General features: G+C 44.6%; 3 protein-coding genes and 1 long non-coding RNA gene across 7 annotated transcripts; 1 reads left to right on the plus strand and 3 right to left on the minus strand.

The window, feature by feature from the left end:
• Positions 1 to 3,126: 3,126 nt before the first annotated feature.
• Positions 3,127 to 24,105, minus strand: abcb10 (ATP binding cassette subfamily B member 10). 3 transcript variants are annotated; one of them, XM_033026295.1, is made up of 13 exons: positions 23,546 to 24,105; positions 21,031 to 21,234; positions 20,630 to 20,832; positions 18,935 to 19,069; positions 16,849 to 16,995; positions 14,861 to 14,996; positions 14,460 to 14,555; positions 13,258 to 13,467; positions 13,081 to 13,160; positions 12,709 to 12,889; positions 10,566 to 10,609; positions 9,753 to 9,787; positions 3,127 to 4,035 (listed from the first exon to the last, which is right to left on the minus strand). In XM_033026295.1, exons 1-13 carry the CDS (start codon positions 23,898 to 23,900, stop codon positions 3,780 to 3,782), a joined length of 2,082 nt encoding a protein of 693 aa, XP_032882186.1. In that variant the 5' UTR covers positions 23,901 to 24,105; the 3' UTR covers positions 3,127 to 3,779. The 3 variants fall into 3 exon arrangements, with proteins under 3 accessions (XP_032882186.1, XP_032882187.1, XP_032882188.1); XM_033026296.1 differs by lacking the exons at positions 20,630 to 20,832; positions 23,546 to 24,105 and having other exon boundaries at positions 3,708 to 4,035; positions 21,031 to 21,202; XM_033026297.1 differs by lacking the exons at positions 21,031 to 21,234; positions 23,546 to 24,105 and having other exon boundaries at positions 3,708 to 4,035; positions 20,620 to 20,743.
• A 4,583-nt stretch (positions 24,106 to 28,688) lies between these two features.
• Positions 28,689 to 53,048, minus strand: cct4 (chaperonin containing TCP1 subunit 4; the record flags this gene model as incomplete). The annotated part of the gene is made up of 14 exons (XM_033026424.1): positions 28,689 to 28,890; positions 29,204 to 29,317; positions 29,986 to 30,220; positions 31,321 to 31,451; positions 31,567 to 31,677; positions 31,805 to 31,901; positions 33,268 to 33,407; positions 37,627 to 37,759; positions 38,456 to 38,577; positions 39,692 to 39,834; positions 43,596 to 43,704; positions 43,966 to 44,055; positions 51,265 to 51,317; positions 52,787 to 53,048. Coding segments are annotated over 14 exons (1,755 nt in total), but the record flags the coding sequence as incomplete, so codon positions are not given.
• A 2,031-nt stretch (positions 53,049 to 55,079) lies between these two features.
• On the plus strand, positions 55,080 to 102,091 carry commd1 (copper metabolism domain containing 1). 2 transcript variants are annotated; one of them, XM_033026299.1, is made up of 4 exons: positions 55,083 to 55,305; positions 64,880 to 64,962; positions 76,696 to 76,977; positions 100,846 to 102,091. In XM_033026299.1, exons 3-4 carry the CDS (start codon positions 76,714 to 76,716, stop codon positions 100,951 to 100,953), a joined length of 372 nt encoding a protein of 123 aa, XP_032882190.1. In that variant the 5' UTR covers positions 55,083 to 55,305; positions 64,880 to 64,962; positions 76,696 to 76,713; the 3' UTR covers positions 100,954 to 102,091. The 2 variants fall into 2 exon arrangements, with proteins under 2 accessions (XP_032882189.1, XP_032882190.1); XM_033026298.1 differs by lacking the exon at positions 64,880 to 64,962 and having other exon boundaries at positions 55,080 to 55,305.
• Positions 81,330 to 85,246, minus strand: LOC116976420. Its single transcript, XR_004412951.1, has 3 exons — positions 85,146 to 85,246; positions 82,707 to 82,709; positions 81,330 to 81,340 (listed from the first exon to the last, which is right to left on the minus strand). It is a non-coding gene; the product is annotated as an uncharacterized LOC116976420 (long non-coding RNA).
• Positions 102,092 to 117,658: the final 15,567 nt, after the last annotated feature.

The raw sequence follows: 117,658 nt of genomic DNA on the forward strand, positions 1-117,658 counted from the left end.
AGACACAAACCCCACACTATCCCAGACACAAACTCCACACTAACCCAGACACAAACTCCACAATTACCCAGACACAAACTCTACACTAACCCAGGCACAAGCTCTAGAGAACACCGGTGGCAGCAATGACTGCCTCTCCAACAGCCTGTCCGTCCCTTCTCTGTTATTTTATAGTATGTGTTAAATGTATGTTTTAGTGTTCTTTAGCTTGTTTTATGTGGGGGGGGGATGGGAGGGGAAACTTTTTTTTAAATCTCTGACATCGACGGAGATGCGATTTTTTCCCATATCGTATCTCCGTCCGCACTGGGGACTGAAGTCAGCTGGAGACCAACATCGGGAGCTCCAACCGCGGGAGCCTGCGGACTAACACCATGGAGACCGACTTCAGGAGCTCCAAACTGCAGGAGCTTCGACCGCCCCAACACGGGAGCTTCGATCGACACGACGCAGGATCTTCAATCGCTGGCTGCGTGAGCTTCGATTGTCCCGACAGATGGTTCGACTGCCCCGACTGTGGAAGAATAAAGAGGAAGATTAAAATGTATTGCCTTCCATCACAGTGAGGAGCATGGGGAATCTGCTGTGGTGGATGTTTATGTTAACTTTTATGTAGTTGTGTGTCTTGTTGCTTTTTTAAAAAAGTTTGGCTGTATAGCAATACGAATATTACTGTACATGTGACATTAAAAGACCTTTGACACAAGCTCTAGAGAACACAGTAACAATAGCTCTAGAGACTAGCACGGGCACAAGCTCTAGAGGACACAGGCACAAGATGACAAAAAGCTGGAGTAACTCAGCGGGACAGGCAGCATCTCTGGTGAGAAGGAATGGGTGACGTTTCGGGTCGAGACCATTCCTCAGACTGGATAGGGATAAGGGAAACGAGAGATATAGACGGTGATGTGGAGAGATAAAGAACAATGAATGAAAGATATTCATAAAAGTAACGATGATAAAGGAAACAGCACATAGTAAACTGTTTGTTAGGTGAAAATGAGCAGCTAGTGCAACTTGGGTGGGGGAGGGATAGAGAGAGAATGTCGGGGCTACCTAAAGTGAGAGAAATCAATATTTATACCACTGGGCTAAACGCTGCCCAAGCAAAATATGAGATGCTGTTCCTCCAATTTGTGTTTAGCCTCACTCTGACAATGGAGGAGACCGAGGACAGAGAGGTCTGTGGGAATGAGAAGGAGAATTAAAGTGTCCAGCAACCGGGAGATCAGGTTGTTTCACGCGGGCTGAGCAAAGATGTTCCACGAAGCAATCGCCCAGCCTGCGTTTGGTCTCGCTGATGTATAAGAGTCCACATGTTGAACAATGGATCTAGTAGATGAGGTTGGATAAGGTGCAAGTTGCACCTGTCTGGCCTGCTAAGTTACTCCAGCTTTTTGTGTCTATCCTCGGTTTAAACCAGCATCTGCAGTTCCTTCTTATACAGTTCCAGAGAACACAGTAACACAGGTACAAGCTCTAGAGACCACAGTAACAGAGGTCCAAGCTCTTGGGAATCAGAATCAGAATCACATTTTATTTGCCAAGTATGTTTTGCAACATATGAGGAATTTCATTGGCCAGGTCAGTCATACAATTAAAAGCAACAGATCACTCAAAAACACATTTTAACAAGAACATCCACCACAGTGACTCCTACACATTCCTCACTGTGATGGAAGGTGAAATAAAGTTCAAGTCTCTTCCCTTTGTTCTTCCTCGGTCGTGGGCCTCGAACCTCCATTGACGGGATGGTTTTGACTCCTGTAGCCGGCGGCATTCGGGTCCTCCGTGTCGAGGCGATCCTCTCCCGCATCGGGGGGATGTCAGCTCCCCCGCGCCCGGCGATCGAACCTCGCGTCGGGGCTGGTCAAACCTTCCGCGATGTTGGAGCTCCCGACTCGGCCTCTCCCGACTACGAGCTTGATGGTAAGTCCGCGGTGGGATTGATCCCAGGCAAGGGATCAGCTCCGATGTTAAGTCCGCGCCCCGCGGTGGGGCTCACGACAGTCCGAGACGGCTCCCAGCTCCATCGATGGTAGGCTGCAGAGCCCGGAGAATGTGATCCGAAAATTGATCACATCTCCGGGAAGGTAAGAACTTGACAAAAAGTTTCCCCTGATCCCCTCCCCCTCTCCCCACATAAAACAAACCGAAGAACATTAAAACAAACTTTGATTGCACTAAAAAATAACAAAAAGAAAAAACATACAGACTGCCGACAGGGTAGCCATCTCCCAGGAGCCCCTGGTGAACACAAGTATAAGCTCTAGAGACCACAATAACACAGGTACAAGCTCTTAGGAGCACAAGTATAAGCTCTAGAGACCACAGTAACACAGGTACAAGCTCTAGAGACCATAGTAACACAGGCACAAGCTCTAGAGGACACAGTAACATAATTAGAAGCTGTCAAGAACACAGTAACACGGGTACAAGCTCTAGAGAACATGGTGGCAGAGGTACAATCTCCAGAGAACATGGTGACAGAGGTACCCAGCGGAGAACATGAACAGGGGGCAATACAGGTACAATCTCGAGAGAACACAGGTACAATCTCGAGAGATTGGAGTAACTCGGGTACCATCTCTGGAGAAAATGGAGTAACACAGGTACCCAATGGAGAACAGCGGTCAATACAGGTATCATCTCTAGAGAATGCAGTAACCTAGGTACCATCTGCGGAGAACACAGGAACCCAGGTCCCATCTCTATAGAACACACAAAGTCAGGCATCATCTCTGGAGAACGCAGGCAGGTAGCTACAGGGACACCTTAACAGTGCTGGAGTAATTTAGGAGGTCAGGCAGCATCTGTAGGGGAAGTAGATAGGGAGCTACAGGGATTGCTTCACACAGTGCTGAAGTAACTCGGGACAGGGAGCTGCAGGAACAGATTCACACACAGAGCTGGGGTAACTGGGGACAGGGAGCTGCAGGGACAGATTCACACACAGTGCTGGGGTAACTCAGGGCGCTAGGGGCTGCAGGTTTACACCCGAGTCTCAGATACAAGTGTTGATGTTAATCCAGTCAATGTTTTTTAAATGGAAAGAGAAGGGCTGGTGCAAGGAAGGGAAAACATGTGTGAAAAGTAGGTAAAAGTAACATAAAAAGACTCCATTTATAAATTGTAAGTTGGTCATTTTTAATTTACAGTAAAAATGCCGCAATTCTGAGGAACAAACATCTGAATTTAAAATCCATATTCAATTATAAACCACCATGATTGAAAAAAAACAATTGGGTCTAACAAATTATAAACATTAGGCCATACCTGTAAATTTCACAAAATACACAGATCTATACATATTTTCTCAGTGGCAAATGTCACCATTTATTGTTGTACAGAATTTAATATCCCATTGATCACCTGGTGAAAGTTACTTAACACCAATGAAAAAAAGGCAACTTTAGTCCAAAAAGGTAGAAAATAGTTAAACGCTGAAGAAGGGCAACTTGAGCTATTGAAAAGTTTGCTTCCTTCATTTCAAGTACTCAGTGTTAAGACATGGCCCATGCACAATGACACCAAGGCCTATCCAGTCCTATGAGACGAGTGTGACTCTGGAATGAACCTCTCCTGGCTCCAAGTGAAACAACTGATTTGTTTCTCTGTCAACCCGAGTCCACAGAAGGGATCATATATTCCCAATGTGCAAAATCTACTTACCACTTATGCAGTAGTCAATCAAAACTAAAGCATTTCTGTACCCCTTGAATTGTAAGTTTATTTTTTGGAAAGTAGGCTGGGACAATGTTATCAACATTTAGACATGATTAGGCATTCAAAACAAATTTTTGACTGTTCTGAAAAATAGTCTGCTTTTCCACAAGTTTTCGAAATAATCCCTTGGAGTTTGTGAGCAGTTGCTGATGTGAGCCACACTCGACAATTTTGCCCTGGTCCAGGACTGCAACAGCATCGGCGTTCTGAATGGTTGACAGGCGATGGGCAATGATCAGTACTGTTCTTCCTTCCATCAATCGATCCAAAGCTTCTTTTACCAAATATTCATTCTCTGAATCCAGTGCGCTGGGGTGGAAAAAAAATTACAAGGTGAACCAAATCCAGAAAATATTCTCAAGAGGACAGGCAGCATCTAGAAAGGCATTTCATGGTCATACAGCATGGTACAGGAACTATCATTCTACTGTGCATCATTTACAATAATCCTACCAGGATTCCATTTCATTCTCCCTACATTCCCCACTGATTACACCACTCACCTCCACATTAACGATAATTTACAGTAGGTGATTAACCCTAGCAACACCAAGCAGTGTCTGGAGCTTTTAGGCTGGCTATCAGAATTGGCCTATTACTTTCTTGAAACAATGCTGCCTTATCAATAATTCCACCATTTTCTGCTTTTACTGTAGATATACAGAAAAAGCAAATGTTTTTTCAGATGTCTTAACTCACCAGACTCGGGAACAAGTTCTTCCCGTGTTATCAGTCTTCCATAAACTAGGATACTGCCTGATTCACCTCTACCCCCATTGAGGACATTGGACTTTGTCTGTGGAACTGATGCACTACAATGCTGAGAACTATATTCTGCACTCTGTATCTCCGCCTTTCCTCTATCTATTGTACTGGCGTTGGAACTGATTGATAAGATGTATGGTATATCTGATCTGATTGGATAGTGTGCAAAACAAAACTTTTCACTGTACCTCAGTACACGTGACAATAATAATAAACTTAAACCCTGCCACATAACTGCTTGGTTTCTTCCATAGACCAGACTAAATGAACAGATCAGAAATTAAACCAAAATATGCCCAAGACAGGGAACTGAAAAATTCTATTCTAAACATCATTCAAGAATATTACTTGACCAGGCACAGTTTAACACACACCATAATGTTTGCCTTTAAATATTCAGAACATTGGAAATAGTGATTGGCTTCAGGTTTCTGCTTGTCCCAAATTTAGGATATATTTCATTTCAAAAAAATATAATCAGAATTTAGCCACCTCTCATTTTACATGTGGGGCAGGGGGGAGGGCAAGATTTACAATCTTGAAAAGCAGTGCGCACCTCATATTAAATATTTACCCGAAGAATGTATGTAAATGGTACAGGTTAGGGGAAAAGTCATAACTGTTTACCTCACACAATAATTCTCAGCAATGTCCCGAATGCTACGAACAGTGCTCTCACTTAAACCAAGCACGCAGCGAACATCCGAAACACCCTCCTCTCCGAAGGCAGTTGATCACATTTAATTTAACATTAATTGCGATTGCTTTTCATGCCTTTTTAGCTTTACATTCCCAAAATGAGGCAAATAAATTTTCCAGACAGTTGATGGAAAATACAGTTCCTCGCTGAAAGGATGCGTGAAGTATAGCAACTCCAACAAGCCCGTTAAATGCCACTATCGTATCCGCTTCCATCATCAACCTGGCAGCACGGTCCAGGCACTGACCACCCTCTGTATAAAAATTTTTAAAAACTGGCCCTGTACACTCCTGAAAACTTTCCCCCTCTGACCTTAAAGCTATACCTAGGGACAAGGGAAGGGAAGAGTGGGTGGGAATGGATGCTTAAAAAATGGAGTTGTGGAAGAAGTTTCTACTCCCCAATTCCTTGATTCATTCACCCCTTTCCACCCAAAAATCACCTCCTCTCCCGGTACTTTCCCTTGCAACCACAGGAGATGTCCCTACACCTCCTCATATACAGTGGCTTGCAAAAGTATTCATACCCCTTGAACCTTTCCACATTTTGTCACGTTACAACCACAAACGTAAATGTGTTTTATTGGGATTTTATGTGATAGACCAACACAAAGTGGTGCATAATTGTGAAGTGGAAGGAAAATGATACATGGTTTTCAAATTTTTTTACAAATGCAAAACGCTATGTGTGGCGGAAAACTAACACTGCACATCACCCTGAACACACCATCCCCACTGTGAAACATGGTGGTGGCAGCATCATGCTGTGGGGATGCTTTTCTTCAGCAGGGACAGGGAAGCTGGTCAGAGTTGATGGGAAGATGGATGGAGCCAAATACAGGGCAATCTTGGAAGAAAACCTGTTAGAGTCTGCAAAAGACTTGAGACTGGGGCAGAGGTTCACCTTCCAGCAGGACAACGACCCTAAACATACAGCCAGAGCTACAATGGAATGGTTTAGATCAAAGCATATTCATGTGTTAGAATGGCCCAGTCAAAGTCCAGACCTAAATCCAATTGAGAATCTCTGGCAAGACTTGAAAATTGCTGTTCACAGACGCTCTCCATCCAATCTGACTGAGCTTGAGCTATTTTGCAAAGAAGAATGGGCAAAAATTTCAGTCTCTAGATGTGCAAAGCTGGTAGAGACATACCCCCAAAAGACTTGCAGCTGTAATTGCAGCGAAAGGTGGTCTACAAAGTATTGACTCAGGGGGGCTGAATACTTTTGCACGCCACACTTTTCAGTTTTTTATTTGTAAAAAAATTTGAAAACCATGTATCATTTTCCTTCCATTTCACAATTATGCACCACTTTGTGTTGGTCTATCACATAAAATCCCAATAAAATACAAAGGTCAAAGGTCAAAAACTTTATTTGCCATTTGTGCTTACACACATAGGAACTCTTGTGCGGTTGTTCAGAGAGTCAAGTCAAGTCAAATTAAAAAGACACACAGAAAGACACATAATCTATAAAAACATATACTTCTCCAAAAATTAAAGAGAGACAATATAATATGATATGCTATGAGGTAGGTCAGGACATCAGTTCATTTTGTTTTGGCCAAGAGTCTCACTGTGGCAGGGAAGAAGCTCTTAAAAAAGCGTGTTCTGTTTGTGGCGATGCTGTCCGCTCGTCTGTGCCTGAGGTTGTATGTGCAGTTTTTGTGTTTGAGCAGGGAGTGAGCTGGATGTAGTGTGTCTCTGATGATTCTCTCTGCCCTTTTTTGACAGCGCTGTGTATAGATTGTGTCCTTGGAGGGGAGTTCCGTTCTGATAATCCTCTCTGCAGTCTTTATGACTCTTTGCAGAGCCTTCCTCTCTGTCTGTGTGGTGTTTCCATACCACACCGTGATGCCTGTGGTGAGGATGCTCTCTATCAGTCCTTTGTAGACCTGGGTGAGAGGGCGACAGTGCAGACCAGCTTTTCTGAGCAGCCTGATGAAGTACAGTCTCTGCTGGGCTTTTTTCACTGTGGTAGCAGTGTTCAAAGTCCAGTTCAGATCTGATGTTACTTGTAATCCCAGGTATCTGTAACTGTCAGCCCTCTCCACCACAGTCCCCTTGATGATAAGGGGCTGCAGGGGGGGGGGGGGGATTTTTTCTGAAGTCCATTATTATTTCTCTTGTCTTGTCTGTGTTGAGGCTTAGGTCGTTCACCTCACCATAGGCAAGAATGTCGTTCACCAGACTCCTGTAGCCCGACTCGTCCCCCCCCTTGATGAGGCCCAGAATGGTGGTATCATCCGCATACTTAATAATGATGGTATTTTCCTGGGTGGAGACACAGTCGTGTGTGTACAGGGTGAAAAGTTTGGGACTGAGACAGCAGCCTTGTGGTGATCCTGTGCTGACGGTGAGCTCTGCAGACACCCTCCTCCCCATCCTCACCACCTGTGGTCTTTCAGTCAGGAAATCCAAGATCCAGTTGCAGGTGGGAGTCGGGACGCCGAGGTCTGTCAGCTTCTCAGTCAGCCTGCCCGGGCGAATGGTGTTAAAAGCCGAGCTGTAATCCAGGAACAGCGTTCTGACGTATGTTCCTCTGCTGTCCAGGTGTTGCAGGATGTGGTGTAGAGCAATGGCCACTGCGTCGTCCACTGAGCGGTTGGGGCGGTAGGCGAACTGGAGGGGGTCGATCATGCCCGGGACCATGTGATTGATGTGTGTGAGAACCAGTTTTTCTAGACACTTCATGGCAACTGGCGTGAGTGCCACTGACCTGAAGTCATTCAGGGTGGATGGGTTTGTTTTTTTTGGAACTGGTACAATGGTGGAAAATTTAAAAATACGGGGAACCACTGCTTGGTTTAAAGACAGATTGAAGATGTCTACATACACTCCAGTGAGTTGTTCTGCACAGGCCTTCAGAACTTTAGGAGGGACGCCATCTGGTCCCACAGCCTTGTGGGGGTTCACCTACCTCAGAGCTTTCAGGACCTGTGTGGGTGTCACCTGAAAGACAGTGTCCGTGGGGTTGCAGGGGGCTTTTGAGGGGATGTCTGTGTTCAGTCTGTCAAACCTGGTGTAGAAGGTATTAAGGCTGTCTGGGAGGGTGACATCCTGTGGGTCTGTGGTTGGTACTGTTTTCTTGTAGTTTGTGACTGCTTGGATTCCCTGCCACATACTGCGTGTGTTGTTACTTAGGTAAAAGCTTTCAAGTTTTTGGGAATAAGCCCTCTTTGCAGCTCTGATGGACTTCTGTAGCTCGTACCGGGCTTTCTTGTACTCCCTTTGACCTTCTGACTTAAAAGCTTCCTGCCTTTTCCTGATCTTCTGTTTTATGTTTCCATTGAACCAAGGTTTCTGGTTGGGAAACACACGCACAGTTCTGGGAGGGGCACATATAGATGTGCACCAGCTGATGTAGTCACTCACAGCCTCTGTGTATTCATGAATGTCATCTGTGGCCACCTTAAAGATGTTCCAGTCTGTAGCCTCTAAACATCCCTGCAGGCTAGCCTGTGCACTGTCCGTTCAGGTGTTAACAGTTCTGACTGTGACTGGCTGTGCCTTAAGCCTCTTGGTGTAGGTGGGCTTGAGCCGAATTGCCAGGTGGTCAGACTTGCCGAAGTGGGGTATTGGGTCAGCTATAAAAGCATTTCTGATATTACTGTAGCAGTGGTCCAGTATCTTATTTCCTCTAGTTGGGAAAGTCACAAACTGATACAGTTTTGGTATGTTTTTCTTGAGGTTGCAATGATTAAAGACATTTACGTTTGTGGTTGTAATGTGACAAAATGTGGAAAAGTTCAAGGGGTATGAATACTTTTGCAAGCCACTGTACATGCAGAGATCCCAGCAGCCCTTCCAGGTGAGACAGGTTTACGTGCACCTCCTCTAACCTCATCTACTGCACTTGGTGCTCCTGACGTGGCCTCCTTTACATCAGAGAGACCAAGCTTAGACTAGGCAACCTTTTCCTCCTCCATTGCCAGAGTGAGGCCACCCACAAACTGAAGAAACAGCACCTCATATTCCGGTTGGGTTGCTTACAACCCAAACAGTATGAACATTGAATTCTTCAATTTTAGGTAAGATGCCATCTTTGTTGACCTCACTATGGTTCCTTGGCCTGAATAAACCAGGAACATGGCAGAGTAGAGAAGCAGTGAGTCAGGTAGAGAATCGGGTGGGGTGGGATGTGCTGGGCCTCCGATTTTGAGCATTAAACAACTTGCCAGTGATCAGAAACCACTATTCACATTGTGATCTGCTCGGATGTCCAATAACTCCAAATATTTGCATAATCACTTCAAATTTCTCCATTTCATCTTACGATACTATCTTCTTGAAACATCCAAATCAGTATATCCATGTTTGAATCCATTTTAAACCTCGAAGCTATCCAAAACATGTTCTCAAACCGCTTCATCAAGCCTGTTGATGAAGCGATGTCATCAACCCCTTCTTTATACACGCAAATTATTATTTTAATTAATTTCCTTTCTCATTTGGTTTGTTAACTGTTGCGCATGTATATAAGATTGCGAATAATTTGAAAGATTTTTTTTTAAACAAGATCTTGCCAGCAAGAGTTTCACAGTAAAGCCTGCACTCACCTTGTAGCTTCATCCAACAACAAAATTCTGGGGTTCTGGTAAAACAGAAATAAACAATTGCAATCAGTTAACTCTCTCAGCATTGGCTGCACAAGAAATTGAGATGCCTGCAAGCAAATGGATATGTCACCAACAGTCACACTTGACAATTAGTGAAGAGTATGTTAAAAGATAGTGAAAAGATGAGATTCAAGTTATTCACAAGTTAAGATAAGTTAAGAATTTTAAAAGATCTGAACAGGGTGGAACTCTACGTGTGCAGTTCCCCTCACCCAACCATACGAAGTATGTTAATAAGTTTGAGATGGTGCACAGGAGATTCACCAGGATGTTCCCTGGACTTGCGGGCTTCAGGTATAGGGAAAGATTGGATAAACTGGGATATTGTTCTTTGGAGTGTAGGAGTCTTGAGGAGTGACCTTATGAGGTGTACAAGATCATGAGCGGAATGGATAAAGTTAACGCACAACCTTTTTCCGAAGAGTACAGGTTTCTAAAACTAGAGGGGACAGGCTTAAGATAAGAGAGGAGAGATTTAAAAGTGACCTTGGGCAACCCACGGGTACTCCGTATCTGGAATGAGTTGTCAGAGGAAGCTATAGAAACATATAGAATTATAACCCTTAAAAGATATTTGGACAATATATGGATAGGATCGATTTGCCCACATTTGGCACGTTTGCTATGTGCCAAATGGGGTCAATTGGGACTACCCCAGAATGTGGACAATGTGGGCCAAAGGGCTCATTTCATGTTGTACACTATATGACTCTGATTTGGACCTATTGTTGTTTAAAGGAGGATGAGCCTTACCTTCAGCAGAGCCCGAGCAATTGCAACCCTTTGCTTCTGGCCACCTAGGAGAATACACAGTTTTAAATATTCTATAATACAGAAGGTGCATGATCAGTTCATTCCTAGGAGGAAGAAAGGTTCCAAGGGGAGAAAGGGGCGACCATGGCTGACAAGGGACGTCAGGGACAGTATAAAAATTAAAGCAAAGAAGTACAACGTAGCAAAGATGAGCGGGAAGCAAGAGGATTGGGTAATGTTTAAAGAACAACAGAAGATAACCAAAAAGACAATACGGGGAGAAAAGATGAGGGACGAAGGTAAGTTAGCCAAGAATATAAAGCAGGATAGTAAAAGTTTCTTTAGGTATGTGAAGAGGAAAAAATTAGCTAAGATCAAAGTTGGACCCTTGAAGACCGAAAAAGGTGAATTTATTATGGGGAACAAGGAAATGGCAGATGAGTTGAACAGGTACTTTGGATCTGTCTTCACTAAGGAGGACACAAACAATCTTCCAGATATAGTAGTGACCAGAGGATCTGAGTTAACGGAAGAACTGAAGGAAATCCACATTAGGCAGGAAATGGTGTTGGATAGGCTCTAGAAATCGTGGATGCATAGGTGATAATTTTCCAATGTTCTATAGACTCAGGATCAGTTCCTGTGGATTGGAGGGTAGCTAATGTTATCCCACTTTTTATGAAAGGCGGGAGAGAAATCAGGGAATTATAGACCAGTTAGCCTGACATCGGTGGTGGGGAAGAAGCTGGAGTCAATTATAAAATATGATATAACCGAACATTTGGATAGCAGTAACAGGATCAGTTTGAGTCAGCATGGATTTACAAAGGGGAAATCATGCTTGACTAATCTTCTGGAATTTTTTGAAGATGTAACTAGGAAAATGGACAAGGGAGAGCCAGTGGATGTAGTGTACCTGGACTTTCAGAAAGCATTTGATAAGGTCCCACATAGGAGATTAGTGGGCAAATTTAGGGCACATGGTATTAGGGGTAGAGTGCTGACATGGATAGAGAAGTGGTTGGCAGACAGGAAACAAAGAGTAGGGATTAACAGGTCCCTTTCAGAATGGCAGCCAGTGACTAATGGCGTACCGCAAGGCTCTGTGCTGGGACCGCAGCAATTAACAATATACATCAATGATTTGGATGAAGGGGTTCAAAGTAACATTAGCAAATTTGCAGATGACACAAAGCTGGGTGGCAGTGTGAACTGTGAGGAGGATGCTATGAGAATGCAGGGTGATTTGGACAGGTTGGGGGAATGGGCAGATGCATGGCAGATGAAGTTTAATGCGGATAAATGTGAGGTAAAAACAGGAAGGCAGATTACTATCTAAATGGTGTCAAGTTTGGAAAAGGGGAAGTACAACTGGATCTGGGGGGTCCTTGTTCATCAGTCTATGAAAGTAAGCATGCAGGTACAGCAGGTAGTGAAGAAAGCGAATGCCATGTTGGCCTTTATAACAAGAGGAATCGAATATAGGAGCAAAGAGGTCCTTCTGCAGTTGTACAGTCCTTGTGAGACCGCACCTGTATTGTGTGCACTTTTGGTCCCCTAATTTGTGGAAGGACATTCTTGCTATTGAGGGAGTGCAGCATAGGTTTACAAGGTTAATTCCCAGGATGGCGGGACTGCCATATGCTGAGAGAATGGAGCAGCTGGGCTTGTACACTCTGGAGTTTAGAAGAATGAGAGGGGATCTCATTGAAACATATAAGATTGTTAAGGGTTTGGACACGCTAGAGGCAGGAAACATATTCCCGATGTTGGGGGAGTCCAGAACCAGGGACCACAGTTTAAGAATAAGCAGTAAGCCATTTCGAACGGAGACGAGGAATCACTTTTTCTCACAGAGAGTGGTGAGTCTGTGGAATTCTCTGCCTCAGAGGGCGGTGGAACAAGGTTCTCTGAATGCTTTCAAGAGAGAGCTAGATAGGGCTCTTAAAAATAGCGGAGTCAGGGGATATGGGGAGAAGGCAGGAACGGGGTACTGATTGGGGATGATCAGCCATGATCACATTGAATGGCGGTGCTGGCTCGAAGGGCCGAATGGCCTACCTGCACCTATTGTCTATTGCCTATTGTCTTTCAACATCACGTCACAGCAAGCAATAAAGATAACACAATCTAATTAGCTCACCTGAGAGTAGGACTCCTTTCTCCCCAACCATTGTTTGAAAGCCTTTGGGGAAGGTGCGGATGAACTCTAAGGCATTGGCAACCTTGGCAGCCTCTTCAATGTCACACATCATTAGATCTCCGTCCTTGGTGGCACCATAAGCAATATTCTCTGCAATCGAGCAGGAGAACAGAATGGGCTCCTGAGAACCAAAAATATACTTAAGATCAAAAACCTCTTGGTGAACCTGCTCGATGTGCCCCACACCGACCTGATCTGCTCCATTGCCCAACACATCCCACCCCACCCCCTTCTCCAACTGACTCACTGTTTCTCTACTGCCATGTTCCTGGTTTATTCATACCCCATCTGAAGTCACAAACCCTGGTTTACCTGATTTACCACTCCGATGTTCTCACGTAGACAGCGTGGATTGAGACTCCGTATATTGTGGCCATCAATAGTGATGGTGCCTGAAATGGAAACAGTTCAATTACTTTATCACTGTTTGATGCCATGGACTCCCATTGCTCATATCTTTACCCATAGTGCATTATTTTCCAAACTCACCCAAAACTGGATCGTAGAGCCTCAGCAACAGGGACACTAGTGTTGATTTTCCTGAGCCACTGCTCCCCACTATAGCCATTACTGAGCCCGCTGGAATTGACAGGTCTAGCCCGTTAAATACTGAAAATTCCTGGCGGGTAGGATAGGCAAACTGGACACCACGGAACTCAATGGCTCCTTTAAACTCCTCTGGTAGCAAAACAATGCCCTCTAAATCAAAAACAGAGACAGATTTTTTAATAACTAAGAACCCAATGTACAAACAGGACAGATTCTAAAATCCTGTATTTCTATTGTTAGAAATAAACACTGAAACCCTTTGCACAAGGTTAACATCCCAAAGGGAGAGAACTAAGGAACAAAGTTCTGCTCCCTCACAACCATCCACCAGCTCCACCTCTCCCAACCCCCAAGCTAAGTGAATTCAAACTACAGCCCGCCTACAACATGTGCAAAAGATGCTGAAATAACCAAAAGCTGGAGGCTGAAAGACTCACTTCCCTTTCCTTTGTGAAAACATTAAGTTGTTGTGGAAGTACAGTATGTTGGGATTGAAGCTTTAATAATTGACAATATTTTGAAACTTGCTATCATTTCTAGTAGGCTTCTATTGTCAAGCAGAGCCGTACTTCATTCAGTCTTGACACTGCTCCACATATCAGCAAGTTGGCAACACTGGTGCACCTCTTCCATTTCCTGGGACCCTCTCTACTCATTAAATTCTCCAAGTTGTACACTTGACACATTTCAACATTTTGGACCATCAAAGCAACATATTTACAGGCCGAAGATAGAACAAAATACTGGAGTAACTCAACAGAACAGGCAGCATCTCTGGACAAAAGGAATAGATAAGCCATTCCATGAATTGAATTTAAATGCTGCCTGTCCCGCCGAGTTACTCCAGCATTTGTGTTAATCTTCGGGTTAAACCAGCATCTGCAGTTCCCTCCTACACATGCTTACAGGCCGGTTATGCTGCTGCATTTTAGAGTTCCATTGTCATATGCCAATTAACCACTTATTATCCCTCTCGACATGTCATTTGCCATTTTACTGTATGCATCAATTTTCATATTTTACCACTAGTATCTGCTAACTATCAATGGGAAAGATGGATTTGAGCCCTGACACTGTAATGGGCAGCCAGTGCCCAAGTAGAGCCCAGTACAACACTCGTGGAAAAAATCGACACAACTTACCGTTAAGTGGCATTGCTGGTTTTCTTTCAAGTAGCTCCCACAGTCGGCTCCCTGCTCCAAGTCCCTTCATTAATACTGAGTAGAAGGAGCCAAGGCCTGGAAAAAGGATCAGACTGAAAGTAACAGTGCCAAGTCAAACACACATTCAAAACAAATACATAGATTACCTTTCCACTGACAATTTCATTGACCATTCTGAGCAAAAGAAAGTCAGCCCAGTGACAATTACCACTGCTGATAGATACTTTCCTTTTTCCAGTGTTTTATTTCCCACACTTACCTCCTCCTGGTACCAGTGACCCCATCAATAAACAATAATCTTACCCATACTCGGGAAACAAAAGGCATTTTGAAAACACTTAAAACTTAAACAAAGTTCAGTTTAAAAAAAGTGGATTTACCTCCAATGCTTATTCCCACCCAGAAGGCATACATCATGAAAGAAGTGAGTTCTCCCACTGTCATGTGGGCTTCGCCCATCATCAGGCCTCCCTTGTATAGCACTGTCAGAACAATCAGGTTTCCGGTCAGCCCAGTCTGAAAAGATCAAACAACCTGAGATCAGTATCAGTAGAATCAAGGAACTGTAGATGCTGGTTTACAAGTTACTGGAGTAACTCACCAGGTCAGGCAGCATCCCTGGAGAACGTGGACAGATGAAGTTTCGGGTTGGGAACCTTCTTTAGACATTGTGGGGTGAGGGGGAAAGAAAGCTGGAAGGAGGGGCAGGGCAATTTTCTATCTATGTTCTCCAGCAATGCTGCCTGACCCGCTGAGTTACTCCAGCGCTATGTCCTTTTTCATACCCCTGCAACCGCAGGAGATGTAACACCCGTCCTATGCCTCCATCCTCGGCTCCATCCAGGGACCTCAGCATTCCCTACAGGTGAGGCAAAGGTTCACGTGCACCTCCTCTTAACTCATCTACTTCATCCAGTTTTCCTGATGTGGGCTCCTGTACATCGGCGAAACCAAGCATAGATTTGACGACGGTTTCACCGAACACTTGCACTCGGCCCGCCTGTCAGCTCTCATGGTTGCTAACCAGTTTTACTCCCCTTCCTAAGTCTCCTCTGTACCCTGCAGCCCCGCTCTTGCTCCCCCTAGTCCCAACAGGGGCACAGTCGCCCTAGTCCTTACCTTTCACCCCATCAGCTGCCGCATACAAGCAATAATCCGCCGCCATTTTCGGCACCTCCAATGGGATCCCACCACTAGTCACCTGTGTCCACCTATTACTCGCCACGATTTGTCGCCCTTCCTTTCATCAAGCTTCCTTCCCTCCCCCACGTCCTACAATCAATCTGAAGAAGGGTTCCGACCTAAAACTTCACCTGTCCATGTTCTCCAGGGATGCTACCTGACCTGTTGTTACTTCAGCACTTTGTGTCCATTTTTTGAGATCAGTATCAGTTTTTTCACCTCACTCACATTCAGAAATGTGTGGCACCTGGCTGCAACACATCACCCCTGGTATCAGGAATAAGAGGATCACGTGAAAAGTTGTAGTAGGTAACTGATACGTGGGTGAAATCTACTGTCCAGCATTCAGGACGAAATGAAAGGCGAGATCAGGAAAGCACAGGGGAAATAGATTACAGATGGCTGTGCATGGCTGTCAGCAAATCATACGGAAAGGTGACTGCTTGTTGTCAATCTCAGATCTTGATTTGCATTCAGTGCTCTATTGCATCAGCTGAAAAAACTTTGAGGTATGTCCAGATCACTGTGACAAGTGCTCTAGACATAAACACAGAGGAATGTTTATCAAGTAACTATAAACACAATGAAACATTCATTATGATCAAGTAATGGAACCAAAAGGGAGGGAATGTGAGTGGGGCTCTAAAGAATAGAAGCTTAAGATGCTTTCCGAGGACTGTGTATGTTTCTGCTTTGCTCAGATAAAGTGTGCAGCATATGACCCTGAACAATGTACGGCAACAGTGGTGAGATGAAGACATTTGCAGTAACCAGATTCACAGACTATTTTTGCTGCATATCAGCTGATGAACAGCAGCTGAAGCATTTAAAGCTCACAAACATTTTATAGTGTCAGCTCAAGTCACTGATGTCGATGTGTTCTAGAATTATGTGTAAAATTCCTTAGTGGTTAAACAACTATTTTACATAAATGTAGTCTGGTTGGAAACCATTTTCCATGAAGCATGGGGCTATCATTGCTGCGATGTATAGTCTGCTCACATTTGCTGCGTCTTTTTCCAGTTTTCTCACTGAATTTCAAGATCAAACTGAGAGAAATGTTACTCTATTGCTGTTGGGGATAAGAAATGCAATGTGACATAATTTGAGGTTAGGAGAATGGTCTTTAACTGTACAAAAGAGGTAAAAGAAAATAAACCCAATATTCTAATAAGATTGTACTTACTGCCCCATAAAACCCTGCCCGAGCCACTGCTTCTTTCTTGGCAAGCTGCAGTACGTGGCTGATCTTGTTCATGTATATCTGCAGCTCAGAGTTCTCTTTGGCAAAAGCACGAACAGTCCTTATATTTCCAATGCGCTCTTCAGCAAGCTGTGAATGAAAAGTCAAGGTCGCTGTAAACATTTGAAATATTTGATAATTAGCCAGTCCTGTTAACAGTGCACAAAGCATTCTACACAGATCCAGGAATTGCTGTGAAGTTATTCCCTTCAGCTGACGTGATGGGAGAGCTCTCCATTCAGCCTGTGATGGGGAAGCCCAAAATCTTGTGATCATCTATTCAGTAACCTCAATGACACGTACATGGTTGGTGGCACAACACTAAGACTGAGGGTCCAGACATATTCATGCACTACTTTATTGGAACCAAACACTAACTGAAAGACAATGGGAAAAAATAGAAGCTGGCAAGGTGCCATTATCATTCCTTTGTAATACCAGGCTGCAGTAAATACACTGGGAACCTCATCAGACAGTTTTCTCCTTTTAGTATCTTTGGAAAAAATGTTGAATTGCTAGTTAGATACAAGAATACAAAAAAATATCAAAAATAAACATCATATATAGAATTTGCACTTAACCTGAATTGTGAGATGTCACCTGTTAATGTTTAATTTGGAAGATTTAATCTTCTGTGAATATTTTTGATAGACAGCATCTTCCAATATTGATATGGAAATGTGCTGATTTGGCTACTTTGAGTTCAGCACAGAAGAACATGGGGAAAGAGCTGATTCTATTCCTATTGAACCCCTGTGCCATCTCCCTCCCTCCAAATGCAGGCTAACTAATGTTTGGTACAGCTGCAACATAACATACCAACCTTTACATTCAGCCCATGAAGGCAAGCATACCAAATGCCTTCTTCACTACCTTGTACACCCGATTTGCACTTTCATCAAACTATAGACTTGTACTCCAATATCTCTGTGCATCAAAGCTCCCAAGCTCACCGTCATTTCCTCTATATTTCCTCCCAGTTTCACTTTGCAAGGTTACATCCAACTCCAGTCCTTCTGACCAGCGTGGGTTGGGCAGCAAATATGGCCTTGCCTTGTCACCCACATTTGGATGACAATTTGGTGTTAATTTACACAACTGACACGGGTAGATCCATTGATCAAATTCTTTGTTGTTCCCCCACTTCCCTTGATTTCCTGATTCAAGAAATGAATTAAATTTAACCTCCCGCACAATTTTCTAACTGATCTATGTCCCAATGTATCCTTCGAGAACGTTCTTCACTATCCACAACTTCACGTTTCATGTTATCTGCAAATTACTAACAAATGGTTGCTGACAATTGCTTCAGTTCCAAATAACAGCAATTTAATTGGTTTCTCAATTGTGAACATAAAGTGAATGTAAAAAGCTATCATAATCAGGCTTGAACCATTTAGGCCACACACTGTAAAGCAACTTAAAGACCATTTACTAAACCGCTTTAAATGTTCTTTTTCACAGAGTTAAATCCAAGCCTTGGTGGGTTCAGTCTTGGCAAGAGAGAGTAGGGAACTGGCAGATTACAGATAAGCCTGTTACTTACGCAAAATGGAGGACAGCACCTCATATTTCGCTTGGGCAGCTTACATCCCAGCGGTAGGAACATTGACTTCTCTAACTTCAAATAGCCCTTGCTTTCCCTCTCTCTCCATCCCCTCCCCCTTCCCAGTTCTCCCACCAGTCTTACTGTCCAACCGTATTCTATCTTTGTCCCGACCCCTCCCCTGACATCAGTCAGAAGGGTCTCGACCCGAAACGTCACCCATTCCGTCTCTCCAGAGATGCTGCCTGACCCGCTGAGTTACTCCAGCATTGTGTGTCTACACCCTTAACCTTTCTCAGCTTGATGTGGAACCATCCCAGCTCTCAGGATCCAGACAAAAGGTCTCACTACATTTATGAGACATGTTGCTTCCCATGATGGACAAGTTGTTAGATTTCTAGGAAGATGAACAAAGGGAGAGGGCAGGGTCTTTATCATGTTTCATCCCAACAGTTAGAGACAAAAGAATACATGACACTTTACCTGCGTCGCATCAGCTAGTGAATCCTGAGTCACTCCAGAAAGCTTGCGAAGATATCGTCCATAAAACACTGCTAATGTGGCGACCGGTGGAACAATACCCAGGACAAACATGGCCAATTGAGGTGACACGCAAAACTATTCATGAAACAAGTAGATAATTAAAATTAGCAGCAGCACCAATGTTCACTCGAAAGCACACCAAGATTTTAAGTTATATTATATTATCAGCCAAGTTTAAAACAATAAATAACGACGGATGAGATATCATGTTCAGTGAAGGGTCAGGTCAGGGTCCTGTCATTCCCAGAAGTTGAACAGTTTCCTATATTCCTCATTGGGTCTTTGAACATTTAAGCTGTCTTCAATACAGGTCACACTGTACAGATGATTTAAACAACCTCATGTCTTTTTTTTTGTTATTTTTAGTGAGTTTTAAAAGTTTGTGTTAATATTCTCTGGTTTGTTTTATGTGGGGGGTGGGGGAGGGTGTCAGGGAGGGATTGTTTTCTGGATCGTATCTCCGGTCGCTCTGCGGCCTAACATCATGGAGCTGGCGGCCTTGCTCGGGACTGACTTTGAGTCCCACCGCGGGGACGTGGACTTACCATCAGAACCGATCCCTTATCTGGGATCGACACTTTAACTGCGGCCTGCGGATTTCAACATCGTGGAGTTTGCAGTCTCGGGCAGAGACCGAGTCGGGAAGCTCCAACGACGCAGAAGGTTCAACTAGCCCCGACATGGGGTCCGATCACTGGCGCAGGGAGCTGACATCCCCCCCGATGCAGGACCTTGATTGCCCCGATGCAGAGGGCCCGACAGCCGGCTATGGGAGCCAAGATTGCCCCATTAAAGGAAGGCTCAAGGCCCCTGACCTCGGGAGAACAAAGAAGGGAAGAGATTGAACTTTTTTTTCACCTTCCATCACAGTGAGGAATGTGGAGGTCATTGTGGTGGATGTTTATGTTAAAATGTATTTTGTATGTATGCCTACTTTTTATTGGTATGACAAATCAAATTCCTCATATGTGGCAAAACATACTTTGCTAATAAAGTATGATTATGATTATGATCTGTAGATTCATTTGTTATTACCACATTCAATATGTTTTAATTCAGTCAGATAATATTAGAAAGGCATTTCAGAAATAAAACAAAGTAAGAGAAAAAAACATTCCAACAGCAGTAAAGGCTAGAGAAACAATTTACTTTACTGGATGCTTCACCAGTCTTTCAGAGTGCTTTGCTGCAGTATGTCTAAGTTTTACTTTACATTTCCTGCATTTGCAGTGAATTTCTGAACTGGTGGCGTAAGGCTTTCTGTTATGCTTTACGCAGCTGAATAGTCAACTAGCAGTCGCATTCCTTGGAATGGGTCCATTACTAGTCAGAGCTCTTGGCTTCAGATGATAAGGGCAGGGGGAGATGGCGTAGATAGATGTACTAGCAACACTGCCTGCCATTATGTACAATCCTTGAACATTTCATGTCTCAGACAGCTGTTGTTGATCAGACACTACAAAACCATGTTTCACATCATAATTAACATAGAATGCAAATTTCTTCAGATTAAAAATTGACCAATTAAAATTATTGAGTATATTCCAAGAACTGAGAGATAGAATTAAGCAATATATATATATTTAAAAAATCAAACAGAATGTGTTCTTTGGGTCTATCCCCACCTTCACGCACCATCATGCCAATGCCAGCTGATGCCTGGCCCATAGCTCTTAGTCCATCAGACAGGTTCTCTGTGACCGAGTTTCCAAGCACAACGGCATCAGATGAAAGTCGGTTTATCAGCTCTCCTGTGCTGGTCTTATCGAAAAACCCAACCTCCTGACAAAGAATCGAAGAAAATAGTCTTCCCCTCAAGCGCCTGACAATCTGCTGTCCTGTAATAAATACACACAAGGGCAATCAAATGACCTGTGTCAAATAGTTAGAATGAATGCCTTTCTATCTTTGTCAGGCACGTTTCAGCAAATTGCACCTCATCCTTCCCTGCATGTCAAACATTTTTCCAACTCACTACTATTCTCTACATCTGCTTACATATCTTCCACGGATTATGTAGTTACATCTTTGTTCACCTGAGCTCTGCATGAGGTAGACACGGGCACCATTGGCAGCAGCTCCACAAAGGAAGATGCCACTTAATACAGCACACAGCGACGTCAAGTTCGCAGTCACGTCCCCTCCGGCAGGATTTGTGTAAATTGTATCGATAACCTTTCCGAGAAAGAACGGCGCAGACATGGTCACCATGCTGGATACGCCTAGAAAGCCCACGGCAGCTGGAGAAAAAACATAATGCAAAGCTGCAGATATGCCAGTAACACAATACAGTTTAACTGTACTGCTAAGATAACGGAACTAACCGACACCATTTACATAGAACAAGCTTCAAAACCCTCTGAATTCTTACATGTTCTTCCACACAATAAGCAGAATGAATGCTTCCAGAGATTCTTTTTCAAAAATATAGAGGATAGGTTAAAAATATGGATAGGGAAAGAAACAACTTTTTCTGGAGAACTAGCAGATAAAAACAATTCTTTATACAAAAGTTAATTTATGTTTGAACTCTCTCTTCCAAAAAGCTGTCAAGAATGTAGGTGCCAAGCAGAGAGGACTGTTGGGGAAGGAAGATGAATTTATTATTTTTAAGGTGAACGTATTAAGGAAGCTATAAAACTAAAACAGCTGCAGATAAGTCATTAAAGACAATATTGTACAGCTGAATGGACTGCTCTTGTTCTTCTGACTCCTGTGCACAAAGGTTGTCAGCAAAGATAAGATTAAAAGCACAAAATGTTTGACTGTACGGCGAAGATAAGGGAACATGTTTTCCACAGATGCTGCCTGCTAAGTTACTCCAGCTCTTTGTGTCTTTCAGCATCAGCAGTTCCTTGTTTCTATAGATTAGAGCCAACTGGTTATGAATGGTCTTTCTAGATACTGCAAATTCATCCCTCAATCATGAATTCAAGACCATGTAAAATAATAACAAAATTGGAAGCCTAAATGGAAATTTCCATCTGCAATGTTAGGAACTGGTTATTGTTTGAAAACAGGGAAGATTCACTGGGCTCAGAAAATGCTGCTCCTGTCACTCACGTTACACATTATAACTAATTCTCACATGCTGCAGTGGGAGATAATTAACATATTTGGGAGAGATAGGATGGGGTTGAAGCTCCCTTATCACACTGCCACATGACACTTCTAACATGCTGCAGCTCCTGCACATCACTGGTTTTAGCAGGAGATACAAGGAACTGTAGATGCTGGTTTACAAAATCCTGGTATTTTATTTTAATTATATTTTATTTCAATGAGCAGTCTTTGCTGAAAGTAGTGTGACAGTTTACATTTCATACATTAGAAAAAAAGCATAGTTTTTGACGTGTCAAATCAAAAAGGTTCCAAATATTTGATAAAACCGTCATTGGTTGTGGAAACAAGTGAAATGGTTGAGATCCGTTTCAATAAAATAATTAACCTTTCATGAAAACAAGAAAAATCGCCTTTATTAATTCTGTCTTTTTTAACGTGACTTCAAATTCATGATTAACACATTCATGTTTAAAACATATCCACGTTTGACTAATTCCTTACCAACGATAAAAGTCACATATCCTCACGGCCTTAAAAAGTTCACTGCAAGTTAAGCCAACAGAGGCTAAACTGGCCTCTTGACCATCCTCACTGGCATCCAGGTTTAAAAACATATTTTCTTCAAGATTTAGAGATAGATAAAGAACAAGTCTGTCGGCACTCAACTATCTCCGAGAGGCACAATCAGAATAAATCAGCCAAAGAAGATTCGAGGAATTCCAAATAAAGCTAAATAGAGCAGACTAAATTGATAAATGAGGCACAAGGGTTTATGGAAGAAATTACAATACTTAGAAGCTGTTAGCATAACTCTCACTGATGAGGGAATTGGTGAATTTAACCAGAGACGGCAGTTGAAGATACAGCTCTTGAAAATGGAGAAAGTTAGAGCGAGAAAGAACGATTCAAAGTGGATCTGGGAATGGAAGTTTATAACTAATCCAGTTGAGGGTTAGGAAGAAGTCATGAACCTCCTCCTCAACCTTAACTGAATTAATGTGTCCCTCAACAGTGGGAGAAATCTAGAAGCCATATCAGACTGGGAAGGGAAGCCACTGCTCGAGTTTCTCGGGTGAAAATAATCACCAGCAGATAAGGAAAAGGAGTTAGCTGCAAACATCTATTGTGAGAGATAATGTAAAGGGATGTTTGCTATCCGCAGGGATGGTGAAGTGGAATTGGGGACAAGGGAAGGCAGGGGTGTATTGGAAGACGTGAAGATAATTTTTGGAAGAGGAGTGGCATGTTGACGACGGTGGAGATGAATGAAAGGAATGAGGATATCCTGGGTGCGAGGGTCAGAGATTTGGGGGAAATTGAAGATACGCCGAGTCCTGATCAGCCCCTGACCCGCCCCGATCACCCCGCCATTCAGCACTGTCGTCCCACAGTCTTCAGCTGCCGAGCGGTGTCTCTGCGAGCGACACCCCGGCGCACTCTTCCTCCAGCCGGGGAAACCGGTCCCGGCCTCCCGCCCCCGGGCCTTACCTGCGAGCGGCCACCGCTGGGGGTAGGCCAGAGCCAGCAGCCTCCTGACATCTGCGGCCCCAGCGCCGGCCCGGTTGCGCTCAGTCTCCCCGTGCTGTTGCTGCTGCTGTACCGGCCCGGGATCGGCGTTGTGTGCGAGCGGAAGCCGGTCCCCGGCTACAGACGGTGGGGAGCCGGCGCTGTGTTCGAGCGGAGGCCCGTCCCCGGCTACAGACGGCGGGGAGCCGGCGCTGAAGCGGCGGCGAGGCCGGGCTAGGCCGCGGTTGCCATGGTCACGGCTGCCGGGACAGAGGGCGCGCGCCCGGAGCCCGGGGCTGCAGAGCGGGAGCCGCAGCTGCAAGATGCGACCCGCCATTCGGACAACGCTGTGTCCGTGTTAGAGGGAAGAGAGCCGGATCCACGCCTCCCACATTACTCCAACCCCAGCCTCTTGCTCCGTGCCGAGCAGAAGTCACTGCTTTTATTGCGCCGCCCCCGTCAGGTCACCAGAGTTCAAACAAGCCCTCGGCAGCCTCCAGCACTCACTGCAGCATTAACTCATCACTTGGTGGTTTAAACTTTATGCTCGTTCTACATATAGCATGAAACAGGCCTTTCAGCCCAACTTGCCCCGCCAACCAAGATGCCCCACCTACTGGTCCCACCTGCCCACAATTGGCTCATATCCCTCTAAAACCTTTCCCTACCACCTCTATACACCATTCCTCCACATATGTTACCTGACCCTGAGTTCCTTCAACAATTTGTGTATCATTCGAGACAGTTGTTCTCCTTATTGATTTTATTTTAATTTGAAACTTGATAAAACCAACTCTAAAAGTAGAAAAACAAAACAACATCCTCTTTGCAAACATAATTTATTTATTTAATATAAATTATTCATAATCTATGAATGTGTATGAATTTCTCTGGTATTTCAGCAGGAAAACCACCTGCCTTTAGCTCAATTTGTTTTCCAGTTGACATTACATTCCCAACTGATGGGTGTAAGAGTAGATCAAATTGTTTGGTATGGAATGCAGTCACACAGTAGCATCGAGTCGTTCTGTAGGAAGGAACTGCAGGTGCTGGTTTAAACCGAAGATAGACACAAAAAGCTGGAGTAACTTAGCTCCTCCTTCCATGTTCTCATTGGTAGCCCTTAGAGGACGAGACCTTTCAACACAAATCATCCAGTGGTTTCAAACAATTCATATATGTTGTGGTCATGGACAAGTTGCTGAATTTCCTGCACTCTTCTAGCTCAGTGTTTTCCATGTCAGTTTTTTTTTTGGCTGAAACCTTCTGCTGTTTTGTTCTCATTTGTTGGTGTCCCCGGCTGGAGGAAGAGTGCACCATGGTGTCGCAGACACCGCTCATCGTTCAGGACTCGACGGCTGAAGACTGTTCAATTACAGTCCTGAATCGCAGAGATCCCCATTAGCTTGTGTATCTGAGACATGGACTTACAGCACACAATTCAAAACATTTGTCACCGACACCAACAAAAACTTAAAATCCACTGGCAGATTAGGTGAACCAGAATAAACAATCTCACAGGTCAACATCCTCTGCATTAATGGCAGAATTCTCTCATAGGAATATGCTGAAACTTAGTGAAAACAGCAAAATATCTAATACCGCCGACCCACTAATCAAGCAGCATGGTTGACAAAATTGGCCTTTGCAGTTACCCCAGAATCTGCAGAACTGTAGTGTATTCCCCCAGTGACTGCCTGAGAATACTGGTACCCTCCAAATTATCCAGCTGTAAACGTTGTTGTTGTCACTGACAATTAAATTGAATCAGCAATACACGGCAATTACCACACAACCTCCATAGTCATACAGCATGAAACCAACATTTCTGGCCCACCAGCAATTAATATCAAATTATTCATCCCATTTTATTCTCCCCACATTCCTGCCAACATAGAAACATAGAAAATGGGTGCAGGAGTAGGCCATTCGGCCCTCTGAGCCTGCACCGCCATTCAATATGATCATGGCTGATCATCCAACACACGAACTCATCATTGATTTCAGACGTAAGGCACAACCCAAGACCCCCCTACTCATCTCAGGCGAACCCATATCCACCACTGACTCATACAAATTTCTAGGCACCCACATAAGCAATAACCTCAAATGGAAAATCAATTCAAATCACATCTACAAAAAAGCCAACCAGAGACTCTTCTTCCTCCGCCAGCTCAAGAAGTTTAGAGTAAGGAAACACCTCCTAATCAAATTCTACACAGCCATCATCCAAAGCATGCTCACTTCATCAATTACAGTCTGGTTCAGCAGTTTAGACACTCACTCCCGTAATAAATTACAACGCAGTTAACAAAGCATCCAAAATCATCAGCACTCCCCTCCCATCAATAGAATCACTCCATCACAAACGGTCTGTGTCAAGGGTGAAGAAAATCATCTCTGATCCCTCCCACCCAGCACACCACATCTTCCACCTGCTGCCATCAGGAAGGCGCTACAGCTCACTGTCCGCCAAGACATCTCGATTTAAAAACAGTTTTTACCCACACGCAATCCGAATTCTGAACACACTATAACAGCACATATCCTCCCCATGCATGTACTGTATATTGTATGATGTTGTGTTTTATGTTATGTTTGACGGGAATCAGCCTACCTTGTAACATCCTGTACTGAACCTGAATTCCACCAGCTTGACTGTGTGGTCATTAAATAATCTAATCTAATCTAATCTAATCCTGTACCTGCCATCTCTCCATACCCCCTGATCCCTTTAGCCACAAGGGCCACATCTAACTCCCTCTTAAATATAGCCATTGAACTGGCCTCACATATTCAGGGTAATTTTGTGTCCAATTAACCAATCAACTTTGGGATGAGGGAAGAAACTGTATCCAGAGAAAATCTATGTAGTTAATTGGAGAACATGCAAACTCCACACAGATAGCACCACAGTCAGGCTTGAACTCAAGTCAACCGAGTTGTGATGTAGCAGTTTCATTAGCTGTGTCATCCTGTTATCATTCCCAAGAACCTGGCTCAATTACAATTTCTTTGAAAACAGACAAAAAGCAGAAATTTGACAGGAGATAAGCAGGGAGCCACTGCTTTCCACTCCCCTGCAAACAGTAAACATAATTTTTGACTTCCAAACTCTCAAATCAGCAAAGGCAATGAGCAGTAGTTTGGTTCCTACCAAATGATTTACTTCTTAGAGTTAGAAAAAAATGCTGGAGAAACTCAGCGGGTGAGGCAGCATCTATGGAACGAAGGAATAGGTGACGAGACCCGAAACGTCACCTATTCCTTCGCTCCATAGATGCTGCCTCACCCGCTGAGTTTCTCCAGCACTTTTGTCTACTTTTGATTTTACCAGCATCTGTAGTTCTTTCTTAAATACTTCTTAGAGTTATAGAGTGATAAGTGTGGAAACAGGCTGTTCGGCCCAACTTGCCCACGCTGGCCAATATGTTCCAGCTGCACTGCTCCCACCTGCCTGCCCTTTGGGAACTTAATCACAGCCGTATTTCTAATTTACCAACAGTTCCCAGTCTGATGAAGGGACTCGACCCGATACATCACCTATTCCTTCTGTCCAGAGATGCTGCCTGATCTGCTGAGTTATGCCAGCATTTCGTGTCTAACTGTTCCTAGGAATGGAAACCCATAAGCTGGGAAAGTCCTGTACAGGCAACATGAAATTTTGCTAACATCTGCTTATTATGTGAAATATTTAAGCATTGTCTTGCAAAGTGCATAAATCATACACCAAAATTAAACTACTCGTCCTCCCACCCTGCTTCCTGTAAGGACTCCATTGGTTGTTTTTTTTAATTCAATGTGGTTTTAACCTGGACCATTTCCGACACTTCCCTACCATTCCTTGACCTCACTATCTCCATCGCAGGTGATAGACTTCTGACCGACATCCACTACAAACCTAATGACTCCCACGGCTATCTTGACTACTCGTCCTCCCACCCTGCTTCCTGTAAGGACTCCATCCCCTATTCCCAATTCCGTCTACGCCGCATCTGCTCCCAGGATGAGGTGTTCCACACCAGGGCATCACAAATGTCCTCATTCTTCAGGGAATGGGGTTCCCCTCCTCCACTATAGATGAAGCTCGCATCAGGGTCTCCTCCATACCCCGCAACACTGCTCTCTCTCCCCATCCCCCCTCACAACAAGGGCAGAGTCCCCCTGGTCCTCACCTTTCACCCCACCAGCCGGCATATACAACAAATAGTCCTCCATCAGTTTTGCCACCTCCAACGTGACCCCACCACTCGCCACATCTTCCCATCTCCCCCCCCTCCCCGTCTGCCTTCCGCAAAAACCGCTCCCTCCGTAACTCCCTTGTCAATTCTTCCCTTCCCTCCCGCTCCACCCCTTCCCCAGGCACTTTCCCTTGCAACCGCAAGTGATGCTACACTTGTCGCTTTATCTCCCCCCTCGACTCCATTCAAGGACCCAAGCAGTCGTTCCAGGTGCGACAGAGGTTCACCTGCATCTCCTCCAACCTCATCTATTGCTTCCGCTGCTCTAGATGTCAGCTGATCTATATCGGTGAGACCAAGCGAAGGCTTGGCGATTGTTTCGCCGAACACCTCCGCTCGGTCCTCACTAACCAACCTGACCTCCCGGTGGCTCAGCACTTCAACTACCCCTCCCATTCCGTATCCGACCTCTCTGTCCTGGGCCGTAAATTGGAGGAACAGCACCGCATATTCCGCTTGGGTAGTCTACATCCTGCTGGCATGAACATTGAATTCTCACAATTCAGTTAACCCTTGCTGTCTCCTTCCCTTCCCACCTCTCCCTCGGCCCTCAGGCTCCTCCTCTTTTTCCTTTCTTCTCCCCACCTCCCCCTACCCCCTATCAGTCTGAAGAAGGGTTTCGGCCCGAAACGCTGCCCATCTCCTTCGCTCCATAGATGCTGCTGCACCCGCTGAGTTTCTCCAGCATTTTTGTGTACCTTTGGTTTTAAATGAAAATGTATATCTGTGCACATTTCATGTCAAGATGTCAATTTGCTGCCTAGCTACTGGTTCCAACTTTTTTTAATCCCATCAGCCATTAAAAAGTAGAGACCATGCTCCATGCTTAATATTGTCTCAAAACCAAGGAACAAGAACAAAATAAGTGTGAACACAAACCCTGACAAGTTCCAATCTCAACATTTTATTAAGTTATAACAGTTCTACAGTTGGAGGAAAAACAGACATGGCAAATCTACACAGTTGGTTATTTGCAGAACATGAGAAAAGATGTCTTCTCGCTAAAGATTTGGTTGACACAGCAGATGAATGCACGTGGACATCTCACTTCTGCTGAACGCATTACTGAACTTATCGTGCATTAACCTGCAAGAAGAAAGTAGCCCAATTTAGTTTGTTGCATTCATGAATAAACTCATGCAATTTGTCTTGCATTATTTTTGTCATGAAACTCAATAGAAATAACTGAGCAGTTGAGGTATATGCCCAAAGAATATCAACAAATAGTACCTAACATGAACACACCCATAAATAGTAAATACAACAAACAACACAAATAGTACCCAACATAAACACAGTTTTTTCTGTTTACATTTTGTTCAAGAAAATTAAACCTTTGGATCAATATAAAAAGGTGAAGAAAATTCCTCCCCCAACTGAATCAATAAATGAAAATTACCACATCATCGATCTTCAGAATACTACGAACTGTTTCTGTAGCCAAGGTCAGGGCACTGAGGGAAACCAATAGCGGTTGAACAACCAGCTCCTCCAGAATGTTAGAAATACCACCCTGAGGAGACAAATTGCTGAATGAGAAACAATTACTAGAAAACAATACTAGAACTAGGGGACATAGTTGCAGAATAAGGGGGGGCTCTTTTAAAACTGAGATGAGGAAGAACTTCTTCACCCAGAGGGTGGTTAATTTATGGAATTCACTGCCCCAGGGAGCAGTGGAAGCAGAAACATTAAATATATTTAAATCTAAAATAGATGGTTTTTTAGCTGCCAAGGGGATAAGGGGCTACGGGGAGAAGGCAGGGATATGGACCTAGGTATGGTTAGTATAGTAAGACCTGAGTGATCTCCTGGACAAGTGTCGATCGCCTGGATTGGGGTCGGAGAGGAATTTCCCGGATTTTTTTCCCGAATTGGACCTGGGGTTTTATCCGTTTTTTTGCCTCCCCCAGGAGATCACGCGGTTCTTGGGGTGGAGAGGGGAGATAGCGGTATAAAGGGGAGGGTAGTGTCTTGTGTTCTGTGTCTTGTGTCTACTGTTTGTGGGTAAGGGTGTCTGTTTAGTGTTCAGCCATGAGCGAATGGCGGTGCGGGCTCGACGGACCTGGTGGTCTACTCTCGCACCTACTTTCTATGATTCTATGATTCTAATTCACAACTATAACACATTTGTCTTCAAATGTACCATTACAAAGACATACAAAGTAATGAATATTTCACCTTTCTCACGTTAATTCCTGCAGTCTTTTCTCCTTGTGCATGTCTATTTCTTAGCTCAGTTACAGTAGAAATGGGATTAAGACCTGCATTTTCAGCCAAAGTAGATGGAATAACTTCCATGGCATCAGCAAATGCCCTCACACAGTAAGCCTCCATACCACTAAGCGTACGAGAGTATTCAGTCAAACGCAGTGCCAACTCAATCTCAGGAGCTCCACCTCCAGCAATCAAAGCCCTGTTTAAAAAAAGTTACATGTTATGAAATTTGTGATTATTTTATTTTTATAATTTATTCACCCAGACCAGTGAGATGCTTTCATACTGGCTACAGTACCACACGGTTTCTTGCTTTACATTATATCAGACACGATCCATGGTAATGTTAATTTTAATATTAAGTTTCCGTCATAATTGGTTTCAGTAGGCAAGCCAGCTTCTTTCTCTCGTACCCGGTTTATCCAGTATCTCCAATTTAGAATTCTCCTGAGCAACTCGTGGCAGAACTCTCAAAGATATTAAATTTACGATACGATACAATTTATTTGTCATTTATTTGAAGATGTCAAGCAAATGCACTCCATATTGTTAATCATCAGGCTCATATTAATAGGTGTTGCTAAGACTACCAAAAAAAGTGGCCAGAGACCAAATATTTTGAGACAAATTTCTGAACCAGCATTTAAAAAAAGTAGCACCCTGAACAACAACAAATAAATCCAGATGTGATTTACAAATTAAACAAAATAATGTGTTCTTTAACTACACCTACCGTTCATTATCCAATACCCATTGGGAATGCATGTTTCTAAAATCTGGCCCTGAATTTTAAAAGCTCTTTGTTATGAACATTTAAAATAATTCTTCCTTTTATTGAAAAACTTCCAATGAATGCTCATCATGGGCCTCAAGTCACGGCACCCCTTTGCCACGCAAGCCCACGAGCTGCTCTGCACAACACCGGCTGACGCTTCTAAGAACGCCTGGGTCAAGACGAGATGGAGAGACCAGTGGAAGTCAGCTGAACCATCTAGGCTACACCAGTACATCAATGACCCCATGGACGTCCCTGGCCAGGACCTGCCCCGAAAGCAATGGACAACCCTCAACCGCTTGAGGACAGGCATCGGACGCTATGGAGTAGCGATGAAGCCTTGTGCACAGCGCCTCCTGCGAGTGTGGTGACCCAACACAGACAGTGGAGCACATAGTCACCAGTTGCCCCAAACACCGGCCACCGAATGGTGAACAAGGTCTGATTGACCTGGACGATGACCTGGCTCAACGGAGCTGCAGGTCTAAAAGACATACGACAGAAGATGGCCGAGGAAAAATTACCTTTTCTTTACCAAGCACCGAATAACACAAAGAGCATCATGAATGGAACGCTCTGCCTCTTCCATGACCAATTTATTGGACCCTCGAACTACAATGGACACCGTTTTTCCTGGATTGGCACAACCAGTAATCTAAAAGACAAGAGTTATCCATTTTAGGGTTGTTAAAGCACCTGCAATTACACCTAATATTATAGTTTTTGAAAGTAAACAAATTTGTTTATTTTTGAAATATGTTCATTATTACCTTGACTAATCTGCCAGAACCGCTCAAACTGACCTCTTCTGCCAACTCTGCAGTGCCCAACATTTCTGGTAAGAACTGCTCAAAATGGGCAACTGGCTTTATGCCTAAAGTCTACAAAGAAAATATTTAATTGATTTTCCATAAAAATCATACCAACAAATTAAAAACTGACAGGAGATTACTTTGAAAATTAAATCAAAGTAGCTTTACTCTCACAATTATTTTATTAGTCTTGTACCTTACAAATGAATTCAATATCTTCTCTCTCAATGTCCTTAATCACCATAATCTTCATCTTATTGAGGAAATGGAGAGCCAGGTCACTAAGTGCATCCCTATAAAAAGCATCAATACTGTCAACCACAAACTGGACTAAACAAACAAAATATTGAAAAGCTATTGTAATATACAAATGCAAGATTTACAAAAGTAGTGCAAAAATTATAAAACCTTCCAGTTTTAGAACAAGTCCTTGAAAGAGACAATTGATTAGAAGGGGAATATCTTTTTGAAATAATGCATCAACATCAAACATTTTCTAGTAAAGCACAACTGAGGCGTCTTGATGTAAATATTTCCTCTTTTAGCAAGTCCTATTTGAACATTAATGTAAATTTGTAAACTGCTTGCACTTGAGACTTGCATCAACTGGACGCAAGATTGAAAGGGTTCAAATTTACAAGAATTTTCCTAGCAAGTTTATTTTGCAAATTTCATCGGGGGAAAGTGAGCAGTCAGGTCCTAATTAACTTCCCCAATAACACTTCTAATTCATCTTCAATTTAATAAAATGATTCCCAATCTCCAGTTTCAAATACTGGCATGATTCCATAATGTGAATTGCAAAAAACATAATTAATGAATTAGGGAACAGTATTTGTATTATGTAGGCCAAATTGGTTATAACACGATTTTGAGTGGAGACTTGAGAACTTTGGAAACTGACAAGCAGAAAAATATAGTTGTTTATATGTAAGTAGTAACCAGACACCATTATCTCTGAAGAACATAGGCCCCTAGTTTCATCGCGGGAGACCATGGGTAATTGAAAAGCAATCACTTTTATTGATACTAGAACTACTCTATTAACCGTGTAACATATAGTCTTTAGTATTTTTAGCTTGCTGTAACAAAACTTGTAAAAATGTAGCTATTAAAAACATCTTTATTTTTGAAAATCCTGATAAAGAACTGTTATAGCAGGCTGAAACACTAGCACCTAACTCTTTTCCATTTACATAACTTTTTAAAATAACACGATTATCTATAATGCAAGGTTTCTTAGGAATGCAACTATCGATTTATAAAAGTTACTCTACCTATTTCTCACACTAACTGATGCCTGATCAGAATATTTCACAATTAATCTGAAATAAAATTTCCACTAATTGACTAAATGTAGTGTTCACTTGAACTAAAATAATAATATTTTACACTCAGAATGAAAACAGTATTCAGAAAGATACCGTCATAAAAGTGAACTTGTTTCTTTTAAACATTCCCTTCCCATCAATATAAAAATGACCCAATCAATTGCAAATACTTTTCCATGTTACAAGAAATTTACCCTGAGTAGCGTCAAGTATTTACAGTATGTATTCATGAATACATTCTGTGCAAGTCCAATGCACCAATAAATCATGAGTATCTATGTTGTTTTTAAAACCAGCCAAAACATACATCTTCTTTAAAAGAAAATACCTCAAAATTGACTTTTGTATCAGCAGTACATTACAACCAGCTTTTTTAATCTGCTTCACCAAGTTCAAAATGTAGGCTCTCTCCTCACGTAAAACACGGTCCATCTGAGCATAGTCAGAAACTACAATCTGATTTTCCATCTAAAGATTAAAATGAAAAGGAACTTAGAAAAGGAACAAGAAGACAGTTTCATAAACAAGAAAGTCTAGAAGATATTGGCAATCATGGATAGATGCATTTTACAGAACCATCCTAATCATGATGGCATAACTTGTGCTTCAATCCCTGGTCGTTTCTGATCTGGCTGATCAAAGCCAGAGTTCAGAGAGACAAAGAAAACACCCTAAGACTTGAGAGTGCATTACATAAACATTGATTGATGAGAAAAATACATTCCTCTAATTTTCTCTTTCATTTATATTATCAAACCTTCACTATCTAGGCTTGGTTGACAAATAGTAACATAGGCAAAATATGGAAGTTGTTAGTTGTCAGGAAAATTAATTCCTGTAAGATTAGCATGTGCAAAGTAGAAAATCAACATTTATAGAAAATAAAATCATTAGCCATAAATATTTCTTGGCAATGCACATTTCAAATAAATAAAGTTCTATCGTATCGTAAACCAAATGACATAAATAATTCTTGATTTGCACAGCAACCCTTCCCTCTAAATTGGAAGATCATGGGTTCAAGCCCCACTCTGGAAATCTGTACACCCGTTCTTCACTGACTACACACAGCAACACTAATATTAAGTTTTCTATTACATTTATGCATAGCAAATCAAATGAAGCAGGTGGTTTCTAGAATGAGTTTAAAACAAAGTAACTATATTGCACCTTGAAGTTTTTCAAGCATAACCTGCACAAACAACACACCAGCAAGCAACCCAAAATTGTATTTGCATCTATGGTAACCTTTCACCCGCACAGTGTCCACATTTCTCAATTATTCAACTATTTATCATAATTGTGTTACGTAATCTCAAAACAGAATCAATGCATCGCAGGCAAAGACATCCATTAAATGCACCTGAACTCCAAGGAATAAAGTCCGAACTTGCCAAAACTGTAGCTCAGACCCTCAAGTCTTGAAAGCATACTTGTAAATCTTCTCCACACTCTCTATCCAGCTTAATGATGTGTGAATAAAACTGAATACAAAACTCCAAGTGAGGCCTCATCATTTCTTGTACAGTCTTAACAACCTCCCAACTTTGAGACATAACCCCTTGACTGATGAAGGCCAGCGGGCGGAAAGTCATCTTCACCACCTGGATGGCACTTTCAGGAAACCATAGTGCCCTCCATAATGTTTGGGACAAAGACCCATCATTTGTTTATTTTCTGTACTCCACAATTTGAGATTTGTAATAGAAAAATAATCACATGTGGTTAAAGTGCACTTTGTCAGATTTTATCAGAGTATTTTTATACATTTTTGTCTCACCATGTAGAAATCACAGCTGTTTATACATAGCCCCCCCCCCCCCCCCCCCCCCCCCCCAATTTCAGGGCACCATAATGTTTGGGACAAATGGCTTCATCTGTGTTTGTAATTGCTCAGGTGTGTTTAAATGCCTCCTTTATGCAGGTATAAGAGAGCTCTCAGCACCTAGTCTTTCCTCCAGTCTTTCCATCACCTTTGGAACATTTTATTGCTGTTTATCAACATGAGGCCCAAAATTGTGCCAATGAAAGTCAAATAAGTCAATATGAGACTGAGAAACAAGAATAAAACTATTGGAGACATCAGCCAAACCTCAGGCGTACCAAAATCAACTGTTTGGAACATCATTAAGAAGAAAGAGAGTACTGGCGAGCTTACTAATCGCAAAGGGACTGGCAGGCCAAGGAAGACATCCGCAGCTGATGACTGAAGAATTCTCTCTATAATAAAGAAAAATCCAAAGACCTGTCTGCCAGATCAGAAACACTCTTCAGGAGTCAGGTGTGGATTTGTCAATGACCACTGTCTGCAGAAGACTTCATGAACAGAAATACAGAGGCTACACTGCAAGATGCAAACCACTGGTTAGCCGCAAAAATAGGATGGCCAGGTTAGTTTGCCAAGAAGTACATAAAAGAGCAACCACTGATCTGGATAAAGGTCTAGTGGACAGATGAGACAAAGATTAACATATCAGAGTGATGGCAAGAGCAAAGTATGGAGGAGAGAAGGAACTGCCCAAGATCCAAAACATACCATCTCATCTGTGACACACGGTGGTGGGAGTGTCATGGCCTGGGCATGTATGGCTACTGAAGGTACTGGCTCACTTATCTTCATTGATGATACAACTGCTGGTGGTAGTAGCATAATGAATTCTGAAGTGTACAAACACATCCTTTCTGCTCAAGTTCAAACAAATGCCTCAAAACCCATTGGCCGGCGGTTCATTCTACAACAAGACAATGATCCCAAACATACTACTAAAGCAACAAAGGAGTTTTCCAAAGCTAAAAAATGGTAAATTCTTGAGTGGCCAAGTCAATCACCCGATCTGAACCCAATTGAGCATGCCTTTTATATGCTGAAGAGTAAACTGAAGGGGACTAGCCCCCCAAAACAAGCATAAAGATGGCTGCAGTACAGGCCTGGCAGAGCATCACCAGAGAAGACACCCAGCAACTGGTGATGTCCATGAATCAGACTTCAGGCAATCATTGCATGCAAAGGATATGCAACAAAAGACTAAACATGATTCATTTACATGACATTGCTGTGTCCCAAACATTATGGTGCCCTGAAATGGGTGGGGGGGGGGGGCTATGTATAAACACTGTTGTAATCTCTACATGGGTCTTTGTCACAAACATTATGGAGGGCACTGTATGCACTTGTACTCCTAGATCCCACAGCTTCAATTAGCTTATTGCTCCGCAGGTAGATGCAGACTTGCTGTGTACCACTAAATGACAAGAATATTAGACAATAGGTGCAGGAGTAGGCCATTCAGCCCTTCGAGCCAGCCATTCAATGTGATCATCCCCAATCAGTACCCCATTCCTGCCTTCTCCCCATATCCCCTGACTCCGCTATTTTTAAGAGCTCTATCTAGCTCCCTCTTTAAAGCATCCAGAGAACCCGCCTCCACTGCCCTCTGAGGCAGAGAACTCCACAGACTCACCACTCTCTGTGAGAAAAAGTGTTTCCTCGTCTCCTTATTCTTAAACTGTGGCCCCTGGTTCTGGACTCCCCCAACACCGGGAACATGTTTCCTGCCTCTAGTGTGTCCAAACCCTTAACAATCTTATATGTTTCAATGAGAATCCCTCTCATCCTTCTAAACTCCAGAGTGTACAAGCCCAGCTGCTCCATTCATACTACCATAAGATCCATTTTCGCCCTGTGATCTGAAATCTCAGATCCTTCAAGCATGTGGTCACGTATTTGCTCCAAAGAACTGGAAGCTCAAATAAATACCGAGTCGCGCACGGCCCTTCCCATGACACAAGAATGGTATGATTACTGCATTCACGTGTGCGCTTAAATTTAAAATTTTCACCAGAAATACTTTGAGGATGTAATCCTTGCTTCCTGAGGATGTTATCTATTACATTAACAAATATATCCGAAAGGTATAAACACAACTAAAAACATAAAAAATTTGGCGACATGAAAGCTTCAAGCTAATCTATTGCAAATCAAGAAAAATAACTTGTGGAAAATGAGATAAAAACAGATCACGTCAATTTAACCATCCTGTACCAAAAACCACATTGTACCTTCGGGGAAACGTGGTTCTGGATTTCATTCCTCTATCATTTAATAAGGTTGTAAGTGATAGGAGCAGACAGACCATTCGGCCCATCGTCTCCTCTGCCATTCAATCATGGCTGATCTTTATGAAAGTCTGTTTCTGGATTTGTCAGTCAACACACTGTCAGGTCAACAATCACAAAAGATTCCACCATCACGCAAAAATAAAACAAACCGAGAAACTTGCCATTATCGCAACAGTTATCTAGTTTTGAAACCTAAATAAATCGACAATGTCATCAATTTTTCTCAGAATTAGTTTCAGGAAATGAATGGCTGATGGCATGGTTTCTTCACTTAACCGAGATGAGAAGAACTTTTTTCACACAGAGAGTGGTGAATCTCTGGAACTCCCTGCCACAGAGGGTAGTCAAGGCTAGTTCATTGGCTATATTTAAGAGGGAGTTAGATGTGGCCCTTGTGGCTAAGGGGATCAGAGGGTATGGAGAGAAGGCAGGTACGGGATACTGAGTTGGATGATCAGCCATGATCATATTGAATGGCGGTGCAGGCTCGAAGGGCCGAATGGCCTACTCCTGCACCTAATTTCTATGTTTCTATGTTTCACGCTAAATACAAAAAACAATAACTTACATCTGTCTTTGGAGCAGACAAGCAGAACTGGATTAGCCCAATCTTAGCCTTTTCTACACGACTGACACCTGTATTGACGACTCTCTGAGTCAGAACCAATCCATTCACCAATTCACAGTCATCAATTGTTCCTCTGCAAAGTAAATTTTAATCACTGATTAACATTCATTTTGATGCAAAAGGTCAGTTTCAAAAAAGCACTCAAAGCTTTATGTACAGCGGTGCAAAGATTGTTATTAGACACGATCAGTAGCGCTATACTAAAAATTAAGATGTAAAAGTTCAAATCCCACCACAGAACCATTAGAATTTAATATTATCTGGACTTTTAAATATAAGTTTCAATAACTAACATCATTCAAGAAATAGACGTCATAAAAGCACAGAAGATCATTGGTTCTTAACTGACTTCTAAAATAGCCCAACAAACCACTCAGTTGTATAATAATCACCACATTAATGAGAATTAGAATAGAAAGAGCACTTGGCATTGACTGAAGCATAGAATGCAGCTTTCATTGTTATTGTCCCAGTGCTGGGTCTAACTCTATCCAACAGCAAGGTGACTTTCACTACAGGAGAGCAAATTTTCACGGTTGCAGTTCACCATGTTCTCAATACCACTCTTGTCTGTGAAAACCAAATCTCAAATAGTAAAATAGAAACAATTAAGATCTGGGAAGTTATTTTCGCTTTTCTTCTCTCCAGGGACGTCAGGTGACCCAAAGATTATTGATATTTGTCCTCCAAGAATTACAAAACATTCTTCTCAAAAACATTTGAAATATAGTATACAAATGATAATAAATTAACCAATATTTAATCTCACCCCAGTTTCCTGACAATTTTGATATCTCTGAGATCCACACTTGTTGCTGTTGCAGGATCAATTACACTCATTACTGCACCAACGCTCATTGGAGCAAGAAGACTGGCATATTGAGAAACGACCTATAAAATAAAGAGTTTTATTTGAGTTGAGCGTGACCATATCCAAGAAAAAAAATCATCCCACCTCTCCCCGCGTCACTCTGAAGTCCTACAAATGATTTTTCTTTTGAGCACCATGATTACGTCTCACTGTCTACATGAGCACGTCATCACTATCTACTTGACACTGCATTCAGATCATAACGACTAAATAAATAAAGACAAAAATAAAATCCCATGTCACTTTTGGTTCTTTTCCAAAACATTTTGTAGTACCCATTCATACATGGAACATTTCCCTTACATCTACTTGGGTCTAGAGGCTTCATAATTTTGAAATATTTCTCAATCTCCTCTGTTACACGAAGAACAACTCCAGACTCGTCTTTTCAACTCCTCGTGCTTGAAAGCATTCCAGAGAACTCTTCTACATTCTAATAACAGCCCTTCACATCTTTATTAAAAACATTATACTCAGGATTAGACAGACGCACTACTTTTGAGGCCAAACCAGCATGTCATAAAATATTAACCAGAACCTCTTGCACTGGTAACTCAGGATTATGTATGAAGCCAATTCCAATGGTACAGTATAAGCCACGTTGTCACCATCAGAGTTTTATATATCAGATCTCTGTTCCTGTACCCATTTTACAATTGTACCTCCTCATTTATATTGTCCCTTTTTGTTCATCATTGTGATAGAAACCAAATTAGTGACAGAATTCGAAAGAAGAGAAATTTGCTACATTTTCATAACATCCAAAAGCACAGCCTGTTTAACCTCCTACCACCCGGGAGGCGCTACAGGTCTCTTTGTTGCCGGACCAGCAGGTCCAGGAACGGCTTCTTCCCTGCGGCTGTTACATTATTCAACACTGTACCTCGATGACTGCCAAAGCACCCCCCAACCCCGGACACTCCTTCCACCACGAAAAAATAATTGCACTACTATGATTGTATGCACGTAAATATATTTATTTATTGCTCATATTCTATGTCGCTCTTCTAGGGAGATGCTAACTGCATTTTGTTGTCTCTGTACTGTACACTGCACAATGACAATAAAGTTTGAATCTGAATCTGAATCTGAATTTTGAGTACAGCCATACAAATGTAATTAAAAAGCGTTTACTTTGGAGTTCAAAGCCGTAGTTGCACTGTTCAGGAGCGATTCTCGGTCACTTAGTTCTACGGGTTGTGCAATGCCATTCAAAATCTCAACTCCCTTTTCCACAGCCTTTTGGAAAGATTCAGATATGGTTGTAGGATGAATCCCTTCAATAAAAAATAGTTAATTAGCAAAATTTTAAATAACAAAATCAAATAAAATTATTCATATTACATTTACATAACCTTACTAATTGAAAAAATAAGACACAAAAATAATAAATCATTTTTAAATATGGTAATCAGTTAAATCAACATCAGACTACTGAATAAGATACATTTGGATGATTTAAAAACAAGGGTGAAAACAACCTGGAAAAAGAGGTGTGTGCAGGAACGCATGCGCAGCCAGCAGAATGGACAGAGGGCTCCAGCATCATGGTGAGAACAGCCTTTTGTAAAGACTCAGACAAAAGGTTGAGGCAGTGTATGATCAATAGACAATAGGTGCAGGAGTAGGCCATTCGGCCCTTCGAGCCAGCACCGCAATTCAATGTGATCACGGCTGATCATCCACAATCAGTACCGCGTTCCTGCCTTCTCCCCATACCTCTGACCTATCTTTAAGAGCCCTATCTAGCTCGCTCTTGAAAGTATCCAGAGAACTGGCCTTCACCACCCTCTGAGGCAGAGAATTCCACAGACTCACAACTCTCTGTGTGGAAAAAGTGTTTATAGCTCTAAATGGCTCACCCCTTATTTTTAAACTGTGGCCCCTGGTTCTGAACTCCCCCAACATTGGGATCATATTCCCTGCCTCTAGCGTGTCCAAACTCTTAATAATCTTAGGTAGACAAAAGTACTGGAGAAACTCAGCGGTGAGGCAGCATCTATGGAGCGATGGAAATAGGCAATGTTTTGGGCCGAATCCCTTCTTCAAACTGATGTAGGGTGGGGAGCCAGAGGGCCGAGGGAGAGCTGAGAAGGGGAGGAGACAGCAAGGGCTACCGGAAATTGGAGGTCAATGTTCATGCCGCTAGGATTCCCAAGCGGAATATGAGATGTTGCTCCTCCAATTTACGGTGGTGCTCACTCTGGCCATGGAGGAGGCCCAGGACAGAAAGGTCGGATTCGGAATGGGAGGGAGAGTTGAAGTGCTGAGCCACAGGGAGATCAGGTTGGTTAATGTGGACCGAGCCGAGGTGTTTGGCGAAACGATCGCCAAGCCTACGCTTGGTCTCATCAATGTAGATCAGCTGCATCTAGAGCAGCGGATGCAATAGATGAGGTTGGAGGATGTGCAGGTGAACCTCTGCCGCACCTGGAACCTGCTTGGTTCCTTGAATGGAGTCGAGGGGGGAAGTAAAGCGACAAGTGTAGCATCTCTTGTGGTTGCAAGGGAAAGTGCCCAGGGAGGGGGTGGTGCGAGAGGGAAGGGAAGAATTGACCAGGGAGTTACGGAGGGAGCGGTCTTTGTGGAAAGCAGACAGGGGGGGTGAGATGGGAAGATATGGCGAGTGGTGGGGTCACGTTGGAGGTGGCGAAAATGACGGAGGACTATTTGTTGTACGTGACGGCTAGTGGTGTGAAAGGTGAGAACTAGGGGGACTCTGCCCTTGTTACAAGTGGGGGGGATGGGGAGAGATAGCAGTGTTATGGGGTATTGAAGAGACCCTGGTGAGAGTCTCATCAATAGAAGGGGAGGAGAACCCCGTTCCCTGAAGAATTAGGTCATTTTCGATGCCCTGGTGCGGAAACCTCATCCTGGGAGCAGATGCGGCGTAGACGGAGGAATTAGGAATAGGGGACGGAGTCCTTACAGGAAGCAGGGTGGGAAGAAGAGTAGTCTAGATAGTCATGGGAGTCAGTGGGTTTATAGTGGATGTCGGTCAGAAGTCTATCACCTGCGATGGAGATAGTGAGGTCAAGAAATGGTAGGGAAGTGTCAGAAATGGCCCAGGTGTATTTGAGTGCCGGATGGAAGTTAGTGGTGAAGCAGATGAAGTCAGTGAGTTGTGTATGGGTGCAGGAGGCAACACCAATGCAATCATCGATGTAGCGGAGGTAGAGGTCGGGGATGGGGCCCTGGTATGTCTCGAACAAGGATTGTTTGACGTCCCCTACAGAGGCAGGCGTAGCTGGGGCCCATGCGCGTGCCCATAGCTACACCTTGTATTTGGAGGAAATGGGAGGAGTCAAACGAAAAGTTGTCAAGGGTAAGGACCAGTTCTGCTAGGCGGAGGACAGTATCTGTAGACGGGGATTGGTTGGTTCTCCGGTCGAGGAAGAAACGGAGGGCTTTGAGACCCTCCTGGTGGGGGATGGAGGTGTAGAGTGACTGGAGGTCCATAGGCAAGATGAGGGGATGGGGGCCTAGAGAACGGAATGCCCAGAGACGACGGAGTGTGTCAGAGGTGTTTTGAACATAGGTAGGGAGGGATTTAACCAGGGGGGGGGGGGGGATAGGATGGGGTCGAGGTATGTGGAAATAAGTTCGGTACACAGGCAGACAATGGGTCTACCACGATAGTCAGGTTCGTGGATTTTGGGGAGAAGGTCAAATCGGGCTGGGGAACGATGAGGTTGGAGGCTTGGGGGCAGGGAGCAGGAGTGGATTAAGTCAGTGATGGTGCTAGAGATAGTGGCCTGGTGCTCGTCTATGGTCCATGGATAAGTAGGAGGAGGTGCCCGAGAGTTGGCGCGTGGCCTCAGCTTTGTAGAGATCAACGCGCCAGACTACCACGGCACCTCCCTTGTCGGCGGGTTTGATAACCCAGTCTGCGTTGTTGCGGAGTGAGTCAATGGCTGTACGTTCAGGGGGGGAGAGGTTAGAGCGAGACAGGAGAGTGGAGAAGTTGAGGCGGTTGATGTCCCGCCGGCAGTTTTCAATAAAAAGGTCTAAAGCCGGAAGATGGCCATGAGGGGGGGGGGGGTCCAAGAGGAGGGGTTGTTTAGGGCCCTAAATAACTCTTCCCTCCAACTCTTAATAAGCTTATACGTTTCAATAAGACTCCCTCTCATCCTTCTAAATTCCAGAGTATACAAGCCCAGCCACTCCATTCTCTCAGCATATGACAGCCCCGCCATTCCAGGAATTAACCTTGTGAACCTACGCTGCACTCCCTCAATAGCAAGAATGTCCTTCCTCAAATTAGGGGACCAAAACTGCACACAATACTCCAGTTGTGGTCTCACTAGGGCCCTATACAACTGCAGAAGGACCTCTTTGCTCCTATACTCAACTCCTCTTTAAGAAGGTCAACATGCCATTGGCTTTCTTCACTGCCTGCAGTACCTGCATGCTTACTTTCATTGACTGATGAACAAGGACCCCCAGATCCCATTGTACTTCCCCTTTTCTCAACACCATTTAGATAATAATCTGCCTTCCTGTTTTTGTTACCAAAGTGGATAACCTCACATTTATCCATGTTAAAATGCACCTGCCCACTCACCCAATCTGTCCAAGTCACCCTGCATTCTCATAGCATCCTCCTCACAGTTCACACTGCCACCCAGGTTTGTGTCATCTGCAAATTTGCTAATGTTACTTTGAATCCCTTCATCTAAATCAAGGGAGGATGGATCTTCACCATAAACTGTTCCTCAAGTGCAGTTTTTGCCGGTTGTATCGACGGAAAATGCACTATTTCCTAATTGTCTTCTATCTTCAGCAAAATATGCTTCAGGTGTAATGGCAGTTTTGCAGTCAGGAAGTTTCATAATGATAAGAATGCAGAGTCTAAAATACCAAAATGGACACGGTGGTTAAAGGAATTGGACAAACTGAGATGGCTATGGATGGCAGTTTGTGATACAAGGATTAAAAGAAGGCAGGGAGACACAAGGTTAGATTTACAAACTTATAGTTGGGCTGGTCAAGACGTTATCAAGAGAAGATCATGTCCAAATCGGTGACTACAACATACCTTTTTGAAGTAGTTTAGCGCAATAATCAAGCAAGGATCCTGCCATCACCACAACTGAAGTGGTCCCATCACCAGCTTCAATATCCTGGGCCTTCGACAATTCTACCAGCTTAGTTGTTTAAAACAAACATTTTTAGTATAAATGCGTTAAAGCAGTAACAGCTGTTCATTATGCTAAATAATTACAGTAAACAGTATTTGAAAAATATTTACCCATTATACATGATTTTGATTTGTAATCAAAAGTTGGATATTACAATCTTGAGAGAGAAAGCATGCAATGTATTGCTTAATTCAAAATAAACCATTCCTCTTATTTAATCCGGACAGCCAAATACCAGCTTAATCCAAAATGACTTTGAACTCTTACCATTTTTGCTGCTGGATGTAAAACCTGCATTTGCTTCAAAATAGTTGCTCCATCATTGGTAATGGTCACATCTCCTTTTCCATCTTGGATCTATGGCGATGACGGGGGCAGAATCATTAAAAGAGTAACTGAAGTTTGGAGCAACATTAATTGAAAAGAGAACACACACCAACAAAGTACCATATAGAGATCTTATAGTTAAGATACAATCATAGACAATAGATGCAGGAGTAGGCCATTCGAGCCAGCACCACCATTCAATATGATCATGGCTGATCATCCACAATCAGTACCCTGTTCCTGCCTTCTCCCCATATCCCTTCACTCCTCTTTCTTTAAGAGATCTATCTAACTCTCTCTTGAAATCCTCCAGAGAACCGGTCGCCACTGCCTTCTGAGGCAGAGAATTCCACAGATTCACAACTCTCTGTGTGAAAAAGCTTTTCCTCATCTCTGTTCTAAATATCTCACCCCTTATTCTTAATCTGTTGCCCTTAATTCTCTCCCAACATCGGGAACATGTTTCTAGCGTCTCCAAGTCCTTAATAGTCTTATATGTTTCAATAAGATCCCTTCTCACCCATCTAAATTCCAGAGTATACAAGCCCAGCCGCTCCATTCTATTAACAGTCTCGCCATCCAGGGAATTAACCTTGTGAACCTACGCTGCATTCCCTCAATAGCAAGAATGTCCTTCCTCAAATTTGGAGACCAAAACTGCACACAATACTGCAGGCGTGTTCTCACTAGAGCCCTGGACAACTGCAGAAGAACCGCTTTTCTCCTATACTCAACTCCTCTTGTTATGAAGGCCAACATGCCATTCGCTTTCTTCACTGTCTGCTGTACCTGCATGCTTACTTTCGGTGGTACACAAAATTGCTGGGGAAACTCAGCGGGTGCAGCAGCATTTATGGAGCGAAGGAAATAGGCGACGTTTCGGGCCGAAACCCTTCTTCAGTGACTGATGACCGACGCCCAGATATCGCTGCACTTCCCCTTTTCCCTACTTGACACCATTCAGATAATCTGCCTTCCTGTTTTTGCCATCAAAGTGGATAACCTCACATTTATCCACATTAAACCGCATCTGCTTTGTATCTGCCCACTCACCCAACCTGTCCCAAGGCACCCTGCATCCTCATAGCATCGTCCTCACAGTTCACACTGCCACCCAGCTTTATCTTATCTGCAAATTTGCTAATGTTACTTTTAATCCCTTCATCTAAACCATTAATATATATTGTAAATAGCTGCGGTCCTAGCACCAAGACTTGCGGTACCCCACTAGTCTCCATTCTAAAAGGGACCCGTTTATCCCTACTCTTTGTTTCCTGTCTGCCAACCAATTTTCTATCCATGTCAGTACCCTACCCCCAATACCATGAGCTCTAATTTTGCCCACTAATCTCCTATGTGGCACCTTATCAAATGTTTCCTGAAAGTCCAGGTACACTACATTCACCGGCTCTCCCTGGTCCATTTTCCTAGTTGCATCCTCAAAGAATTCCAGAAGATTAGTCAAGCATGATTTCCCCTTCGTAAATCCATGCTGACTCGGACCGATCCTGCTACTGCTATCCAAATGTGTCGCTATTTCATCTTTTATAATTGACTCCAGCAACTTCCCCACCACCGATGTCAGGCTAACTGGTCTATAATTCCGTTTTCTCCCGCCTTTCTTAAAAAATGGGATAACATTAGCTACCCTCCAATCCACAGGAACTGACCATGAGTCGATAGAACATTGGAAAAAGATCACCAATGCGTCCACGATTTCTAGAGCCACTTCCCTAAGTACCCTGGGATGCAGACCATCAGGCCGTGGGAATTTATCAGCCTTCAGTCCCATCAGTCTGCCCAACACCATTTCCTGCCTAATGTGAATTTCCTTCAGTTCCCCCGTCACCTTCATCTTCTGGCCACTTGTACATCAGGAAGATAGGTTAAGCTACTCATTCCTGGGATCATTCTTATAAACCTCCTTTGGATCCTCTCCAAAGCCAGCACATCCTTCCTCAGATATGGTGCCCAGAATTGCTCACAATATTCCACATGCAGCCTTACCAGCGCCTTATAGAGCACCAGTATTACATCCCTGTTTTTGTATAGGGAGGTTTCACGGCAGTCGGGTCACGACCCATGACCCGTACTGTTGCTACGCTACACCAAATGGATTACACGCGATGAACTGCAGGTAGGTACTTACCATTGTTTCCAGCGTAGTGGGCCCGTTAAAACCCACTGAAATTGTCAATTTTTGCGCTGTAAATAATTATGGAAATCGGGATAAGCGTGTGAGACATTTAGCCTACTTCAGAATTCCAAAAGTGAGGAGAAATAACGGTAGATAGAAGCGAGAGCAGAAGGGGCAACAACAGCCAGAGTGTTTAGCGAACATTGGCCGTTTGCTCACTGCATTTCATCAACAGTAAGGCAGTATTTGTGTTTTTTCTTGATTCCTTTGGCAACTAAAAAGTTTCAGAAGTGATAAATCTGGCTGTAATTTTTTTAAATCGCCCATGGTTCTCGTGGGTTTTTACATACAAAATGAAAACGCACCTGAAGAAAAATTTACAGCCAGATTTATCACTTCTGAGAATTTTTAGATACCAAAGGAATCAAGAAAAAACACAAATAATGCCTTACTTGATGAAATGCAGTGAGCAAACGCAATAATTCCCAATATTTTCAATGTTTACCAAGCACTTTAGCTGCTGTAGTCCCTTCAGTTCTCGCTTCTCTATACCTTCATTTCGCTTCACGTTTGGAATTCTGAAGTTGGGTACATGTATCTCACACTTACCCCGACTCCCACAATTTTTTTCAGCGCAATAATTCAACGTTTTGGCGGTTTTCAACAGGTAGAAAAGTACGCGTTTCTAGCATTAATAACATATACCAGAAGTGCCGGATGTCTTCCAGTTGGATTTAGCGGCTCCGTGCGTCGAGCCCTATGACCCAGTGACCTTACGTGCAACCCCCCTATACACGCCTTTGAAATAAATACTAGCATTGAGTTTGCTTTCTTTATTACCGATCCGATTTGCCGATTTTTTTGGGAATCCTGCACTAGCACTCCAAAGTCTCTTTGCACCTCTGATTTATCTGGATTATCTGCCCATTGATAAAATAGTCTATGCCTTTATTCCTGCGACCAAAATGCATGACTCTACACTTTGCTACATTATATTCCATCTGCCACTTTTCTGCTCACAATCCCAACCTGTCCAAGTCTTTCTGCAGAGTCCCTGCTTCCTCTGCACGACCTGCCCCTCCACCTATTTTTGCGTAATCTGCAAACATGGCCACAAAGCCTTGAATTCCCTCGTCCAAATCATTAATATACAACGTGAAGTGGCCCCAGCACCGACCCTTGCGGAACGCCACTAGTCATTGGCAGACAACCAGAAAAGGCCTCCTTTATTGCCACTGTCTTCTGCCATCCAGCCAACCTGCTATCCGTGCGCGTTGGACAGGCTAGATGCAGGATGATTGTTCCCGATGTTGGGGAAGTCCAGAACAAGGGGTCATAGTTTAAGGATAAGGGGGAAATCTTTTAGGACCGAGATGAGAAAAATATTTTTCACACAGAGAGTGGTGAATCTCTGGAATTCTCTGCCACAGAATGTAGTTGATTGTCTATATTTAAGAGGGAGTTAGATGTGGCCCTTGTGGCTAAAGGTATCAGGGGGTATGGAGAGAAGGCAGGTACAGGATACTGAGTTGGATGATCAGCCATGATCATATTGAATGGCGGTGCAGGCTCGAAGGGCCGAATGACCTACTCCTGCACCTATTTTCTATGTTTCTATGTATCTGCCCTTTGATACCGAAACGTCACCTATTCCTTCACTCCATTGATGCTGCCTCACCCGCTGTGTTTCTCTAGCATTTTTGTCTACCTTTGATACCGTGGAAGTCTCATCTTCCTTAGCAGCCTCACGCGCGTCACCTTAACAAAGGCTTTCTGAAAATCTAAGTAAACAACATCTTCTGACTCTCCTTTGTCGGTTTACTTCTTCAAAGAATTCCAGCAAATTTGTCAAGCCGGACCTCCGCTCAACAAAGCCATGCTGACTTCGGCCTATTTTATCGTGAACTTCTAAGTACTACGTAGCCTCGTCCTTTATAATGGACTCTAAAATCTTACCGACCACCGAAGTTACGCTAACCGGCCTATCATTCCCACTATTCTGCTTTGTTCCCTTCTTGTGCAGCAGGGTATTACTGGCAATCTTTCAATTATCTGGGACCTGTTTCTTGTGATTCTTGAAATATCAGTCAATGCCTCCACAATCTCTAAACCATAGGGTGTAGTCCATCTGGCCCAGGTGACTTATCTATCTTCAGCCCTTTCAGCTTCCCACGCACCTTCTCCCTAGTAATAGCTACTCCACTAACTTCCATCCCCCGACTTTTGAATTTCAAGCACGTTGCTGGTGTCTTCCGCTGTGAAGGCTGATGCAAAAAAGCTATTCAACTCCTCTGCCAGGTCATTATTTCCCATGATCATTTCTCCTGCATCATTCTCCAGCGGTCCAACGTCCACTCTTGCCTCTTTCTTACTTTATATAACTGAAGAAACTCTTGCTATCCTCTTTTATATTATTGGCTAGCTTACCTCCGTATTTCGTCTTGTCTCCCCATATTGCCTTTTTAGTTACCTTCTGGTGTTCTTTAAAAGCTTCCCAATCCTCTGGCTTCCCACTAATCTTTGCTATGTTATACTCCTTCTCTTTTAGTTTTATATACTGTCCTTGACTTACCTTGTCAGCCACGGTCACCTCACTCTCCCCTTAGAATCTTTCTTCTTCTTCGGAATGAAAAGATTCTGCATCTTCCGGATTATTCCCAGAAATTCCTGCCATTGCTGTCCCACTGTCACCCCTGCCAGGGTCCTATTTCAGTCAACTTTGGTCAGCTCCACGCACATGCCTCTGTAGTCCCGTTTGCTCAGCTGCAATACTGACACATCTGATTTCACCTTCTCCCTCTCAAATTGCAGATTAAAACTTATCATATTGTGGTCGCTACCTAATGGTTCCTTTACTTTGAGTTCCCTTATCAAATCCAGTTCATTACACAAGGATCAACTGCTTCAATTACCTCCCCCGGCAGCTCGTTCCATACATCCACCAACCTTTAATTAAAAATCATTACCTCTAGGTTCCTATTAACTCTTCTGCCCCTCACCTTAAACCTCTGGTCCTCGATTCCCCTACTCTTTGCAAGTGACTGTGTGTTTACCCGATCTATTCCTCTCATGATTTTGTACACCTCTACAAGATCATCCCTCATCCTCCTGCGCTTCAAGGAACAGAATCCTTGTCTGCTCAATCTCTCCGTCTTGCTCTGGCCCTCAAGTCCTGCCAACATCCTCGTAAATCTTTTCTGCACCCTTTCCAGCTTGACAACACCTTTGCGATAACACGGTGCCAAAAATTGAACAGAATACTCTAAATGTTGCCTCACCAATGTCTTATATATTGCAACATGACCTCCCACCTTCTATACTCAACACTTTGACTGATGAAGGCCAGTGTGCTGAAAGTCTTTTTTTGACCACTCACTTTCAAGGAACTATGCACATGCACTCCTAGATCTCTCTGCTCCAAAACACTCCCCAGAGCCCTACCATTCACTTTGTAAGTTCTCCCCATGTTAAGACTTCAGAAAATGCAACACTTCTCTGTATTAAACTTACTAATCATGCCATGTACGTTCTCATCCAAATTATTGATTAACATGACAAACAGCAATGGGTAGATGAGAATTTACATTTTCCTATCTGAATAATTCACTGGGATGTCACCAAAAATATCCCTGGCAGCCAAATACAGTAGCCAAAGAATACCTTGCCATCAATTGAGGAAGCTCTGAGTTCCAGACTTAGGAAATAATTGCTCAGTTTGTGGTTTAATCTTAAGCACACTGGTTATCAGTATGCCGATGCACATCACCAGAACATCCTTAAATTGTTTAAAAAATAAGACATGGCGTCAACTAAAAAGTAATGTTTGAACAATATTGAAAAATTCCCTCCAGCACTGAGAATTATAAAATGTAATTCACTCACCAAAATACTGTCCACTAACAATTTAATAAACACAAGTTTCATAGAGAATGCATCCAACACTACTCAACCAGTCAACTAATTTTACACTTCTTCCTACCCTGCTTCCTGTAAGGACTCTATCCCCTACTCCCAATTCCTCCGTCTACACCGCATCTGCACCAAGGATGAGGTGTTCCAAACCAAGGCATCGGAGATGTCCTCATACTTTAGGGAACGGGGGTTCCCCTCTTCGACTATAGATGAGGCTTTCACCAGGGTCTCTTCTATATCCCGTAGCTCTGCTCTCACTCCCCACCCCCTCACTCGTAACAAGGGCAGAGTCCCTCTTGTCCTCACTTTCCACCATACAAGTCATCTCATACAACAGATAATCCTCCGACATTTTCGCCACCTCCAACGGGATCCCACCACTGGCCACATCTTCCCATCTCCTCCCCTTTCGGCTTTCCGCAGAGACTGCTCCCTCCGTAACTCCCTTCAATTCGTCCCTTCCTACCCAAACTACCCCCTCCCCTGGTATTCTCTTTCAACCACAGGAAATGCTACACTTGTCACTTTCCCCCCTCCCCCCCTTGATTTAATCCAAGGACCTAAGCAGTCTTTCCAGGTGAGACAGAGGTTCACCTGCACCTCCTCCAACCTCATCTATTGCATCCACTTCTCTAGGTGTCAACCGCTCTACATCGGTGAGACCAAGCGCAGGCTTGGCGATCGCTTCGCCCAACATCTCCGCACAGTCCGCATTAACCAACCTGATCTCCCGGTGGCTCAGCACTTCAACCCCCCCTCCCATTCCGAATCCGACCTTTCTGTTCTGTCCTCCATGGCCAGTGAGTCCCACCGCAAATTGAACCTCATATTTTGCTTGGGTAGTTTACACCCCAGCAGTATGAACATTGACTTCTACAATTTCAGGTAGTCTTGCTTTCTCCCTCCTTCCCTTCCCAGCTCTCCCACAGCCCACTGTCTCCGCCTCTACCTTTCTTCTTCCCGCACCCCCCTCCCCCCCTCCCCACAACAGCCTGAAGGGTCTCGACCCGAAAAGTCACCTATTCCTTGTCTCCATAGATGCTGCCTCACCCGCTGAGTTTCTCCAGCATTTTTGTCTCGTCAACTAATGAATAAATGCAAGCACAAAGACTTCCTCTGTTAGAGAGTAATTGCTAATAAAGAGACTGAAGAAAAATCACTACTTTCAGTTCTAAATGCATTGTCCATACCATTTTATCCATGCCCTTTGGGCCAAGACTTGTCCTAATGGCATCAGCAACAGCTAGAAAAGAAAAACAGGTATTTCTTATAACTTAATATTGTGTTTCATTAAACCCTACTTTGGCAAGTAATAAAAGATAAACATTAAATCTACACAAAAAACAAATGATGGCATAATTCTGTGCATCACCGTCGCGGAGCTGGCCGAGTCCGGAGCGGGTGGAGCGGTGGTGGACGCTGCTGCGGCCCGACCTCCGGAGATTCGGAGGCTGCAACTGCGGGTCTGGCGGACGGCGGCACCGGGAGCCCGCGGGTCCCTGGAGGGAGACCGTTTTTCAGGGCTCCCGCAACGGCGACTTCTCCCGCCCGAGTTGCGGGGTTGAAGAGCTCCTGGAGCGGGGCCTTGCACCATCGTCCCGCGCGGCTTGGAATGGCCGCGGGACTCTGCGAGCGCACGCCGGGGGCTCTAACATCAAGAACCCGGTGTGCGACCTTGCATCACCCGGCGTGACTTTAATGGCCGCGGGACAATTCGCCATCGCCCGTTGACTTTGACTCTGACATGGGGGGGAAGAGTGCAGTGGAGAGATAAGTTATTTTGGCCTTCCATCACAGCAATGTGATGGATGTTTATGTAAATTATGTTGTGTCTTGGGTCTATTTGTTTGTAATGTATGGCTGCAGAAACGTCATTTCGTTTGGACCTCAGGGGGTCCAAATGACAAATAAATTGTATCGTTTTTCGGCCGCCTGCTACGACTATGACAGTCGCCTAAAAATAGCCTAAGTGGGACAGGCCCTTTCGGCAGCATCCACGGAGGGCATGGTTCGGTGACATTTTGGGTTGGGATCCTCTCTTCAGATCCCTGCAGTGTTTCAAAATCATTGCCCACATTTGTCAGTTGGACAATGGAACTGAATGACATACAAATGAGCAAGAACAAATCCTTAAGCTGAAGTCCAAAGCAACAAATCAAAACCATTTGCATTCACCCTCTGCACACCTTCGCCACGCCCCTCACACAAACTAATCCACACCCTCACCCCACTCACATCTGCCTCCCTCTCACATCTAATGTGCACCACCTCACCTTCAACCTCAATCACCCTCCCCACCATGACCCTCATCTTCACCCTCACTCTCTTTACCCCCATCTTACCCCCCGTTTTACCTTCATTCCTTTTGTTCCCAAATCTCAATCTCCCCCCTCCCCCACCTGTCCCATCTCATCCCTCCTCCTCCCCCCATCCCCCTCCCTCCCTTCCTCACCCCTTCTCCTCCCTCAACCCCCCCTCACCTCCCTCAACCCCCCTCACCCTCTCCATCCTCACCCCCCCCCTCATCCCCTCCATCCTCCCATCTCCCTCATTCCCTCCATCCTCCCCCCCACCTCCTCATCCTCTCCATCCTCACCCCCCCCCCCCCTCCCTCATCCTCACCCCCCCCCTCCCTCATCCTCACCCCCCCCCTCCCTCATCCCCTCCCTCACCCCCCCCCCTCCCTCATCCCCTCCATCCTCCCCCCCTCACCTTTGGCTGCCGAGATGTTGCTGTAGCGGATCTGCGCCGGTTTGTCGCGGTCCTGGTAAACGCCCTTGGTCATGTTGCCGGGTAATGGCGGCGGGGAGAGGACGGATGGCGGCGGATTGACGGCAGGGAGATACACGGGGCGATGGCGATGGAAATGGAAATGGCGGCGACACGGGGATCCGGAGAAGCTTCTGGAAAGCGTCAGGACCCCAACCGGCGCTGGCAGTGACGTCAGCAGTCGTCCAGCCAGTGCCCGACTCAATGTAAGTAAGTAAGTAAGTTTTATTTATATAGCACGTTTTAAGTCAACTCGCATTGACACCAAAGCGCTTTACATAAAATAGCTAATAAGTTTCCATACCATAGAAAAAGGTTAACAAAAAAATAAAGAAAATGGACACAACACATTATAGAGTTCAACACATACGCCCCCCCACAGCAGAATCAAACATTTCCACTGTGGGGAAAGGCACCAGAAAGTTAATGTGTGCAGAACATGACTAAAATGTTCCAAATACGGATGCGGCAAACGGCAGCGTTGATGACATGAACTGACAGTGCGGGGCCGGGTACATGTGGCGACTGCGGCCAGTCGGCCTGTCGCTGGGCCGCGGGCTCTCTCTCTGCAGCGTGAACGTTCACTGTCTTGGGGCGATGGCAATAGCCCAGTTGGTCAACAATGGGGAGAGGTGTTGCCACCAAATATACTAGAGGAGCTATAAAGGATGCTCCTCTCGGATCTTTGGTTGCCACAGGGAGGGACATGCGACTTAAGCTGATAAATCTTGCACAAATATATTGAATTAGAGTTGGTTCGATTGATTTGAATGAAACTAAACGGTTATAAAATATTTGGTACACAAAAATGCTGGAGAAACTCAGCGGGTGCAACAGCATCTATGGAGCGAAGGAGATAGGTAACGTTTCGGGCCGAAACCCTTCTTCAGACCTTTTGGCATTATCTTTTTTTTCAAGGTGTCCTGGCTTTTTTCAAGATGAAACCTAATAGAAGTATGGTACAAATTTAACATATTGTAGTTGAGAACTGAGCAACAAACTTGGAAGTTTAGAGACAGGTCAACGCCAGCTGCAGTCTAACCTCATGACTTCAGGTGGTAGAAGTATTTATGCCAGCTGAAACCAAACTTCTCTTTCTGCAGGCACAGAAAAAAAGATGCAGTTCCAGCTAAACTTGAACAGAATCATTTTCAGAGCTCAATGCAAGTAAATATCATTGGCATGCATCCATCACGCACCAGATATACAGATTAATATATTTCAATGCTGATATTTATCTGTTTAAATAAATTAATTGGTTTACTTCTATGTGGAAAAATAAAGGCTACTATTTTTTAACATATTTGTGTCAGTCTGAATCTGTGTATAAGACCATGAGGGGAATGGATCAGTTAAATGCAGACTCTTTTACCCAAAGCAGGTGACATGGGTTTAAGGTGAGAGGGGAAAGATTTAATAGGAACCTGAGGGGCAACTTTTTCACACATAGAGTGGTGGGTATATGGAATGAGCTGCTGTGGAGGTAATTGAGGCAGGTACCATAACAGCATGTGAAAGACATTAATACACGTACATGGATAGGAAAGATCCAGAGAGATATGGGCCAAACGCGGGCTGGTGGGACAAGTGTAGATGTGACATCTTTGATCGGTGTGTGCAAGTTGAATGAGCCGAAGGGCTTGTGTCCTGTGCTGTGTGACTGTGTTTCAAGCCTCTCAAAAATCGTTCAAACCATTTGGTGGGGCTGTTTTCATTCTCAATACAATTTTAGAGACAAACGTATTTTTCGATTTGTTTTCGTTTATTTTAATGTCAATTCTTGTTAATGTAATTTATTTATAAACCCGTCTGAAGAAGGGTTTCGGCCCGAAACGTCACCTATTTCCTTCGCTCCATAGATGCTGCTGCACCCGCTGAGTTTCTCCAGCATTTTTGTGTACCTTGTTAATGTAATGCTGTAGGTAGAGTGGAGAAACTCAGCGGGTGCAGCAGCATCTATGGAGCGAAGGAGATAGGCGACGTTTCGGCCCGAAACCTTTCTTCAGACTGATGGGGGGTGGGGGGGGAGAAGGAAGGAAAAGGGGGAGGAGGAGGAGGAGCCCGAGGGCTGGCGGATGGGAGGGTGGGAGGAGACAGCTAGAGGGTTAAGGAAGGGGAGGAGACAGCAAGGGCTAGCAAAATTGGGAGAATTCAATCTTAATGCCATCCGGATGTAATGTTGTGCTCTGCAGATTGTCTGTGTGTAGTGCCAGCTGCCGGCTGTGGGGGGAGGCAGTGAGCAGCGAGCGAGCGGGTGGGCGATGGCGATGGCGGCCGGAGACGGAGCCGGACAGGGACAGGGAGAGGGAGAGGCTCTGGCGGCGCTGCTCGGCGGCCTGGCTCAGATCACGTACTTTCACAACCCCGCTGTCACCGAGCAGCAGCTCAAGGCCGAGCTCTACAACCACCTCTCGCAGCACGAGTTCACACTTCTGCTGGAGAAGATGACGGGAATCCTGCGGGTAGGTGAAGGGGAAAGATCACAGAGAGAGAGCGGGCGGGCGGGGGGGTGAAGGGAGGTGATGGTGGTGGTGGCGGCCCCGCGGCACAGAGCAGCCTCCACAGCGCTCCTCCTCCTCCCCCCCCCCCCCCACTAACGTGTCTCTGTCCCACTGTCCCACTGTCCGTCCGTCCCACTGTCCGTCTGTCCCACTGTCCCACTGTCCGTCTGCCCCACTGTCCGTCTGTACCACTGTCCGTCTGTACCACTGTCCCACTGTCCGTCCGTCCCACTGTCCCACTGTCCGTCTGTACCACTGTCCCACTGTCCGTCCGTCCCACTGTCCCACTGTCCGTCTGCCCCACTGTCCGTCTGTACCACTGTCCGTCCGTCCCACTGTCCGTCCGTCCCACTGTCCGTCCGTCCCACTGTCCGTCTGTCCGTCTGTCCCACTGTCCCACTGTCCGTCTGTCCCACTGTCCGTCTGTCCCACTGTCCGTCTGTCCCACTGTCCCACTGTCCGTCTGTCCCACTGTCCTCCGTCCCACTGCCCCTCTGTCCGTCTGTCCCACTGTCCCTCTGTCCCACTAACGTCCCTCTGCCCCACTGTCCGTCTGTCCCACTAACGTCCCACTGTCCGTCTGTCCCACTAACGTCCCACTGTCCCTCTGCCCCACTGTCCCTCTGCCCCACTGCCCCACTGTCCCTCTGTCCCTCTGCCCCACTGTCCCTCTGCCCCACTGTCCCTCTGTCCCTCTGTCCCTCTGTCCCACTGTCCCACTGTCCCACTGTCCCACTGTCCCACTGTCCGTCTGTCCCACTGTCAGTCTGTCCCACTAACGTCCCACTGTCCGTCTGTCCCACTAACGTCCCTCTGTCCCTCTGTCCCTCTGTCCCTCTGTCCCTCTGTCCCTCTGTCCCTCTGTCCCTCTGTCCCTCTGCCCCTCTGCCCCTCTGCCCCTCTGCCCCTCTGCCCCACTGTCCCACTGCCCCTCTGGTGCTTCTGCTACCCGAAGGCAAGGCATTTGTTGTGCAGTCTCCATGATGTATCTTGACTTTTGTTCATTAGCTATATTCTCCAGGACCAGTCATTATTAAGAGTTAGCAGGCAGATGCAAAGTGCTGAGTAACTCAGCGGGTCAGGCAGCATCTCATGTGTTTCAGGAGAAACATTTAACGTAGAACAAGGCCCTCAGCCCAGGCAACTGAATCAATCTACCACACAACCAGAGAGCAGTGCTGAACTACTATCTACATCATGCTGACTCTCGGACTATCCTTGATCGGACTTTGCCGGCTTTACCTTGCATTAAACATTATTCCTTTATCATGTATCTATACACTGTAAATGGCTTGATTGTAATCATGTATTGTCTTTCTGCTGACTGGTTAGCACGCAACTTCTTCTTGTTGAGTCCAGGTCACAAGATTAGATATTGTTGAGCAGAGCTGAACACACTTCATGGCATCCTCATTGTAGGCAGCGAGATCGGCAGCTGTGCATTGGTTTTCCAGTTGAGAGCATTTCAGCAGGTGTTCCATTGTTTGTGGTCAGATTCGCAGGTGACATCGTTGGAATTACATCCCCACTTGTTTAGAGACTTTGATTTTCCTTCGTTCCATAGATGCTGCTGCACCCGCTGAGTTTCTCCAGCATTTTTGTGTACCTTCGATTTTCCAGCATCTGCAGTTCCTTCTTGAACACATGTTTAGAGATACCTTGGCTTTGCCAACACCAGTTCTCAATCGATTGAGGCATTTCAATCTGGCCCAACATGCATCTTCACCAGGAGGGAGTTGCTCACTTGTCATTCGGCCCTTCGAGCCAGCACTGCCATTCACTGTGATCATGGCTGATCATCCACAATCAGTACGCCGTTCCTGCCTTCTCCCCATATCCCCTAACTCCGCTATCTTTAAGAGATCTATCTAATTCTCTCTTGAAAGCATCCAGAGAACTGGCCTCCGCTACGTTCTGAGGCAGAGAATTCCACAGATTCGCAACCCTCTGTGTGAAAAAGCTTTTCCTCATCTCCGTTCTAAATGGCTTACCCCTTATTCTTAAAGTGTGGCCCCTAGTTCTGGACTCCCCCAACATCGGGAACATGTTTCCTGCCTCTCTCGCGTCAAACCCTTAATTATCTAATACGTTTCAATAAGATCCTTCTATTCCAGAGTATACAAGCCCAGTCACTCCATTCTATCAACATATGGCAGTCCCGCCATCCCGGGAATTAACCTTGTGAACCTACTCTGCACTCCCTCACAATAGCAAGAATGTCCTTCACTCACCCAACCTGTCCAAGTCACCCTGCATTTTCATCGCATCCTCCTCACAGTTCACACTGCCACCCAGCTGTGTGTCATCTGCAAATTTGCTAATGTTACTTTTAATTCTTTCATCTAAATCATTAATTAATATTGTAAATAGCTGCAATCCCAGCACCGAGCCTTGCGGCACCCCACTAGTCACTGCCTGCTATTCTGAAAGGGACCTGTTAATCCCTACTCTTCAAATTGCAGCCGTTCACTTGCAATTTGTCCCATTTAGTACAATATATTCTGTGAAAAGCCAGACCAGTGAGTGAGTGGATTGGCTGAAGGAAAGCTTTCTCCTAGGTGAGTAAAGTTCTGGAGGTTTAAAAAGAGTGGCAAGAGTCAGCCCGTGGCATTACCTTAAAGGTCGCGGAGGAGCAGCAGCCAGACCAGCGAGTGAGTGGATTGGCTGAGCCATCCTAATTAGTTGTGTGGATAGTTGACTTGATTAGATAAAACTAAGTTCAGGTCTAGGGGAGTGGCCTTGGTGAGGGGAAGTGTGAGTCTTTGGCTCAAGCGTGCCTTGGTGAGGTAAAGTGCGAGTCTTCTCGAGGAGGCTATACTTGAATCGGTTGTGTATTTAATTTAAATATTTAAACTTGTGATGGCAGGAATGTTATTGCAGTGTGTTTGTTGCAGGATGTGGGAAGTCAGGGGCACTGCTGGTGTCACTAACCACTGCACCTGTGGGAACTGTGTCCAGATACAGCTCCTCAAGGATCGAGTTAGGGAATTGGAGCAGCAACTGGATGACCTGCGGTTTATCCGGGATGATGAAGGCTTCCTGGACAGGACCTGCAGTCAGTTCGTCGCTCCAAGAGTACAGGAGGTGCGATGGGGAGAGATGGAAAGAAAGGGGTTGAAGCGAGTGCAGGAGACGTCAGTGGAAGTACCTCTTGTGAACAGGTACATCCTCTTGGGAGCTGTCGGGGCAAACAATGCTTCCAGTCCGAGCAGCGGACAGGGCTGTGACTCGAATCCTAGCGCTGATATGAGACTGACGACAGGCAGAGCCATAGTAGTGGGTGACTCCATTGTCCGAGGTGTGGACAGGAAATTATGTGGCAACAGGCGAGACTCGAGGATGGTGTGTTGCCTCCCTGGTGCCAGGGTCCAAGATGTCTCGGTCCGACTTCAGAACATCCTCAAGAGGGAAGGGGAGCAGCCGGAAGTAGTTGTGCATGTAGGCACAAATGATGTGGGTAAGAAGAGGAAGGAGGTTCTGCAACGTGAGTATAAAGAACTAGGGACAACCTGTACAAAAGGGACAGGTTACACCTTCATTGGAGGGGGACTGACATTCTGGCAGGCAGGTTTGCTCGTGCTACACGGGTGGTGGGAAGGAGTCAACAACATGGACGCGTATGTGTGCAGCTAACGGGAAAGAGAGTGTAGGAAAGGCCACGTTTAAACTAACAGAGCAGGGGGATGGGACCCAATTCAAAGAGACAGAGGAACATAAAAGGAGGCCAGAGGTAAAAGGTAGAAGGGAGATAAGAAAAACTAAGCTGAAGCTTTGTGCCTTAATGCGAGGAACATTGGAAATAAAGTGGATGGATAAGGGAGAGCCAGTGGATGTGGTGTATCTGGACTTTCAAAAAACCTTTTACATGGTCCCACATAGGAGATTAGTGTGCAAAATTAGAGCACATGGTATTGGGGGCAGGGTATTGACATAGATAGAGAACTGGTTGGCAGACAGGAAGCAAAGAGTAGGAATTAACAGGTCCTTTTCAGAATGGCAGGCAGTGACTAATGGGGTACCACAAGGCTCAGTGCTGGGACCCCAGTAATATATTTACAATATATATTAACGATTTAGACAAGGGAATTAAGTGTAACATCTCTAAGTTTGCAGATGACACTAAGTTGGGTGGCAGTGTGAGATGCGAGGAGGATGCTATGAGGCTGCAGGGTGAGTGGGCAGAAGCATGGCATATGCAGTATAATGTGGGTAAATGTGAGGTTATCCACCTTGGTGGCGCAAACAGGAAGGCAGATAGGAGTATTGTGTGCAATTTTGATCTCCTAAATTGAGGAAGGTCATTACTGCTATTGAGGGAGTGCAGCGTAGGTTCACCAGGTTAATTCCCGGGATGGCGGGACTGACTTATGTCGACTGGGCTTGTATTCGCTGGAATTTAGAAGGATGAGAGGCGATCTTATACAGTGTCTTCCATAATGTTTGGGACAAAGACCCATCATTTTTGTATTTGCCTCTGTACTCCACAATTTGAGATTTGTAATAGAAAAAAATCACAAGGAAGGACATCCTTGTGATTGAGGCAGTGCAGCATAGGTTCACGAGATTGATCCCTGGGATGGCAGGACTGTCATATGAGGAAAGATTGAAAAGACTAGGCTTGTATTCACTGGAGTTTAGAAGGATGCATGGGAGCTTATAGAATTTCGTTGTCTCTGTACTGTACACTGCACAATGACAATAAATTTGAATCTGATCTGATCTGAATCTGAAACATATAAAATTATAAAGGGACTGGACAAGCTAGATGCAGGAAAAATGTTCCCAATATTGGGCGAGTCCAGAACCAGGGGGCACAGTCTTAGAATAAAGGAGAGACCGTTTAAGACTGAGGTGAGAAAAAACGTTTTCACCGAGAGAGTTGTGAATTTGTGGAATTCCCTGCGACAGAGGGTAGTGGAGGCCAAATCACTGGATGGATTTAAGAGAGTTAGATAGAGCTCTAGGGGCTAGTGGAATCAAGGGATATGGGGAGATGGCAGGCAAGGGTTATTGATTGGGGACGATCAGCCATGATCACAACGAATGGCGGTGCTGGGCCGAATGGCCTCCTCCTCCTATTTTCTATGTTTCTACATGTGGTTAAAGTACACATTGTCAGATTTTATTAAAGGCCATTTTTATACATTTTGGTTTCACCATGTAGAAATTACAGGTGTGTTTATACATAGTCCCCCCATTTCAGGGCACAATAATGTTTGGGACACATGGCTTCACAGGTGTTTATAATTGCTCAGGTGTGTTTAAATGCCTCCTTAATGCAGGTATAAGAGACCTAGTCTTTCCCCCAGTCTTTCATTCACCTTTGGAAACTTTTATTGCTGTTGTGCCAATGAAAGTCAAAGAAACCATTGTGAGACTGTGAAACAAGAACAAAACTGTTAAGGGCCTGTCCCACTTACGTGTCCTTGGCACACTAATTAAGCGACCTCGTGGTCGCGTTGAGCCGCGACGGTCCCACGAAGGTCGCGCGCGACTTTATGTGTCCGCACAGCCGTCTGGAGCATGTGACGTAATTTGAAGATGGACACAAAGTGCTGGAGTAACTCAGCGGGACCGGCAGCATCTCTGGAGCGAACCAATGGGTGAAGTTTTGTGTCGAGACTCTTCTTGAGTCTGAATGAAGGGTCTTGACCCGAAACGTCACCCATTGCTTCTCTCCAGAGATGCTTCCGGTCTCGTTGAGTTACTCCAGCATTTTGTGTCCATCTTCAATTTTCTTGGCCCCGCTCTGGGAGTAGAAGTGGGGGCGGATCCGGACCGCAACGGCCGTGAGCCCCAGGCCGAGCTCGGCGATCGTTTGCCTGCTTCTGCTACTGTTGAAGGTGAGACGTTGCGTCGCGCAAGGGTTTTGGGCCTGTCACACTTTGGCCATCAGTTCCGCGACAGGCCGTTGGCGTGCGAAGATTTTGTTCGCTACAAAAAGTTCGAAGCCCCGCATGATGTCGCGCACAACTACATACCCCTCCGCGCTTCTCAGTGGGACCGGCCCCGCGCGGCCATACGATGCCCGTGCATCTCAATGCAGCCATGAGGTCACGTAATTTGCGTGCCAAGGACACGTAAGTGGGACAGGCCCTTTAGAGATCAGCCAAAGATTAACTTAAATCAGAGTGATGGCAAGAGCAAAGTATGGAGGAGAGAAGGAACTGCCCAAGATTAAAAGCATACCACCTCATCTGTGAAACACGGTGGTGGGGATGTTATGGCCTGGGCATGTATGGCTACTGAAGGTACTGACTCACTTATCTTCATTGATGATACAACTGCTGTTGGTAGTAGCATAATGAATTCTGAAGTGTATAGACACATCTTATCTGCTCAAGTTCAAACAAATGCCTCAAAACTCATTGGCTCGTGGTTCATTTTACAGCAAGACAATAATCCCAAACATACTGCTAAAGCAACAAAGGAGTTTTTCAAAGCTAAAAAATGGTAAATTCGTGAGTGGCCATGTCAATCACCTGATTTGAACCCAATTGAGCATGCCTTTTATATGCTGAAGAGAAAACTGAAAGGGACTAAAACAAGCATAAGCTAAAGATGGCTGCAATACAGGCCTGGCAGAGCATTACTAGAGAAGTCAACCAGCAACTGGTGATGTCCATGAATCACAGACTTCAAGCAGTCATTGCACACAAAGGATATGCAACAAAATACTAAACATGACTACTTTCATTTACATAACATCCTGAAATGGGGGGATTATGTATAAACACTGCTGTAATTTCTATATGGTGAAACCAAAATGTATAAAAATACCCTGTATTAAAATCTGGCAATGTGCACTTTAACCACATGTGATTTTTTTTTCTATTACAAATCTCAAATTGAGTACAGAGGCAAATAAATAAATGACAGGTCTTTGTCCCAAACATTATGGAGGGCACTGTAGAAACATAAAATTCTTAAATGATTGGACAGGCTAGATGCAGGAAAAAATGTTCCTGATGTTGGGGGAGTCCAGAACTGGGGGTCACAATTTAAGAATAAGAGGTGGGCCATTTAGGGCTGAGATGAGGAAAAACGTTTTAACCCAGAGAGTTGTGAATCTGTGGAATTATCTGCTGCAGAAGGCAGTGGAGGCCAATCCACTGGATGTTTTCAAGAGAAAACACCCCCCGCACAACTAAAGCATGGAATAACCTTCACCCTACCATAGTTACCCAACCAGATGCAACTAAATTTAAGGTAGCTCTTACTTCCCAAAAACCCTTTCTGGCTTAAGTCCTCCCTCCACCACCTACAGTTTAAATTTCATTTGTAATATTTTGGAGGACCAAGAAACCAAGAGAGTTAGAGGGCTCTAATGGCCAAGGGAATCGAGGGATATGGGGAGAAAGCCAGAATGGGGTACTGATTTTGGATTATCTGCCATGATCATATTGAATGGCGGTGCTGGCTCGAAGGGCCGAATGGCTTTCTCATGCACCTGTTTTCTATGTTTCTATGATGTGGTCCATAGTTAAATGGAAACTATTGGGCCCTTCAGCCTAATTTCTCCATGTCGACCAAGATGCCCCCATCTACGCTAGACCCACCTGCCCATGTTTGGCCCATACCCCTCTAAGCATTTCCTAGCCATGTACCTGTCCAAATGTCCTTTCAGTGTTGTTGTCATGCCTGTACAGTGAGTGGTCTCCTCTGTTGTGGAGAAAACATCATTTGGTTACAAGAGCAAGGCTGAGTTCTGTCGGTTGTTAGTGAAATCTCACTCCCTTTCTAATCTCTCTCTCACCCCCACACTTTACAAAACCCAACACTAGTATTTCATCTTCCATTTGGGCCACTTTACAGCTCTCTAGATTCAGAAATTAATTCAGTCATTTCAATTTGCCATCCTTTCTTCATTTGTGTAGTAATAGGCCGGTCTGAGATAGTGTCACCATGTCTGGCATTGATTCTTTCTTCTTCTCTCCCCACAGGTGCTGCCTGATCTGTGGGTGTTTGCAACCTGTACTTTCACCGGATTTACACCAGTTCTGCATCTCACAGTTCTAACATTGTCTCCTTTACACTTTTTAACTGTCCTTATTCATTTTGCAATCAGGACTTTGTTCCCATTGACCCTACCACAAACATTCACAAGTTCACAAGATATCGGAGTAGAATTAGGCCATTCAGCCCATCGAGTCTACTCCGCCATTCAATCATGGCTGATCTCTGCCTCCTAATCCCATTTTCCTGCCTTCTCCCCATAAGCCTTGACACCCGTTCTAATGAGGAATTGGCTCATCTCTGCCTTAAATATCCACTGACTTGGCCTCCACAACCTTCTGTGGCAATGAGTTCCACAGATTAACTACTCTCTGACGAAAGAAGTTCCTCCTTGCCTCCTTTCTAAAAGAGCACCCTTTAATTCTGAGGCGATGACCTCCGGTCCTAGGCTCTCCCACCAGTGGAAATATTATTTCCACATCCACTCTATGCCTTTCATTATTCTGTAAGTTTCAATGAGGTCCCCCCTCAACCGTCTAAACTCCAAGGAGTACAGGCCCAGTGCTGTTAGACGCTCATCACATGCTAGCCCACTCATTCCTGGAATCATCCTCGTAAACCTCCTCTGGAGCCTCTCTAGAGCCAGCACATCCTTCCTCAGATATGAGCCCAAATTTGCTCATAATACTCCAAATGCGGCCTGACCAGCGCATTAAAGCCTCAGCATTACATCTCTAATTTTGTATTTCAATCCTCTTGCTATAAATTGAATTTGCATTCCTTACAACCGATTCGACTTGCAAATTAACTTTTTGGGAGTCCTGCATCAGCACTCCCAAGTCCCGTTGTACCTCCGATTTCTGGATTCTCTCTCCATTTAGAAAATAATCCACGCCTTTATGCTTATTACCAAATTGCATGACTCCGCATTTTGCTATTCTGAATTTCATCTGCCACTTCTCATAACCTGTCCAAGTCCTTCTGCAGAATCCTTGCTTCCTCTACACTGCCTGCCCCTCCACCTATCTTAGCATCATCTGCAGACTTGGCCACAAAGCCTTCAATCCCATCCAAATAATTAACATACAACGTGAAGAGAAACGGCCCCAGCACAGACCCTTGCAAAACTCCACTAGTCACTGGCAGCCAACCTGAAAAAGCGCCTTTTATTGCAATTCTTTGCCTTCTGCCATCCAGCCAACCCGCTATCCACGCTATTACCTTCCATTTAATACCATCTTTAATACCATAATAACATTGACCCAGTTCTGTTCACCTCCCACCCCTTTACGGACACATTTCCCCTTTTTCTTTTTCTGTTGTGAAGAAGGATCTTTGGCCTGAAAAGTCGATTCTGTTTCTCTTTGTACAGATTGCTGAGTGAGAAACCTGTTTTGTTCCCAATACATTAATATTTATTCAGTTCTGAAGAGTCGGACTCTCAATTATGACTTGCACACCATTGTCAAATTTAGAACACATTAAATTGAATTATCTTTAACCTAATGGAAATGGGAATCCCCTGTGAAAAATAATCCTAAGTGAATTATTTTTGTTTTTCATCGCTTTCCCATTCCAGTTGCTCCTCTGACTATCTTCAGTGGTTACAGAGCAGAAAGTTTGAGGCAGCTGCTTCCACTGGTGAATCTTCAGATATCATTGGTGAGTTTAGAGACATTGGGTTCAAGAACAAGTGTGTCTCCCTTTAAAATGTAACATAGAAAATAGGTGCAGGAGTAGGCCATTCGGCCCTTCGAGCCTGGACCGCCATTCGATATGATCATGGCTGATCATCCAACTCGGTATCCCATCCCTGCCTTCTCTCCATACCTCCTGATCTCTTTAGCCACAAGGGCCACATCTAACTCCCTCTTAAATATAGCCAATGAACTGGCCTCAACTACTTTCTGTGGCAGAGAATTCCAGAGATTCACCACTCTGTGTAAAAAATGATTTTCTCATCTCGGTCCTAAAAGACTTCCCTCTTATCCTTAAACTGTGACCCCTAGTTCTGGACTTCCCCAACATCGGGAATAATCTTCCTGCATCTAGCCTGTCCAACCCATTAAGAATTTTGTAAGTTTCTATAAGATTCCCCCTCAATCTTCTAAATTCTAGCGTGTATATGCTCTTCTGCTTTGATGGCTCACTTATTCTCATATCAGCCACATTCATAGTGTAGCCAAGGTTAGAGTGAGATTCAAGAGCTAGGATTATGATAAAAGGCTGCAGGTTGAACCAGTATGATGCAAGTTTCCCCTTTTGCAAACTTCTCCTTAGACTCTCATTTGGTGTTTTGTGCTGAGTTTGGCTTGCAAAAAAAATGGATTGAACTGGAGTGATGAATAAGCCAAGATAGGGAAAGTATGGTCGGGACTGTCATATGCTGAGAGAGTGGAGTGGCTGGGCTTGTACACTCTGGAGTTTAGAAGGATGAGAGGGATCTTATTGAAACATATAAGATTGTTAAGGGTTTGGACACGCTAGAGGCAGGAAACATGTTCCCGATGTTGGAAGAGTTCAGAACCAGAGGCAACAGTTTAAGAATAAGGAGTAAGCCATTTAGAACTGAGACGAGGAAACACTTTTTCTCACAGAGTTGTGAGTCTGTGGAATTCTCTGCCTCAGAGGGTACTCTGGATACTTTCAAGCGAGAGCTAGATAGTGCTCTTAAAAATAGTGGAGTCAGGGGATATGGGGAGAAGGCAGGAACGGGGTACTAATTAGGGATGATCACATTGAATGGCGGTGCTGGCTCGAAGGGCCGAATGGCCTACTCCTGCACCTATTGTCTATGTATCTCTGACCCGAAACGCCACCCATTTCTTCTCTACAGAGATGCTGCATATGACACAAATATTTGTAGAAACAAAAATGAGTGTCCTAGTAATTTTGGTAGGCATTTGATATAGCACTGAATCACCACTAGAGGTCCTCCATGTGCTTTGTAACAATAGACTGTGTGATGTCTGTCTCATTCAGTTTTAGAACCATTCAAATGTTTCAACACTGAAATATATTCCCTGATTACTTTCCACTCATTTTCAGTTGTACTTTAGTTCTATATATAAATTACATTTTGCACCAAAAATGTTGAAACATTTATTTCTCTGTCATTATAGTTTCATGGTCGTATAGAATCTATTTAAGTAGCACACAGAATTAGGTTGGGTGTGTCTTCATCCTGTATATGAAAATACAGTGCCGTCCATAATGTTTGGGACAAAGACCCATCATTTATTTATTTGCCTCTATACTCCACAATTTGAGATTTGTAATAGAAAAAACCACATGTGGTTAAAGTGCACATAGTCAGATTTTAATGAAGTCCATTTTTATACATTTTGGTTTACCCATGTAGAAATTACAGCAGTGTTTATACATGGTCCCCCCCCATTTCAGGGCACCATAATGTTTGGGACACAGCAATGTTATGTAAATGAAAGTAGTCATGTTTAGTATTTTGTTGCATATCCTTTGTGTGCAATGACTGCTTGAAGTCTGTGATTCATGGACATCACCCGTTGCTGGGTGTCTTCTCTGCCAGGCCTATATTGCAGCTGTCTTTAGCTTTAGCTTTAGCTTGTTTTGGGGGCTAGTCCCCTTCAGTTTTCTCTTCAGCATATAAAAGGCATCCTCAATTGGGTTCAGATCGGGTGATTGACTTGGCCACTCAAGAATTGACCATTTTTTAGCTTTGAAAAACTCCTTTGTTGCTTTAGTAGTATGTTTGGGATCATTGTCTTGCTGTAGAATGAACCGCCGGCCAATGAGTTTTTAGGCATTTGTTTGAACTTGAGCAGATAGGATGTCTTTATACACTTTAGAATTCATTATACTACTACCATCAGCAGTTGTATCATCAATGAAGATAAGTGGGCCAGTACCTTCAGCAGCCATACATGCCCAGGCCATAACACCCCCACCACTGTGTTTCACAAATGAGTTGGTATAAAAAAAAAAGGTTCAAAGGTTATTTATTGGTCACATACACCTAGGTGTAGTGAAATGCTTCTTGCCAATGCAGCACATAAAGAAAGAATACAGACATAACATTAATAAGAGATGCTTTGGATCTTTGGGCAGTTCCTTCTCTCCTCCATACTTTGCTCTTGCCATCACTCTGATATAAGTTAATCTTTGTCTCATCTGTCCACAAGACCTTTTTTCCAGGACTGTGGTTGCTCTTTTAAGTACTTCTTGGCAAACTAACCTGGCCATCCTATTTTTGCTGCTAACCAGTGGTTTGCATCTTGCAGTGTAGCCTCTGTATTTTTGTTCATGAAATCTTCTGCAGACAGTGGTCATTGACAAATCCACACCTGAAGAGTATTTCTGATCTGTCGGACAGGTGTTTGGGGATTTTTCTTTATTATAGAGATAATTCTTCTGTCTTTAGCTGTGGAGGTCTTCCTTGGCCTGCCAGTCCCTTTGCGATTAGTAACTCACCAGTGCTCTCTTTCTTCTTAATGGTGTTCCAAACAGTTGATTTTGGTAAGCCTAAGGTTTGGCTGATGTCCCTATCAGTTTTATTCTTGTTTCTCAGTCTTATAATGGCTTCTTTGACTTTCATTGGCAGTTTCCAAAGGTGATTGAAAGACTGGGGGAAAGACTAGGTGCTGAGAGCTCTCATTTACCTGCATAAAGGAGGCATTTATAACCATATAACCATATAACAATTACAGCACGGAAACAGGCCATCTCGGCTCTACAAGTCCGTGCCGAACAACTCTTTTCCCTTAGTCCCACCTGCCTGCACTCATACCATAACCCTCCATTCCCTTCTCATCCATATGCCTATCCAATTTATTTTTAAATGATACCAACGAACCTGCCGCCACCACTTCCACTGGAAGCTCATTCCACACCGCTACCACTCTCTGAGTAAAGAAGTTCCCCCTCATGTTACCCCTAAACTTCTGTCCCTTAATTCTGAAGTCATGTCCTCTTGTTTGAATCTTTCCTATTCTCAAAGGGAAAAGCTTGATCACGTCAACTCTGTCTATCCCTCTCATCATTTTAAAGACCTCTATCAAGTCCCTCCTTAACCTTCTGCGCTCCAGAGAATAAATACCTAACTTATTCAACCTATCTCTGTAACTTAGTTGTTGAAACCCAGGCAACATTCTAGTAAATCTCCTCTGTACTCTCTCTATTTTGTTGACATCCTTCCTATAATTTAAACACACCTGAGCATTTACAAATGGCTGCGAAGCCATGTGTCCCAAACATTATGGTGCCCTGAAATGGGGGGACTATGTATAAACACAGCTGTAATTTCTACATGGTGTAACCAAAATGTATAAAAATGGCCTTTAATAAAACCTGACAATGTGCACTTTAACCACATGTGATTTTTTTCCTATTACAAATTTCAAATTGTGGAGTACAGAGGCAAATACATAAATGATGGGTCTTTGTCCCAAGCATTATGGAGGGCACTGGTTTGATTGGGTAGTACACAAGGCTTTTGGTTCACAAGGTTTGATGTTGCATGATCAAGTAATTTCAAATATTTTTGACTGAGTGTGCTGTTTGATTTATTTTTATTTACTTATTAAAGTTACCTCTCATAATTTGACCTTTCTTTTGTTTGCATATTTGAATGTGTTTTGCAACCTACCATTTACCTTACTGAAGCCTTAAGGAGAATATTTGTTGCAGAATCCACAGAATTACCTATGTGTTCCTGAAGGGAGATATTTGCCATTATCTCAAACCTTGTACAGGTGCACAACCTTTTATCCAAAAGCCTTGGGACCAGACACTTCTCGGATTTCTGAATTTTTCGGATATCCGAATGGTAGATTTTTAGCGTAGATTAGGTAGGTAGCGCGGGCGGCTTGAAAAGTCTGCTCCAAATCCAGCGCCGCCCGCGGCCGGACGCCCGCAGCCCCAGCTCCGCGATGTTGGGAGTCGGCGGCGTCGCAGCGCTGGGATACCAGCGGGGAGCGGGCAATGCCTTACTGGGTCGCCGTGCGGTAAGCTCCGGAGCGCTATGGCCACCGACTCACAACATCGCGGAGCTGGGGCTGCGGGCATCCGGCCGCGGGCGGCGCTGGATTTGGAGCGCCGCGCAGCCAGGGGTAGAGTTGCCGGGGTCGGAGCTACAACTGGCGCCGCCCGCGGCCGGACGCCCACAGCCCCAGCTCCGCGATGTTGGGAGTCGACGGCCACAGCGCTCCGGAGCTTACTGCACGGCGACCCGGTAAGGCATTGCCCGCTCCCCGCCTCTCCGACCAGGTAGGGGACTAAGAATTAAAGTTTCCCCCTTCACCCCCCCCCCCCCCTTCACATAAAAGCCCTCCAAACTAACTGACTAACATTTAAGCAATGATTTACAGATGTTTAAGTGTCTCCCCGGTCTCCGTGGAGGAGGCAGCCGCTACAGTAGTACAGACCGGGGTTGACCGTAGGTCGTTTCGGGTTAAGTTTGGCGCCAAACGTGAGCTTTGGTGTGCAGACGACATCCTGGAAAAAATGTCCGGTTTTCGGAGCTTTTCCGTTTCCGGAACTCCGGATAAAAGGTTGTGCACCTGTAGTCCATTTCAAGTATATTGCATGTTTTTGACACTTGCTTCTGAGGCACTCTTCATGTTGGCGATCTTGCAGTTTGTTCATGGTCGGAAGATGTGAGGCGTTGGAACGGGACATTGATTTTGGATGATCAGCCGTGATCATATTGAATGGTGGTGCTGGCTCAAAGGGCCGAATGGCCTATTCCTGCACCTATTTTCTATATTTCTTTGGGAACATGACGTATAACAAGCTTGCAGTTAGTTAAAAGGATGTAAATTGCTGGGAAGTTGCACTCAACAGGTTATGTAATATGATTGAGGAGTGAAACAATTATTTGTTCAGGTCAATAAACCTTTGTCAGAACAGGAAAGGAAACGCATGTCTTTGTCTATTGGAGAAACCAAGTGTAAATTGGGTGCATGCTTTGCAGAACACCTCTGTCGTGTAACTAGATTCCAACCCAAACCACCCAGTCTCAGTTGCTTTCTCTGTAACCCCAGGTGATACAATACAATACAATACAATTTTATTTGTCATTTGAACCTCGTTGAGGTCCAAATGAAATGTTGTTTCTGCAGTCATACATACAAAAAGAAAAAGACCCAAGACACAACACAATTTACACAAACATCCATCACAGCGCATCTCCTCCTCGCTGTGATGGAAGGCAAAAAACGTATCTCTCCCCTGCTCTCCCCCCTGATGTCAGAGTCAAAGCCCCCGGCGGGCGATGGTAATTGTCCCGCGGCCATTAAAGCCACGCCGGGTGATGCAAGGACACGCTCCGGGTCTTGTTGTTGGAGCCCCCGGCGGGCGCTAGCAAAGTCCCGCAGCCATTCCAAGCCACGCGGGGCGGTGATGTAAGGCCCCGCTCCAGGTAATCTTCAACCCCGCAACTCGGGCGGGAGAAGTCGCCGTTGAAGCCCCGAAAAGCGGTCTCCCAGCAGGGACCTGCGGGCTCCCGGTGTTCCTGTCTGCCAGACCTGCGGTTGGAGGTCTGGGGTCGGGTCACAGCCGAGCGCCACCACCGCTCCACCCACTCGGGACTCGGCCAGCTTTGTGATGGTACGTAAGTCCGCAGCTCCGCGACTGGAGCCCCAGGTCGTTCCTGCTGGAGGCCGCTCCACGTTGCAGCCCCAACGACAACGGAGACCCTACAAAGAAAAGGTCGGGTCTCCCGTGCAGGGGAAAGATTTTAAAGTTTCCCCCCCCCCGCCCCCCACACACATACCCCGTCAAAACAAATAAAATAAAAACTACTTTGAAACGAGACAGAAAATAATAAAAAGACAGACGGACTGCAGAGGCCGCTGCGACGTGAGTCGCGCCGCCCACCAGAACCAGATAGTACACCTGTCTAAACACCACCTCCCTCGCCTCCATCCAGCGACCCCAGCAGCCCTTCCAGATGAGACAGGTTCAGATGCATTTCCTCTAACCTCATCTAGATAGGGCTCGAGATAGGGCATCTTTTACTTTGGTGAGACCAAACTGAGATGACCCATTTTGCCATCCATCAAGGCGTGTTGGATCTTCTGGTTGCTAACTATTTTAACTCCCCTTCCCATTCCCAAACTGACCTTTGTGCCTTGGGTCTTCTCCATTGCCAGAGTGAGGCTACACACAAACTGGAGGGACATTACTTTGTATTCCACTTGGGTAGTTCACAACCCAATGGTATGAACATTGAATTCTCCAATTTTATATCATCCACTGCAGTCTGACTATCCCACCCCCATCCTCATCCACCTATATCCCCCCTCTCTGGCTTTAAGAGCCTGTCCCACTTGGTGATTTTTTTGGAGACTGCCGGTGTCATATCAGGGTCGCCAAAAGATTTTGAACATTTCAAAATACAGCGGCGACAAAAAAATGTTGCGACACTTGAAAAAACACTGCGCGGCATACGTCATCACCCCGCATCACCTGATACGTCAATCAATGATGGCGGCAGTCGCCGAAAAAATCGCCAAGTGGGACGTGGCCCTTTAAATATCGCTCCTCTTACCTGACACCTTTGTCTCCTTTACATCTGGATGTGATGTTGCATTCTTCTGTGAGCAAAGTATGTGAAAGTAAGGTTTTTTTTGGGTTAAAGCAGTCTAGTTTAGTCGAGGCTAGTCCATTGTCATGTGAACCGAGGTACAGTGAAAAGCTTTTTTGTTGCGTGTCAGCGAAAATGAATGCAATCAATCCCTTCACTGTGCACAGATATAGGATGAAGGGAATAGCATTGAGTAGAAGTTAATGTCTGATTAAAGATAGTCCGAGTGTCTCCAATGAGGTAGATGGGAGGTTAGGACCGCTCTCTAGTTGGTGATAGGATGGTTCAGTTGCCTAATTACAGCTGAGAAGTAACTGTCCCTGAATCTGGAGGTGTCCGTTTTCTTACTTCTGTACTTCTTGCCGGAGGGGAGAGGGGAGATGAGAGAGAGACTCATCCTTCATTATGGTGCTGGCCTTGCCGAGCAGTGTGAAGTGTAGCTGGAGTCAATGGAAGGGAAATTGGTTTGCGTGATGGTCTGGGCTGCGCCCACAATTCTCTGCAATTTCTTGCGGTCTTGGATGGGGCTATTCCCAAACCATGCTATTATGCATCCTGATAAAATGCTTTCTACAGTGTTCTATAGACGTTGGTGAGAGTTGTTGGAATTTAATAGTGATAATTCAGGAATCACTAAAATCAGGAGTGGTTCCAGATGATTGGGAAAACTGCCAATATTACCCCACCATACAAGAAGGGAGCAAAGTAGAATAGTGGAAACTGTAGGTCGGTTAGTCTGACTTCAGTGGTTGGTAAGATTTTTGAGTCCATTATAAAGGATGAGGTTACGGAGTACTTAGAAGCTCACGATAAAATAGGCCGAAGTCAACATGGCTTTGTGAAGGGGAGATCTTGCCAGATGAATCTGCCGGAATTCTTTGAAGAAGTAAATAGCAGGACAGACGAAAGAGAGTCAGTAGATCGACACAAAAATGTGGAGTAACTCAGCAGGACAGGCAGCATCTCTGGAGAGAAGGAATTGGCGACGTTTCGGGTCGAGGCCCTTCTTCAAACTGGTTAAGGATAAGGGAAACGAGAGATGTAGACAATGATATAGAATGATAAAGAACAATGAATGAAAGATATGCAAAAAAGTAACAATGATAAAGGAAACAGGCCATTGTTAGCTGTTTGTGTAAGAAGGACCTGCAGATGCTGGTTTAAACCGAAGATAGACACAAAATGCTGGAGTAACTCGGTGGGACAGGCAGCATCTCTGGAGAGAAGGAATGGGTGACGTTTCAGGTTGAGACCCTAGCTGTTTGTTGGGTGAAAGCGAAAGTCCGGAAATATTACCATCTGGTTTGGGAATTGCTCTGCCCAGGACAAGAAGGCTCTGCAGAGAGTAGTGCGTTCGGCCGAACGCACTATGGGAACTTCACTCGCCCCCCTGCAGGAACTATACATCAGGAGGTGCAACTCCAGTGCCAATAAAATCATGGGAGACCTCTTCCACCCCTGCAACGGACTGTTCCAGCTGCTACGGTCAGGCAAACGCCTCCGTTGCCATGCTGTGAGAACGGAGAGGTTGAGAAGGAGTTTCTTCCAGAAGCCACTCGGACTGTAAACTCCTATCTCACCAGGGACTAACTTTACTGAACGTTTTTCCTTCCGCCCACAATATTTAATATGTAAAAGAATATGTGATTCTGTTTGTTTGGTTGTTTGTTTGTTTGTCTTTTTTGCACAAAGTCCGCGAGCATTGCCACTTTCATTTCACTGCACATCTCGTATGTGTATGTGACGAATAAACTTGACTTGACTTGAGAAGCTACTGCGACATGGGTGGGGGAGGGATAGAGAGAGAGGGAATGCCGGGGCTACCTGAAGTGAGAGAAATCAATAGTCATACCACTGGGCTGTAAGCTGCCCAAGCGAAATATGAGATGCTGTTATTCTAATTTGCGTTTAGCATCACTCTGACAATGGAGGAGACCTAGGACAGAAAGGTCTGTGTGGGTTTGGGAAAGAGAATTAAAGTGTTTAGCAACCAGGAGATCAGGTAGGTGTCAATGAGGTTGAGTACATTTCTCCGGATACTATGGTGTACCTACCTTCCTTGTCAGCTATTGTGGATTTATGTTTAAACGGAATACCTTTGCGGATTAGAATTGCAGTTCCCCTAGCTTTAGAAGAAAATGTGGAGCGACTGGTCTCCAGAGGGCTAGTATGGACATTGTGGGCCAAATGGATTCTTGGGGTGGCAGCTCAGTCCCTCAAGCCTGATGTGCTGGCAGCTCACTTACGGCTAGTGGGCTGGCAGTTGACTCACGGCTATTCCTTGAAATTCCATTTCAAGCAGAGTGCAAGGCCATCAAATTCAAATTCATTTTCCTACCATTTCAAGCAGGGTGCAAGGCCACCAAATTCAAGTGCAGTTTCTTACCTCTTCGAGTAGGGTGCAAGGCCACAACATTCAAGTGCAGTTTCCAACCACTTCAAGCAGGGTGCAAGGCCACCAAATTCAAATGCAGTTTCATACCTTCATGCAGGGTGCAACGACATCACATTTAAATGCAGTTTCATACCATTTCATGCAGGGTGCAAGGCCACCACATTCAAATGCAGTTTCATACCATTTCATGCAGGGTGAAACCACCATAAAATCACACAAAACACCACACTCACAGTTCAGTAGACATTCAATGTGTTCAGTTGATTCACAGCTCAGACAGAGTCGTGACCTCTCCCTCCCCCATCATGCAGAGACTGAGCCAGACCCACACTTCCGGGTTTTATAATCAGGTGCCGAGGATTATTCCCATCGATGAAAAATAAAAGAGTTATTAGAGTTTCAAAAATGTTGAGATTCTCTCTCCTGTCACTCATCCCATTAAGGCCACACCCCTTCTGGTGGGAGGGGGAGGGACTATAAAACCCAGAAGTGTGGGCGTGGCTCAATCTCTGCAAGATGGAGGGAGAGGTCATGACTCGCTGTCTTTAGTGGCCTTGCACCCTGCTTGAAATGGTATGAAACTGCACTTGAATTTGGTGGCCTTGCACCCTGCTTGAAATGGAATTTCAAGGAATAGCCGTGAGCCAACTGCCAGCCCACCAGCCGTGGGTGAGTGAGCTGCCAGCACAACAGGCTTGAGTGATTGAGCCGCCAGCCCAAGAATCCATTCGGCCCACAATGTCCATACTACCCCTCTGGAAACCAGTCCCTTCAGTCCACAACACCCATACTAGCGCTCCAGAAAGCACCCCCCCCCCACTCCCACCCCCATTGGCCACCAATATTGGAATAGGTGGAGAGATTGAATATTGTGTTGGGGGACCAGCCCTCCCGTGTGATGCTGGGACCCAACGGGTCCCACTTAGTCTAGTTACTTCTATTAATTGAAACTCTGCTACTTATAACTGCACACATTTCACTTGTGCAGAATGTTTGGAAAGGTAGTGCTCCATTAATTTCCTACAAATATTCCAAAGTTAATTGTAGGAGCAATTTTTTTTTTGTGTGAAGTTGAAAAAATAATTTTCTGCTTGAAGTTGGTACAATACACTGAAATGCTTCTTATGGAGTTATAGCCTTTCAGTGTTACTGATTTGAAGGTTGTATGCTGAGTAAAACATATTATTGTGTTGAGAAGTTCTGTAGTTTTTCATAATTGCATTTTTTAATAATTACACTCATTTTTTAAATAGCAAAATATACTTAAGTTGCACAGTATATGACCATTCAAGTAAACATTTTAATCACAAGTGACATTAGCATGGCATCAGTAATCATGTATAATAAAGCCTTAGGCAAAAAGTTTGATTTTATTACAGTTTTCAACTACTTAGTGGGCATTGGAGGAAGGCCTTTAAACTGCAGCTATTCCCTGCGAGACTTTGCATTCAATAATCACCTCAGCACTTAAACAAAGGAAGCTGTGAAGGCATAAAGGAAAATAAATTGGCAACAGTTGGCTGCTAGAGTTAAGAATGTTTCATTGTTATACGTACCGGCAACAGAACAATGAAATTCTTTCTCTCGAACATATCGAGAGGCATGATCATGCTCAACCAATGGTTAGCATTTAAAGAAATCAAATTATTTTACGGCACAAAAACACAAAAGGAAAAGTGATTCATCCATTGTTGACCAGATCAGTCACAGATTGCATTAAATCAAAAGAAGAGGCTTTTGGTGTTGTCAGCAATAGCAATTAGACTGAGAATGGGGAACAACTCAACTGGGCAGAAGGACCAAAACATTAATGAAGTGGAAGATGGATATTAAAAAAATGAAAATATTAGCGAGGTTAAATGTGGTCTGTTACATAGGGTTTGGGAGAAGAATTTATCATAGGGTATGAAATGGCAGAGGAATACAATAACTGCATTTTTCTTTTGGGAAGAAAACATCCTAAAACCCTACTGAATATATTAGAAAATCATGGATATTGTGAAAATGAGGAATTGAAGGATCTAATATTAATGAAAAACTGAGCACATTTGCTGAGTTTGAAGATTTATAATTGCAAGGTTTGATGATTCTGTGTGCATGGGTTTGAAAGATGTCGATTGGGAGATGGAGCATTTATTTGGGTACTGTAGATTCTGGTAAAAGTCAGTCATGATCTTAATGAATGATGGAGCAGATGCGAAGGGCGAGACAACCTACTCCAGCTCTTGTATTCTTTTGTACAAAAAAAAAGTGCTGAAAGGTTGATTAAAGTTCAATGACTGGGCAGAATGATGATAAAATCTAATCACTATAATGTGATTTCAGCATCTTGAGGTTTGTTTATTCTCTACCACATGTGGTCAGTGTAATATCTTAAATAAAGATTTTGATATAGGACGAGTGAGACTGAGTCTAATAATAGTTCTTATTTCAACAGTCAATAACGTCTGCAGACATGGACTTTAACCAGCTAGAAGCCTTCTTAACAGCGCAGACCAAGAAACAAAAAGGAATTACACCAGATCAAGCTGTAGTTTTAACCAAATTCTGGAAAAGTCATAAAGATAAAATCCGTGAATGCCTTATAAATCAGAGCAAGTGGGAAAACTGCTTGAGAAAATTCAGCTGGAGAGTTGACTTGAAGACTCAGTCCAGACACTTGGATCAAATTAACACACCAGTTGCTCTCGTGGAGTTGGAACTTGGAAAGAATGATCAGGTAAGCATGAAACATTGTGGAAGATGTCACAGAGTAATAGCCCTGTCCCACTGTACGAGTTCATACCAAGAGCTCTCCCGAGTTTAAAAAAAATCAAACTCGTGGTAAGCACGGAGAATGGACATAGCAGGTACGCCGGAGCTCGGGGACGTCTCTTAGCGACTTGTAATGCTAACGGCAGGTACTCGGGAAGACTCGCTAACGACAGGTAAGCACGGGAAGACTCGTGAAGATTTTTCAACATGATGAAAAATGTCCACGAGAGCCCCGAGTACCGACGAGTATTGTAAATCTCCGAGTTCAAATCAGTGCAAACTCGGGATAGCTCTTGGAATGAACTTGTACCGTGGGACAGGGGTTTAAGAGTTAAATAAATCCACCCTACTTTACTGGGAATATTTGTTGTAGAGATTACTACTGCACCTTCATGTTCCATTCCCACGTGGAAGCCATGAAACATGAACAGTTACGTGGATAGGAAAGATTTAGCGGGAAATGGGCCAAATGCAGGGAGTTGGGGGTAGATTAAATGGCAAGTTTATTGTCATATCATAAGCATCATCATAATCATGCTTTATCAGCCGAGTATGTTTTGCAACATACGAGCAATTTGATTTGCCAAACAGTTATACCAATAAAAAGCAAAAAGACACAAAACATCTACCACAGTGACTCCTACACATTCCTCACTGTGATGGAAGGCGGGAAAAAAAAATCTCTTCCCTTCTTTGTTCTCCCGCGATCGGGGGCCTCGGGCCTTCCGTTGATGGGACAATCTTGGCAACGTAGCCCGCGGTCGGGTCCTCCCCGTGTGAGCGATCAAGCTCCTGCATTGGGGGGGATATCATCTACCCTGCACCAGGTGATCAGACCCTGGGTCGGGGATAGACAAACCTACTCCGACTTTGGATTTTCCCGACATTCGTCTCTACCCGAGACTGCGAGCTCCTCAATTGCGAGCTACCAGTGCCACGTGCTAGTCAGAGTAGAAATAGGAGGATATTGCAGATGAATAAGTGGCTTGAAAAATGGTGCAAGGGGGAGGGATTAAAATTTCTAGAGCATTAGAACCAGTTCTGAGGGAGGTGGGACCAGTACAAACAGGACGGTCTGCACCTGGGCTGGAATGGAACCAATGTCCTTGGGGGAGTGTTTGCTCGTGCTGTCGGGGAGGATTTAAACTAATGTGGCAGGGGGATGGGAGCATGATCAGAGAGACAGAGTGATGTAAAATGAGGGTAGAAGCAATAGGTAGCAAGGTGAAAAGTAAAAGTGGCAGGCAGACAAATCCAGGGCAAAAATCAAAGAGGGCCACTTTTCAACATAATTGTATAAGGGGTAAGAGTGTTGTAAAAACAAGCCTGAAGGCTTTGTCTCAATGCAAGGAGCATTCGTAATAAGGTGGATGAGTTGAATGTGCAGATAGTTATTAATGAATATGATATAGTTGGGATCACGGAGACATGGCTCCAGGGTGACCAAGGCTAGGAGCTGAACATCCAGGGATATTCAATATTCAGGAGGGATAGACAGAAAGGAAAAGGAGGTGGGGTAGCGTTGCTGGTTAGAGAGGAGATCAACGCAATAGAAAGGAAGGACATTAGCTTGGATGATGTGGAATCAATATGGGTAGAGCTGCGAAACACTAAGGGGCAGAAAACGCTGGTGGGAGTTGTGTACAGGCCACCTAACAGTAGTAGTGGAGTTGAGGATGGCATCAAACAGGAAATTAGAAATGGGTGCTACAAAGGTAAAACAGTTATAATGGGTGACTTCAATCTACATATAGATTGGGTGAATCAAATTGGCAGGGGTGCTGAGGAAGAGGATTTCTTGGAATATATCATATTCCTTAACTACTAACTGCGCATTCAATTCATCCACTTTATTTCCAATGTTCCTCGCATTAAGGCACAAAGCTTTCAGCTTAGTTTTTCTTATCTCTCTTCTACCTTTTACCTTTGGCCTCCTTTTATGTCCCTCTGTCTCTTTGAATTGGTTCCCATCCCCCTGCTCTGTTAGTTTAAACGTGGCCTTTCCTACACTCTCTTTCCCGTTAGCTGCACACATACGCGTCCATGTTGTTGACTCCTTCCCCCCCACCCGTGTAGCACGAGCAAACCTGCGTGCCAGAATGTCAGTCCCCCTCCAATGAAGGTAAAACAGTTTGGTGACTTCAATCTACATATAGATTGGGTGAATCATTGGCAGGGGTGCTGAGGAAGAGGATTTCTTGGAATGTATGCGGGATAGTTTTCTAAACCAACATGTCGAGGAACCAATGAGAGAGCAGGCTATTCTAAACTGGGTATTGAGTAATGAGGAAGGGTTAGTTAGCAGTCTTGTTATGCGTGGCCCCTTGGGTGACTATGGTTGAGTTCTTCATTAGGATGGAGAGTGACATAGTTAATTCAGAAACAAGGGATCTGAACTTAAAGAAAGGTAGCTTTGAGGGTATGAGATGTGAATTGGCCAAGATAGACTGGCAATTGATTCTTAAAGGGTTGACGGTGGATATGCAATGGAAGGCATTTAAAGACTGCATGGATGAACTACAACAATTGTTAATCCCAGTTTGGCAAAATAATAAATCGGGAAAGGTAGTGCATCCGTGGTTAACAAGGGAAATCAGGGATAGTATCAAAACCAGGGGACCGGGGGTCAAATGAGATGGAGGAACTGAGTGAAATCCAGGTTATTCGGGAAGTGGTGTTAGGTAAATTGAATGGATTAAAGGCCAATAAATCCCCAGGGCCAGATAGGTTGCATCCCAGAGTACTTAAGGAAGTAGCCCCAGAAATAGTGGAGGCATTAGTGATAATTTTTCAAAACTCTTTAGATTCTGGAGTAGTTCCTGAGGATTGGAGGGTAGCTAATGTAACCCCACTTTTTAAAAAGGGAGGGAGAGAGAAAACGGGGAATTACAGACCAGTTAGTCTAACGTCGGTAGTGGGGAAACTGCTAGAGTCAGTTATTAAAGATGGGATAGCAGCACATTTGGAAAGTGGTGAAATCATTGGACAAAGTCAGCATGGATTTATGAAAGGTAAATAATGTCTGACGAATCTTATAGAATTTTTCGAGGATGTAACTAGTAGAGTGAATAAGGGAGAACCAGTGGATGGGTTATATCTGGACTTTCAGAAGGCTTTCGACAAGGTCCCACATAAGAGATTAGTATGCAAACTTAAAGCACATGGTATTGGGGGTTCAGCATTGATGTGGATAGAGAACTGGCTGGCAGACAGGAAGCAAAGAGTAGGAGTAAACGGGTCCTTTTCAGAATGGCAGGCAGTGACTAGTGAGGTACCACAAGGCTCAGTGCTGGGACCCCAGCTATTTACAATATATATTAATGATTTGGACGAGGGAATTGAATGCAACATCTCCAAGTTTGCGGATGACACGAAGCTGGGGGGCAGTGTTAGCTGTGAGGAGGATGCTAGGAGGCTGCAAGGTGACTTGGATAGGTTAGGCAAATGCATGGCAGATGTAGTATAATGTGGATAAATGTGAGGTTATCCACTTTGGTGGCAAGAACAGGAAAGTAGACTATTATCTGAATGGTGGCCGATTAGATAAAGGGGAGATGCAACGAGACCTGAGTGTCATGGTACACCAGTCATTGAAAGTGCAGGTGCAGCAGGCAGTGAAGAAAGCGAATGGTATGTTAGCATTCATAGCAAAAGGATCTGAGTATAGGAGCAGTGAGGTTCTACTGCAGTTGTACAGGGTCTTGGTGAGACCACACCTGGAGTATTGCGTACAGTTTTTATCTCCTAATCTGAGGAAAGACATTCTTGCCGTAGAGGGAGTACAGAGAAGGTTCACCAGACTGATTCCTGGGATGGCAGGACTTTCATATGAACAAAGACTGGATAGACTCAGCTTGTACTCGCTAGAATTTAGAAGATTGAGGGGGGATCTTATAGAAACTTACAAAATTCTTAAGGGGTTGGACAGGCTAGATGCAGGAAGATTGTTCCCGATGTTGGGGAAGTCCAGAACAAGGGGTCACAGTTTAAGGATAAGGGGGAAGTCTTTTAGGACCGAGATGAGATTTTTTTTTTTCACACAGAGAGTGATGAATCTCTGGAATTCTCTGCCACAGAAGGTAGTTGAGGCCAGTTCATTGGCTATATTTAAGAGGGAGTTAGATGTGGCCCTTGTGGCTAAAGGGATCAGGGGATATGGGGAGAAGGCAGGTACAGGATACTGAGTTGGATGATCAGCCATGATCATATTGAATGGCGGTGCAGGCACGAAAGGCCGAATGGCCTACTCCTGCACCTATTTTCTATGTTTCAATGTTGAAATCCGCAGGCTGCGGTTTGAGCATCGATCCCAGACAAGAGATTGCAGGCTCAGATGGTAAGTCCACGGCCCCGCGGTGGGGCTCAATGTCAGTCTCAAGCAAGGCCACCAGCTCCATGATGTTAGTGCACAGAGCGACCGGAGATACGACCCGGAAAACAATCGCATCTCCGGCAAGGTACAATGAAAACCCTGATTCCAGCAGCATTGCAGGCACAGAGACTCGGACAACACACAAAAACATAAATCACCGTGAATCCTCATTACAATGGATCGGCGGGGGGCGGGAAATGGTGTGCTGTTTTGTGTGCAGTTTTGCTCCCCTAATTTGAGGAAGGACATTCTTGCTATTGGGGAGTGCAGCGTAGGTTTACAAGGTTAATTCCTGGGATGGCGGGACTGTCATATGCTGAGAGAATGGAGCGGCTGGGCTTGTATACTCTGGAGTTTAGAAGGATAAGAGGGGATCTTATTGAAATATATAAGATTATTAAGGGCTTGGACACGCTAGAGCAGGAACATGTTCCCAATGTTGGGGGAGACCAGAACCAGGGACCACAGTTTAAGAATAAGGGGTAAGCCATTTAGAACGGAGATGAGGAAACACGTTTTCACACAGAGTTGTGATTCTGTGGAATTCTCTGCCTCAGAGGGCGGTGGAGGCTGGTTCTTTGAATACTTTCGAGAGAGAGCTAGATAGGGCTCTTAAAGATAGCGGAGTCAGGGGATATGGGGAGAAGGCAGGAATGGGGTACTGATTGTGGATGATCAGCCATGATCACATTGAATGCCAGTGCTGGCTCGAAGGGCCGAATGGCCTACTCCTGCACCTGTTGTCTATTGAACTGCAGATGCTGGTTTACACTGAAGACGGACACAAAATGCTGCCTAACTCAGACTTGAAGGTGAAATAATTTCTTCAGACTTGAAGGTGAAATCATTTTGTACACTCAACAGTTAGAGTTTGAGTGATTTCCCATAGATTGTAAAACAAATGCATTTTATTCCTCAAAACTGGCTGTATAAGAAACCAAAACCATGTACTTTGTAGGGTTTCAATAGAAACCACTGAAGTATAAGTATAAGTATCCTTTATTGTCATTCAGACCTTTCGGTCTGAACGAAATTTCGTGCCTTGCAGTTATACATAGAATAAAATAACAAAAACACACAATAAACACAAATTTAACATCTACATGAACATCTAACATAACATCTACAAGACAAACTACATGGAGAAAATCAAGAATAACAGGAACACTAGAAAACATTTTCCCCTTAAACTACTTTCTGAAATGGCTTTTGAACATGTGGATGGAAACTGTTCTGATGACTGAAACAACACTGGCAAGATTCTGTAGAACACAGTGTTATATTTACTCCAAACAAGTTGTAGTTTCCCAGTCATTTTGCACAGGCTGTGTTTCTAACAGGGGAAGATATTTTGAGTGCTAACATTGCAAAATATCTAATTACCATGATATAATATTTCTGTTTTGCATCATGCCTTTCGTCATCATCTTTTGAAGAGGAAATCATACAATTGTTATTGCACAGAAGTTGGTTACTTGGCCCATCGATCAATGTCAGTGCCTTCCGAAGCAGTTGCTTCAGACTCATTAGCGGGTGTATTCACAGACATCTTCATTCTCCCCCTGCTCTGTTCTGGCGTACCCACCTGCTTCAAGAAGACCTCCATCATCCCAGTGATGAAGGAATGTCTAAACGACTACCGTCCAGTGGCCTTGACACCCACCTAGTTTTGAGAACTAGTTATGGAACGCATTAAATCCTGTCCACCTCGTGGCCTTGATCTACTGCAGTTCACCTACCACCACAACGGGTCCACGGGCGATGCCATCGCCCTGGCCCTACACTCATCCCTAGAACATCACTAAGGAAGACGCAAATAATCTCCCAGATGTACTAGAGGACAGAGGATCTAGGGGGGCAGGAACTGAAAGAAATTTGCATTAGGTTAGAAATAATATTGGGTAAACTGATGGGACTGAAGGTTGATAAATCCCCAGGGCCTGATGGTCTACATCCCAGGGTACTCATGGAGGTGGCTCGAGAAATCGTGGACGCATTGGTGATCTTTTTCAAATGTTCTATAGATTCAGGATCAGTTCCTGTGGATTGGAGGGTAGTTAATGTTATTGCATTTTTTAAGAAAGGAGTGAGAGAGAAAACGGGGAATTATAGACCAGTTAGCCTGACATCGGTGGTGGAGAAGATACTGGAGTCAATCATTAAAGAGGTAATAACGGCGCATTTGGATAGCAGTAAAAGGATTAGTCCAAGTCAACATGGATTTATGAAGGGGAAATCATGCTTGATTAATCTTCTGGAATGTTGAGGACGTGACAAGTAAAATGGGATGAAGGAGAGCCAGTGGATGTAGTGTGTCTGGACTTTCAGAAAGCCTTTGATAAGGTCCCACACAAGAGAATAGTGGGCAAAATTAGAGCATGGTATTGGGGGTAGAGTGCTGACATGGATAGAGAATTGGTTGGCAGACAGGAAACAAAGAGTAGGAATAAACAGGTGCGGTTGGTTGAAAATGTCTGTGTAGATCGGTGCCAGTTGTTCAGCACAGATCTTGAGGGTAGAGGGGGAAACATCCTGGAGAAAACCCTGGAGATTTCCGGCTTTTCTGTCTTCCGAAATAGCCTCTCCACCTCCTCTATTTGTATTGTTAGTAATGGAGAAGTGGCCAGACTGATGTTGGGCAGCACGGAGGGGGTGGGTAGTGGACGAGAGCCCAGTCTTTGCAGACTGGGGTCAGGCTGTAAGTGGGTGTTAAGCGATGATTGGAGAGGGGTGGATGGGAAAGGGCCAGTCTTTGCAGACTGGAGGTAGACAAAAATGCTGGAGAAACTCAGCGGGTGAGGCAGCATCTATGGAGCAAAGGAAATAGGCAACGTTTCGGGTTCAAACCCTTCTTCAGACCCAGACTGGAGTCAGGCAGTGAGTAGGTGTGAAATGTTGGTTGGGGAGGGGGCGAGGGGGTACCAGGGTTAAGTTTCTGTTTATCGAACCTGCAGGAAGTCAAAGTTAATTTTATTTGTCACATGCACCCGAAGGTGCAGTGAAATGAATTTGCCAGCAGCGATACACTTAAAAACAACACACAATACACAAGAGAATCTAACACAAACATCCACCACAGCATTCTTCACTGTGGTGGAAGGCAACAAAGTTCAGTCGGTCAGTCCTCCTCATTTGTTCACCCGTGGTCAGGGCCATAAACCCTTCGTAGTCGCCGCTACGGACGGCCCGATGTACAGGCCCTCTTGTTGGGATGATCAAAACTCCGATGTCAAACACACTCCGCGGCTTGGAGGTCCCGAACCGGCACTTTCCTACCAGAGTCCGCAGCTTCAGGATGTTATAGGCCTTAGGCCGGCGGTCAGAGCTCTCTCCGGCGATCCCCGGCAAGGGATCCCAGACTCCGGATGGCCCGCGGCTAGAAGCTCCGCAGACCACAGCCCCACGATGCCAAAGTCACCAGGCCAGGGATCGGAGCACTCGTCTCTGGTGACCCCCGGCATGGGTTCGCTCAGGCTCCGCGAAGGAGAAGTCCACGCTGCGCCTGCTGATGAAGCTCCAGGCCCGACTCAAGGAAAGGCCGCTCCAATCAAAGCTATTAGGCCGCGAGGGAGGCGACATGGAAAAAGTCGCCTCTCCGTCGAGGAGGCGAGTGAAAGCAGTTCCCCCATATCCCCTCCACCCCCCCACCACCCCCTACACAAGACACACCAAGAAACACCTAATCTAACATTTATTATCGATTGGATTTTTCAATGTTGCCTTTAGAACAGACGTGATAAGCCCATCATGTAACATTCAACATATAATCATCCAACATTTTCGCTACCTCCAACGGGATCCCACCACTGGCCACAACTTCCCATCTCCTCCCCTTTCGGCTTTCCGCAGAGACTGCTCCCTCCTGCAACCGCAGGAAATGCTACACTTGTAGCTTTACCTCCCCCCTTGACTCAATCCAAGGACCCAAGCAGTCTTTCCAGGTGAGGCAGAGGTTCACCTGCACCTCCTCCAACCTCATCTACTGAATCCGCTGTTCCAGGTGTCAACTTCTTCACATCGGTGAGACCAAGCAGAGGCTTGCCGATCGCTTTGCACAACACCTCCGCTCAGTTCGCATTAACCAACCTGATCTCCCGGTGGCTCAGCACTTCAACTCCCCCTCCCATTCCGAATCCGACCTTTCTGTCCTGGGCCTCCTCCATGGCCAGAGTGAGGCCCGCCGTAAATTGGAGGAGCAGCACCTCATATTTCGCTCGGGTAGTTTACACCCCAGCGGTATGAACATTGACCTCCAATTTCAGGTAGTTCTTGCTTTCTCCTTCCTTCCCCTCCCCTTCCCAGCTCTCCCACAGACCACTGTCTCCGCCTCTTCCTTAACTTTATCCATCCAGTAACTTTAAAGTAATTCCGTGGCTTTTGTCGAATTATTAACTGCATTGACATTCCACAGGCATAGCAGGACTTGAACTTGGATGTTTGGGTTGTAAGCTCAGCTCTCTGGATAATGGTTCATTCAGTTAATCACTTTGTCAATATGCTGTGCAATATTGCTATATCAAATGTTTGTGATGTAGAGAGAAGAGAGAATTGGTGTACATAGTGTACATAGTGTACATATTAGTGGATGCTGGATGGAATTCAGTGCAAATGGTACAACCTTTTAGCACAACCACATTGGTTGTGAGGTTTACAAACTAACCTTGTGATATGATTCTACCTACCTGAGCAGAATAGCCAAGTTACTGCATGGTCACGGTAAGCCCCCGTGATACCTGTGATGAAGATAAACCATATCTTGTTGACTCACTATTATTAGGATGAACCTTTATTTTGCGACTCTTAAACTCTGCCCATGAATCAAGCAGCTTTTCCATTTCATAGTTCAAGTACTGACTTTAAAAGAGATTATATAAACAGAGTGGGAATGTAAACACAGCTTCATTCTGTACTGCTTCACATGAAATGGAGATTGGATAGATGCACGATTGTGTTCTTTACTTCTCTACAGCAGATTTCAATGAATGCTGTGTTAACACTTGGCCCGTGTTTCCCTTTATGTATTGTATTCAACAACATAGACATTGACAGTTCACAATGTATGAACAATTGTAAGTGACACACAGACAAAATGGTTTTAGAACCAGTAACGTGTTTGTTTTGGCAGCACCAGCCCATAAGTTACATGGGAAAATGGTCATTTATGTTATAAATAGATCCCTCTCTCATTGGGCAAGTCCTCCTTGCAGTTCTGTTCTCTTCTTGTACTTTATAAAGGCACAAAAAATGTTGCCATTTCCATTTTATAATCCGAAAATGTCTAATTTCATGTTTTGAACAGAAGCATGTAACCTAAATGTTAATGTCAACAGTTTTGCTTCTGCCTGCTGCTGTGGTTGTCGGAAGGCACAGTCTCTTAATGTCCTTTTTCAAAGTCATAAAACTCGTGTGGACACATTTCAATATTTTGAACAGAGTGTTATATGAAGTTCTGAAAGAATTACAAAAAAATTGTAACATTGATTTTACATGCCTCAAGACCACAACCATCGTGCCAGTGCCCAAACAGTCAGCTTCAGGGAGTCTTAACGTCTTCCGCCCAGTGGCACTCACCCCCATCATCGCGAAGTCCTTCGAGAGACTGATCTTGGCTCACCTCAAATCCAGCCTCCCTCCCACACTGGACCTCCATCAGTTTGCCTATCGGCCCAACAGGTCAACAGAGGATGCCATATCAGCGGCGCTTCACTCTGCCCTGACCCACCTGGACAATAACAACAACTACATCAGGTTGTTATTCATTGACTTCAACTCTGCATTTAATACTGTCATCCCCGCCAGTCTGATCACCAAACTCAGCGGCCTTGGCATCAACACCTCCCTCTGCAACTGGACACTGGATTTCCTCACTAACAGACCCCAGTCTGTTAGGATTAACAACCTCACCTCCTCCACTTTGACACATAACACAGAAGCGTGCCACAGGGCTGTGTGCTCAGCCCTCTCCTCTACTCCCTCTTCACCCACGACTGCATCCCTATTCATGGCTCCAACTCCATCATAACATTCGCTGATGACACCACGGTGGTAGGACTGATCAGTGACAACAACGAATCAGCCTACAGGGAGGAGGTCCAGCACCTGGCAGCTTGGTGTACCAACAACAACCTTGTCCTCAACACACAGAAGATGAAGGAAATCATTGTGGACTACCGGAAGACCAGAGGCGGCAGACACACCCCCATCCACATAAACGGGACTGAGGTTGAGCGCGTTCAAATTCCTCGGGGTACACATCTCTGAGGATCTGTCCTAGCCCCTCAATACCACCAAACTGATTAAAAAGGTGCAGCAGCGCCTCTACTTTCTGAGGAGGCTTAAGAAAGTTCACCTGTCCCCTCAGATCCTGTCCAACTTCTACCGCTGTACCATAGAAAGCATCCGGACCACCTGCTTCACGGTATGGTACAGCAGCTGCACCACAGCTGACAGGAAGTCACTACAACGGGTGGTGAAAACCGCCCATCACATCATCGGTGCCCCACTCCCTGCCATGGCTGCCTTTCACCGCACACGGTGTCTGAGACGGGCTGGCAAAATCATTAAGGACCCCTCACACCCCAACCATGGACTGTTTGCCCTCCTCCCATCAGGGAGGCGGTACAGGAGCTTCAGGTCTCGCACCAGCAGGCTAAGGAACAGCTTCTTCCCCAACACCATTACCCTGCTGAACTCACAGGCCCCGCGCTAGCCCCCCCCCCCCCCCCCCTTCTCATCAGTATTATTTATAGTTTATATAATTTACAGTTAAGCTCTTATTCACCAGAATATAGCACATGTCAATCTTTGCACCTTAACAACTATCTGTATATATGTATATGCCTATGTACGTACACCAATGTTTCCTCATTTGTATATGTTGTCATAATCAGCATTTTACTATTTTGCGTTCTGGTTAGATGCAAAACTGCATTTCGTTGTACTGTACTTGTACTCTGTGCAATTACAATAAAGTTGAATCTAATCTAATCTAATCTAAAAACTTCTCCAGAAATTGTCAGGAATATGCAAATTATGGTGACTAATTGGTCACAGAATCTGTTTGGCTGTCAAACACCGCTTTAGTATTGACTGCTGAGTATTTAGTATTTAGTATTTACCACATCCCAAAACAAAAGAATGCACATTTGATTCTTCGGTAGACAAAAATGCTGGAGAAACTCAGCAGGTGAGGCAGCATCTATGGAGAGAAGGAATAGGCGACGTTTCGGGTCGAGAACCTTCTTCAGACTGATGGGGGGAGGGGGCGGGAAAAAGAAAGTGAAGAGGTGGAGATAGTGGGCTGTGGGAGAGCTGGGAAAGGGAAGGAGGGAGAAAGCAAGGGCTATCTGAAATTGGAGAAGTCAATGTTCATACCGCTGGGGTGTAAACTGCCCAAGCAAAATATGAGGTGCTGTTCCTCTAATTTACGGTGGGACTCGCTCTGGCCATGGAGGAGGCCCAGGACAGAAAGGTCGGATTCGGAATGGGAGGGGGAGTTGAAGTGCTGAGCCACCGGGAGATCAGGTTGGTTATTGCGAACTGAGCAGAGGTGTTGGGCGAAGCGATCGCCAAGCCTGTGCTGATGTAGAGAAGTTGACACCTGGAACAGCGAATGCAATAGATGAGATTGGAGTGGAGGAGGTGCAGGTGAACCTCTGCCTCACCTGGAAAGACTGCTTGGTCCATGGATGGAGTCAAGGGGAGAGGTAAAGCGGTTGCAAGGGAAAGTACCAGGGGAGGGAGTGTTCAAAAGGGAACTGCAGATGCTGGAATATCGAAGGTACACAAAATTGCTGGGGAAACTCAGCGGGTGCAGCAGCATCTATGGAGCGAAGGAAATAGGCGACGTTTCGGGCCGAAACCCTTCTTCAGACCCTTCTTCTTCAGGGGAGGGAGTGGTTTGGATGGGAAGGGACGAATTGACCAGGGAGTTACGGAGGGAGCGGTCTCTGCGGAAAGCAGAAAAGGGAGGAGATGGGAAGATGTGGCCAGTGGTGGGATCCCGTTGGAGGTGGCGAAAATGTCGGAGGATTATCTGTTGTGTGTGACGGCTGGTGGGATGGAAGGTGAGGACAGGGGGGACTCTGTCCTTGTTTACGGGTAGGGGGATGGGGAGTGAGGGCAGAGCTGCGGGATATCGAGGAGACCCTGGTTAGAGTCTCATCTATAATAGAAGATTAAAAGATTGAGGACACCTTTAAAGAATGAGGACATCTCCGATGCCCTGGTCTGGAACACCTCATCCTGGGTGCAGATGTGGCGTAGATGGAGGAATCGGGAGTAGGGGATAGAGTCCTTACAGGAAGCAGGGTGGGAAGAAGTGTAGTTCAGATAGCCATGGGAGTTAGTGGGCTTATAGAAGATGTCGGTCAGTAGTCTGTTACCTGCGATGTAGATGGTGAGATCTCGAAGTATAGCATGGATTTGCAGTAAATTATAAATGTAAAAGGCATTTAAAAGGACGAGGATACAGACAAACTAACTTTGCTAGTGCAAAAATCTGGAACCAAGAAGGGTATTCCATTTTTGCAGATAGTGAAGATGGTTGTGAACGATTGCAGCAGGATCTGGATCGATTGGCCAGTTGGGCGGAGGAATGGTTGATGGAATTTAATACTGAGAAATATGAGGTGTTGCAATTTGTGATGTTGAACAAGGGCAGGACCTACACAGTAAATGGTCGGCCTCTGGGTAGTGTTGTAGAGCTGAGGGATCTAGGAGTACAGGTGCATGGTTCTATGAAAGTGGAGTCGCAGGTAGATAAGGTGGTCAAAAAGGCTTTTGGCATTTTGGCCTTCATCAGTCAGAGTATTGAGTATAGAAGTTGGGAGGTCATGTTGCAGTTGTATAAGACGTTGGTGAGACCGCATTTAGAATATTGTGTTCAGTTCTGGGCACCATGTTATAGGAAAGATATTGTCAAGCTTGAAAGGATTCAGAAAAGATTTACGAGGATGTTCCAGGACTAGAGGGTGTGAGCTATCGGGAGAGGTTGAGTAGGCTGGGTCTCTATTCCTTGGAGGACAGGAGGATGAGGGGTGATCTTGTAGAGGTGTACAAAATCATGCGAGGAATAGATCGGGTAGATGCACAGAGTCTTTTGCCCAGAGTAGGGGAATCGAGGACCAGATGACATAGGTTCAAGGTCAAGGGGAAAAGATTTAATTGGAATCTGAGGGGTAACCTTTTCACACAAAGGGTGGTGGGTGTATGGAACAAGCTGCCAGAGGAGGTAGTTGAGGCTGGGACTATCCCACCATTTAGGAAACAGTTAGACAGGCACATGGATAAGACCTGTTTGGAGGGATAAGGACCAAACGCAGGCAGGTGGGACTAGGGTAGCTGGGACATTGTTGGCCGGTGTGGGCAAGTTGGGCCGAAAGGCCTGTTTCCACACTCTATCACTCTGCGACTCTATGACAGAATGTGATGAAATTGAAACATTAATTGCCATCACCAAGTCCACCCTTAGTTACTAACTGAATTGCTGTCCCTGGCCACCATTTTGTGCATGTTGCTAGATAATTAGTCTTTGAATTTCATTTATTGAAGATGTTAATAATTACTTGTTTCCAGTAACCAAAAATAAAATGGTGATGTGAACAAGCAGCCAATAGTTTGCAAGGATCTTCATTAGGTTGACATCCCTACTCAAATCCTAGCTAGGGTGCTGAAAGTCCCATCCCTGCAGACTCTCCCTTCTCCCTACGGAGCAGTTCTACATCATAGCATTCCACTTCTCTGCATCCTCCTGAGCCCCATCACATTTTATCCAGTTCCCTCATCTTCAGTTCCCTTTTCCATCCTCCATCATCTAATGCAGTCAGGAATTTGCTAAGATTATTTCCTTGCCAACAAGACTATTTGTATATGCAATAGCGTTCAGAGTGCTTTTAATAGCTCTTCATTGACACGCCAACTATGTAAGCCTCCAGAGCTCTCATTTCAGACTATAATTGTTAAATCTGTTTGTTTCTCCTGGGACTCCCTGAAACAACTGATAATCCCTTTACATAGTGATGCCCATTTCCGATTGCTTCCCAGACTGTGAACTCACCAATGTGAACGTAGCTATACACATTGCTCTCAGCATTACCTTAGCCCAAATCTACAACCGTACAATTATATCTAGTTACAATACTGTAGCGCACTTACTCCAGCACTGTCTACTCCAGCACTGTCTACTCCATCCAGCACTGTCTACTCCATCCAACACTGTCTACTCCATCCAACACTGTCTACTCCATCCAGCACTGTCTACTCCAGCACTGTCTACTCCATCCAGCACTGTCTACTCCAGCACTGTCTACTCCATCCAGCACTGTCTACTCCATCCAGCACTGTCTACTCCAACACTGTCTACTCCATCCAGCACTGTCTACTCCATTCAGCACTGTCTACTCCAGCACTGTCTACTCCATCCAGCACTGTCTACTCCAGCATTGTCTACTCCATCCAGCACTGTCTACTCCATCCAGCACTGTCTACTCCATTCAGCACTGTCTACTCCAGCATTGTCTACTCCATCCAGCACTGTCTACTCCAACACTGTCTACTCCAACACTGTCTACTCCATCACTGTCTACTCCATCACTGTCTACTCCAGCACTGTCTACTCCATCACTGTCTACTCCAACACTGTCTACTCCAACACTGTCTACTCCATCACTGTCTACTCCATCACTGTCTACTCCAGCACTGTCTACTCCAGCACTGTCTACTCCAGCACTGTCTACTCCAGCACTGTCTACTCCAGCACTGTCTACTCCAGCACTGTCTACTCCAGCACAATATCACTGCTTCCACTGTAACATTGCAGCTTCCTTCACATCTGCAAATGTATATATTTGCAACCATGAAGCAGTGATATTACATCTCAAATACCTCGTTCCTCTTTGAAATAGCATTTTTAGTTTTTATGCTTCATAATCTGATTTGTGATTCACTAAAGTAGCAACTGGTGCAGTGAATTCTAAATCAGACAATTCCAAACATAGACATAAAATTCTTAGTGATGTCATTGATTATGAACATATTGGCCATGGGAAACCATTCCGCCTACGTATTTTAGACCCATTTAACATTAGGTCTCATTTTGTCTCATCTTGCTATCAAAACTAAATAATGCTGCCTCATTATGCTGCCACAAGACTACATCATTCGTTGACCACATCATTCGCACCATGTACTTTAAATTAATCAGGACAGACAGATTCCAGTTTTGATAGTTTGCTGGGTAAATGTTTCCATATTACTAATTCATGTATATTAGTGAGATCATTGCTTCTCCTACACATGGATGGGCATTCCAGCTCTCCTCAATGAAGGCAAGGAATCAAAGGATGAAATGGCTGAAAAGGGACATAGAGGAAGAGAAGCTTAACTTGATATAGGAGTGCAATTTGATTTATCTGACACAAAAGAGTTAAGCTTGCCTCTTTGCCCCAAACAACTTGAAGGGCCTGAGAGCAGGGTTAAGTTTAAGAATAATGCTGCACACTGAATAATCATTGCAGTAATTGTTAGACATTTGGTTGAATGCAAGCTAAATGTAGCGCTGTCAAAATGTCATGGGATCTGGCTTTCTGAGCTGGCAACTGTTGAATAACAACAATTCTGTTGAGCCAAAATAAAGCAGAGCCACAGTTAATTCCTTGCCTCCTCTTTATCCCATTGAGTCAGCTGAATCAAGTGGCAATGGATACCATTCCAGGTAAAAACCGGATGATTGGAAATAAAGCCCTCCCTGTGACAACAAACAAGAATTGTGTTGTTGAATACGTAATCAATGGTTGTGATTAGCATTGGGGTTCGGAGGTAGCAAGATGGCATTTTAACTGTAGCATTTACCAATTGATCAAAAAGTCTATCGCTTCAAGTGTAATCTCTGCTGACTGAACACAAATCATTTTGATTAATAGTGCAGTTTTAAAATTGCCATTAACATCCAACATTACTTTTGGTGCAGCGGCAGCTAAGTTAGGTGTTTAAGTGTCTTTTGCAATCCAGAGTAGACTATAGGAAGAGTGACCAGTAGCCATGACTGCAACTTCCCTTCTCGAGGTCAGCACTCGTCAGGAATAGGAGTAGAATTGGGCCATTCGGCCCATCAAGTCTACTCTGCAATTCAACAATGGCTGATCTCTCTCTCCCTCCTAACCCATTGTTCCTTGTTCTCATTATGGTGTGGGTTCCTGCAGATAAATTACTCCACTGGTAGTTTTTCCAGTTCTGACCTTTCAATGAGTGTCAACTGACCGTTCTGTGTAGCGGAGCTGAACCTGGGCTTCACACAGCTGCTCCACCAGCTCCTGATGGAAAGTATGGACCCTAGGCTGAAGCAGCTTTGCCATCTGTCACATCCTAACCACCTATACTGGGATCAGCCAAATCATCTAACATGGGCCATACAATCCAAACTCTCCTTGCTCCAAGCAATTGGGCTGCTCAGTGGAGAAGTATTCTACCGCATCAAGAATTCCTCATCATGTGATTCACATGATGTTGGCATTAGTCAAGTAAGCCTTGCATCCCATCTCTCTCCGTCCCTCCCCTACCCATTGTTATACCAGCTTCAAAGTCGTCTTTTTGAGTCTCATTGTAGAAACATAGAAACATAGAAAATAGGTGCAGGAGTAGGCCATTCGGCCCTTCGAGCCTGCACCACCATTCAATATGATCATGGCTGATCACGTTTCGCTTTTCCCTGACACTCAGTCTGAAGAAGGGTGTGGACCCGAACCGTCACCTATTCCTTCTCTCCAGAGATGCTGTCTGTGCCGCTTAGTAACTCTGTGATCGGTGTAAACCAGCATCAGCAGTTCCTTCCTGCACGTCCCTCCTAACGTGCAATATTGCATCATTTGAGTAACTTGGACACAATTACAATCACATTTATGGTACCAGAAAGTCACATTAGAGTTTGAATTGAACATTATTTGTAAATTGTTAGGAGTATATAACTAATGAGAATGGATGAACATCTTCACGTTATGCTTTATGGTGTGGAAGAAAGCTGCAGCTCCAGCCATTATCTGGAAAAGGATAACAGGATCGTAGATGCCAAGCATTGCCTGACACAACAATATCCACAACAATAGATTAAACAATAATGCTTGGTACATTTTAAAGAGGACCTTTTTGAAGGACCGAGATGAGAAAAACATTATTTACACAGAGTGGTGAATCTGTGGAATTCTCTGCCACAGAAGGTAGTTGAGGCCAGTTCATTGGCTATATTTAAGAGGGAGTTAGATGTGGCCCTTGTGGCTAAAGGGATCAGGGGGTATGGGGAGAAGGCAGGTATGGGATACTGAGTTGGATGATCAGCCATGATCATATTGAATGGCGGTGCAGGCTCGAAGGGCCGAATAGCCTACTCTTGCACCTATTTTCTATGTATACCATCAATGATCTATCCTTCCAGAAAAGATCCCTATCAGATCATCTGAAGAAGGGTCTCGACCTGAAATGTCACCCATTCCTTCGCTCCATAGATGCTGCCTCACCCGCTGAGTATCTCCAGCATTTTTGTCCACCTTCCTATATCAGAGAGCTGCTTTACACCATGTTAGCTCATGATGATGGAAAATGAAGCTGTTTTTCAGTTATTAATGAGCAGACATCCAGCGCTGGGGCTCTTGACCAGCGTCTGAATTAACCATCATTTGACTCTTCTTTTGATCCAATGAACACAATGACAGGATGTCTCCTTTTTGTTCTGGTTTAAAGGATCTTTAGCATGTGACCTTTCTGCTAATTAGACATGTAGGAAAGCTGAAAGTTAGATGCAAATCCCATCTGATATGTCTTTGTGTATTTGTCAGCTCGTTGAGAGTAAGAGTTATGTGCGATGACAGATGAGTATGGTCTGTATTTTATCTTACAAATTTTACCTCATGTGAATTTTTTAATTATTTAACTGGAAGTGGACGGTGCTGGCAAACCCAGCACTTGTTACCCGATCCTAATTATGTTTGTCAAGACTGTTTTGGGTTTGGATGCTCCAATATTTAAACATATTATAAGTTAACAGAAAGAACTTGTAGCTGATGACATACCCATGCTCAGTTGCACAAGTATACAATTGTACACCCTGATTGGACTGATCCAGAATGGGGAGGAATCTGCCTACAGACAGGAAGTGTCACAGCTGGTGTCCTGGTGCCGTGGCAACAACCTAGAGCTCAATGCTCTTAAGACAGTGGAATTGATTGTAGACTTCAGGTTCAAGTTCAAGTGAGTTTATTGTCATATGTCCCTGATAGGACATGAAATTCTTGCTTTGCTTCAGCACACAGAACATAGTAGACATTTACTACAGAACAGATCAGTGTGTCCATATACCATAATATAAATATATACACACATGAATAAATAAAACGATAAAGTGCAAATAACAGATGATTGGTTATTAATAATCAAAGTTTTGTCCGAGCCAGGTTTAATAGCCTGATGGCTGTGGGGAAGTAGCTATTCCTGAACCTGGTTGTTGCAGTCTTCAGGCTCCTGTACCTTCTACCTGAAGGTAGCAGGGAGATGAGTGTGTGGCCAGGATGCTGTGGGTCTTTGATGATACTGCCAGCCTTTTTGAGGCAGCGACTGCGATAAATCCCCTCGATGGAAGGGAGGTCAGAGCCGATGATGGACTGGGCAGTGTTTACTACTTTTTGTAGTCTTTTCCTCTCCAGGGCGCTCAAGTTGCCGAACCAAGCCACGATGCAACCGGTCAGCATGCTCTCGACTGTGCACCTGTAGAAGTTAGAGAGAGTCCTCCTTGACAATCCGACTCTCCGTAATCTTCTCAGGAAGTAGAGGCGCTGATGAGCTTTCTTGAAGATTGCATTAGTGTTCTCGGACCAGGAAAGATCTTCAGAGATGTGCACGCCCAGGAATTTGAAGCTCTTGACCCTATCAACCATCGACCCGTTGATATAAACAGGGCTGTGGGTCCTCATCCTACTCCTTCCAAAGTCCACAATCAGTTCATTGGTTTTGCTGGTGTTGAGGGCCAGGTTATTGTGCTGGACCATATGGACAGTTGCTCGACCTATCAACAACACCACAGTCACATCTGGGGAGTCTTTTAAGTTCCTGGGAACCATCATCTCCAAGGACCTTAAGTCTACCATCTACCATCGACTCCACAGTCAAAAAAGCACAACAGAGGATGTACTTCCTGCGGCAGCTGAGGAAGCACAATCTGCCACAGGCAATGATGGTCCAATTCTACACAGCCATCGTAGAGTCTGTTCTCACCTTCTCCATCATGGTCTGGTTTGGCTCAGCCACCAAGCACGACACCTGGAGGCTGCAGCGAATCGTCCGATCAGCAGAGAAGATTATTGGCTGCAACCTTCCCTCCATTGATGAACTGTACACTGCAAGGGCCAGGAAGCGAGCGGGCAAGATCATCTCTGACCCCTCTCACCCTGGCCACAAACTCTTTGAATCACTTCCCTCTAGAAGGCGACTCCGGACTGTCAAAGCTGCCACAGCCAGACATAAAAACAGTTTTTATCCACGAGTAGTTACTCTACTCAATAACCAAAAATCTGTAGCCTCCCTTTGATCTGGTATTTTGTTGGTTCACATGCTTGATCAATGGTGTTTTATCATTAATGTTTTATTATTATTAATGTTTAGTGTTTTCCGAGTCATTCGTAACTGTCACTGTATGTCATGTTGTTACTTGTGGGCGGAGCACCAAGGCAAATTCTTTGTATGTGAATACTTGGCCAATAAACTTACTTACTTACTTACAAAATAAAAATGAGGTTCCCAGTGACATCACAAATTGTGTACTCTTAGTTTACGGAGAATAGAATTATTTTCGAAAACCACACCTATCGTTTAGAAGATAGACACAAAATGCTGGAGTAACTCAGCGGGACAAGCAGCATCTCTGGAGAGAAGGAATGGGTGACATTTCGGGTCGAGACCCTTCTTTCAGAATCCGTTTCAATTTCCCATTTTAAACATTAGATCTCTTGAGCAAATCTTACTCAACAATTTTTTTAATTTAGTTTGTTTTCAATGTTAATAACAATTGCAAAAAATAGTTGGACTTTATACTTGCATCAATCTAGATTCTTAACTTGATCCATAATCTCTTTCCTGCCAGCACATGTTAGGCTGACATGAGTCGATTATTTTGAAAAACCAGCATAAAACACAAAGAAATCTCATCAGTAATTGCTTCTCAAATTTTCCCATCTATTCTGATAGATCATTCAAGGCTACCTCATCTGCACTTTCCAGCTGAATCTCAAAAGGAAAACAGAAAATGTGGGAAGGATTTGGGGTTTTAAAGAACCCAAACATGATGATGGGAAAGGATGAGAAGGAGTCAAGAGTGTTTGATTGTCATATGTCCCGGATGGGACAATGAAATTCTTACTTGCTGCAGCACAACAGAATATGTGAATATGTAAACATAGTACATAACGGGGGAAAAAAGAAAAAGGTCAATAAATAACAAATATAGTGCAAATAACAAATAATAATATAGTCTTTTGCAGTTCAGAGCTTATTCGTTGTTGTGTTTAATAGCCTGATGGCTGCAGGGAAGAAGCTGTTCCTGAACCTGGACATTACAGTTTTCAGGCTCCTGTACCTTCTTCCTGATGGCAATGGCGAGATGAGTGTGTGGCCAGGATGGTGTGGGTCCTTGATGATTTTGGCTGCCTTTTTGAGGCAGCGACTATGATAGATCCCTTCGACGGTGGGGAGGTCAACGCCGGTGATGGACTGGGCAATGTTCACAACTTTCTGTAGTCTTTTTCGCTCCTGCACGTTGAAGTTGCCGAACCAGGCCACGATGCAGCCAGTCAGAATGCTTTCTAACGTGCACCTGTAGACGTTGAACAGAATCCTCATCGACATTCCGAATTTCCGTAATCTTCTCAGGAAGTAGAGTCGCTGATGTGCCTTCTTTAAAATGCATCGGTGTGCTGTGTCCAGGAAAGGTCTTCTTATATATGCACGCCCAGGAATTTGAAGTTATTGACCCTTTCCACCATCGTCCCGTTGATATAAACAGGATTGTGGGACCCTATCCTTCCCCTACCAAAGTCAATGCTCCATTCTGAAAAAGCTACTTTTCTTAACAACTAAACCAGGTTCGCTTCTTAATAAACAGACACCACACAAACTGTTTGGTAGACCAGTTCAAAACTTTACTTATTATCGGCCGATGGAAGGGAGCGAGAATTCCAGCTAAGTGACCAATGTAGACACTCGACTGTCCTCGGTCCACTTCTCTGAACAACAGAATTACATTGCCTTAAATAGTTTTTTTTTGTCCCCTTAGCACATTCCACAGACATTAGTCATGGTCAGAGGTACAGAAAAAGGTTTCCACAGAATGCATCACATCAAAGGCCTTTTGTTTACATGGTACAAGATATACTAAAAACATTGGCCATTTGTTTTAGGTCATTTTATCTTCAAAGAGATCACCCTAGCTCTTTCGCTGCTTCCTCTCTGTCACTTGGTCCCTCATAAACATTGGCCATTTGGTTTACGGCATCTTACTTCAAAGATGTGACTAGCTGTTTCTCTCTTCCTTTATCGCCTCCTCCCCCATAAACATTGGTCAGTACGGCATCTTACTTCAAAGATGTGACTAGCTGTTTCTTTCTCTGTCACTTCCTCACTTGGGAGACAATGTTATGGTATTTATTATCCCACACACTGCAACCTGAGGCAAGCCTAATTTGAGACTAAATATAAGCTGTAAGCTAGCCCAGAAGCCAATTTAATATCTTCTTATATTTTTAACTAAAATTCGGCTTTATCAATTCCTTGGTCTTACTGATGTCGAGAACCAGGTTGTTGCGCAGGCACCATTTGGTCAGTAGGTCGATCTCACTTCTGTACTCTGACTCGTCCCCATCATTGATTCGTCCAACAACAGTGGTGTCTTCGGCGAACTTGATGGAGTTTGCGTTATGTCCGGCTAGTGCATCAACACAGAAAGTGTCACAGCCACATTTGATAAACGTTAATCATTGAATCTTGCAAAGCAGGGAATCATTTTGCTTTACGTTTGTCATTGGGCCGGATTGTCGGCTGAAACTCTTTTTAAACCGTAGTTGTTTTGTAAAGCTGTATTACTTGTACAAATGTATTGATGTGGTAAAGGAACCGCTAGGAGATAGTGACCATAATATGATGTTTTAATCTACAATTTGAGAGGGAGAAGGTTAAATCGGAAGTGTCAGTGATGCAGTTGAACAAAGGGGACAATGAGGCATGAGAGAGGAGCTGGCCCAGATGTACTAGAAGACAGAGGATCTAGGGAGACAGAGGAACTGAAAGAAATTTGCATTAGGCGATAAATGGTATTGGGTAGGCTAATGGGACTGAAGGCTGATAAACCCCCAGGGCCTGATGGTCAGAATAGTTTAGGTCTAGACTGTTGGTTTTTGTGGAAAATAAATATATTAACATTCCTTCGTCTTCATTGGAGTGAAATCCTACAACTCCTTCCTCCAAGATGTGAGAATCAATACCTTCAATAGAAGCATTGGATTTTAATTTAAGTATGAAGTATACTGCTTCCACAGTTGTGTTTAAATCTCATTACTTCCACCTTTCGAGATATTTTTGGATGCAATCAAATATGCAGCTCAAAGATTATTGGCCTTCTACCATTTGCTTATGAATCCCCTTTTTTTTTAAATAATTCTCATATTCTCCCATTCGGTTTTATATCCTTTGTTATTAGAATTTTATATTTAGTTTTTCTCATCTCTTTGTGAAGCACTTGTTTGAAAGAGATAATTATAGACAGTGGAAGCTCAGGTTATATCTGCAGATGTTAGACTGCATGGACTAGTGAAGGAAGGAGCTGAGAGAACACACAGGGATGTGTTTGCCCGACATCATTCATCGGGGAAATGCTGGATGTGGTACCAAGGCAGCTGGAAAGTAATTCTGATCAGTTGAACAGGTACATGGATGATTTAGAGAGATATGGGCCAAACACAGGCAGGTGGGATTAGTGTAGATTGGGCACCGTGTTCAGCGTGGCCAAGAGCTGGGCTGAAGGGCCTGTTTCTGTGCTGTATCACCCTGACTCGGCATTGAAATCTAGGAGTGGGAAATCACATTTAACTAATCTATTGGAATTATTTGAGGCTATTTCTGGTGGAGTAGATGGATTCTCAGAATGCTTTTGGTAAGGTGTCATGTAAGATTTGTGAACAAGGTTGATGTTGATGTAGTTGATATTGTACTGGTGTGGACTGAGAAGAGTTGTTTAGCAGAGACACTCGGCTTGACAGGCTGTGACGAATGGGGTATCTTAGGGCACAGTTATTCCCAATCTGTGTCAATTATTTGCTGAGGTAGCCAGTGTGATGCTTACAAGTCCGTTGAAGACAGGAAACTAAATGTATTGTGTATACTTAATGTCTCCTTATCTTTGAGTTTCAAAATTTGCTTTTTCTGTCTTAGGAAACAGAATTTCTCTGCTTGGAGCTAAATGAGAACAAAGTGAATCAACTGCTGAAAAAATTAACAGAGATTGAAGAGAGCATCACTGCGCTGAGCGGCACCAACTGATGTGGCTGGAGATGATGAAAGAGAACAGATGGCAGTGTCAATACACAACTGGAACACTAACTATCCCCATGGTTTATGTAATGCCGGCATTGCCTGCTTTGTTTGCAAGTGAGTGCGATTCTGCATTTACTTTGCACGACTTTCATCTATATCCACTTCCAAAATAACAATCAATCCACATTAACTCCTCACCATCTGCTGTTTTTTCTTCTACAACCCCTGTACCGGATGTGATTTTGCTTCTTATCCCCCACACTTTTCAAAAATCATGGTTGCAAACTTATTTAGAATAAAAAATTTCAATTTGAAATTAAGTTTTCCTGTCCTTAGTTGTTGCATATAATCAGAAATGTTCTTTGGATCAAAGTCCCCAACTTTGATTTGAAATCTAGATGACAAGAATTCTCATTCAGAATATTTCGAAGTGTTTCATGACAATTATATGAGTTTGTCCAAGACTGGACTTCTGAGCTGAATCGATGCGTACTGATCCATGTAAATGTCATTGGGCTGTGGCTCTGGCACAAGATGTGGCTTCCTCAGGGAAGCCCTGCAAGTATCGCTGTCATGTCTGAAGTTGAACATTTCAACAATAAGAAGTTGTAGGTTGAAGTTTAAAAAGAGAATCAGGTAACCAGTAGAGAAATACACTTCATTTATGATAGAAAAATGCAGAAATTATTTTATTAAAAAAATATGATCCTCATGGATTCCCATCAAAATGTGTTTCAATAGCTCGTATTCATAGTATATCAATTACTCTGCCATTCATTAAAAATGCATGATGTTGATCATTGTATTCCTTATCATGTCAACTTAATTAACCATTTCATAATTAAAATCATATTTTGCAATGTATGGTAAACTTTATTCGCCTACAGATATGCTATGTAAAAGCTGTAATTAAATATGACGCCAAATATGGTTTTCTGATTAGTTTTTTATCTTGTACAGTTATCGATTCTCTGGAATTCGGTTTGATACCAAGAGTATTCAGAAAATAAGCAAAAATAATTTTCAAACAGAAGGAATGAGTTATATTCTGGAGTGCTTGTTGTAAATTAGATGTGTGCATGACGAGTCTGTCATTCACATTTTTGGCATCTCATTTAATTGAATAAAAAGTATTGAATTGTAACAAGTAAATGTTTTATAAAACAGTAAAGATTTGTCATAGAAACATAGAAAATAGATGCAGGAGGAGGCTATTCTGCCTTCGAGCCAGCACCGCCATTCGTTGTGATCATGGCTGATCGTCCTTAATCAATAATCCGTGCCTGCCTTCTCCCCATATCCCTTGTTTCCACTAGCCCCTAGAGCTCTATCTAACTCTCTTAAATCCATCCAGTGATTTGGCCTCCACTGCCCTCTGTGGCAGGGAATTCCACAAATTCACAACTCTGGGTGAAAAGGTTTTTTCTCAACTCAGTCTTAAATGGCCTCCTCTTTATTCTAAGACTGTGGCCCCTGGTTCTGGACTCGCCCAACATTGGGAACATTTTTCCTGCATCTAGCTTGTCCAGTCCTTTTAGAATTTTATATGTTTCTATAAGATACCCCCTCATCCTTCTAAACTCCAGTGAATACAAGCCCAGTCTTTTCAATCTTTCCTCATATGACAGTCCTGCCATCCCAGGGATCAATCTCGTGAACCTGCCTCAATCACAAGGATGTCCTTCCTCAAATTAGGAGACCAAAACTGTACACAATATTCCAGATGTGGTCTCACCAGAGCCCTATACAACATTTTGTTTTAGGTGTCTAGAAGGTGGCAATAATTTATGCAAAAATTAACAGTCTAGACCTTAAACTATTCTTTGTTCAAATATAATGAAATCCATCCTTCTCTGATGAAGTTTTAAACTTATGAACATTTATATATTTTTTTCAAACCAAGAAAGATTGTTAAAATCTGTACATTCTAAAGCAGCATTAACTCCAAGATAAATCTATTATAAATATTTGACACATGGCTTGTGGACCAACTTGCTTCCACACATCTGATTCTATCACCGCCCTTTCTTCATCTGTGGAATTAGAAATAAATGTTATTTGCATAAATTTCTTGCTTAAATCAATTTGGAATGAGAATAAGGTGGAATGAACAGAAATGACCAGTTTATATTTACATTGAGAGTCTTTCATTCAAAACCTATGAACTGTTGGATCATTAAATCCTGCTGGAGTTGCAAATGTATATGAATGTTATATATCTTACAATTTATACTGATATTAATATTACAAACATGCAGGAAATGTGGTGTCAAAGAGGAATTGATTGTTTTTACATTTTATGGCATTCCTTCATGCAGTAAGCTTAAGACTGAATCTAATAGGTTGTGCCATTGAGTTTATCCAGTGAATTTCTCAGCATTTTTCTTCAGGAGGACGTCAGATTCACTTCCTGATCCTTGGGTATGTCTGAAGGAAACTGGGCGGAGGGACAACGCCTTTCCTGCTGAGCCTGTGAGCAGTCTGTCAGAGAGCCACATCTTGCGGAGGAGGAACTGGGCCGAGCATTGTGACACAGCCTCGTCACGCTTCCTGCTCTCTTAAGGGCTTGTCCCACGAGCATGCGCCTGCATGTGGCAAGAGCGACCTAACGTGGTCGCTTGAGCCATACGGCCTCGCAGGGCCGGTCCCACTTCGATCGCCCCCGTATGGAGTTGTGCGGAGCTGGTCCTGACATCGCGCGGGCTCCGAAAAACTGACACTGTCCAAAAATTCTGCGCATTGAGGCCGTACGCAGCGCCTCGACGGGCATGCGCAGCGTCTCGACGCCGTATGAAGCATCTTGACGCCGTAAGCAGCGTCTTGACGGGATAGGCCTAGCGCGAACTTCCCGCAGACTTCGCTCGAACTTCACGTCAACTCGTACGGGATCACTCGACCTCCGCGCGGCCCCCGCTTCCGGTTTGGTTGCGCTTGCCGCATGCAGTCGCATGCTCGTGGGACAGGCCCTTTACGCAAACCCCTGCAATCCATCTGAAGAAGGGTCCTGGCAAGAAACGTAACCTATCCATGTTCTCCACAGATGCTGACTGACCCGCTGAGTTACTCCAGCACTCTGAAACGTCACCTATCCATGTTCTCCACAGATGCTGACTGACCCGCTGAGTTACTCCAGCACTCTGTGAAACGTCACCTATCCATGTTCTCCACAGATGGAATTGTGTACAGACCACCAAACAGCAGTAGTGAGGTTGGGATAGCATCAAACAGGAAATTAGAGATGTATGTGGCAACAATACAGCAGTTATCATGGGTGACTTTAAATTACGTATAGATTGGGTTAACCAAATCGGTGACAGCTCTGAGGAGGAGGAGGCTTTCCTGGAGTGTATATGGGATGGTTTTCTAAGCCAATATGAAGAGAAACCAACCAGAGGGCAGGCCATCCGAGACTGGGTATTGTGTAATGAAGAAGGATTAGTCAGCGATCTTGTTGTGCAAGGCCCACTGGGCAACAGTGACCATAATATGGTGGAATTCTGCATTAGGTTGGTGAGTGACACGGTAATTCAGACACTAGGGTCCTGAACTTAAAGAAAGGTAACTTTGGTGGTATGAGATAGGAATTGGCTAGGATAGATGGGCAAATTATACTTAAATTGTTGATGGTGGTGATGCAATGGTAAAGATTTAAAGATCGTATGGATGAATTACAACAATTGTTCATTCCTGTCTGCCGTAAAAATTAACTGGGAAGGCGGCTAAACCGTGGCTAATGAGAGCCTGAAAGAAAGCTTGCGGAAAATATAAAAACTGATTAAAAGCTTCTTCAGATATGTGAAGAGGAAAAGATTAGTGAAGACAAATGTAGGTCCCTTACAGTCAGAGACAAGTGAATTTATAATGGGAAACAAGGAAATGGCTGGCCAGTTAAACAAGGAATTTGGTTCTGTCTTCACAAAGGAAGATTCAAACAATCTCCCAGAAATACTAGGAGACGGAGGAACTGAAGGAAATTCACATTAGTCATGAAATGGTGTTGGGTAAACTGTTGGGACTGAAGGCCAATAAATCCCCAGGGCCTGATGGTCTGCATCCCAGAGTACTCAAGGAGGTGGCCCTAGAAATCGTGGATGCATTGGTGATCATTTTCCAATGTTCTCCTGACTCTGAATCAGTTCCTGTGGATTGGAGGGTAGCCAATGTAACTCCACTTTTTAAGAAAGGAGGGAGAGAGATAACCGGGAATTATAGACCAGTTAGCCTTACATCTGTAGTGGGGAAGATGCTGGAGTCACTTCTTAAAGATGTAATAGCAGCGCATTTGGAAAGCAGTGACAGGATCGGTCAAAGTCAGCATGGATTTATGAAGGGGAAAATCATGCTTGACTAATCTTTTAGAATTTTTTGAGGATGTTACATGTAGAATGGATAAGGGAGAGCCAGTGGATGTGGTGTATCTGGACTTTCAAAAAGCCTTTGACAAGGTCCCACGCAAGAGATTAGTGTGCAAAATTGGAGCGCATGGCATTGGGGGTAGGGTATTGACATGGATAGAGAACTGGTTGGCAGACAGCAAGCAAAGAGTAGCAATTAACAGGTCCTTTTCAGACTGGCAGGCAGTGACTAATGGGGTGCCGCAAGGCTCGGTGCTGGGACCCCAGTTATTTACATTATATATTAACAATTTAGACGAAGGAATTAAATGGATTGTAACATCTCCAAGTTTGCAGATGACATAAAGCTGGGTGGCAGTGTGAGCTGTGAGGAGGATGCTATGAGGCTGCAGGGTGACTTGGATAGGTTGGGTGAGTGGGCAAATGCATGGCAGATGCAGTATAATGTGGATAAATGTGAGGTTATCCACTTTGGTGGCAAGCACAAGAAGGCAAATTATTATCTGAATGGTGTCATATTAGGAAAAGGAGAGGTGCAACGAGACCTGGGCGTGCTTGTACATCAGTCACTGAAAGTAAGCATGCAGGTACAGCAGGCAGTGAAGAAAGCTAATGGCATATTGGCCTTCATTGCGAGAGTATTTAGAAATAGGAGCAAGGAGGTCCTACTGCAGTTGGACAGGGCCCTGGTGAGACCGCACCTGGAGTATTGAGTGCAATTTTGGTCTCCTTATTTGAGGAAGGACATTATTGCTACCAGTGCAGTGTAGGTTCACCAGGTTAATTCCCGGGATGGCGGGACTGACATGATGAAAGAATGGATCGACTGGGCTTTTATTCACTCGAATTTGGATGGACGAGAGGCAATCTTTTAGAAACATATAAAATTCTTAAGGGATTGGACAGACTACATGCAGGAAAAAAATCCCCATGTTGGGGGAGTCCAGAACCAGGGGTCACAGTTTAAGAATAAAGCGTAGGCCATTTAGGAATGAGATGAGGAAAAACGTTTTCACCCAGAGAGTTGTGAATCTGTAGAATTCTCTGCCACAGAAGGCAGTGGAGGCCAATTCACTGGATATATTCGAGTGAAAGTTAGATATAGGGCTAACGGAATCAAAGGATATGGGGAAGAAGCAGGAACGGGGTACTGATTGTGGATGATCAGCCATGAGCACATTGAATGGCGGTGCTGGCTCGAAGGGCCGAATGGCCTTCTCCTGCACCTATTTTCTATGTTTCTATGACCTGTCGAGTTGTGTCTTTGTGGCTTTCCTCAAGCATTGTGATGTCCTACTTGATTCAGTGTTCTACCAAACCTCACTGTTCACACTTTAAGCTGGATTATGTCCCTTTTTTGCCACAGTATATGGAAGGTAATTCTAGCAGGAGGCAGAGAAATGGAGTGCAAGATAAAACCACGTGTGAAATGGCACTGAGATCCCCTCTATAAAAGGATGGTCTCCTTGAAACCAAACTCACACAGCAGATCCAGTGCGGATTTTATTTCAAATGTTCAGTTTTTTCTTCAAGATTTCTAGACGTCCTATGGAAAGGTGTGATGGAAAAATAGGGGAAGCTTTAGTTTTAAGGACAAAATGTGTATTCCTCAAATCAGATCCTGTTCATCCCCAAGACATGCAACGAAGTATTGAGGCCTGAATTCATTTTTTTTCTTTCTCCTTGCATTATTCTAATCTGTGAGTTTTATGGCAACTCTCGCAGGATTGTTTAAGTGTCCCGACCTGAAATGTCACCTGTCCCATTTTTCCAGAGATGCTGCCTGAACATCCTGGCATGAACATTGAATTCTCCCAATTTTGTTAACCCTTGCTGTCTCCTCAGCCCTCGGGCTCTCTCCTCCCATCCCCCAGCCCTTGGGCTCGTCCTCCTCCTTTTTCCTTCCTTCTCCCCGTTCCCCCCCCCCCCCCCCCCCCTCATCAGTCTGAAGAAAGGTTTCAGCCGGAAACGTTGCCTATTTCCTTCGCTCCATAGATGCTGCTGCACCCGCTGAGTTTCTCCAGCTTTTTTGTGTGCTGCCTGACTTGCTGAGTTACTCCAACATTTTGTGTCTATCTTCCTACAGTCTATTAAACCTTTGTTTGTCGATGGTTCTATAATGGACTTTAACTGTAGGATACAATCTAACATCTTGACATGTCCCAAATTGCAATGTAGTACCTTTTACAACATCTTTAAGTTACTATTGTAGCCATGTTGATCAGCAACTATAGAATGGAATAGGAGTGACAAATGTGTTTAAAATAATCAGATTACGGTATTGGAAATTTAGTGGAAACTATGATCAGGAAAAGAAGTAATAAATGAACAAGAGAGGTTAATTTATCCTGCATCACCTTTTCCTGCAGAAAAGAGTCAGGGATTTAACTGGTGCTTTGTTGCTGTTAAAAGCCTGAGTGTACGTGTGTGAGCCTTGTAGCAATGTGGGCATGATGCAGATTGCAAAAAGCAGCTTTGAATTCCATTTTGTTTAAGAAGGAACTGCAGATGCTGGGAATTCAAAGGTACACAAAAATGCTGGAGAAACTCAGCGGGTGCAGCAGCATCTATGGAGCGAATGATTTCCTTCGCTCCATAGATGCTGCTGCACCCGCTGAGTTTCCCCAGCATTTTTGTGTACCTTTGAATTCCAATTTAATGGTTGCAGGGACAGGATGCGATAAATTGATACAACATTTTGATTGTGTATTTACTGTATCGACTTTTTTCCGTGTCGCATTGTGTTGGTGCGGCCTCTCCAGACCGGAGACCGGCCCAGAGCTTCAAGCAGCAGGCGCGGCGCGGACTTACCATCGCGGAGCGGGCGATGGCATCCTTTGCCGAGGTTCGTCAGTGTCGGATCTCCAACCGTGGGTGCCTGCTGACTTTAACATCGCGCGGCGCGGACTTACCATCAAGGAGCGAGCCAGCGATGGCATCCTTTGCCGAGGATCGCCAGTGTTGGAGCTCCGACCGCGGGGCCTGTGGACTTTGACATCGTGAAGCCGCGGTCGATGTAAGAAGCAGCCGATTCGGGAACTCCAAGCCCGCGGAGTGCGTTCCGATCCGTCCCGAGGCCCTGAACATCTGTAGCAGCGATGGCGGAGGGTTCGAGGCCCTGACCACGGGTGAACAAAGGAACTTTATTGCCTTCCATCACAGTGAAGAATGCGGATTCCACTATGGTGGTTGTTAATGTTAATGTTAAATTCTATTGTGCATTGTGTTATTTTTACTTCTATGACCGTATGGTAACTCAAATATCACTGCACCTTAATTGGTGGGCACGTGACAATAAATGTGAACTTGAACTTGAACTACTGGGCCTTACCAACATGATTGACTTAGCATCTGTGTTCCACTGAATAATGCAAGAATGCGCATTGATATTCAAGAGTCTGAAGAAGGGTCTTGACCCGAAATGTCACCCATTCCTTTTCTCCAGAGATGCCACCTGTCCCGCTGAGTTACTCCAGCATTTTGTGTCTTTCTTTAATATTCATGAACCCTGTTTTCCGTGATCATTCAGATTAACTTCTATCCTCTCAGAGTTTACAACCTAAATCATAGAGTTCTACAGTGTGGAAACAAGCCCTTCAGCCCAACATGCCCCATCTACACTAGTCCCACCTGCCTGCACTTGCCACATTTCCCCCTAAACCTGTCCTATCCATGTGCCTGTCTAAATGTTTCTTAAATGTTGCGATAGAACCTGTCAAAATGTTACCCCTTTTTAAGAATTTCTTTAAAAAAAGGCACAAAATGCTAGTCTAACTTAGCAGGTCAGGCAGCATCTCAGGGGAGCATGGATAGGTGACAGTTCAGGTTGAGACCCTTTTTCAGTTTGAAGAAAGGTCCTGACCCGAAATGTCGGGACCCCAAGAAAGGGAGTTTGTGGAAAGGGAGGAGCTGGCCAAAGTTGACTGGAAAGAGACCCTACCAGGGATGACAGTGGAACAACAATGGCAAGTATTTCTGGGAATAATATAGGAAGGTGCAGGATCAGTTCATTCCAAAGAGGAAGAAAGATTCCAAGGGGGGTAAGAGGCGATCGTGGCTGACAAGGGAAGCCAAGGACAGTATAAAGATAAAAGAGAAGGTACAACATACCAAAGATGAGCGGAAAGCCAGAGGATTGGGAAGAGCAACAGAAGATAACTAAAAAGGCAATACGGGGAGAAAAGATGAGGTACGAAGTTAAGCTAGCCAAGAATATAAAGGAGGAGAGTAAAAGCTTCTTTAGGTATGTGAAGGGGGTGCAGGGGGTGAAGAAGAGTAAATTGTGTTTAGTTTAGTTTAGAGATACAGGGCAGAAACAGGCCCTTCGGCCCATCGGGTCCGCGCCGACCAGCGATCCCCGCATATTAACACTATCCTACACCCACTAGGGACAATGTTTACATTTACCAAGCCAATTAACCTACAAACCTGTACGTCTGTGGAGTGTGGGAGGAAACCGAAGATCTCCGAGAAAACCCACGGGGAGAACGTACAAACTCCGTACAGACAGCACCCGCGGTCAGGATCGAACCCAGGTCTCCGGCGCTGCATTCGCTGTTAGGCAACAACTCTACCGCTGCGCCACTGTGACTGCGTTAAAAGCCAGAGAGACTTCAGCGATAGGCAGGAAATATCAAATTGGACGTTAATGTTTCATAATATGCCCATTGCGACACAAGCCAAGATTCTCAGCATCACTCAGGACACGTAGGTTCCATCCTATCCCACTGAGACTACTAACTGTCTGTATTTGACTCCAGCATGGCTCTGTAAACCAACTCCAGCACCTATACTACTAAATAATTCACTTACAAATTAATCCAAACACTGCAGTTACAAGAACACTGTTTTATCAACTAATGAAATAGCAGAAGCCAGAGTGTAATCAGTTGAAGGAACTCAGCCCAACTGTACACTACTGGCTTACTGGCCATTGTTCATTAGAAAAGTGGAAATGACTCCACCTCGGTTAAAGACAGGGGGATGAGATTAGCGCCCTTCATAACGGATTACTAGCGGTTACACATAAACACATAACTAAAGGAGGGTCATGGTACTCTAGTGCTGGGCATCAGTAGATTAAATATACATGTGTTGAAGAAGGGTTTCGGCCCGAAACGTCGCCTATTTCCTTCGCTCCATAGATGCTGCTGCACCCGCTGAGTTTCCCCAGCAATTTTGTGTACCGATTAAATATACATGGTTCACCACCTTGATCCACAGACACAGATCAAAATCAAATTGCTTTATCCTGGTTGTAAATGAACAGGGCTGATCTCAGGCCTGGACCAGAATGATTCCTCATGGCTAGTTAAATGTACTGCTGATTAAAGTGGAGCAATTTGAATTCTGTCATGTCATGGGTTGAAGGGCAGAGAACAAGACCAGATAAGTCACTTATGGTTTGGCCATTTTTTACCAACTTTGAATGTACAACATGTCAAATAATTAGTAAACAATATGCAGGAATTCTGAGACCAATGTTAACTTGTGGTGGAATATTAATGGGAGAAGCAGTAAAGTGCAGGTGAGGCAGAGACTCTGATGTGGTGCTGAACGGGGAGAGACCTCCCGCACGCGGTCTCATTAGTTACAATCACAGGACATTCTCAGCAGCAGATAAAAATGCTGGAGTAACTCAGCGGGTGAGGCAGCATCTATGGAGCGAAGGTTGGTTGGTTATTGCGAACCGATCAGGTTGGTTATTGCGAACCGAGCGGAGGTGTTGGGCGAAGCGATCGCCAAGCCTACGCTTGGTCTCACCGATGTAGATCGCAACCTGATGCTGCTGCACCTGCGGAGTTACTCCAGCATTTTTTCTACCTTCGATTTTCCAGCATCTGCAGATCCTTCTTGAACATTCTCAGCAGCAATGGTTTCCTTCTCATTTCCAGGCCATAATCTGATTGACAGACTGAGATACTTTTATGCAGCGGATGCTGTAAATCGGAAATTAAAGCAGAGACTGATGGAAATATTCAGAGGGTCAGGTCTGCTACAAAGAAAGGCCGTTAACCCAAACACTCTCCGCCGCCTCCACGCATTCCACTCTCTGGGCCCTCACCCCCTCATCTTCACCATGGATGTCCTGTCACTCTACACCTCCATCCCCCACCAGGATGGCCTTGGAGCCCTCCGGTTCTTCCTCGACCAGAGGAGCAACCTATACCCAGTCACTGACACTCTCCTCCGCTTAGCGGAGTTGGTCCTCACCCTCAACAACTTTACATTTGACTCCTCCCATTTCCTCCAAACACAAGGTGTAGCTATGGGCACACGCATGGGCCCCAGCTACGCCTACCTCTTTGTCGGGTACGTTGAACAATCCTTGTTCAATACGTACCAGGGCCCCATCCCCGACCTCTATCTCCGTTACATTGACGACTGCTTTGGGGCCACCTCCTGCACCTACACACAACTGACTGACTTCATCCACTTCACCACCAACTTCCATCCGGCACTCCAATACACCTGGACCATTTCCGACACTTCCCTACCATTCCTTGACCTCACCATCTCCATCGCAGGGGACAGACTCCTGACCGACATACATTACAAACCCACTGACTCACATGGCTATCTGGACTACACGTCTTCCCACCCTGCCCCCTGTAAAGACTCCATCCCCTACTCCCAATTCCTCCGCCTACGCCGCATCTGTTCCCAGGATGAGACATTCCATACCAGGGCATCGGAAATGTCCTCGTTCTTCAGGGAACGGGGATTCCCCTCCGCCACCATAGATGAGGCTCACACCAGGGTCTCATCCATACCCCGTAACACTGCTCTCTCTCCCCATCCCCGCACTCGCAACAAGGGCAGAGTCCCTCTGGTCCTCACCTTTCACCTCACCAGCCGGCAAATACAACACATAATCCTCCGCCATTTCCGCCACCTCCAACGTGACGCCACCACTCGCCACATCTTCCCATCTCCCCCCATGTCTGCCTTCCGCAAAGACCGCTCCCTCCGCAACTCCCTCGTCAATTCTTCCGTTCCCTCCCGCACCACCCCCTCCCCGGGCACTTTCCGTTGCAACCGCAAGAAATGCAACACCTGTCCCTTCACCTCCCCCCTCGACTCCATTCAAGGACCCAAGCAGTCGTTCCAGGTGCGACAAAGGTTCACCTGTATCTCCTCCAACCTCATCTACTGCATCCGCTGCTCTAGATGTCAGCTGATTTACATCGGGGAGACTAAGCGGAGGTTGGGCGATCATTTCGCCGAACACCTCCGCTCAGTCCGCAATAACCTACCTGAACTCCCGGTGGCTCAGCACTTCAACTCCCCCTCCCATTCCCAATCCGACCTCTCTGTCCTGGGTCTCCTCCATTGCCAGAGTGAGCAACAGCGGAAATTGGAGGAACAGCACCTCATATTCCGTCTGGGGACCTTGCGTCCGGATGGCATTAACATTGAATTCTCCCAATTTTGCTAGCCCTTGCTGTCTCCTCCCCTTCCTTAACCCTCTAGCTGTCTCCTCCCACCCTCCCATCCGCCCGCCCTCGGGCTCCTCCTCCTCCTCCCCTTTTCCTTCCTTCTGCCCCCCACCCCCCATCAGTCTGAAGAAGGGTTTCGGCCCGAAACATCGCCTATTTCCTTCGCTCCATAGATGCTGCTGCACCCGCTGAGTTTCTCCAGCAATTTTGTGTAACCCAAAAGGCAACGTTGATTCTGTCACCCCACATGCTGCTTGAGTTGCTGAGTATCTACTGAGGAACCAGATACTGCACATCACAGGCAAAGAAACAAATTAACATTATTTTGTAACTTTGATTAATTTTCAACATTTGATCCCTCTCATTTCAATTTTCCAGTAACAGTTTCATTATGTTTTTGGGCAACTTATATTCTAGTCCACATGGAGATTCAAGATTCAATATTCAAGATTCAAGTGAGTTTATTGTCATGTGTCCCAGATAGGACAATTAAATTCTTGCTTTGCTTCAGCACACAGTACATAGCAGGCATGACTACAGAACAGATCAGTGTGTACATATACCATTATATAAATATATACACACATGAATAAATAAATAAGATGAGCAGGTTTGGCTACACAAGACTAATATGAGCAGGTTTGGCTACACAAGACTCATACCACTGCAGGTGCAGCTACAGTATATTTTATTATGGTACATTTTGTTGTATGCATAACTTAGCAAATTAAAAAAAAACACAATTAAAAACAGATCATGTAATCGTTAAAAAACTCTACTTCACTGAGACAGGGCACAGATATTTACACAAACATGCAAAAAAACAATAGCTCAGAGGAAAGGACTGGAAATAAAATGCAAAGGTCTAAAGATTGGAGATTAAGTTGAATAGAAGTTAAAAAAAAAGAGTTTTCTGGATATTTAAAAAAGAAAGGATTTATCAAAGTCGGACTTTTTGAAAGCAAGTTTGTGGTGTTAATAATGGAAACCATGAATCTGGAAATATTTTATACCAGCTGACAATAATAGAGATGTCAGCGTCATCCCAGAAATAGCAAAGTGGGAAGAAGGGAAGATCTCGCCAACCACTGGTTGGTGGCAGCACATTGAGGGAACGGGGCCCGAATGTCCAAGGGCCACGGCTGACTTAAGGTCATAAGTCATAAGGAATAGGAATAGAATTAGGCCATTCGGACCATCAAGTCTACTCCACCATTCAGTCACGGCTGATCTATCTAACTTGGACTTCATCCAAGAGACAAGAAGCAAACTCAGTGGAGATTTCTCCACTGGGCCACGGGCCCGGTGGACGACATCGTCTGGAGCTCGCAGGTCACAGGTTGGTGACCTGTTCTCCGGAGCTCCCGCAACAACAGCTGCGTCCGCTGGACTGGAGGGCGGCAGCATCGGCAGCTTCGGCATCTTCGACCACCCCGGGCCGCGGAGTTTGAACCGGCCCGTTCGCGGTGCTTGGATTCAGCTGCGGGACTTACTTACCATCACCCGGCGGGGTCACAACATAGGAAGCCTGGATCGCCTCGGCGCAGAGGGAGAACAAGGAGGGAAGAGACAAAGACTAAGACTTTTGCCTTCCATCACAGTGAGGAGGTGCCTGGTGAACTCATTGTGGTGGATGTTAAATTTGTGTTTATTGTGTGTTTGATATTTATTATTATATGTATGACTGCAAAAATTTCATTCAGACCCAAAGGTCTGAATGATAATAAAGGATAATTCAATTTAATTCAATTCAGATAGTAGTTTTAATATCCCACATTTGTTAGAATCAGGGCAGTTGCCAATATATTGGGAAATGTAGACATTTTATTGAAAAGTGGGAGTGGCAGAAAGTGGGAAGCTGCGGAAGGTTTGGTGAACTTCTGTTAAAACTTCTGATGAAAGATATTGTGACATTTACAAAACATCAACATCATCAGGCAGTTAACGCGGTTTGTGAAAGAGAAATTATGTTTGACAAGTTTATAGGCATTCTTTGAAGAAATAACATTCTGTGGATGAAGGGCACTCTGACTTTGGAACTTTCTTTCTAATGGGACTGGAAGCAGAGTGTGTGAATAATTTGATGGCAGCGGCTGGTAGATATTTGACAGGAGGGTGAAGGTCAACATGGATGCACAGGAATGCAGAGTTGAAGTTCCAATCAAGTCGGCCACAATTGTATTACATTGAGGAACAGCTTTGCAAGGTTGATCGGGAAGACTGCTCTAGATTCCTAAGCCTGCCTGTCTGCTCATCACCACGTGGACATGGTACAACTACAGCTAAGGTGAGACTTGATTGAAAGGGGAAGAAAGTAAGAGAGATTTTCTGCAAAATGATTGGAGACACTTTGAGTAGTTTGGATACAAGCTTGGAATAGCAGTTAATATCCAACTTCATCCTCTCCTTCCTAACTAACTTGGCCATTAGAGTTGTCACTGCCACTTATAATCCCCATGTAAAGATCTTTCCTCAGTTCACAAGTAGAATGAGGCCATTCGGCCCATCGAGTCTACGCCGTCATTCAATCATGGCTCATCTCCGCCTCTGAATCCCATTTTCCTGCCTTCTCCCCATAAACCTTGACACCCGTTCTAATCAAGAATGTTTCTATCTGTCTTAAATATATCCGCTGACTGCACAGCCCTCTGTGGCAATGAGTTCCACAGATTAACTACCCTCTGACTAAAGAAGTTCCTCCTCACCTCCTATCTAAAAGAGCACCATTTAATTCTGAGGCTGTGACCTCTGGTCATAGACTCTCCAGCAAGTGGAAACATCCTCTCCACATCCACTCTGTCTATTCCTTTCATTATTCAGTAAGTTTCAATGAATGTTTAAAGAACAACAGAAGATAACCAAAAAGACAATACGGGGAGAAAAGATGAGGTACGAAGGTAAGCTAGCCAAGAATATAAAGCAGGATAGTAAAAGCTTCTTTAGGTATGTGAAGAGGAAAAAATTTGTTCAGACCAAAGTTGGACCCTTGAAAACCGAAAAAGGTGAATTTATTATGGTGAACAAGGAAATGGCAGATGAGTTGAACAGGTACTTTGGATCTGTCTTCACTAAGGAGGACACAAACAATCTTCCTGATATAGTAGTGGCCGGAGGATCTGGGGTGACGTTGGAACTGAAGGAAATGCACATTAGGCAGGAAATGGTGTTGGGTAGACTGATGGGACTGAAGGCTGATAAATCCCCAGGGCCTGATGGTCTGCATCCCAGGGCACTTAAGGAAATGGCTCTAGAAATCGTGGATGTATTGGTGATAATTTTCCAATGTTCTATAGACTCAGGATCAGTTCCTGTGGATTGGAGGGTAGCTAATGTTACCCCACTTTTTAAGAAAGGTGGGAGGGAGAAAACAGGGAATTATAGACCAGTTAGCCTGACATTGGTGGTGGGGTAGATGCTGGAGTCAATTATAAAAGATGAGATAGCCGCACATTTGGATAGCAGTAACAGGATCGGTCCGAGTCAGCATGGATTTACGAAGGGGAAATCATGCTTGACTAATATTCTGGAATTTTTTGAAGATGTAACTAGGAAAATGGACAAGGGAGAGCCAGTGGATGTAGTGTACCTGGACTTTCGGAAAGCATTTGATAAGGTCCCACATAGGAGATTAGTGGGCAAAATGAGGGCACATGGTATTGGGGGTAGAGTGCTGACATGGATAGAGAAGTGGTTGGCAGACAGGAAACAAAGAGTAGGGATTAACGGGTCCCTTTCAGAATGGCAGTGTCTAGTGGGGTACCACAAGGCTCGGTGCTGGGGCCGCAGCTATTTACAATATACATCAATGATTTAGATGAAGGGATTCAAAGTAACATTAACATATTTGCAGATGACACAAAGCTGGGTGGCAGTGTGAACTGTGAGGAGGATGCTATGAGAATACAGGGTGACTTGGACAGGTTGGGGGAGTGGGCAGATGCATGGCAGATGAAGTTTAATGCGGATAAATGTGAGGTTATCCACTTTGGTAGCAAAAACAGGAAGGCAGATTACTATCTAAATGGTGTCAAGTCGGGAAATGGGGAAGTACAACGGGATCTGGGGGTCCTTGTACATCAGTCTATGAAAGTAAGCATGCAGGTACAGCAGGCAGTGAAGAAAGCGAATGGCATGTTGACCTTTATAACAAGAGGAATCGAATATAGGAGCAAAGAGGTCCTTCTGCAGTTGTACAGAGCCCTAGTGAGACCACACCTGGAGTATTGTGTGCAGCTTTGGTCCCCTAATTTGAGGAAGGACATTCTTGCTATTGAGGGAGTGCAGCGTAGGTTTACAAGGTTAATTCCCGGGATGGCGGGACTGTCATATGCTGAGAGAATGGAGCAGGGGTGGGAAGACAGAGGGGGGGGGGAGAGAGAGAGAGAGAGAGAGAGAGGGAGAGAGCGACAGAGAGAGAGGGGGGATAAAGGGGGGAGGGGGAGAGAGAGAGAGGGGGGGGGAGGGAGAGAGAGAGGGGGTAGAAAGGGGTGGGAAGAGAGTGGGGAGAGAGATAGAGAGAGGGGGGAGAGATAGTGTGAGAGGGAGAGAGAGAGGGGGAAGAGGGGAGGGGAGAGGGGAGGAGAGAGAGGGTGGGGAGAGAGAGGGAGGGAAGGGAGAGAGGGGAGATGGGTAGAGAAAGGGGAAGAGAGAGACGGGGAGAGAGGGACGATGAGGAGAGGGGGAGAGAGAGAGAGAGGAGGGGAGTGAGAGAGATGGAGGGGGAGAGAGGGAGAGATAGAGGGGGGAGAGAGAGAGGAGGGAGAGCGAGAGAGGGTGGAGATATATGGGGAGAGAGAGGGTGGGGAGAGAGAGGGGGGGCGGGGAGGGAGAGGTGTGGGGAGAGGTCCCTTACGGTCAGAGACAGGTGAATTTATAATGGGAAACAAGGAAATGGCAGAACAGTTGAAGGAGTACTTT

The sequence above is a fragment of the Amblyraja radiata genome, chromosome 8 (assembly GCF_010909765.2).
Source record: "Amblyraja radiata isolate CabotCenter1 chromosome 8, sAmbRad1.1.pri, whole genome shotgun sequence".
Lineage (NCBI taxonomy): Eukaryota > Metazoa > Chordata > Chondrichthyes > Rajiformes > Rajidae > Amblyraja > Amblyraja radiata.

Bases quoted from the DNA above. Each gene is read 5' to 3' on its own strand.
- abcb10 (XM_033026295.1), bottom strand. From the start codon at position 23,900: ATGGCGGGTCGCATCTTGCAGCTGCGGCTCCCGCTCTGCAGCCCCGGG. The intron at 20,833-21,030 runs GTGAACAAAGAT...TATTTATTACAG, and splicing joins CTACCTCATGCAGAGCTCAG to GACAGCAGATTGTCAGGCGC. The intron at 19,070-20,629 runs GTGCGTGAAGGT...TTTCATGAATAG, and splicing joins CAGCTGGCATTGGCATGATG to TTTTGCGTGTCACCTCAATT.
- commd1 (XM_033026298.1), top strand. From the start codon at position 55,105: ATGGCGATGGCGGCCGGAGACGGAGCCGGACAGGGACAGGGAGAGGGA. The intron at 55,306-76,695 runs GTAGGTGAAGGG...TTATTTCAACAG, and splicing joins AGATGACGGGAATCCTGCGG to TCAATAACGTCTGCAGACAT. The intron at 76,978-100,845 runs GTAAGCATGAAA...TTTCTGTCTTAG, and splicing joins AACTTGGAAAGAATGATCAG to GAAACAGAATTTCTCTGCTT.